We start from the raw sequence: 102,643 nt of genomic DNA on the forward strand, positions 1-102,643 counted from the left end.
TTAGTTTTTGACTTTATTATTTTTCATGGTATTGCTGCTCACAGCCAGACAAACTGAACTGGTACTAAATAGGACCCTGGCCTCCTCCAAGCCCAACGGGCTTTCCAGGATGCACGCGCATCTACGGTGCGCCCCCCGAAAAGGAAAGTCGGCGGGGACCACTCGGGGTGAACGAACGCAGGTTTCCAGGGCGAAAGTAACCGGAGTCGGCCGACCGCGGCGGCTCCGCCCCCTCCCACGAGTTTCGCCGGGTGTCCGGCCCCGCCCCTTCTTTTATTCCGCGCTCGCAGCCGGGAGCTGGAACTTTGTAACCCGAGCGCGCGGGCTCTGCGCTCCTCCCAGCCCCGGTGCGGCCCTCCCGGGAGGCGCAGGAGGTGGGACCTGCGGGCGGGAAGGCTCCGGACGCCGGCGCACGAGGATCGGGGACCTCGGAGAGCTCAGCCGCCCAGAGGAGGAGCTGGACGGGGAGTCGAGCGCTCGGTCCGGGAGCCGGAGGCAGCGGTGCCGGCCCGAGGGCGCGGAGGGGCGGCGGAAAGGTCTCGCGCTCGCAACCGAGGCCGGGGGAATCTGGACTCCTTGCCCCGCGTCCCCGCAGCGGCCGTCGCCTAGGAGCGGCAGCTGTGTCTGGGGTCCCAGCGGCGGCGGCGGCCGCGGGGGACAAGGAGGAGGAGCTGCAGCTGGACGGTGGCGGCCGGAGGAGGAGCCGCGCCGCTGTCCCGTGCGCCGGGGAGCGGGCAGCGCCGCCCGGGCCGAGCCGTGCTGGGATGCCCCGCTGACGGCGGCGGCCATGCACCTTTGACAGGGCGCTCGGGCGCGGGGACCGGCCGCGGGGCGCGCCCTCCCGGGAGGGGGCAACGGGCGCGGGCAGCAGGACTTCACCGCCGACTCCAGCCCCGCTGGGTGCCCGGCCCTCTACCATGGAACCCGTGACCAAGTGGAGCCCCAAACAAGTGGTGGACTGGACTAGAGGTGAGCGAGCCTGGGGGTTCCCCGGAGTCTCCAGCCCGGGGGATCGGGCCGGCGGGGAGCTGGGATCGGGGAGGGGGTGCTCAGCCCCTGCTGCAGGAGAGAAGCTTTGAGAGCGCAGCGCGGTGAGCCTGCAAACTTCTCTGCGCCCGTGGCCCTTGTGCCCGCTTTCGGGGGTGCGGGTTGTGGCCAGCCGAGGGGAGCCTCATCTTTAAACCCGGGGGGTACGGGTGGCCTCTGAATGGAGGATGGGGGTTGGAGGCGCGGATGTCGGGCCGGGGCGCCCGCCTTGCCTGCCCGGGTGCAGAGCCCGGCGGCCCGGCCGCCCAGCCGCGAGCGCAGAGGCACAAGGCGCCTTTGTGTGGGTGACCCCCCTCGGACCTCGTAAAAACGCCGCCTGCCCGGAGCAGTTCGCCGCGTGAAGAGGCGGTTGGACAGGTACCGGGAGACTCCGGCGGCCCGGCGAGCCTCTGTTTTTGTTGGAGAAGGAGGCAGGGCAGCACCCGCGCCAGCACTGAGGTATTCGCGCCGGCGAGAAGCCTGGAGCCAGACTCCCCGGGACTCGGTGACTTTTGCTCCGGGAAGGCGCCAGTATCCCCCGCTGGCGCCGCAGTCTTAGGCCACATTTAAACCCTGGGAAGAAGTCTGCTTGGAACCATTATCCTGAGTTACGCCGTCTTTGGGGACGAGGACAGGCCGGGGGTGGTGGACCGAGTCTGCGGACTTGGACTCAGCTGTCACTCTTCCTGTTAAGTACCTCCCACGATTTCGAAGCAAAAGTGATAGAGGTTCCTCAAGCCTCTCTGAACCCTGGCTAGAGAACGGGTCCGCCAAGAACACCCCGTGTTTTCGTGGGTTCCGCAACCCCCCCGCCCAGCTCAGCATCTCTCTGTGTCAAGTTACTATTTTGTTTTCTTTCTTCTATCTGCTCTTTCAGGTGAGGAATGGTGTCCTTTCTCAATAATAATAACTAGAATTGGGTAGCGCTTTACAGTTGGCTAAGAGCTCTTCTCTGTTATTGCCCTTGGTCATCCGTAAGCCCGAGAGGTAGGTAACGCGGTAAGATCAGGTCATCTTTCTGTCTCACCCATGGCTGCAGCATCTGCAACACCCGTCATCTCTGCATCTCATTTCTCCCGCCTGCCGAGTACACACAGACCATGTGCAATGGGGTGTCCCAGACGCGTGGGAGATGTGGGGTGTCAGCGGGGGGAATGTCTGACCATTCATTCTGGGAGAAGGGACAGGATACACTCTCTCCCGAGAAGAGGTTTGTCCAGGGACCAAAATTTGGGGGGCTCTTACTTAAAACGAAGGTGAAAACACCAAATACTTCTATGTGGAGTAACGTGTAACTAACAATGTCTGTGCTTAATATAAAACATAAAATCGGTAGAGACCCAGATGCTATTTTGAAATGGGTTGTGTTCCCCCATCCAAGATACTACTAGGTCCCTTGTCTATCGCCTTGACTGGTCTGAGTTGATTGGTCTGTTTTACCATCGTGTCCATCAGAGAAGCAACCTGAAAAATTGATGTCATCAGTTTTTGATCTGGAGGGCTGCTCTGTCTAATATGGTAGCCAGTAGTCGCTCATGGGCCTTGGGCTCTTGACATATGGCTGGTCCGAATTGCCCTGTGCTGTAAGTGTGAAATATACACTAGGGTGAAAAATAGCATATAAGCTATCTCATTACTAGTTTTTTTTTTTAATACTCATTACATGTCGAAATGATAATATTTTGACATTGGGGGTAAATAAAGTTTATTACTAAAGTTAATTTCACCTGTGTATTTTTACCTTCTGAAAGGTGGCTCCTGAAAAATGTAAAGTTACACAAGCGGCTGACTTGTACAGCTCCCATTGTATTTCCGTGGACAGAATTGCGCCGGAGTGAAAGAAAGGGTTAAACTTACCGCTCTTTGGCTTTCCTGAGCAGTTGCCAGCCTACCTGATAATGTACAACCAGAAAAGCGGTAACAGGCACACAGGGGATTTTGGAGTGAGGTCTTCACACCCTCAAGATTTCTGTCTTTTTTTTTTTTTGGTCCATCTTGGGATTGGGAGAGAAGTGTCAGTTCACAATCTATTATGCTTGTTTAGCATTTAAAAGGCAGAGCAGATGAAACTGCTTTTGGGATCCTGCTGCTTTGACATTGTGACTTAGTTGAGACTGCCTTCACTGAGCGGAAGTTTCCTATTGGCCTGCAAGAGAAGTTATGGGTGGTTCAGTTTTCAGTGTCTTGATTTCTGGAGCATTGGGTGCTGATTAGGGTACATACTTGTGGTTACTACTTGGCACCTTTATACAAAATGCTTGTGCTCTTTAGACCCTTAGGGGCAGCCCCATAGAATGACCTGGATACTTTCCGTGTTAGAATCTAGAAAAGATAGAAAGAGCAAGTGTGTAGCCAAGTCTTAGACAAGAGGCTACATTCTCCCAAATTGTGTGACACATTGCTTGAATATTTCTCAAGAGTCATGATGTGAAAGTATTGACTTTTTAATGAACTGTTGGCTTATGCAAACTTGTTTGCTTATAGGACTATTTTTAGCTGTCTTTGTTAACCTTTCTACCCAACCCCCATTTTATAAATACATCCTACTGATAAGCAGCTCTTCATGTAGACTTTACCACTCTTGGCATCGCATGAGTGTGGCAGTGGTGATGATGAGCGTTGGAGAAAGCCTTAGATTTAAAACTGTCTAAATCCAACCACAATCTATAGCTTGCTTTCTTGCTGATGTTATTAGGCAGATGCATACATTAGGAAAAAGGTTGATGTCTACAGAATGAAGTAATTCATCTGGTTTTTATTATTGTTACTATTTTTATTTGTTAATCGCTAGCACTACCACCACCAGTGTTGCAATATTAGTAGTGAAGTGAAATGAAATGAAAGTGTTAGTCGCTCAGTCGTGTCTGACTTTTTCTGACCCCATGGACTGTAGCCCGCCAGCCTCCTCTGTCCATGGAGTTCTCCAGGCAAGAATATTGAAGTGGGTTGCCATTCCCTTCTCCAGGGGATCTTCCCAACCCAGGGCTTGAACCTGGGTCTTCCGCATTGCAGGCAGACTCCTTACCTTCTGAGCTGCCAGAGAAACTGTACCAGAATTTTAGTAGATCCTCAGTGAGTGTTAGCGCAGGTCTAAGCATTGTACGTGTGTTAGCTCCCTTAAATACGTAAGCACCCTGAGGCAGGAGCTGTCATTTCCATTTTGCAGCTGAGAACATCGAGGCACAGGAAAGTTAAGTCCCCTGACCATTGGCACACGGCTGAGAAGTGTTTGACCACAGATGGTTTGGCTTCGTTTCCTTCCATCTTCTCATGAGGTTCTTCCCAGGGTCACCCCTGGAGGACTGTCAGCATCTTTACCACACTGATGAGGAGACCATCAGAAGCCCCACCGTGAGTTCTGTTTCATGTGTTAGTGTGGGAGACTCATCTGCTGTGTGTGTCTTATTCTCCCTATTCTGTGTGTGTCAGGAAAGTTATTTATGAGTCATATCACTTCATCATTTCATGGCACCATGCCTTCCAGATGATTTGGTAAAGGATTTTGCAAAGCAAATGAGCTTTTACAACACGTATCAGGCAAGAAAAAGGTCAGCTGTGTGTAACTGAAAACCCAGTGTTTGGTGGACTAACCAAATGAGTTGTGGTTTTTCCTTGTCAAAGAAGTCTGGGGGTAGGGAGTTTAGGACTTCATGGGGGCTTCGTGGTGCCGTCCGGATCCCAGGCTCTTTGTCATCCTGGTTCCAGTTAGCTGGTTCTTCTTCCTTTAGCCTCTAGGGTCGCTGAAAAAGGAAGGTCCTTTTCTTTTGGCAGCTGTAGGTCTACCATTTGGCCATGGGTCAAGAACTCTTTGCTTTATTCCAATTTCTTGCCAGTTCTATCTCCTGGACTCCAGCCATAGAGTTTTCTTAGTCATAATAATAGAAAAACATTCATTGAAGCATTTATTATATATCAGACAGTGGGCCATGTACTTCATTTAGGCTTCCTCATTTCATCCTCAGAAAACCCAGAGAGGTGTAGGAACCATTATTAGCCCACGGTAAAGACAAAGAAACTAAGGCAGAGAGATGCAGTGTTTGGCCCCATGCTGATAGGCAGTGATGCTCTAAACACCCTTTTCTGCTCCATTATTTCATTACTTCTGTGGCTTATACCAGGTATTGGAACTTAGAGATGTGAGTAGGGGCTGTGGAATCAGATTCCTGGTATCTCCTCTGCCGGTATGAGCTTATGTAAGCTCTTATATTACTGCTCCTTGTTTTATTGCCTCCTCTCCTCTTTGATCCTATAGCTCCAGGACATGAATTGTTCTCTCTGAGCAGCCTTCTGTCAAAAGGTTGATTCTTACCATTCAGGGATACCAGTTGGTGTCATGGAGATTTCTCTGCCAAGCACACAGGGAACCCGGGGTGGGACTTGTAGCTGGTCAAGAAGGTTCTTGTTTCTTGCCCCCTTCCTCCCTGGCTTTTTCTACATTGATATTTTATTAAATTCTTTACATTTTATACTCATAACAATACTGTTGCATCCTTTATGTGCATAGTAACATAAATAAAACATTTATGTGCAAAGTAAATTCTAGGTGTACTAAAGCTTAATTAAGAAGAGTAAACTTAAAAATATTAGAAAAAAAGCATATGGAAGACTATTAATTCATCCTAGGCAAATTTCTTTTAAAAATACTAAAATGCAGAAATAATAAAAAGTGACAAGATGCACATAGATGCCCAACAAGTATATTGAAAGATGCTTAGCATCACTAATCAGGGGAAGATTCTTGGTTTGCCGTGTGATAACAGGGGCTTCTCGCCAACGTCATGAGCCCTCTTTGGGAAATAAGTTCCAACCGTATTTTCTCAACTCTTTTCTTGCAGTAACTGGACTTCCAGTGACCATGGCGTTAGGACTGGCTCTTGCTTTGGACTGTGGACCCCTGTCTGGCGCCTAGTCCAAGACTCGTGGCACCCGCATCACCCGGGAGCTTGTTAGAGATGCAGAAGCTACAAGCCTGCTGACTCAGAATCTGCATTTTTAACAAGAGGCCCTGGTGATCCATGTGCTCATTGTGGCTGGAGAGCTCTGTTCTAGCAGCCGATGCAAACGCGTTTTCTCCCTTCGCTGGCAGGTCCCGCTGTCTGATCAGACTTGGGCTCCATCTGTTTTATTTAAGTTCCCCAGGGATGACACTTAACTTCAGGGTGCTTGACTTGGCCACTAATTAAAGCAGAAAAGCAATCTTAGGGTGTGTGTTTATGTTTATAAGCGCCACCTAGCAACAGCATCAGGTTCTTCTCTGCAAACTGAATGAGACATCTCTCTTGAGCTTTCTTCCATATTTCGTGGGACGTGAAGCATTGTCATAACAACATTTTTTTTTTTAAGATAAGTAGTAGGAAGGGCGTCAGGGAGTGGCCATGGGTGTGTGTGGTTGAAGTGTGCTTTTAAGATCCTCAGGTGGACTCAGGGGGATGAGATGGCCTTTTGGCCAATCACTGGGCCATCCCATCTGCGACTGCACCAGGTTCACCAAACCTAGATGATTTTGAAGGGAGACTTCTTTGTTGCTGGAAAATGACACTGAATGTCATTTCAGGGCAGGTCTCAAAGTTTGGAAGCACGAGACCGGGTGTCTGAGCTCTTTGTTGGTGGAGATTGTTCAGGCACCCCGTGCACGCTCCTCTTTTGCGTTCACATCATTGCGGAAAGCTGTGGGCGCGTCTCTTTGCTGTCTCGCTGCTTCTGTGTCACCACCTCGATGTTTGTTCATTTCTAGCCTGTTGTGTTCCAGCTCTGGGACATCCGTGTCCTCACCTCCTTTTCCTCTCTGCTCTCGTCTCGTGAGGTTTCTGCGGTTTTCACCCCTGGCTTAGCCATCGCTGCTGCTGCTGCTGAGTCGCTTCAGTCGTGTCCGACTCTGTGCGACCCCATACACGGCGGCCCACCAGGCTCCCCCGTCCCTGGGATTCTCCAGGCAAGAACACTGGAGTGGGTTGCCATTTCCTTCTCCAATGCATGCATGCATGCTAAGTCACTTCAGTCATGTTTGACTGTGCGACCCCGTGGACAGCAGCCCACCAGGCTCCTCTGTCCACGGGATTCTCCAGGCAAGAACACTGGAGTGGGTTGCCACTTCCTTCTCCAGGCTTAGCTATTAGCTAGGCTTTAAAGCAGGTTTTATTTACCCGAGCTCTTCTGACATTTTCACAAGCCCCAGAGGGGCACAGTGAAGGTATCCCTCTACCATAAATGAGGAGAGAGGCTCCGGACATGAAATGAGTTGTCCCAGCTCAGAAGGCCAGACCCCGCAGACTTCTTGTTCCCTTGTTCTGTGCAGCCCCTGTGCCTCCTCTGGCCAAGATGGTGCTTTTCATTCTCTCCATCAACAAAGTGATGGGAGGGGGCAACTTCAAAGAACTTTTGACTTTTGTATTTCCTGATGATCGCTTCAGGGTTTCCACTCATGGGATACAGTCCTTTTCTTTCTCTTTCCTTGTTTCTTTTTTTATTTCACAGCTTGAGTAGAACCCTACATATTTTGGGCCTGACCTTTTAGCATTTGAGACACTTCTCGCCAGTTACTTATTTTTATTGTAGTTTGTTGACTGTGTTGTATTGTTTCAGAATGCAGCTCCGTAATGGAATGAATCATTTCACTTTTTGATTCTCTTAATCTGATTTTTATTTTATTTTATTTTGAGTGTCATATGGTAGGTTTTTTTTGTCTGTTACAATTAACATTTCTATTTGAGGGAACCACATCCATCCATCTATATATACCTTTAGCTTTCTTCAACAGCACCTGCGATTTTTATGGCTTCATTTCCTGCTTGCCTTTGATTCTTCACAGCTTTTTCATTGTAACTGCTATGGGAGAGATCAGGCCTGGTGAATCATACGCATGGTTTGGAATAAAATAGATCTGGATTCAGATTCTGTATGTGACAGTAACTGGTTTGAAAACTTGGGTAAGTATCTTATCTTCACAAAGCTTGCCTGAGTTTTCTCATCTGTGAAATGGGACTGCTAATTAACTTAGAGTGTTTTTATTAGAATTAAGAGGTAACGTAAAGAAACCATTTTGCATAATGTATGGCATATATATGTTCACAGACTCGTTATTTATTAACTTATAATGACTCCAAGTTAATATGTACTGTAATTGGGTTATTATTGCTTAAATATTTTATTCTGTTGTGACTGATCATCATCTTTCACACTAATATTTTATGACAGTTCCATCCTCCTCTGTGTTGATAGATAGGTGGTGAGTTAACTTCCTTCTCTGCCTTCTCCTTGTTATTTCCTTGGGCACTTTTCTCTCACTTCCTTTGGGGACCTTGTGTGTCCTTTAGGGGGCTTCCCAGGTGGCTTAGTGGTAAGGAATCTACCTGCCAATGCAGAGAAGCAGGAGGTGCGGGTTCGATCCCTGGGTTGGGAAGATCCCTTGGAGAAGGAAGTGGCAACCCACTCCAGCATTCTTGTTTGGAAAATCCCGTGGAGAGATGAGCCTGGGGGGCTGCAATCCAAGGGGTTGCAAAGAGCTGGTGACGACTGAACAGTTGAGCACGTGTCCTGTAGAAGGTGGTTCCATGGAAAGGTTTAGTCGTGGCTCTCTTGGAGAGAGCTCAGGAAGAACACTTTCCTTGACGTCAAGTTCCATGCTGAGTAAAAAGAGAATTTTGTTCATTTAGCAACTGATTGCTGAGGACCTACTAAGTTCCAGGCATTGTGGAACTTAGCACCTCCAGTTCCAGGCGCTGGAGATCCATCTGTGTTTTAGGTGCAGGAGTCCAGCTGGGTGCCCACTTTAATGGGGTAGAAGTAGAGATGACGAACAACAGTAACAAAACCCCCACCAAAGCAAAGCAGATGAACGAGAAAATATCCGGTCGTGATCAGCACTGAGAAGAGAGTGAAGCAGAGAGGTGAAGGAGCATGACTGATTGGGAGGCTTCTTAGGATGGTGTCTTCCTCTGAGAAGAGGGTACTTGGGTTTGAAAAGCAAGAAGGAACCAGTCACTGGAAAATTAGGGGGAGGGCCATTGTAGGCGGAGGAACAGCCAGTGCAAAGACCCTGAGACTTGGAGCCTTTAAGGAGCGGAAGCACGGTGGAGTCATGAAGAGCAAGGACAACCGGGCTGTGCTGGATGGGGTTGGGGTGAGAGAGAGACACAGCGGTCAGATCATGGAGGGTCTTACACGTCTTAGGCATTTGCGATATTTTCTACTTACTGTCGAAGGCAGGGGAGTGACTTGATTTGATCTGAATTCTCGAGGCAGAAATGAGTTTAGGGAACCCCGCTGGAAGGCTCTGCGATATTCTGGAGATGACAATATTACTATCTTGGTTGAAGGTATTGGTGACTCCAGCATCTGAGAAGCCAAGTTCTAGGTACAGTTGGTTCACCAGTAACATCACATGTGGATAATTTAAGAGTTATCTTTGAAACTGGGATGTAGATTCTTTCTTTTTTTTGCTCTCTCTGCCAGGGTTAAGAGCTCCCTGTCCTCTCCCTTCATCCTGATTACTCTCTTGTCATTTAAAAGGGAGGGTGCAACCCTTCTTTCTGCGTTCACATGCTTTGTTCACGTCATTATTCTCTTCTGGCACATTTTGCTGGGAGCTACAGTTTCTGAGGCTGTTTATTCATCTATGAATAGGGTTTTTGTGAAAGTGGACTTAGCCTAGTTTGTTTTCTTTGACATCAAATGACTGATTGAACAGTTTTTAACCTGGGATCAGGAGGGCAGAGGCAGTTGTGTTTACTAGAGCAAAACAGTTCCTTAGAATTCAGTAGGTTGTAAAAATCAGAAAGCTTTTTGTATGAAAACTTGAAAATAGTTGAGTCAAAGGAAGCTGGTCAATAGATCTAATGGAAAATATTTTGCTCCACTAAAAGACTATCATAATTTTACTCTAGAAAATTGAGTCACCATATTTTTGATTGAGCAGATGGTATTTTGAGAAATTTTCAACAGGTGAGAGTTGAACACATTAAAAAAAAAAACAACCACAATGCATCACTCATCAACAGGGAAGGAGTGAGTGGGAGAGAATTGAATGCCCGTAGGGCTTCCCTGGTAGCTCAGACAGTAAAGCGTCTGCCTACAATGCTGGAGACCCGGGTTCGATCCCTGTGTCAGGAAGATCTCCTGGAAAAGGAAACGGCAACCCACTCCAGTATTCATGCCTGGAAAATCACATGGACCAAGGAGCCTGGTGGGTTACAGTCCATGGGGTCGCAAAGAGTTGGACACGACTGAGTGACTTCACTTCACTTCGCTTCAGGTTTATACTGGGGCATCCCTGGCAGCTCAGCTGATAAAGAATCCTCCCACAATGCAGGAGACCCCAGTTCAATTCCTGGGTCTGGAAGATCTCCTGGACAAGGGATAGGCTACCCACTCCAGTATTCATGGGTTTCCCTGGTGGCTTAGATGGTAAAAAATGTAATGCGGGAGACCCAGGTTTGATCCCTGGGTTGGGAAGATCCTCTGGAGAAGGGCACAGCAGCCCACTCCAGTATTCTTGCCTGGAGAATCCCATGGACAGAGGAGCCTGGCAGGCTATGGTCCGTAGTGTCGCAGTGAGTTGGACCCGATTGAAGTGACTTAGCACAGCAGCACAGGTTTATATTAGAATAATCTAGAAGCTTTACCTCACACACCTGATGTCAGCCCCACCCCTTTAAGGAGGGTATCTCTCAGGCTTTCAGAGGAAACCCCCCTGTGTCATCAGACAGAGAAGGGGCGGTGAGCATGACCATATGAATCATGCCTTCCTGAGGAAGACCTTTTAGTGAAAGGAAGTATTCTATTTCCTATTTTCAGAGATTTGCAGCAGAGGGGAAATTCAGAAGTTTGGGGTTTAGGAGTGGATGTGTGTGTACGTGAGTGAGTGAGTGTGTGTTTATGTGTTTCTAACTTTAACCTATGTTAATTGAACAGACTTTTGTGTTCTCGGAGTAATTTTATATTACCATGTCTTGGAGAGAAGCAAGTCAAAAGTCTACCTGGAATATGACCTTTGAAACAGAAAAACTAGCTTACTGTGTGGAGTGGGACCAGACTTCACGAAGCACCATGGATATTGTCAGCACCGTCTTTGCATGGATTCCAACTGGAGTCTTAAACTCGCTGTGATCAGGTGATACACCTGTGAGTAGAGTTTATGAAAATGACTGCCTACGCTAAAAGCTAAAATTGTTGGTAATAAGTATTAAATAAAAACACAAATACTCCTTGCTAGTAAGACATCCAGAGGCAGATGGTATGAAGTGACTTGGTTACAAGCACCCCTAGGCCTTTTCATACTGTTGTTCAGACTACCGCACAATTGCACTGATCTCACACGCTAGTGAAGTAATGCTCAGAATTCTCCAAGCCAGACTTCAACAGTACATGAACAGTACGTGAACCATGAGTTTCCAGATGTTCAGGCTGGATTTGGAAAAGGTAGAGGAACCAGAGATCAAATTACCAACATCCGTTGGATAATCGAAAAAGCAAGAGAGTTCTAGAAAAACATCCATTTCTGCTTTATTGACTATGGCAAAACCTTTGACTGTGTGGATCACAACAAACTGTGGAAAATTCTCAAAGAGATGGGAATATCAGACCACCTGACCTGCCTCTTGAGAAATCTGTATGCAGGTCAGGAAGTAGCAGTTAGATCTGGACATGTAACAACAGACTGGTTCCAAATAGGAAAAGGAGTATGTCAAGGCTGAATATTGTCCCCTGCTTATTTAGCATATGCAAAGTACATCATGAGAAATGATGATGGATGAAGCTTAACGGGCTGGATGAAGCTCAAGCTGGAATCAAGATTGCCGGGAGAAATATCAGTAACCTCAGATAGGCAGATGACACCACCCTTATGGCAGAAAGTGAAAAAGAACTAAAGAGCCTCTTGATAAAAGTGAAAGGGAGAGTGAAAAAGTTGGCTTAAAACTCAGCATTCAGAAAACTAAGATCATGGCATCTGGTTCTGTCACTTCATGGCAAATAGATGGGGAAACAATGAAAACAGTGAGAGACTTTATTTTTTTGGGCTCCAAAATCATTGCAGATGGTGATTGCAGCCATGAAATTAAAAGACACTTACTCCTTGGAAGAAAAGTTATGACCAACCTAGACAGCATATTATAAAGCAGAGACATTACTTTGCCAACAATGGTCCATCTTGTCAAAGCTATGGTTTTTTCAGTAGTCATGTATGGATGTGAGAGTTGGACTATAAAGAAAGCTGAGTGCCAAATAATTGATTCTTTTGAACTGTGGTGTTGGAGAAGACTTTTGAGAGTCCCTTGGACTGCAAGGATATCCAGTCCATCTGCAAGGAAATCAGTCCTGAATATTCATTGGAAGGACTGATGCTGAAGCTGCAACTCCAATAGTTTGGCCACCTGATGTGAAGAACTGACTTATTTGAAAAGACCCTGATGCTGGGAAAGATTGAAGGCTGGAAGAGAAGGAGATGACAGAGGATGAGATGGTTGGATGGCATCACCGACTCAATGGGCATGAGTTTGGGTAAACTCCAGGAGTTGTGATGGACAGGGAGGCCTGGCATGCTGTGGTCCATGGGGTTGCACAGAGTCAGACTTGACTGAGCAACTGAACTGAACTCCTCAGCCAGGTTTAAGAATCTCATCTAAAGCTGATTTGCAAAGAAAGACTCTTTCTGGAGGTGGAGAAACACTGATTCTTACTACGTGCTTAGTCACTCAGTCGTGTCCGATTCTATTGCCCACCAGGCTTCTCTGTCCATGGGATTTCCCAGGCAAGAATACTGGAGTGGGTTTCCATTTACTACTCCAGGGCATTTTCCCAATCCAGGGATCGAACCTGGGTCTCCTGCTTGGTCGGCAGAGTCTTTACCTCTGGGTCACTTAGCTGGGATACTTAATGAGCACCTGTAAATCTGTGACAATTGTCCCTGGTTCCTGACGTTTACAAGAAGTAAGCACCATGTGGCTCAATGTCTTGTTACCACTGCTCTTGAACTTTTTCTTTTTTTGTTTTAGTCCTTCCAAACTGCAATCTACTTTTTGTTTTAAACACAGGTATATATTTAAAAGCTGGATCCTGTTTTAATGTAATTAAGCGTAAGGTTTTTTTAAAAAAATTGGTGAAGTATAGTTGATTTGCAATGTTGTATTTAATTTCTGCTGTACAGAAGAGTGACTCAGGTATATATACACATTTTTTTTCATGTTTTTTTCCATTCAGGTTTATCACAGGATATTGAGTATAATTTCCAGTGCTATATAGTAGGGCCTGGTTGTTTATTCATTCATCTTCCCTTTTCAACATCAGAGCTTAGACATGTAAATTCTCAGGCCCTATCTGAGAGCCACAGATTCAGAAACTCTTGGGGTAGGTAGGATGCAGGAAGCTCTGTTTTAACCAGTCGGTCACTGATTCTGGAGCCGGCTAAAATTCGAGAACCACTGATGTGTACCACTTGTGTGGAACCATAAATGATGTATGTCAGACCATCCTCCATAATTCTTGTCTCCAGCTGGTTTTCAGCTAGTACATGACGCTTGATTAGGAAAGAGAACTTTTCTAGTAGGGACAGTTGTTACATATTTCGGTAGGTGTGTCCATGCAAGGAGGTCTATTAGTGTCCTTTCCACAGAGTGGGCAGGGAAGGGTTAAAGCCTTTGCACCTCTGGGCTTCTAGCCAGTTGCACCACCCCAGGCCCAGGGGATCCTTTGGTTGTGAACCTCACCCAGGTGAGTGTTCAGCCCCAGGAAAACACAGAATGAGGGGAATGTTTTACGGTCAGGCAGCACCTGTTTAGGTTTTTGTATGGGATTTCCAGGCCTGGTTCTCAGGCAGGAGCAGAATGTGACACCTCCTCCCCCATTCCACTTTGAGGGAGAAAGGATAGTTTTTCTCTTTCATTGAGCTGTGCTGGCTTTGAACAAGCCATGCAGTTGTAAAGGGCAGGGAGGGAAAGAAACAGCAGAAAACAGTGGCAAACATGTTGCAGTCCAAGGTGAAAAGCTCTTTTGTTTTAGGCCGTGGACAGGAGGCAGTGCAGGTGGAGTTTGAGAGTCCCCTCCTGCAGTTGACAAAAGCCAGGAGAATCCAGAAGTAAAAAGCTGCTACAGAAGTAAACCCTGAGGACCAGGGCTGGTGCTGAGACTTGCAATAAGAGTTGCGGACTTGGATGCCTACAGGGGCCTGGAGGCAATGGCTGAAATTGAAATGTGGGGGCAAGTGAGCAACAGGGAGTGGTGGAGACTGTGGCAAACCCACAGATATATGTGCTATTCAGTCTCTGCTGACGATGAACCTGCAGTTTCCAGAATCTTCTGATTTTTTGTCGTTCTTGTTGTTTTCGAATGAAGCTGACTGTCTGGCTTTATTTGTGTCATTTTCTAGTTTTTAGGAATCTGTCAACAGTTTTTTGTTTTTGGTATAGGCCAAACGTAACATGTCTATGGGCTAGCGTGCTGATTCTCCCGTAGCGTGCATCCTGTCACTCAGTTGTGTCCGACTCTTTTGTGATCCCGTGGATTATAGCCCTCCAGGCTCCTCTGTCTATGGAATTTCCCACATGAGAATACTGAAGTGGGTTGCCTTTTCCTACTCCAGGAGATCTTTCCTACCCAGAGACTGAACCCACGTCTCCTCCATTGGCAGGTGGATTCTTTACCACTGAGCCGTCTGGGAAGCCTGTGGACAGTGGTGGTCAGATGTTAGTTGTCTTAGTGAGAAACAGACATATAAGATGTGAATACATTTAGCTGCTAGCAATCCATTAATTATTTAGCATATCTGTTATCTTTAATTTCATTTTGCTACTTAACTAATTCTCTTATTTCTAGTATTGTAATATGTAATTCCCTACAAGTATTATTAAGCCAGAAATACCAATGCCTTGATGAGCCCAGCAGACCATTGAGTAGTTACTCTTCAGTGTGAAAACAGGAATTTGGCTTCTCTGGATCGAGTTTACTTTGCCACTGGGTTTGTGGTATTGGTGCCTGACAGGAAGTGTTTCTGTTTGTACAGTAAGATTTTACATATAAAATAAAGCATATGCCCTGAAATAAGGCATTTGCTCCTAACTTCTCTGCTGGCTCTTGTGGTTGTCTTTGAAGAGTCACCAGTTTACTCAAGGTCTGTCTATCTTCCCGGTGTTCTGAATTGGGAGACGCACAGGAAAAGCAGTAGTGTTAGTGCTTAAACTGGGGTATGCTCACCCCAAAATGCAGTCCACAAAACTTCACCACAAAGGTTTCAGGATATTTCAGCTTTCCAGCTTGCTTTGTAAATAAACAGTCCATTTGTAAATGAACAGTGTGTATATGTGTGTGTAAACACACACGTAAGTGTAAGTATACAGGCTGTGTTTATATAAATACATACACATATCCATTATGGATCATCTTTTGTTAAACTTTCATTAAGTGTTTATTTCTGCTATTTATTCTTTCTGAAAATTTAAAATGAAAAAATATATAGATTTCCTTTTTGGTACCAGTTCCTCTGCTTCATGCAAGGAACAGAAAGACCAGTTATAAAGGACAATTTGAGAGCCACTGGCCTTTAGGAAGTTTGTTGTTAATTCAGTGGATAATGGAGAAGTTTGGAAGGAGGCATAGAGGGGTTTGAAAGGAGGCATAATGCTGGCAGAACTGTGGGGTGTTGGGGGGTGGGTGTTGAGTGGTTGGAGTCTGAGACCAGCTCCAGGAGGCATTTGCGCTGGCCTCTTGGAGAGAGTTGAAGAGGCCTGTGTAAGAGCAGGGGTCTTGAGGGGGCATGGGAGGAAGAGCTGTTGAGAGAGGCATGGCCCACGAGCGGTCCTGAAGCCTTGGCGAGGTCTGCTCATGGGGGTGGAGAGCAGGGGGCCACTCGTGTCTGTCTGCCGTAGCATGGCCGTGCCTCACTGGAGTCTGTGGAATTCTGGAAACAGCTGCTCTGTGGGTTTGGGAGTGAGCGCACCTTCCAGGTACCACCCTCAAAAGCCGATCGGTTTGTAGAGGAGACATCTTTTGCACGGGCCCAGCATCTTGCACGATTCAAACACTCCAGAAAACACGGTGTACCCCCCCGACGGCGGCACTCTGATCATCTCATGTTTTAACGAGGTGTAAATATCATGCAGATTGGCACACGGAATGTGTTAAAATAGGAGAGTGTTAGCGGAAATTTAGGTCCTCCACCTTGAGTGTGAAATGATGCAATACACATGAATTTGACACCCTGAATTATTTCGGTACGGTGCAGTCTAAGACACGGCACATGAAGAGAAGATTAGGGTCCTGCAGGACAGCATGTCAGTGGAGATCCACAGTCAGTGCTCAGTGCAGAAAATGCATCTTAGAGTAATCGCTTCAGTCTTGTTCAACGCTTAGTGAGATCAGCGTTTCTGGCTGCCATTCCCGTGTGGGTTGAGGAGCCGGTTCCCTGAGATTAGTGGCTCCTTTGCATTACAGCGGCTGGAAGAGTGCCAAGGGTGTGTAGGTCTTGTCCAGGGCCTGGCACTCAAGGGGATGACAGGTCTGTCCTCCACAGGCGTGACATGACCTGTTTTCTTATTCGTCATTGACTTTACCAGCCCTTAGAAGTAGATACGATCTTTTCTGTGAGTTTCAGGTAAAGCTAATAGATTCTTTACTTAACAGGAACCACTGTAATATGGTGGGGCTTCCCTGGTGGCTCAGATAGTAAAGAATCTGCCTGCATTGTGGGAGACCCAGGTTCGATTCCTGGGTCAGGAAGATCTCCCAGAGAAGGGCATGGCAACCCACTCCAGTATGCTTGCCTGGAGAATCTTTCTGGACAGAGAAGCCTAGCGGGTTACAGTCTGTGGGATCACAAAGAGTGGGACACGACTGAGCGACTAACACCACCATAAAATGATAGGCGATCTTTCTTACAACATCTTGCCTGGTATTCTGCATGCCTGACATTTCTCTTAAAATCTGCTTGTTTCTAAACTGTGACTTTTAAATACTAACTGCACTACCTGGTATTCTGAAATGATGCCACATGTCTTTCACATTAGGTGTAGCTCTGGAAATAAAGTTTTGGATGAAGTCATGTCGCTAGGCCATGTTAAGAGAAATATAACTCTAACTCTTTTGCATTTAACGTTTCCATCTGTTAACTCGAGTGCCCTGTTAGCTGGCACTTGCACCAGGCTTGGTGAGGGTAGCTAGTATAGCTAGTCACCAGGCAGTCATTCAGCAGATTTGTATCAAGTGCCTACTCTGTATAGGCACTGTTCTGAGAACTGAGGGTCCAGCAGTGAAAAGAAGAGAGTGTCGTTCCTGTCTTCCTGGAGCTGATGTTCTAATGGGGCAGACAGACAGTAAGTAAAACTCGTAGCACGTGGGTGTGGCACAGGCTGCGGGCCAGGCCCATAGGTGGATGCAGAGGGACGTCGGGCATACGGCGTTCGCTGGGATGACCAGGGGAAAGCTTTTGGTGGGCACCTTGGCTAAACGGGTAAAAGAATGTTCCTGGCAGAGGGAAGATGCTCTGAGACGGGCCAGGTCCTGGCATGTGGAGGGAGCAGGGAGGCCAGGGTGTCTCGAGAAGAGGGAGCCAGGAGGAGAGCAGCAGGAGATGAGGTCAGAGGAGAGGGGGGCCCACATCGTGCAGAGCCGTAGGGATGGTTATGTATGCTTTGGCTTTAAGTTGGCATTTGAGGAGAGTCTTTGGAGGGTTTGGAGCCAAAGAGTGATATCAGATGTACGTTTTAAGGTTACAGTGGTTGCTGTGTTGAGTTGACAGAAGTGAGCAAGCGGCGGGGATCAGGGAGCTAGTTAAAACACGGGGGTGGGCTTCCCGAGTGGATCAGTGATAAAGAATCCGCCTGCCATTACAGGAGACACGGGTTCCATTCCTGGTCTGGGAAGATCCCACATGCCTTGGAGCAACTCAGCCTGCGCACCACAACTATTGAACCTGTGCTCTGGAGCCCGGGAGCTGCAACTCCTGAAGCCCGTGCACCCTGGAGCCCCTGCTCTGCAACAAGAGATGCCACTGCAATGAGAGGCCCTCTCACTGCAACCAGAGAGTAGCCCCCTGCTCTCTGCAACTAGAGAAAAGCCCGTGCAGCAACAAAGACCTAGCATGGCCCCAAAATAATAATACTAAGAAAAGACACTGGGGCAATAATCTTCTCAAAGATGATGCTGGGACCAATGCTAGCTGTGGCCCTGCTGTGAGAGGTGGCTGAGTTCTGGGTATTCCAAGTGGCCGTATCCTGGGTGTTCTGAAAGACCAGGGGATTTACTGAGAAATCAAATGGTGGTGTGCGACAATACCCATGGTGTTTTTTGTCTGGGGAGTTGGAAGGACAGAGTTGCCGTCCACAGAGAGGTGGGAGATTGTGGGAGGAGGTGGTTAAGAGAATATCTGGATTTGAAATGTCCAGTGCTTACTGGTTTGCTGAATGAAGCAGGTGGTTGGATGAGTGTGTGTGCATTCATGGGGGAGCTTGGGATGAGGAAGACATTTGGTGATCACTGGGGTATACGTTGGAGAAGGAAATGGCAACACACTCCAGTGTTCCTGCCTGGAGAATCCAAGGGACAGGGGCACCTGGTGGGCTGCCGTCTGTGGGGTCGCACAGAGTCAGACACGACTGAAGTGACTTAGCATGTCCATCCTAAAGGAGATCAGTCCTGGGTGTTCATTGGAAGGACTGATGTGGAAGCTGAAACTCTAATACTTTGGCCACCTGATGCAAAGACCTGACTCATTTGAAAAGATCCTGATGCTGGGAAAGATTGAGAGCAGGAGGAGAAGGGGATGACAGAGGATGAGATGGTTGGATGGCATCACCGACTCAATGGACATGAGTTTGGGTAAGCTCCAGGAGATGGTGAAGAACAGGGAAGCCTGGCGTTCTGCAGTTCATGGGGTCGCAGAGTCGAATACAGTTGAGCGACTGAAGTGAACTGAACTGATGCATTGGAGAAGGAAATGGCAACCCACTCCAGTATTCTTGCCTGGAGAATCCCAGGGACGGGGGAGCCTGGTCGGCTGCCGTCTATGGGGTTGCACAGAGTCAGACATGACTGAAGCGACTTGGCAGCAGCAGCAGCAGGGGTATACATGGTATTAAAATCTCTGGGGCTGGATGATATCACCCAGTGAGCGGGCAGAGGGAGAGAAGAGAAGAGAGGAAATTTGGGGTATCCCCACCTTTACAAGTCTGGAGGAGTTGAGCAACCAGCCAGTCGCTGCCGGTAAATAGAAGGACATTTGTGGGGAGGAGGGTGATGTACAAGAAAGAGTGGTCAGTGGGGCCCAGTACTGCTGGTGGACCAGTAAGGGGAGAATGAATACACACCAGTGTCTTTAGTGTGTGGAAGAGATTGGTGAACTTGACAGTTTTGGTGGGTTGATGGATGCAAAAGTCTGAGTAAAACTCAAGAGCAAATGGGAGAAGAGGCACTGATGTCCTGAGAGACCACACAGTGCTAAAGCGACTTCCCGAATGTATGACATAAGGCTGAATGCATTTTATTTTATTTTTTTTATTTTCTGAATGCATTTTAATTGTTTAAAATCTGTAACCATCTTTTGGAATAGACGATGGCCTGGCAACTAGGTATTTGATGAATTGGGACATGTTTCGCCCTCCCTAACTGGGTAACAGAACACCATAGATTATGGAGTCTCTTAACTTTTTAATACTAACAAAGCTATTCATTCCCTGAATGACTATGGGCCAGTGGCTTCTATAGCGAAAGAGTTATTCCAAAGAAACTGTCTCTCCGCTTCATGCATGCGTGCTCAGCTGTGTCTGACTCTTTGTGGCCCCATGGACTGTAGCCTGCCAGGCTTCGCTTGTCTATGGAATTTTCCAGACAAGAAGACTGGAGTGGGTAGCCATTTCCGCCTCCAGGGGATCTCCTCCCCGGGGATGGAACCTGTGTCTCTTGCATCACCTGCATTGGTAGGTGGATTCTTTACCACTGGATCTCCTGGGAATCTCTCTCTGCTCCATGTTTTTCCATATATATATATATATATATATATATATTTGTTTTTTTTTTTTTTTTTGAAATGAGAGTAAATGGCTTTCTATCTGGGTTTTGTGTTATTCCATAGTTTACCGTCTTAGGTAGAAAAGATTTGTTATGGATGGACCCCAAACTTCAGAAGAATCCTTTGTTTCATAAAAGATTTATATGAAATGTTTTGAATGCAGTGAAATCATGTATGAGAGTGAAAGTGAAGTTGCTCAGTTGTGTCCAACGCTCTGAGACCCCATGGACTGTAGCTGAACAGGCTCCTCCATCCATGGGATGTTTCAAGCAAGAATACTGGAGTGGGAATACATTTCCTTCTCCAGGAGATCTTCCTGAACCAGGGATGGAACCCGGGTCTCCCGTATTGTAGGCAGACGCTTTACTGTCTGAGCCACCACGGAAGTCCCGAGATCATGTATAAATGATGTTTATTACAGCCCAGCCAGAAGTGGAAGCCATTTGTCATCAGGAAAACTGGTGCAGATAGAGATAAACCAGTCAACTTTAAATGTAAATCATCAAACATTCATCAAGCACCTTTCCTTTGTCTCTAGTAGGTGCAGTGATAGGGTCCCTGTGTCTTTGGCACCTTCTATTGAGTGGCGTTTGCAGGCAAGCCCATAGACACTTCAGCTCCAGGGCATCCTAGGAGTGCAGAGGAGTAATCAAGTGTTTGAACGGGCACAGCATGGAGGGTTCTTGGATGAAACCACATCCAAGTCCTGACCTGTAGGGTGAGCAGAAGGTAGCCAGACCTAGAGGAAGGAGGAGGGGAAAGAGAAGGGGAAAGAGGAGGCGAATGAGAAGATTTGGGAGAAAACTGGGCGACCAGAGAGACATGCAATTTACTCGCAACTGAAAGAATTTGATTGTGCTGGGTCTGTCCAGAGGTGGTGTGGAGAGAGATGAGCCCAGAGGAGTGGTGTGTGCGGAGTAGGCTGCGTCGCTAGGGACCTGTTTATGCTTCTGAGCAGGTGGAAGTCAACGGAGGACTTTATGTCTTGGAGTGGCCTTCCTTTGGGAGGAAATACATCAAGTAGATGGGGAAACAATGGAAATTGTGACAGAGTTTATTTTCTTGGGGTCACTGCAGATGGTGACTGCAGCCATGAAATTAAATGACGCTTGCTCCTTGAAAGAAAAGCTATGGCAAACCTAGACAGTATATTAGAGAGCAGAGAGGTTACTTTGCCGACAAAGGTCTGTCTAGTCAAAGCTGTGGTTTTTCCAGTAGTCATGCGTGGATGTGAGAGTTGGACCATAAAGAAAGCTGAGCACCAAAGAATTGATGGCTTTCAAACTGTGCTATTGGGGAAGACTCTTGAGAGTCCCTTGGACTGCAAGGAGATCAAACCAGCCCATCCTAAAGGAAGTCAGTCCTGAATATTCTTTGGAAGGGCCGGTGCTGAAGCTCCCGCTCCAATCCTTCGGCCACCTGATGCAAAGAGCCAACTCATTAGAAAAGACCTGATGCTGGGAAAGATTGAAGGCAGGAGAAGGGGATGACAGAGGATGAGATGGTTGGGTGGCATCACCGACTTGATGGACATGAGTTTGAGTCAGTTCTGGGAGATGATGAAGGACAGGGAAGCCTGGCGTGCTGCAGTCCGTGGGGTCGCAAAGAGTTGGACGTGACTGAGCACACACGAAATGTATGGGAAACCCTTGAATCTCAAGGAGAAATAGCAGTTAAAGCCTTTGTGCAAAAATTAACTTGGCTTCCTGGGTATTTATTTCCTTTGATCTGTAAATGTGAAATTGACCAGACTTTTATAGCACAAGGGAACATAACTCTTGATTAAAAAAAAAAGAAGTTATTAAAACATTGACTTGATTGAAAAAAGAGATAGGAGTTGGGCTGCCAGGCAGTGGGAGAGGGGAGGAGGTGGTGAGGATTGGAGGGGAAAGGCGTCTGAGAAGGAGGAGGGGGCCGGGGAGCTGGAGGAAGTGAGGCTGAGGGGGTGTGGCCTGGAGGTCACACCTTGAGCTGTGGGTGTTCTTGTGTTATCACCTGCAGTCTGCTGCCCGTGGCTGATTAATGATTAATGATCCGTCCTAGCTCCGAGTATAATGTAGTCTTTATGTGAGTCAGAGTTTTCACTCTAGTGGGTGAGCTAAAGCAATAGCGGAGTTATTTGTAGAATTGACGCTCTAGAAGTGGTCCTGATGTGACCGCCTGGATGGGAGGAGAGTTTGGGGGAAAATGGATACTTGTATGTGTATGGACGACTTGCTGTGTGTGCACCTGAAACTTGGGGCTTCCTCGGTGGCACTAGTAGTAAAAATCCTGCCTGCCAGTGCAGAAGATGCAAGAGACGTGGGTTCAATCCTGAGTCAGGAGGATCCCCTGGAGGAGGGCATGGCAACCCACTCCAGCATTCTTGCCTGGAGAATCCCATGGACAGAGGAACCTGGCGGGCTACAGTCCATGGGGTCGCACAGAGTCGGATACGACTTAAGTGACTTAGCATGCACACACGCATCTGAAACTATTACGCTGTTTTTCGATTATAGTCCAATATAAAATAAAAAGTTTTTTTTTTTTTTAAGTAAAAGCTTGAAAAAAAAAGTATTCATAAATATCATCCAAGGATTTGAAAATCTCCCCATCCCTGCAACCCGAAAGTGTGCTAGAGCATGTAAGAAATGCTGTCCTCTACTCCCATTTCCAGTTTTAGTTTGGTGCAGTTGATAACTGAAATCTTAACAGTTCATACTATGAACATTTCAAATGCAAGCCCAGATGAATCACACTGGCTCTACCAGAAGTGGCTGCATGGGTATTCATTTCTGAGGTCCTGAACTCTGGAAGAACTCGCAGATTATACTTAAAACTAATGGGACTTGATTATGGTAGGATGAAAAACAACAAATGGGGACCCACCTCTGCAAGGCGTGGCTGCCCTTCCTCTTGCTCTGCATTGTTTCCCAGATTGTTCTGGGTGGTGGACGTTGCCACATCACTCCCAGGGTTAAACATATACCCAGTTCTGGGAAAGCTTCCATCTTCAACAGTCCACAGTGATCATTCAGTGGAATGTGGTTTTAAAAATAATTTAACAAGGTAAAATTTTAGTTTTTAATAGTTACCACTTAAAAACCCCAGCCAGTTTTTCTGCTTCTATCCTCCCTGCCTGCTTCCCTGTGATTTCTGAGTATCTTGGAAGATCTTTATAGCGTTTGCTGTAATCAATTTCACATAGTTCTCTAATATGTTTTAGCAATTGGAAGTTCTGTGGTGTCAGTTCTTTTTGCATCACTGAAGGTGTTCCTGTTTCTCCTTCATCTTTAAAAAAAGAGCCTTAGAATGGAATGTTGCAAAAGTGTTTTATTAGCTACTGTATAGCGCTGGAACTCTGCGTAATATTTTATAATAACCTAAATGGGAAAATAGTTTGAAAATGAACAGATACTTGTATACACATAACTGAATCACTTTGTTAAACACCTGAAACCAATACAACATTGTTAATCACTTAAACTTCAATATAAAATAAAAATTAAAAAAGTATTTTATTAAGGTAGCATGTATATTGATACCTTTTTCATATTTTATGTTTTAAAACAATTAACTTGAGATAGTATGTAATATCCCAGTTCTGCTATAGAAATTCCAGCTTCTAAAATCATGTTATAATGAATCAAGGAGAAAAGGAACATTTATGACTAACTAATGATAAAAGAAAAGTACAAATGCCTAGAAGCAACCATAGAAATTCAGGGAGAACGCAAAGGAGCTAAGAAAAAGCTGTCTCATTAAAAGTAGCTGTGGTAGACTTCCTGGAAGTGGTAAATGCAGTGAAATCAATCTTTTATAATGACATAATTGTCATCAGAATATCTAGAAACAGTTTTATGGGTTAAGGAAGGTAATTGGGCTTCCCAGGTAGCTTAGCCGTAAAGAATCTGCCTGCAGTGCAGGAGATGTGAGTTCAACCCCTGGGTCAGGAAGATCCTCTGGAGAAGGAAATGGCAATCCACTCCAGTATTCTTGCCTGGGAAATCCCATGGACAGAGGAGCCTGGTGGGCTTCATTGGGTGGCAATGAGTTGGACATGACTTAGCGACTAAACCATCGTCATAAAGGTAATTATCATCCTTGGTGATAACTATGCTTCCCTGATAGTTCAGCTGGTAAAAAAAATCTGCCTGCAATGCAGGAAACCCTGGTTCGATTCCTGGACTGGGAAGATCTGATGGAGAAGGGATAGGTGAAAGTATAATGTTATAAAAACATTGCTGGGCTCTTTTTCTTGTAAAAGCAGACTTCATGCCTAGATCTTCTTCTTATAATTATTGATTTTATTTGCTTTTCATAGATCCAAAAGGATAATGAAAGTGACATGGTTGCAGTGAGATGTAAGGAGTAGAGTTGTTTTGTTTTTTGTTACATGCAGTTAATATTCTTTTTCTCTTTTAAAAAATAACAGCACAGTTTCATCCCAAAGCCCCATGACAGGATTAACATTTGCACTTGAGGTGGTCAGGCATGGTGTTTTTTTCTACTCAAATGAGGGCCTGCCTATGCAATAAAGCCCTTTGGTCAGCGCTTGATGGGGGAGAAGGTAAAACCTAACGAAGTTGGAGTCAGCTTTTAAAAATCATGGCTGTCGAAGGAATGTGTTTACTCTGTAGTTAATTGCCTGCGATAGAGGAATAGCTGTTTTAAGGAGTTTGCCTGGAGAGAAAATGTATTCGTGTATCCATTCATAGCCGCTCTCTTTTCTGTCTGTTATGATTGTCTAAATTTGTGTGTTTCTGTTCGGGCCATTTCTCATCCTAAAAACACTTGTGGCTGCCCCAGTAGTTCATAGTGGTTAAGACCAGGAAGGGCTGCTTACATCTGGATCCTCTGCCAGTCACTTACTGTGTGTGATGTTCACCAGTTTCTATGCCTTGTTTAGTCAACTAGCTTATTTTTAATTTTTTAAGTTTTTAGTTTGTTTTGGTTTTCATGGCCAGGCCACGTGGCATGTGGAATCTTAGACCAGGCATCGAACCCACGTCCCCTGCATTGGGAGCTCGGAATCTTCACCTCTGGGACTGCCTGGGAGGTCCTTCAACTCACTAATTTTTGAATTTGGGCTCACGCCGTTAGTAAACTCCTAGGGTTTATGTTGAGGATTCAGTGATATAATGCTGGTAAAGTGTTTCCCACAATAAATGGTAAAATAAACTATATGGTATATAGTCAGTGCTTAAAAAAAACTCTAGCTCTTGTTCTGTTACATGCATCACAGGGATATCCTGGAGAAAACATTTTTCACATTTCTGAGAATTCCCCTGTGGCTCAGTGATAAAGAATCCGCCTGCAATGCAGGAGCCGCGTGAGACTCAGGTTCAATCCCTGGGTTGGGAAGATGCCCTGGGGGAGGAAATGGCAACCTGCTCCAGTATTCTTGACTGGAAATTCCATGGACAGAGGAGCCTGGCGGGCTACGGTCCAGGGGATTGCAAAGAGTCAGACACGACTGAAGTGACTTAGCATGTGTGCATGAATACATACTCTGCCTTTAACAAATGGTAAATTACAACTCAGTGAGGAGACTGGTAGAGAGAGGCTGGCCCACACACCCTCTGGGGAGTGTGTCTGAGTCTATATCAGGTGGCCCTGAAAATGGGAGATGCCAGTTGTGCCTCTGAAACTTAAAGATATGGGAGATTTCTGAATCTTTCTCCCTAGTTATTCCACTAACATTGTTTTGGGAGGCTTAAGAGCTTCCAATAGCAATCTGAGGATATACTCGCAAAAGTCAGAAGAAAGGCTGTCGCCGGCGACAGGCCCTTCAGCTTGTATTTTCTGTTTTATCACAATTAAAGTCCACAACTTACTCCATTTCCTGCTCTGCTGTGGCATTTGATAACCGGTGGGTGTGACAGTAATCCCTGGGTGTGTCCCTGCTGGAGTGTATATTCCACTGACTAATCGTCTTCTGTCATCAACTACCGTCCATTAGCCCCACATGGAAGGTGCTCCGTCTCGCCAAGCCCCAATTAAGGAAACCAGCCCGGTTTCTTCTTGGGAGCCAAGAAGTTATTTCGTAAGATGTGCTCCTGTAAGCACTGTGGGAATAGCTGTCAGCCTGGGGATTACTTGTCTTCTGTAATCCCCAGGCTTGATTCCCTCAGTTTGAGAACCACCGAAAGTTGCAAACTTTTCAAGGGATTTTTAGGGTTACCCGTGCAGAGGGAGAAAGATGGTCCCCATGGATCTCAAAGATGCATCTTTGCAGGTAGGTACCTGGAGTGAGATGGACCGTGCTGGAGCAGATCTGGACTTAACGGGCAAGACCCATCCCTGATGTTTCTTAGGGAGGCACAGGGGGGCTAAAGAGAAAGCTTGGAGTTGATCTATGGACAGAGTACTTTCTATAAGGTATCTTTGAGTGGAGGGAGTGGGTGTTGTTTTGTTTTAGTCCATGTGTGCCTGCTTCCAGAACAGGGTTTCAGCAGTGATGCATGTAGATAAGTTCTCTTAAAACCGGATAAATCTGTATCAGGCCCTTCCCGCCTCGAGAACGTGTGTGTTCCGTCGCTCAGTCATGTCTGATTTTTTGACCCCATGGACTGTAGCTCTTGAGGCCCCTCTGTCCATGGAATTTTTCCAGGCAATAATACTGGAGTGGATTGCCATTTCCTCCTCTGGGGTATCTTTCCAACCCAGGGATTGAATCCGCACCTCCTGCATTGGCAGGTGGATTCTTAACTCCTCAGCCAGGAGGAGTATATTCCTGGAAGTATTCCAGGAGGAGTATATTTCCAGGAAAGCTGGGAATATAAAGAAAAGGGTATTTTTTTTTTCCTGAGGCTATGGTTCCAGGCTGCTTCCCTGGTGGCTTAGCGGTAAAGAATTTGCCTGCAGTGCTGGAGCCACAGAAGACGCAGGTTCGATGCCTGGGTCAGGAAGATACCCTGGAGGAGGGCATGGCAACCTACTCTAGTATTTTTGCCTGGGAAATCCCATGGACAGAGGATGCTGAAGGGCTACAGTCCATAGAATCTCAGAGTCGGACTCAACTGAAGTGACTTAGCACGTACACATACTACTGTGGGTTCCAGCCCACTGTTTTTTCCCCACTGCTGTCTAGTCTTGAGTGTTGGCAATAACCGTTGGTCATGCCGTCCAAATACATGTTCTTTTGAATAAATAAATTGTTTCACTTTAAAACTAAAGAAACTGTGGCCCAGAGAGTCCCATGGCTAAGATGTAATGGCAGGACCTAGACTAGAAAGGGAATTCTCCGGATTCCCAGTTCTGGATGTTTCTGATTATAGTATTTCCGCAACCTTACCCTAACTGCCCTCTACCCACAAATCCTATAAAATTGATAGCCTTGTAGGTCCCACCCACCAGCAGTGGTGTGGAACATCACTTGCCCGTCTGTATTGCAGTCGAGGGCAGTGAGCCTGGTTAACCATCTGTGATGCAGACTGTGTGGACTCACGGGGGGTCCAGTGGGGAGGAGCTTTCTGTCTAGCAGGGAGGTGGCCATGCTGATTATTATACCATATGGTGCGGTGCATTCAGTGATGGACATGTTTGCAGGTCTAGAAGCTGTACAGAGGAGCAGAGAATGCATTGTGTGTGTGTGTGTGTGTGTGTGTGTGTGTGTGTGTGTGCGCGTGTGTGCGTAGGGGACAGTTGTTTGTGAAGGTTTTAAAGGATAAAGGGGAGTTTGCTGGCCAGATGCAGGTTGAGGGTGGAGCCTTCTAGGTGAAGATTTTGGGAAACTAAACAGTCCATTGGCGGCGCTGGAGGATGAACTCGGGGGTGGGATCACGGACGCCTGCAGACGTCTCTAGGTGGTGCTCACATTTTTCCCTTCCTCCAGTCTGTTTGAGGATAGAGAGAGATATGGAAAGTTCATCAGTGACTCTCAGTTTCCTTTTGGGCTAAAGAACATGACGTGTCTTTGAATAGGACGGTTGGTGTGACCCAGAGAGGCGGTGACGAGTGTGGACTGCCAGGTCCCTGGGGGCTCTGTGGCTCAGGTGTCAGCAGGGGAGAAGGTTCAGGAATAGTGCTTGGCTTTGGACTCAGAAAGGCAGCAGGTTCTGCCCGGAGCCTTCCTGCCCTTCTTCCAGGATGCCGTTGGGTGAAGGTGTGGATGCAGGTTTACATGTTCAGCTTCTGGAAGCAGACACCACTGCCTTTGGTTTCCATGGCTTTGGAGGAAACAGATAACGAATGATAGGAAACAGCTGTTCCTAACGTGGCAGCCAGAAATGCAACCTCATGGAGCAGCATGGTCATCATGAGAATATTCACGCAAAGTCCTCCCTGATTAAACACTGAGAGCTGTGGAATGTGGCTTGTTTTTGTCTATTTACCCCCCTCCCCCCATTGTCTTTCTGTTTGCCTGCAGCTTTTATTTTTATTCGTCCAATAACAGAAATGTTTCCTTGTAAAAAAATTTAAACAAGTTAACTCTCAATAATTAGGGTTTCCCTGGTGGCTCAGATGGTAAAGAATCCACCTGCAATGCAGGAGACCCGGGTTCCATTCCTGGGTTGGGAAGATCCCCTGAAGAAGGGAATGGCAACCCACTCCAGTATTCTTGCCTGGGAAATCCCATGGACAGTGGAGCCTGGAGGGCTGCAGTGCAGTGGTTCGCAAAGAGTCGGACACGACTGAGCGACTAAGCTTACACACTAGATAATTAAAAAGATATCTAATTTCTGCCTTTGTGCTGAACCCTTTTCCTTTGTCAGAGTTGGGTGTGAGCACCTTCTAGAATCCTTCCTGGACATTTACATACATGTTTATACAGGTTCATGTGTAATTATTTTCATTTATATAAATGGATTTACATATAGTTTGAATCTGATCCATAGTTTTCTTTCTTTCACATTTCATACTGTCTTAAAGGCCTATCACTCTATTTAGATAATCCATTTTAGAAATAATTTTTTTATACAATCAAACTTAATTAACTTTGTCAGGAATTTGGGAATGGTGGTATAGAGATCTGGTGTCTCTTAGGAATAGGAGGTTGTGGTGGCTTATATGTTGGTGCCTAATAAGAATTCAGGATGTTTTATGGCAGACGGGTTGGCACCTGGCAAAATATCTTGGATCAGCCTGACAGGAGAACTGATCTCGTGCTGTGAGAGTTTATTACTGTGACACTAGCTTGGTTTCAAGCACACAGTTAGTCTTTTCTTGCCAGAATCCTATTAAAGTGAGAGGTGGCCGATACAGTCTTTGAGACCTCTGACTTCATTGAGAGAATGTGGGACTTGAACCTTTTCTCAAAACGTGCTTCATAATTTTGCACAGCTTATTTAAGAGAAGTTGACCCAAGGGACAAGGGAACTTTGAATTATAACCCAGAGCACTGGGACCCAGAACTGATGAGAGGGAAGCCTTTGGAAGGGGAAATGGGACCAGTCATTGTTGTGATACATTCATGGGCTGCTGACATCATGGGAAGCAGTTGATGACCTCTTGCTAAAATTGCTCATTTGGGCTTGCCAAACCCAAACAGACTGTGGGCATTTGTGGCTGTTCCCCAAAGTACAGCAGCAATTGTCCCAGGAGCTGTTGGAATGCTGTTGTTATGAGCTCTGTGCATGTTGTTTAGACAAAGGGGGAAGACGCCTTCTCGGCTTGACAATTTGCCAGCCACCTGCTGTCATTCTTTTTCTTCAGTGCTTTGAAAGTGACCAGAACATGGTCATCAGGCCTCTTGTAAAAATAACAACATGGGCATGTGTAAAATCACAAAGTCCAAGACGATGATGTATTACAGAGGACACATGGCAAGGGGTGCCTATGTTCCTCATCTGTTTTCTTGATGGCATCAGTCTCTCATATTTCATGTGGCCAGTTGCTGCCTTAAAGGGGACATTCTAGAGGAGAGATGGACTTGTACTTAGATCTTTTACTGGAGTTAGCTATTATCAAATAAGCACTGCAGTGACCTTCACATTTCTTGACTATGTGGGGCCATGTGGTGGCTTTATAAAGAAATCTGAACTGAACTAACTATTTTAATCTGGCTTTCAAGGAAACTGGGGTTGGTGGGAGATAAAGCGGTTAGGTATTCTGTCCGCTGTGAAGTTGCGCTTTGCAGCTCCGTGGTGTCATGGTACAGTGGGTGAGAGGGACAGGTTCGGACGTTCCTCTTTATCACCCACTGCCTTCCTTGGCTTAATGAAGCATCAGCCAGCTTGATCACATGAAGGACCAGTCAGGGAGACAGCTCTGTTGGCCTGATCCCTCCTGCTCTTGTGATCCTCCCATGCTTGAGGGCAGTACTTGCCGGGGGAGGTCACACTGCAGGGAGGGAGAAGGCAGCACCTGCCTGGGGCGGAACAGAAAACCCTGTGTGGCGTTCTCACGCCAGTGCCTCCTGGGGGCATAACCTTACACATGGAGCCCTTCAGAGAATGCTTCCGCATCTGCCAGTGGGGCCAATTAGGACTTCCCTGGTGGTCCAATGGTTAAGAATCCATCTTCCACTGCCGGGGACACAGGTTCGATCCCTGGTCAGGGAGCTAGGATCCCACATGTCTTGGAATGACTAAGCTACTGAGCCTGGGAGCCTCAACCAGAGAGAAGCCCGCACACTGAAACTAAGATCTGATGCAGCCAAAATTAAGTAAATAAATATATATATTTTAAAGTGGGGGATAATAAGTCCATCCTCTTCATCTGCATCTCCATTGCTTCCCTGAAACTAGATTCATCATTACCATTTTTCTAGACTCCATATATATGCGTTGAATATAGATTTGTTTTTCTCTTTCTGACTTACTTCACTCTGCAGTAGAGGTTCTAGGTTCATCCACCTGACTACAACAGCCTCAAATTCACTCCTTTTTGTGGCTGAGTAGCATTCCATTGTGGGGCTTCAGTGGTGGCTCAGCAGTAAAGAATCTGCTTGCAATTCAGGAGCCACAGGAGATGCAATTTCGATCCCTGGGTCGGGAAGATTCCTCTGGAAGAGGGCATGGCAACTCACTCCAGCATTCTTTTTTTTTTTTTTGTTTTTGTCGTGATTTATTTATTTATTTATTTATTTATTTAACTCCAGCATTCTTGCCTGGAGAATCCCGTGGACAAAGGAGCCTGGCAGGCTATGGACCATAGGGTCACAAAGAGTTGAACACGATCAAAGCAAGTGAGCATGCACGCATGCAGTGTTCCATTGCGTCTGTGTACCACATCTTTATCCATTCATCTGTCAATGGACATCTAGGTTGCTCTGTGATGACCTAGGGGGGTGGGATGGGGGGAGGGGAGGAGGCTCAAAAGGGAGAGGATATATATATATATATATGTATTTATAACTGATTATCTGTATAATTAGGACTGCGACTGATTTGTAGTACAGCAGAAACCAATGCAACATTGTCAAGCAACTTTCCTCCAATTAAAAAAAAAGAAGAAAAAAAATGGAGATAATAATACATTATAGGGTTCCTCTGAGGATTAATCAGACCCTAGGAGTGAGTGCCCAGCTCATGTTACAGAGTACAGAAAGATCCAGAAATGGAACTTGTGATTTCTTTCTTTGTCTTTCATATTCCCCTGTCCTTAAGTGAGATGGCCCCAGTCCTGGACATTCTGGTGCTTGGTTCTCATTCATCAGGGATAACTCTCTGTGATTTACAGTCAACAAAAAGAAAGTTTGCTTCTTTAAAAATCACCCTCCTGGAGTTGCAGCCATCCTGCCATCTGTCTCCCTCTGGCCCTCCCCCAGCCTGACCGCTGCAGTGCAGTAAACCCCAGGTCTGTTCAAGAGAAGAACTAATTTTAACCACAGTGTGAAGGCGTGTGGGGGCTGGGGGAACCTACAGTATAGAGTTACAGTAAGTTGCAAGCACACAATCTCAAATTATGACTTTGGCACAAATTTTACATCTGTAAGTCTCTTCCAGGTGCTTCCTCTAGACCAAAGACGTTAGAATTCCACAGAAAAAGGACACTTGGTTATTTAAAAAGCCATTTTGCAATCCGTAAACATGAACGTTTCCCAAAGCCGCCGCAGTTCTGAGTTGCACATCTTCCTATTAATCTTTCGCAGGGGGCTCGATTTGTGTGGTGATCACTGTCGGCCCTGGTTTGACTCATGCATTCCTCGTGGCCGCAGTAAGATCTGTGTTTATGTGAAATATGGAAACGATTTCTTCTCCCTCTTTCTTCTGTGCTTGAGTTGGGATAGAGCCGCTGAGTTGTTTTCCATTGTTATTTTTAAAGGGTCTTCAGTTTCAGAATTCCAGTCTGGGCTTGAACGGGACAGCTGGCAGTGTGGCTTTGGCTGATCTTCGGGTGATCTGGCCTTGGATCCAGCATCCTTACCCCGAAACAGGAGGCCTTCCTTTCTAAAACTCTGATGAGCCCAACCCTGAAAACAAAGTGGAAGCTAAAATAGTGGTAGAGAAGTCTGCACTGATGGAAGAAGTTTTTTACCCTGAAATCTGTCTTCTTTATCAAGACCAGTATGTCTTGTGTCTTGGTCTCTGCCATTTTTTTTTTTTTCCTTCTCCTTCAACTGCTTGGGTACCATGAGGATGGGCAAGGTGTAGGCTGAGTCATTACGGGTCCAGAGTTTAGTTGTACAAAGAGAAAAAACCAGAAAAAGAGTGTGTTTTGATGCTCCTGGAAAACAAAGTTTTGTGAGGATTCCAGGCTATGAAAGAGACGATTAGCTGGCTTTCATTGGGTCCAACACTACATTCTCATTGCATCGTTAGCAATCCTCATAAAGTGTCTTGGCAAATAGGGGCGCTTCCTTCACGGCGGAGTGTTTTTCCAACTGCAGATTTATAACTGCTTCATGTGCCATGACGCATGGCGAGGTGTCAAGATCATTTTATGGGAGGAAAACCCCCTAAAGACTTCTAAAGCATGCAGCTTTCGGGGGAAAAAATAAGTCAGTTTTACAAAGAGAGTTTTAAATTAAAGGGTATTGGTGGGTTTATGCTTTGCTCACGGGCAGACCTTTTTAAAGATGACAGTGTAAAAGGAGGACATACGTTTCATTCATTCATTCACGGAGTCCCTAAGGTACTGCTGTCTTGAAGGGCCAGGTGCTAGGAGTGTAAGGATGAGTGTCACTTTGGCCTTTAAGTGGTGGTGGCGGCAGTTTTGTCGCTAAATCGTGTCTGACTCTTGCGACCCCATGGACTGTAGCCCACCAGGCTTCTCTGTCCGTGGGATTCTTCAGGCAAGAATACTGGAGTGGGTTGCCATTCCCTTCTGCAGGGGATCTTCCCCACCCAGGGATCGAACCTGCGCCTCCTGAATTGCAGGCAGATTCTTTACCGATTGAGCCATCAGGGAAGCCCCTTTTACTCAGGAGTCAGAGGCATGAGTCAGAATACCTTGTCCAGATGGCAGGAAATTAGGAGTGATGAACTCTGCTGGGGTGGGAGGCGGTGGGTGGCTGGTGTCCAGAGACGACCTCATAAAGGAAGGGAAGCTTCAGGTGAATCTCAGAAGATCGGGAAGAATTTGCCAGATCAGATAGGAGTGTGGGAGGCGTTGCAGGCAGAAGGAGAGCAAATGTGAAGGCGTGAACGTATGAAGCAGCAGGGTGTGTTAGGAGAAGGAGCCCAGCTCTGGGAGGCAGCAGGCAGGGGAGGGGCGGTCGGGAAGCCTGGGGTCTTACTTCCAGAGGCCTCTGTAGGCCACAGGGTCGTGCTGTGGCTTTCTGGACTTTGCTCCCCTCCCGTGAGAGGCTTTCCCTGATTAGTACCGTTCTTATTTCCTTTCCCTGCCTTCTTCCCAGCTCTTACCCCTGACCTGTCATCGGCTGGGGCTGGTGTGTTTGGCCTGCGCCCCACTGTTCGAATGGAGAGCAGGGGCTTCCTCCTGTGTCCCCAGCGCTGGACACCAGTGATGTTACAGAGTGTGGACTTCCTCCTCTGAGTGCTGGAGAACTGTTGAAGGTGCTAACTAGGAGTGGGGTGGGGTCACATGAGTACACTGGGATGTTGGGAAGAGCAGTGTGAATGTCAGGCCAGCTGATGACAGGTGAGGAAGGAAGCGCCTTGGTGCATACGGAGGGCAAGGGAAGGAAGCCGAGATCCTGCTCCTCGGCTGCCTTGGATGGGGCCCAGCCTTGCTGCCCTGCTTAATTTTCAGTTGGTGGTGCTAGTGGTAAAGAACTTGCCTGCCCATGCAGGAAACTGAAGAGACCTGGGTTCGATCCCTGAGTCGGGAAGATCCCCTGAAGGAGGAAATGGCAACTCACTCCAGTATTCTTGCCTGGAGAACCCATGGGCAGAGGAGCCTGGCAGGCTACAGTCCCCGGGGTCACAAAGAGTTGGACGCAACTGAAGTGACTTAACACCCACAGTATTGATCTCATTCTATAGCAGATGATGTTTTGAAATTTAATAGACGTTAACAGAGAAGCTCTAAGAATTTTCTTTCCTCTCCTTTACAACCCAGTAGCTGCCTGAACATTCCAATAGATATCCTGATGTCATAATATGATAATCATTTTAATCACAATAATATGATAATAATCACAGTAGTATGATAGTCACTTTCTTTATTGATACTTCAATGAATTATCTTTCTTTGAAATGCATTGAATGCTTTGATATAAAATGAATTCTTTAGGTAAAAAGGACTTCCCTGGTGGTCCAGTGGCTAAGACTCCATGCTCCGCATGCAGGGGGCCTCGGTTTGATCCCTGGTCAGGGAACTAGATCATACATGCCACAACTAAGACCAAATAAATAAATAAAAATAAAAATAGGTTGATTTCAGAATATAATAATCATTTATTGCATTTATTTATACTTCCATGATGGATTTGAGAAATCTTAATGAATTATCTTTCTTTGAAATGCCTTGAATGCTTTAATATGAAATGGATTCTTTATGTAAAAATAGGTTTAATAGTTTCAAAACAGCTGACCTCATAGCTATTTGTGGCTTGCAGCTAGATTATCTGGAAAGTTAAAAAACAAGATAAGAAAGAGGACATTCTGCAGTTCTTCTGAAAGCATTAATATGATGTATCATCCTTTTGATTGGACTTGAGGAAGGAGTGAACAGTTTCCCACATATAACTTTTCCTGGTAACAGAACTTCATCACTTTAAGACCTGGATATTTTTTAATTTTTTTCTTCAACTTTGGATGAATATTTTCCTAAAATTATTTACTTTCTTGTGTGCATAAGCAGAGTGTATTCAACTTTCCTTTCCTGGGAAAGAAAGAATTTTGCACAATGATTGAGGCACAGGATTACTGTAATGGTTATTGATTGACTGAATATACATTAGAAGGACTGATGCTGTAGCTGAAGCTCCAATACTTAGGCCACCTGATGCGAAGAACTGACTCATTGGAAAAGACCCTGATGCTGGGAAAGATTGAGGGCAGGAGGAAAAGGGGACGACAGAGGATGAGATGGTTGGATGGCATCACTGATTCAATGGACATGAACTTGGGCAAACTCTGGGAGATAGTGAGGGACAGGAAGGCCTGGCATGTTGCAGTCCATGGAGTTGCAAAGAGTCAGACATGACTTAGTGTCTGAACAACAGCAATGTATTGGCCACTTGTGACTGTCCTGACAAATGACTCCAGAATGCCAGGTTTTCAAAGTTACTGTCCTTGGTTTTTAAGTAGCGGGTGCTCCCCACAGCATACCCATGTGTGCCTTTCTTGAATTAATTTAACCTTCCTCTTGAAGCCTGATAAACAAGATAGTTTATTTGCTTTGTAAAATGAGAGGAAATAGGCCATGGGAGGGGCTCTGTCTGAGAAGACCTGGGTAGGTCAAGTGAGTGGATTTTATTGCATAGACTTTCTCATATCCTTAAAAAAAATATAATTCCTTGTGATATACACTCAATGCTTATTGCTTATCTATTTTATTTTATTCATTTATTTTTATTTTTTGGCCATGCCACAAGGCATGTGGGATCGTAGTTCCCCGACCGAGGATTGAACCTGTGCTCCCTGCATTGAAAATGCAGAGTTTTAACCACTGGACAGCCAGGGAAGTCCTGACTTTGCCATAGCTTTAACATTTCAGAGAAAGAGGACTCATTGTTTGTTTTTCAAGTTTTCCTAACAAGTAATCTGTATCTGAAAAAATAAATGATTATATCTCTTCCACTGTCAATGATGACACTGGGTTTGCGAAGGGAAGGAAAAATCCCCAAGTCTTTTATAGTGTTTGTCCAGAGGCCCCGTTGCTTCCTTTAGGTTGAAGGTGTGTGAGAGGAGGTCGCTGGAAGTGTTTCTGTACTAAAGGTTGCCATCATCTCTGATGACTTTCTGGGCATCTACCATACATAAGGCATTTCGAACAACACAACAACACAGGAAGTGCCTTCTTCCTAGAGATTTAAATCCTAGTTTGGAAGAGCACGTAGTGGAGGAAAACAACCGCAGCGCTTGGGCGTTGGAAGGGGACGCAGCAGTGTGGTGTAACCCTAGAAAGCCCAGGGCTGAACAGGAGACGTGTCTCCAGAAGGTTGACAAGACAACTCAGGTGGAGCCGAGGGGAAGAAAGAGCCCCGGATGAGGCTCGGCAGCCAATCAGCCGTCTCCATCAGCAGGGTGGTGCATAGTGACCAGGTCAGCATACTGAGTTAAAGCTTGTCTGCACATGCCTGGAGGATGGTGGTAACAGCGAGGGCCACGGGAGTCGGAGAGAGGTGATCACGTCCATATGGCGTGGGGAGTGGTTCGTGAAAACTACATGGTGTGGGAGGGTTTTTTTTTTTTTTTTTACTTTTTATTTTATAAAAAAGTATAGAAAACTCCAGGAGATAGTGAAAGACAGGGAAGCCTGGTGTGCTGCAGTCCAGGGGTCACAAAGAGTCGGACACAACTTAGAGACTGAACGACATAGCTGATTACAACCTTGTGACAATTTCAGGTGGTCAGCGAAGGTACACGTATACATGTATCCATTCTCCCGGGAGGGTTAGTGCTGGATCTTGAAGATTTGAGTGCCATTGCAGAATCACAGGAGCGGGAGGGCCGGCCAAGAGGAGGCGAGGGCTCGGATGGGGAGGGGAGGGGTGCCGAAGGGCCAGGTGTGTGTCCCGACTCTGTCCTGCTCGAGAAGAAGGCTCCTGTCTTTGAGCCTCCCAGTGGAAAGACAATGGGTTCTGGAGTTGGATGAACTGGTCCCAAGACCAGTTCTACCACTCTCCAGCTGTGTCCCCTTCAGCAGTTTTCTTCATCCCTGTAATATCAGCTTCCCTGTAAGAGGAAGGGAGATAATAAGATTGATCTGTGGACTCTTCAGAAGAGTACGAGCCTTATATTTGACCATGCCCCTCAGAAACACAGTATGTGCTCAGTCATTGGTCGTTTCCTTGGGCTAGCCCTTCCTCGGGCCCTGAGCTGTGGCTTCCTGATGCCCGCAGGCTGTGTCCACTTGCTAACTCCCTTGTAGGTGCAATCAACTCAGTAGGTGAGGGACCAAATGCATTACATCATCTTCTAAATGTCTCCTCTCTCATATCAGATCTTTCCCATTTACCCTTTTCTGTGGCTGGGATTTTTTTTCTTTCTTTAATCTGCTTGTTCAGTTGCTCATTCATGGTCAACTCTTTGTGACCCCCTGGACGGCAGCACGCCAGGCTTCCCTGTCCTTCACCATCTCCCAGAGTTTGCTCAAGCTCATGTCCATTGAGTCGGTGATGCCATCCAACCATCTTGTCCTCTGTCATCCCCTTCTCCTTTGAGTTTGAATTCTTACAAGTTAACCCAGCTCAAACCCTTTGGTGTCATCTTTGGTTAATTTTTGCCTTTCATATGACATTTCTTCTTCTTTTCCAAAAAGATTTATTTGTCTTAGTTGCCACTTGTGAACTTTTAAAATTGCAGCATGTGGGATCTAGCCCCCTCCCCCGCCCCAACCTAGGGATTGAACCCAGACCCCCTGCATTGGGAGCATGGAGTCTTAGCCACTGGACCACCAGGTAAGCCCCCTCATATGACATTTATAGCGAAGTTAATGTCTTTCTCTTGTGATGTTACCGGCCCCATCTGCACCGGGCTCACATCGTGTCACGAATGGATTCCTCAGGAGCTTCCTGACCTTGGTTGCATCCTTTAGGTTCTACTGAACACCTCCGTCCTTCCGCAGTCCTTTGGTGTAGCCATACCTTTTCCATCTAATCTTGCTTTTCATGAGCTCTTAGAGTAATAATAGCTCATGTTGGTTTATGCTGCTTGTGAGCCAGGTATGTGACAAGGACTTAGACCATTTTCTTTATTTCAGCCCCCGACTTTGCACAGCTTAGTCAGTGTTTGAACACAGGCAACTTGGCTCCAGACCCTACGCTTTTAAGACCTGCCTGTCTTCACTGTCTTCCTTCCGTATAAACTCCTAGGGAGCAGGATCCATGTGATTCATCTCTGCTCGCCACGCTCCGTGCCGTGTCCTGACATGTAGTAGACACCACTGAATGCACTCACTGCATAGCTTCCTCCTTCCTCCTCTGGACCCTAGTTCACGCCGTCCTCTCCCAGTATCACGGTAGGAGGTTCAGGAACGGTTAGTGCTCTGACATGAACTTGTACAGCCGGGTTCAGCTCTCGGACATTATACCCTCTGTCTCACCTTGTTCTGGTCACTTCTCTGAAGCCACAGTTGTACTCTATAAAAGGGGGATAATAGTAATGTCACCTCATAAAGCTGATATGATGAACCAGTGAAGTAATGTGTGTCAGATACTTTAGTTCTGTGCCTGGCATATGGAAAAGGGTCCATATGTATTCGCTCGTATAAGCAGTTGTATTATAATGCCCTCCTCTGCCTCTTTCAGCTCATTTTTGTCTGTTCTTTTAGGCCTTTTTCAACTTGCATCGGGCTTCCCAAGTGGTGCAGTGGTCATGAATCTTCCTGCCCATGTAGGAGATGTGAGTTCAGTTCTTGGGTTGAAAAAAATCCCCTGGAGGAGGAAATGGCAGCTCACTCCAGTATTCTTGCCTGGAAAATCCCATGGAGAGAGGAGTCTGGTGGGCTACCGTCCTTGGCATCTCAAAGAGTCAGACATGACTGAGCCCACACACAGCTTGCATCATCTATCTGGCACTTACATAACTTCTTCAGCTCACAGAGAACCAGACACTTGCTTCTTTTTGACCATTTATTAGCTGTATGACTGAGCAAGTTACTACATTTTACAAGTCTCAGTTGTCATGTGATAAAAAGGATTTTTTTTTGAGATTAAAGAAAGAGTATGTGACACATTGTAAACATTCCGTAAATTTTAGTTTTCGTGCCTTTTTTTCCCCTCCCTGGTCGCCAGCTCCTCCACCACTGACCAACAGGTCCCCGTAAAGGCTCATTGATAGACTCAAGTCCTAATTTCATTGTTTGGAAGTTACATGAAAGAAAGAGAGGCTTCTACTGTACGGAAAGAACTGGATTGCAGTCCAGTAGCAGGAAATGTGAGGAAGTTGAAGAACATCTGTCCTGTGCCCTTTGGTCTTTTTGAAACATAGTTTTGATGGTCATTGTAAACATTGTTGTTCAGTCAGTAAGTCTTGTCCAAATCTTTGCTTCCCCATGGACTGCAGCCCTCTAGGCTTCCCTGTCAGTCAGTATCTCCCAGAGTTTGCTCAAACTCCTCCATTGAGTCAGTGATGCTATCTAACCATCTCATCCTCTGCCACCCTCTTATCCTTTTGCCTTCAGTCTTTCCCAGCATCAATGTCTTTTCCAGTAAGTCAACTCTTTGGCATCAGTTGGCCAAAGTATTGGATCTTCAGCTTCAGCATCAGTCCTTCTAATGAATATTCAGGACTTATTTCCTTTAGGATTGACTGGTTGGATCTCCTTGCAGTCCAAGGGATTCTCAAGAGTCTTCACCAGCACCACAGTTTAAAAGTATTGATTTTTTGGTGCTCAGCTTTCTTTATAGTCCAACTTTCATATCCATACATGACCATTGGAAAAACCATAGCTTTGACTATATGGGCCTTTGCAGGCAAAGTCGTATTTCTGGTTTTTAATACACTGTCAAGGTTTGTCCTAACTTTCCTTCCAAGAAGCAAGTATCTTAATTTCATGGCTGCACTCACCGTTTGCAGTGATTTAGGAGCCGAAGAAAATAGAATCTATCACTGCTTCTACTTTTCCCCCTTCTATTTGTAAACATAGGCAAGCCTTATACTGTATAACAAAATTTTGACATTGTTTGAACTCATTCATTCAGCAAATAATCCTTGAACACCTCCTTTGTGCCAAGAACTGGCCGAACTATTGCAAGAATAATGATGGGCAAAACCAACCTGCTTCTTGTCCTCCTGGAGCTCGTCCTGCTGGGGAGACAGACACCAGGATGCAAATATTAAATGATAAAGTGAGTTGTGTCACGAGGGGCAAGCGAAGGTGCTGGGAGATGCATGCTAAGGGGATTCAGTATTGAGGGCCAAGAAAATATTCCCACTGGAAAAGAAGTTTGAACTGAAATCTGAGGGGTGGATCGGAGGACCCAAAGAGGCAAAGGAAACCTTCAGATGGAGTGCTGCTTCTTTTTCTCTTAAAGTAAGATGCAATTTAGTGTTATGCGAAGCTTGGATGATGACGGATGATAATTAGTTTTTAAACCTGGAGGTGCCTGAATATGCTGTCACTGACTGCTTTTATCTCACTTGTGCATAAATAGTGCATGTGGCGGGCCGGGAGAGGGAAGCTGAGTGTACCTGAGCACAATCAGCGTTGTGTTTTCATTGTACTCGGAGCCAGCGCCGTCAGTCAGGCTCTTCCAGGCACTTTGTCACATTACGCGTGGTGCTGTCTGGACTTGTCTGCCCAGGGGCAGATGCTCTTTCCTTTAATTCGCATTACGTCTATTTGCTCGGAAAGTTGTTTTTGTTGGAACTTGGAGGGCCAGGTGCTTGCAGCTGGAGTACGGGCCAACTTATTGGAAATTTGAACGAAGTTCATTAAAACAGAGAAGGGACACCGCTCAACCGAGTGTAACAGGCTACCGAAGTATGACAACTGTTAGGGAGCCGTCCTTCAACACCCCTCCAATCTAATCATCGTGATGGGACTCATTTCCTGACCTCTTTCAGGAAAGGTATTTCCTGAAACATTGCAGTAGACTTTTCCAAAGTGAGGCGCCCATGATAGTCTTAGAGATGACTTTAGAGTCTGACAGGTCAAGGGAACTGTCTTTGTAGCTAGTCTTTTTTCAACACCTGTTCCTTGCAAAGTTCTCTTTTAACATGAAGAAGCAAGTCCTCAGAGATTAATAGCTAGCTAACTTTGCTTTTGTTTTCATTATATTTATGTTTATGATGCTTTCTGCTTATGGCAAGTGATACTAATTTATAGTAGTGATTTACAGACTTTTTCAAAAGTGAAGTGAAAAGTGAACTGATTTTTTTTAAATGACATATGGAATAGTAGAAATGGCACCCAGGGTTGACAAAATCATTAAGGTGGTTCTTGAATGACTGAAGTTTAGGGGAACACTGCCTTGGTATCATCTGGGCTTTTTCCTGCTATCTGGTATTTTTATTCTATTTTGGAGGACCTATTAATAATTTGGATGTTAAAATCTGATAACAATAAATATTTATTTATTATATTATATAATATATATAATATATATTATATAATATAATTATATAATATATTATATAATATATATAAATTATAATATAAATATAATATAAATATAATATAAAATATATAATATATTATATATAATTATATAATATATATTATTATATATATAATATAATATATTATATAATATATTTATATAAATAAATATTACACCACACTGACTAGTATGACTCTAAAAAAAGATGGATGATAATAAGTGTTGGTGAAGATACGGAGAAACTAAAACCCTCATAAATTTAGAGTAAGAATGACAAATGGTGCAATTCCTTTGGGACATATTTTGGCAATTTCTAAAAAGTTAAAATATAGAGTCATGGTATGACTCAATAATTCCACTCCTAGGTATATACTCAAGAGATTTGAAAGCATATGTTCAGGTAGACACCTGTGCATGAATGCTCACGACAGCTTTATTCATTATGGCCAAAAAGTAGAAATAACCCATATGTCCATCAACTGCTGAATCAATTAAAGATAAATATATAGTCTATCCATACCATGGGTTATTATTCAACCATAAAAAGGAATGAAGTATTGATGCATGCTGCAGTGTGGATGAACCTTGGAAACGTGCAAAGTGAAATAAGCCAGACACAGGAGGCTACATCTTGTAGGGTTCTATTTCTAAGAACTGTCCAGAAAAGGCACATGCATAGAGGCAGAGTATAGATCAGTGGTTGCAGGATTTGGGTAGAGGGAGGGTGGAGAGTAGTTGCCACTGTGTATGGGATTTTCTTTTTGGGTGATTAGATGGTGGTCACACAACCTTTTGAATAGACTAAATATCACTGAATTTTACATTTTTAAAATTTTTTATTAAAATATGTTTAATTCAGAAGATGAGAAAAGTTCACTCTTGCCAGATTAACTCATTTACAGATGTATTCTCATGAACCTTTTCATTGGTGCCACTACAAATATTCACTCAAGATGTCTTTCATAACCATGATAGAATAATTCATCATTTGCAAAGTACTCTCAAGCTCAATACTTCTTGTTGTATTAGTTCAAAGCTAAGGAAACTGAAGTCTAAAAGTTAAGTAATTGGCCCTGGACACATAGCAGAGTCAAGCTGGATTTTAAGTCGGGTTGTCTGACTCTATGCCTGCTGTATTTTGTCTCTCCGTTCTTTCCTCATGTTTTGTTTGGAGCATGTGGATCCATGCATTCTTCATTCATTTGACAGTTACTGAGTGCCTCGTAGGAGCAAAGATGTTCTCAGAGGTGGAGTCATGCAGGTGATAAGATAGAGAAGGACTGCAGCTCTTATGCTTTAGATGGTTTAGAAAGAGGAGACTGACGGGAGCCCATTAGCTAGTAAAGCAGGCACTTTCAGAATGATGTCTTAAGAAGAAAATAAGATGGTAAGATAGAAGTGGCTGGGCCGTGTCTCTGGACTTTTAAAGATTAGGTGGTCAGGGAGGACCTCTTTGAAAGGTGACATCAAGTTGAGACCAGAAGGACCCGAGAAAGGTAGCTGGCTAAAGATCTGGCAGAAGACTATAGAACATCCAGTGTAGTGTAGACCCTCAGCGTTTCCTGTGTTCTTTCAGGAACCAAATTCTGAGACTTGAGCCACTGTTCTGAGACAGACCACTATTCTGGTCTTCTGGATATATCTATACTGCCAGATATACTGTGTGTATATCTATACTGCAAAAAAGTAGAAAATGGCAGAAGTATATATATACATACAAACTCACAAAGAGTCGCATGCGACTGGAATGACTGAGCACACACACATATGTATATGTACATGTATGTGTCTATATCTATATATATAATGTCACTTATGTGTATGTATCTACTTCTGTAGCTATAGATGTACACACATGGTATGTTATATAGTATAAATGAATAAATAAGAAATGATCATAAAAAATCAATTTCAAATTAAATATATTTTCAATAGAAAGATAATCTGGAGGTGCGAGTTTCCCTTCAGGCATAAGCCTTTTATGAAATCACTTGAAGCAATTCCCTCTTAGGAATCTGACCTGTGGTTTTTGCTTGGGTGACTGAACAGTTGTCATGATGACTGTGGAAGAAGGTGGCGTCTCCAGTTGCTGGCCTTCATCAGGACCACCTGTTGACCATACATTTCATGAGACCGCCCCCCGCCTCTGAAACCCTTGCACGCTGAAGGCGTTTGCAAACCCTCCACACATGAGTGCTAGTGAATGTGCTATGCTGGGCTTGGTTGGTCAACTTTGTCCAGCTGTTTGCAACCCCAATGAACTGTAGCCCTCTAGGCTCTTCTGTCCATAGGGATTCTCCAGGCAAGAATACTGGAGTGGGTTGCCATGCCCTCCTCCAGGGGAATCTTCCCAAGCCAGGGATCGAACCCAGGTCTCCCGCATTGTAGGGAGATTCTTTACCATCTGAGCCACCAGGGAAACCCCAGGCAGTGAATAGTTGATGCTGAATGAATAGATTGAAGTTGTCTCAGAGAGAATGAACTCACTGTTCTGAGGAAAATGTCACTCTTTCAGGACTTACGAGCAGAAAGGTTGTGTTTTGTTGGTGTGTATGTGTGTTAGTCACTCAGTTGTAACCGACTCTTTGTGACCTCAGCCCACGAGGCACCTCTGCTCATGAAATTCTCCAGGCAGGAATATTGGAGTGGGGTGCCATTCCCTTCTCCAGGGTATCTTCCTGACCCAGGGAGCAAAGCCGGGTATCCTGTATTGCAGGCAGATTCTTTACCATCTGAGCCACTAGGGAAGCCTGTGTTTTGTTGGTAGTACCATGCTTTTCTAATATAAGAAACAGGCTGATGAAAGGGTAGAGGTGATTGGAGTCAAATACTGTGAGCTTTGAGCAGCCGGTGGTGGTGGTGCGGTGGGGTTGGGGAGGATAAGGTAGGAGGGTCTCCTGAAAAAGATTTCAGTTACTGTTGATGTCTTTAAGGTCTGGTCTCCATGATGATTGTCAAGGCTTTTTTGGGGTTCCCAGTGGAAACAGAGTAGCTGTCGAATCTGCAGTTCCTCTTCTTCAGAGCTTCTCCTCTGTCTTTACTTTCCAGTACAGTACGTCCCCTAAGAGTGTGTGTGTGTGTTTGTGTGTGTGTGTGTGTGTGTGTGTGTTCGCGTGCGCGCACACACGCGCACTTAGTTTCCCTGTCGTGTCTGACTCTTTGTGACCCCATGGACTGTAGCCTAAAGGGTACCTTTGTCCATGGGGATTCTCCAGGCAAGAATACTGGAGTGGGTTGCCATGCCCTCCTCCAGGAGATCTTCTCAACCCAGGGATTGAACCCAGGTCTCCTGCATTGCAGGCAGATTCTTTACCATCTGAGCCTACAGGGAAGCCCAAGTTCCCTATACACGCGCCTTCAAGTTGCAAACTGTCAAAGACGCGAACGTGCGTTTGCATGTTCAATCATGTACGTTAGGTCACGTGTCTGGCAAACATCACACGCGTGCATCCTCTGCCACTGGTTGTGTCTTTGTGTACTCCGCTGTACAGTACAACAATGACAACGATGACTGGATAGAGTCCAGGGCTCCCCAGACATCACCTGATCATCTTTTCAAGGGGGTAGATAGAATTGAATCCAGCCAGGAACCAGAACCTGTGCCATCAATGTCAGGCATGAGTGACGTTGCACCTTGCTCTCCGTTGCTGACGATCCTTCAGCTCTACCATCTCCCGCCTCCTGCCTCTCCTCCAGGCAGGAATTCTTCTTGCCTGTTCACTTGATGCCAGCCCCTGTATGCCAGCTGTTGTCCTGAACTACTGGACTCTTCAAGGTGCTGGACTGTAAGATTAAAAATATCTTCTTTACTTTTTTCTGGTTGTTTGTTCTTTATGTATGATTTAGGTGAAAATTATATAAACCTGTTAGAGTGCAGTACTGTACAGACGATTGTGTTACTTGGATTCCTTGGCTGATTCTGTTGGGCTTACGAATGCGCTCTTGGAGTGGAACTCGTTTGTATGGAGGGACCTTATCAAATCTGCCTGCTGCCTCCCTGTCCTGCTTGTTCTCTTTGCAGTTAACCCTTGTTCATCGAGCAGCACCTTACATTTTCTTGGTGGTGTTAAAAAATACAAGTGCAGGACAACAGCTCAGGACATCTTTCTCCCCCTTCCTCTTTTTCCCCCACTGGGGTTTCTTCCTGAAAGTTCTCCAGTCTTGCCCCGAGAGCAGAGCCAGGGTCCCAGACTGTGCTATTTCCCAGTTTTTGCACCATCCTTGCTCATGCTTGCCCTTGCTCATGTGCTTCTGGAGGGCAGGTGCTTCTCTTCATTTTTTTTTTTTTTTTTCCTGTGCTAGATACAAGTCCATACAGGAGCCCAGTGAACTGAGCAGTTCTCTGCTTAGAAAGTGCAACATACACAGGCCCCTCTCTCCCCTCGCCCCGCACCCCCCCCGCCCCTGTGATTTACTTGGCTGATTTTTTAAATTGGAGTCTAGTCAATTAATGATGTTGTGTGAGTTTCCGGTGTGCAGAGAAGTGATTTGGTTATATATATAAATATATATATATAAATATACTTCTATTCTTTCTCAAATGCTTTTCCATTATTGGTTATTACAAGATACTGAATGTAATTCTCTATGCTATCCAGTCGGTCCTTGCTGTTTATCTGTTTTATACATACTTGTGTGTATCTGTTAATCCTAAACTACTGTATCCCTCCCCACCCACCTCTCCCCCTTGGTAACCGTAAATTTGATTTTTATGTCCGTGAGTTTATTTCTGTTCTGTGAATAAGTTCAGTTGTATCACTTTTTTAAAAAAAAATCTATTTTTAATTGGAGGATAATTAGTTTAATATTGTGTTTGCTTCTGCCTTACAACAGTGTGAATCAGCCATAAGAATATGTATGTCCCCTCTCTCTTGAACCTTCCCCCCACCCCACCAACCCCATCCCACTGCTCTAGGTTGTCACGGTGGAATCTAGAAAAGTGGTGCTGATGAACCTACTTGCAGGGCAGGAATAGAGACGCAGACATAGATGACAGACTTTGGACACAGCAGGGGAAGGAGGGAGTAGCATGGAAACATATACGTGATCACATGTGAAATGAATGGCTAATGGGAAGTTGCTGTATTGCACAGTGCGCTCAACCCGGTGCTCTGTACCACTTTTTTAGAGTGCGCATCTAAGTGATATTATACGGTATTTGTGTGGCTCTGTCTGACTTGCTTCACTTAGTATGACAATCTCTGCATCACATCTCCTTACCTGTTCCTCTGTTGATGGACATTTAGGTTATTTCTATGTCTTGGCTGTTGTAAACAGTGCTACTATGAATACTGGAGTGCATATCTTTTTTTTTTCTCGGTCGCCCTTAGGATATAAAGTTAAGTGTTGCACTGACAGCTACTTCTCACTTTCCCCTTCTCTCTCTTTCTCTTTGTTTTTGTTGTATTTACTCTCTTTGCCTTTGTCTTTTTCTGGGATGCTAATGGCATGCAGAAAACTTGAAGTACACTGCCTGATCTTCCCTATTTTTATTTGATCTCAGAAAGAGATAGCTTGCCTTTTCTTAAGTTCAAGGTTTTGAAAAGTTGTCTGGGAAAGATAGGTGTAGAGAGTTTGGTGAAGCCTACAGATATTTAATTCTTTGAAGGCAGTCGTTTTTATGGGTGTATCGCTACCTTCTTACGGTCATCACTGGCCTAAAAGGCCGGTTTCCAGAGTCACTTTAAAAAATGGAAGAGCTAGAAAAGACTTAAAATTTCCTAGGATAAAAGTACAGTTTGTCTCACCTGTGTCTTAGAGTGTTGTTAGGAAATGAGACATCAACAGAGTGGGTGCTGCTGGCCTGGCTTCTTGAGCGGGGAATGGATCCAGGGAGGTGGGTTACACTGCGTCCTGAATGAGTCCTCGATGAGCCAGCACAGGGCCAGGCCTGAAATTATATACAATACAAAAGCAAGGAGTATACAATTCCGCCTTCATTCTGGCCCATATGATCTTATGAAAGTGAAAGTTGCTCAGTCGCGTCCGTGTCTTTGCCACCCTGTGGACTATACATACAGTCCATGGTATTCTCTAGGCAAGAATACTGGAGTGGGTTGCCATGCCCTTCTCCAGGGGATGTTCCTAACCCAGGAATCAAACTGGGGTCTGCTGCATTGCAGGTGGGTTCTTTACCAGCTGAGCTATTAGGGAAGCCCATATGAAGGCTTTTTAATACCATAAGGTATTAAAAAGTACTCTTTTCCCCATGTTAGTTACTGTGTATTAATAGTGCTAACTACCTGTCCTTTGGATGGGAGCTGTAGTCATGTATGGACATGAGAGTTGAACTATAAAGAAAGCTGAGCACCGAAGAATTGATTTTGAACTGTGGTGTTGGAGAAGACTCTTGAGAGTCCCCTGGACAGCAAGGAGATCCAACCAGTCCATCCTAAAGGAAATCAGTCCTGAATGTTCATTGGAAGGACTGATGTTGAAGCTGAAACTCCAATACTTTGGCCACCTGATGCGAAGAGCTGACTCATTTGAAAAGATCCTGATGCTGGGAAAGACTGAAGGCGAGAGGAGAAGGGGATGACAGAGGATGAGATGGTTGGATGGCATCACCGACTCAATGGACATGAGTTTGAGTAAACTCCGGGAGTTGGTGATGGACTGGGAGGCCTGGCATGCTGCAGTCCTTGGGGTTGCAAAGAGTCGGGCACGACTGAGTGACCGAACTGACTGACTGACTGACTGACTTTGGTATTTGAGCCCTTGCCCTTTCTTTTAACAGGAGGTTGGATGATGGTGGTATTTTACTGATTTGAGGATGGGAAGAAGAAGCTGGTGACATAAGATCCATGTGACTCCATGAAGTTTAGCCTGCCAGGCTCCTCTGTCCATGGAATTCTCCAGGCAAGAATACTGGAGTGGGTAGCCATTACCTTCTCCAGGGGATCTTCCTGACCCAGGGATCAAACCTGGGTTCCCTGCACTGCAGGCAGATACCTCACTGTCTGAGCCCCCAGGAAAGCCCCAAGATTACAGAATTATATGAGAATTCTCTGGCAGTCCAGTGGTTAGAACCTGGTGTTTACACTGCTGTGGGCTTAGGTTCGATCCCGGGTTGGGGAACTAAGATCCTGTAAGTCATGCAGTGAGGACAAAAAAAAAGAGACTACAGAATCATAGAAATGTATTGCTTTTCTGACCATAGAGTCAGCTTTCCAGCCCCTGCCTTTGCACGTGGAAGGACTGGGTGACATGATCTGCTTGAGGTCACATAGCTCCTAAGAACTGGGGCCACAGGCCTGCATGCTGTTCACAACATAAAAGTGACTTTGCAAGATGAGGACTTATGAGATCAGTGTCACTGAGTAATGCAGGACATGGGACATTTCATGTTTTACCAGAGAGTAGTAAAAATTGGGATTTTTCTGGAGAATGCAGAAAAAGCGTCACTTTAGTCCTTCAGGAAACCAGAGTGGACATTTTCTCAAGCCATAATTATGGAAAACTTGTGGGGATTTTGTGTGAAAGAACCCAGAAAATTCTTCTGCCACCACACCATAGCTGCAAAGGCTAGGACCTTCTGCATTGGTTTTCCTATCAGGAATATCAGGAATATTCACAGCTCTGGTCTGAGGGGTTTCCAGAAAGAAAGATGAGGAGATGAGGGCTAGACAGGGTCCCTCAGAGGAGTATGGCAGATGGAGGGAGGTGGGGTCCTACAGCCTTCACCATTCACCCCTTCAGAGTTGGGGTCTTCAACCTCAGGCAGGATTTCTTTTCTTTTTTCTCTTTTATCCAGCCAGTATCTGAGGTGGGTCATCAACAGAGGCATGCCCGGCCCCGTGTTTTAGAGAGGCAAAGGCAGACTGATGAACAAAGAGATGCTCACAGGTTCGCTAAGTTCTAGGAAGGAACAGATAGGACATGCAGTGAAGAACAGTGGTGATGGGGCTCCTTTCTCTCCTGGGGTCTCCCTGTAATGTGATATCTGAGCTGAGATGAGGGGTGAGGAGGAACAAGTGTTCTGGGTTAAAGGAGCATCATGGGCACAGGTGTTGAGGTGGAAAGGACCAGATATCCTCCGTGTCGAGCAGGGCGGTCTGGGGAGGATAGGGCAGGACCCAGACAGACCAATCTGGACTTTGCTGGCCATGGATTTTATCCCAGGTGCCGTGGGAGCCAGCAGGACTTGGAGCAAGGGAGTAACATTTAAACTGTGTGTTGAGAAGGTTTTAATGAGTCTTGAGAATGTTAATCTATGTGAAAGGCGTCAATCACCAAAAAACATATGACCCGATTTATGTGCAGTATCTAGACTCCATTATGTGAAATAGCCAGGCAAACCCAGAAAGACAGAAACTAGGTTCATTTGGCCCACTGGTGGGGGTGGGGTGGTGAAATGGACAGTGACTACTTTAGGGGTCCAGGGTTTATTTTTGGGGGGGTAGGGTTGAAAATGTAAATTTGGTTGTGATTATGGTTGCAGAATATACCAGAACTCATTGAATTGTACAGTCTATATAGGTGAATTGTAGGTTCTGTACATCATAGTTCAATAAAACTGTTATTAAAAATTAAAAAAAGATCGATGCTGCCTGGCAAACCTGCTCCATTGTCCGAGGCATCTGTCGCCAACTTAGCAGCTGTGGGGGCCTTTCTCCATTTCCCTTGTATGTGAACATCCCTTTCATCAGCTGCTGATATTGTCAGCTTCTTGCATCAGACTGAAACAGGCTGGGACCTGGGACAGTGTTTGCATCTGGACACACCTCTTCTCCAGCAACAAAATACAAAGAAATTGTATGGGCCTAAAAATAGCTGCATGCAGGAGCAGTTGGGTCGAATTATGGACAAGAAGATACAAAGAGACCAAGAAACCCAACTGCCCTTTTTGAAGAGCCCAGAGTGAAAGTAGGGGGTCAGGAAGAAAAGCAGATCCTGTGCATGCCCCCTGCCCTCAACATCACCTAAGGGGTGGTCAAGCCACCTCTCATCCTTCTAGCCCCACCCCTGGACACACCGCTACCCTCACCCTGTAGCTTGTTCTCACTCCCCCTGCTGCAGGATAAAGCCTTGCCTGAATTTCTTGCCTGGCCTCTGATCAATTTCTCTAGATTAAGGAGGCCAAGATCTCTGGAGGGTAACAAAACCTTCAGGTCTTCCAATCTCACACGGGCTTCAGTACTGTCCTTTCACATGGCTCACGTGTGTGTTGTGAGTGTGTGTGTGTGTCTATGTGTGTATATGTGCTCAGTTGTGTCCAGCTCTTTGTGACCCTGTGGACTGTAGTCTGTCAGGCTCCTCTGTCCATGGGACTCTCCAGGCAAGAATACTGGAGTGGGTTGCCGTTTCCTCCTCCAGGGGATCTTCCTGAACAGGGATCGAACCCATGTCTCTTGTGTCTCCTGCATTGGCAGGCAGTTTCTTTACCACTGCACCATCTGGGAAGCCCAGAGTGTTGGATAGACTCTAGTTTTTCCACGGAAATCTCAATGGACTCAGGCAGGCAAACTGGAGGTGATTGTGTTGTGTGTTCAGGAGCAAGGAAGAACTTGCTCCTGGGTGGTACTGATACTCAAGCAATGAGTGACGCTCCCAGGATGCTACTGTGGCCACCACCTGGTCCAGACTCTTGAGTGGATCGTCTGCAGTTCTATGAACTTGAACTTGCTGTGAGTCCAGGAAACTGGTCAACTCTTCGCTGGGTTCAGGGTTAGCATGCCAGTGAGAATAGTTTTAGCCAATGTTTGGTTTTTAGACCAAACCTAATTTATAGTTTTGGAAAAATAAACTGTGCTGGGGGTGGTGGAGAGTATGAGTTACTGGGCAAAGGACAGTAAATTCTTTTCTCATCTTTCACGTGTTGCCCGCCTCCCTCCCCTCTTGGTCCACGGTTCCAGAATTGGATACAGTGGTTTGGTTACTGAATTACAACACCAGCCTTGGAAAGTTCACTTTTCTTTTACCCCAGAGTATTGTGACTTGCTTTGTGTTCATCTTCACAATTTTATTTTTGTTTTTAGTATCTGAAACTTGGCTTGCCGTCTTTGTTTAATAACAATGGTTATATGTATGTGTATGTACGTACACACACAGTCGCAGACACCTACATCACTGTTGAATTTCTCCCCTGCCCTCGGTGTTAATCTTTCAAGTTTATCATACTTTTGGGGGTTGGGGGCAAGGGAAGGGGAATGCGATGCTGAGCTGTCAGAGCTATTATATTCTGAATTTTCATCATCCCTTTAGACCATCAGTTCTTTGGTTGATTCTGATTCGCATGTCAGTGCTTTTTCAGTGATTTAGAGCAGGATAAATATCTTCCCCAAATGATGGTTTCAGACAACAGTAACTTCTGTCCTTTCCCCTGTCCCCACTCTGGGCACTTCTCCCCTTTGTGGCCAGACTCAGGATGCTGGGGACATAGCAGGCTGCCCTTTCACAGCATCAGAGGTTGTGCAGAGTCTGGGTAGGGGTGGGGGCAGGGGAAGAGTTGCCAGACTTGCATCTTGGAAGCCAGAGTTTCCTGGTGGTGAAAATCTTCAGTTGAGTTGCATTCCTTCCTAGTTCATAAACCTCAAATGAGGGCAGCTCATCTGACTGTTGTTTTCTGGGTAACTTGAATCCTTGAACTCCTATTTTCACTTTCTTAAATTATCCTGGTGTGGATATATTTGCTATTTCCAAGTTTTGTTTCAGTCATAAATCTTCCACGTATATAGTAAAACCCAAGGAGTTGGCTGGCTTTTTGGTTCCACCTTCTGATGTCCTCAGAGTGATGTAAGTCTTAGAAGATGTTGGTTACTAGCAAGAAAGCTGAGTTTGCTTTAGAAGCACAGTACTTATTTTGATTGCTTCTCCATAAGACATCAAAGCTACATTCTTTTGCAGCTCTTCCATGATGTAGGCACCAGCCTCCCCTAAATGTTTAAAAGCACAGACTTTTAAAAATAATTAATTAATTAATTTTAATTGGAGGCTAATTACTTGACAATATTGTGGTGGTTTTTGCCATACATCTACATGAATCAGCCATGGGTGTACATGTGTCCTTCCATCCCAAGCCCCCTCCCACCTCCCTCCCCATCCCATCCCTCTGGGCTGCCCCAGTGCACTGGCTTTGAGTGCCCTGTTTCATGCATCGAACTTGGACTGGTGAGCTATTTCACATTTGGTAATATACATGTTTCAGTGCTATTGTCTCAAATCATCACACCCTCGCCGTCTCCCACAGAGAAGTCCAAAGGAGTCCCAGCAGAGTCCAAAAGTCTGTTCTTTACTTCTGTGTCTCTTTTGCTGTCTCACATATAGGGTCGTTGTTACCATCTTTCTAAATTCCATATATATGCGTTAGTATACTGTATTGGTGTTTTTCTTTCTGGCTTACTTCACTCTGTATAATAGACTGCAGTTTCATCCACCTCGTTAGAACTGATTCAAATGTGTTATTTTTAATAGCTGAGTAATATTCCATTGTGTATATGTACCACAACTTTCTTATCCATTCGTCTGCCGATGGACATCTAGGTTGCTTCCATGCCCTAGCTATTGTAAACAGAAAAGCACAGACTTTTATTTTGTCTTCAATATTTCTATTTTTTCATCTTGGTACCCGCCCCCCCTCCTCCCCACCCCAGATAGTCAGCAGAGTGTCCCTCCTCCTCAAAATAAGCTGCTCCATCCCATGAACAGAGTGAAGAGGCCTTGTTGGTTCGCAGTTGAGTTTCTAGTATCCCTGTATCTTTGGCTGCATCTTTGGATGTGTTTGGATTTCAAGCAGTTTCTGCTTTCAAGGCGGTGGCAGCCTTGGGCATGACTTCGTATAGTCAAAGCTCTAATGAGGGCAGAAACCCTGATGGAGTTTTTCTGAAGACCAGATTTATTCATTTTGATGATTGTCTTTGGCTCTATGGAGGTTTGGGATTCCAGTTTCTGAGCAATTTATTTCCTTCTTTATAATCTGCAACTGTAAGTACAGGTATCAGTACTAAGTGGAGAAGTGTAGACTTTTAGATCTGAAAAGTACTGAGAGAGCTTTTTAAAAATTTATTACTTTTTTAGTTTATTTTTAATTGGAGGATAGTTGGTTTACAATGTTATATTAGTTTCTGCTATACAACACGGTGGATCAGCCATATGTACACATACATCCCCTCCTACTGGCACCTCCCTCTCACCCCTGAGAGTTCTTTTCAGACATTATGTTTAGTTCTGGTCCTCTTTCTTTAAATTATACTTAATCAGAGGCCTGGTAGGATGACTGAGTAAATCAAAGAAGTGAGTAAAAAGTGTGTGTGGGTATCAGTCTTAATGAAAGTCTGTTAGTTCACACGAGGGCCCCAAGAACTGGAAATAAGTGATTTTGTGTGCATGGCAGGGCAGGGACCAAAGCCAGGCTGAGAAATCAGGTTCCCTTCATTAGAAAGCAGAGCACTGGTTACCAGGGGCCGAGGAAAAAGAACTGACCCAGCCAAAGGGCTGAAGGCAACTGTCTGGGGTGACGGAAATTTTCATATCATGATTGAGGTATCATTGCATGGCTGTAATATTAGTACATACATGGCTGTATGTATTTGTCAGAATTCACTGACTTGTAAACAGAAAAGGGGTGAATTTTGTTGTATATAAAGTGGATAGAAATTGCAAGAGTTCTGGACTTCCCTGGTGGTCCAGTGGTTAATGCTTCACGCTCCCAATGCAGGGGTTCCTGATCTCTAGGTCAAAGAGCTAGATCCCACGTGCTGCAGTGAAGACTGAAGATTCCCCATGCCACAACTAAGATCTGGTGCAGCCAGATAAATAAATAAAATTATTAAAAAAAAATTGTAAAGGGTCTCCTAAAACATGTTCAGGACTTTTTTGGGGTGAGAGGAAGGGAGATAACATTTTTTTTTTCCTGCTTTTTAATTCGGTGTAATTATATCAAGTGATTCTTCTAAAAATACAAAAAGAAAAGAATCAGAGTTACTTCTTTCCCAATCTCGTCTGTTTTTCCATTTGGCAGATTTACCATCCCTCTGAACTCCTCGTTGCTGCTGTTGCTTATACCAAGGCTTGGCGCACCTTTTCTGTCAAGGGCCAGATAGTAAATATTTCAGGCCTTGGAGGCATTTGGTCTCTGTCTCAGCTACTCAGTTCTGTTATTGTATCTCGAAAGCAGCCAGAGACAATATGTAAACAAAAGAGCATGGCTGTGTTCCCATGAAACTTTACCTTTCAAACTGGGCAGTGGGCTGGATTTGGCCTATCAGCTGTATTTGCCAGTCTCTGAGTTACACCTCTGTTCCTTTCAGAGAAACTCAGGGTGTTTTCTCCATTACCAGCAGAAGGAGGAACGTTACAGAAAAGTGGGATTGTAAAGGTGTTTGGAAGAGGACAGTTCCTGAAAGTCTTGGAATGCCCTCTAAGCTCACAGATTTGGATCTGTTGAAGGAAAGTTATGATCAACCTAGACATCATATTACCCACTCCAGTGTTCTTGCCTGGAGAATCCCAGGGATGGGGGAGCCTGGTGGGCTGCCGTCTATGGGGTCGCACAGAGTCAGACACGACTGAAGCGACTTAGCAGCAGCAGCAGACAGCATATTAAAAAGTAGAGACATTACTTTGTCAACAAAGGTCCATCTAGTCAAGGCTATGGTTTTTCCAGTGGTCATGTATGGATGTGAGAGTTGAACTATAAAGAAGACTGAGTACTGAAGAATTGATGTTTTTGAGCTGTGGTGTTGGAGAAGACTCCTGAGAGTCCCTTGGACGGCAGGGAGATCCAATCAGTCCACTTAAAGATCAGTCCTGGGTGTTCATTGGAAGGACTGATGTTGAAGCTGAAACTCTAATACTTTGACCACCTGATGTGAAAAGCTGACTCATTTGAAAAGGCCCTGATGCTGGGAAAGATTGAGGGTAGGAGGAGAAGGGGACAACAGAGGGTGAGATGGTTGGATGGCATCACCAACTCAATGGACATGGGTTTGGGTGGACTCCGGGAGTTGGTGATGGACAGGGAGGCCTGGCGTGCTGTGGTTCATGGGGTCGCAAAGAGTCGGACACAAATGAGCGACTGAACTGAACTGAAGCAGAGGATGGTTTTTGCTCAGGTTGCATTGTGGAGGCTGAACTAAGGGGAAGAAGGGACTGAACGTGGCAACCAGTTTCTAGATGAGTGTAGAAACCTAGGCAGCTGTGACAATAAGATAAGATGGAGGGGCTCTAGTGGAGGGACACTCAACATTGAGATGGCGAGAATTCAAAGGCCTAAAGACTGGAAGTCCTGGGGATGAAGAATCTGGAGGAGGAGGAGGGGGATGGCTCCCACTTTCTAGCTTGGACAACTCTGTAAGTCTTGGAGTCATTAACCTAAATGATGAAAGTGGGGGAGAGGCAGGCTTGATGAGAAAGTTGAGGAGTTCCGGTTTGAATTGTGTCAAGTTTTGATTAGTTAAAAGAATTTGGGAGGCATCACTGTAGAGCTTTGTAGTGTTCAGATTTTTTGTTTTTTTCTTTTTTGCCACAATTCACAGCATGCAGGGTCTTAGGTTACCCAGCCAGGAACTGACCTGCACCCCCTGAAGTGGAAGCACCACTAGCCCGCCTGGAAGGCCCCCGTAGGTTTCAGATTTTTGATCGTGCTTTCCCAGGGCACACATCAACAATACATGGACACTTAACGATAAGCAATGTACACATTCTGCTGGACTAGCATGCATATTATGAAACCTAATATAAGAAATTTATTGTTCAGTGGCTAAGTTGTGTCTGACTCTTTGTGACCACATGGACTGCAGCATGCCAGACCCTCTGTCCTACACTGTTTCCCAGATTTTGCTCAGATTCATGTCCATTGAGTCAGTGATGCTATCTAACCATCTCATCCTTTCCCACCTCCTTCTCCTTTTGTCTTCAATATAAGAAATACGCTGAGTTGGTTCAGTCATATCCAACTCTTCGTGACCCTGTGGACTGTAGCCCATCAGGCTCCTCTGTCCGTGGGGGTCCTCAAGGCTAGAATTCTGGAGTGGGTTGCCATGCCATCCTCCAGGGGATCTTCCTGACTCAGGGATGGAGCCCTCATCTCCTGCGTTGGCAGGTGGATTCTTTACCACTAGCACCACCTGGGAAGCCCCAATATAAGAAATAGGCATTTCCAAAAGGGTAGGAAATATTTTTTTTTTAGAAAAATCACAAAGCAAATGCCTGTTTAATGTGTAATCCTTTATTAGCATGAGATGTGATGCTGTATTTCTCTTAGATTTGGTCGTGATTAGATTAAAAGCATCAGTTCACCCCTTGTAATAGTTAGCTTGTGCTTTTGTTACCTTCAGGGTGCAGTTCATTCTGCTTTTTGTCCTTTTTCAGATCAGTAGGGGAAGACAGAGGATCTTGAGTCGAAAAAGGGAAGTCATGGCTGTAGTTTCTCTCCTCAAAGCGTACACGGGATATTCTGATGGGGGAGAAAGAGGATGGCTTGGGAGGAAACTGGCTTCTTTCACGTTGAGAGGGAGGAACTGTGCTTCCATCAGGGGCCTTGGCAGGTGCAAAGGCTGGCGGTGCCCTTTTGTCTCAGCCTGTCCCTGGGGCTGAGACAGGCTGGGGCCGGGGACCCTCTGCTGCAGCGCTTGCACCTGGACAAACATCTCCTGGAGCAATAAAATACAAAGAAACTAGAAGGGACAAAAATAACCATGTGCATGCCCAACTGGGGCAAGTTATGGACAATAAGATACAAAAAGACCAAAAACTCCCACCTGCCACTTCTGAAGAGCTGGGAGCAAAAGCAGGGTATTGCACTTGCCCCCAGCAGACAGCAGCACCAAAGTGGTGGGCAAACCGCCTAAGCCTCCCCTCCAAACCACCCCTGAACCCGCCCCTACCCTCCCTCCATATAAGGAACCAGCTTGCCCGCCTTGGGGAGGGAGCAAGGGGAGTTATTACTTGTTTTTGCTCCCCCTGCTGCAACAGGAGTCCCAATAAAGCTTTTCCTGAATTTCTTGTCTGATCTCTTATCAATTTCTATTGATTAAGGAGGCCAAACACCTTGGTCAGCAACAGAATTACCTCCCTTTCTCCTTCCCAGAGACACTGGTTGTTCTTTTGACTCATTAAGAAAGGCCGGTGGGTCAAGGGCTTGTCTGATAAAGCAAAAAGTATTCCTCAATCCTTTAACTGAGTTAAAACTCAGTTCATCCTGTGTTTCAAACATGGTGTTACTGCCTAAACTCAGACTGCTGTAGTTAAACCACTTGTATCAACTAGCTTTAAAATTAAGGCCAACAGACCTTGACAAAATGGGGTGACAAAGAACAGTTATTCCAGAAGGATAGAGTTGGGTGGTAGGTAGTGTTTTACCTCTCTTTTACAAGTGAGCCAACCGGGTCACTTGCCCCAGGCACCCAGTTAGCAGCAAGTGGATGGAGACTGGACTCAGGCTCTTAGCCACTGCCCTCTCGGCTTTCTGATATAAATCAGAGAATAGTATTTTTAAAAATCATGAGATGTTTGTTTTTTTCCTTTTTGCCTTTGGGATTTCTTTGATGGTGTAGGATTATTTTCAGGTTTAAGGATAGGGGAGGGAGTCTGGGTGTCTCTCCCTGCGGCTTCCATTCTCTGGGAACCCTATCCTTTTCCTTCGTGGTTCCTTTCACATTGAATTGTGTGTTTAATTTAATTTGTATAAATGGAATGTCTTTAATCTAATTTGGTGTAATTATGTCTTTCTCTCAGCCCTGCTAGACTTTCTGTAAGTTCTTTGAAGCAAAGAACTGGTAAATAGATACATTTGACAAATAAGTTAAAGTGCAAGGTGTATTACAAATTCTAAAACTGGTTTATTTTAAATTGGGGGTTTCCCCCTCTTTTGTGGGACTGCATAATAGTTTGATTTGGCTGTTTGTGAGTGTTTAATTGTATTCTAAACAATAGGATAACTGAACAATAGGCCATGATGTATTGGAATAATAAAACTGGAGACAATACTCTTTAAAACATAGCATATTCAATATATGTGTCCCTTGTGGGGAAAGTCTTTTTATTTTTAAAATTTTTTATTGAAATATAGTTGGTTTACAATGGTGTGTTAGTCTTGAGTGTGCAGGAAAGTGATTCAGTCATACATATGTATGTATGTTTCTGTTCCTTTCCAGAGTCTTCTCCATTGTAGGCTATTATAAGATATTGAATATAGTTCCCTGTGCTATATAGTAGGTCCTTCTTGGTTATTTATTTATAGTACTGTGTATCTGTTAATCCCAAATTCTTAATTTATCCCTTCCCCTTTGATAACTGTAAGCTTATTTTCTTCATGAGTCTGTTTCAAAGTTCATTGTATCATTTTTTTTGATTCCACATATAAGTGATATCATTTATTTGCTTTTGTCTGAGTTACTTCCCTTAGTATCTCTAAGTTCATCCATGTTGCTGCAAATGACAATTATTTTGTTCTTTTTTATGGCCGAATAATATTCCACTGTGTGTGTGTGTGTGTGTGTGTGTGTGTGTGTGTGTGTGTGTATCACATCTTTAGCCATTTGTCTTTTGACAGGCATTTAGATTGCTTCCCCAGTGGGGAGTCTTTAAGTCACTCTAGATTCTGTATTTGGGTAGGTAACCACATGGTGTTTCTACTTGATAATTCTACTATATCTTGGGGATCTTTTGATTAGTTGAGGGCAAATCATTTGTAGTCCTCCAAATCCTCAAGGAGATTCTGGACCTTTTTCAGGCAAATGTTCTGCTGTTTTCTTCACTTCTCTCTTGTCCTATCCAGAAACGTCTTTACATCTCTCATATCAGCCTTCTTCTTTGTGTCCAAAATATTTCCTTAATGCTCAGAAGCTATTTCTGAAATCCTGTTTCTTCAGTGGAACTTTTCACAGTTAAAAGAGAAGTCTGGCCTCATCTTTATTTCTACTTATTATTAAGGGATGAAGTTTATGAACACCTATGGTGCATGGGTCCTTCACTTTAAGTGTAATGGACTCGTTTATTCTGCACATGAGAAGTAATATGAGCTGGTCTTATTCTCGTATTTTGAGCAAAGAACTTGCTTGGCACAGTGATTCTGTTGGTCATTGGGCCTTGTTTATTTTAGGAAAAAGTTTATCACATGTGGATGAACATGAAGTAAAGTATCATTAGGTTTGTGTTGGTTTGTTAGAGCTGTCATAACAAAGCACCACAGACTGGGTGGCTGAAACAACAGGAATTTAATGTCTCCAAATTCTGGAGGCCAGAAGTCTGAGATCATGGTGTTCGCAGAGATGATTCCTTCCGAGGCCTCTCTTCCTGGCTTGCAGAGACCTTCCCCTCTATGTCTTCACATGCTCCTCTCTGGGTACATCTGTCTCCTTTTCTCCTGAGGACACCAGTCATCCTGGGTTTGTGTGCTCAGTCGCTCAGTTGTGTCCGACTCCTTGTGACCTCATGAACTGTGGCCCGTCAGGCTCCTCTGTTCATGGGATTTTCTAGGCAAGAGTACTGGAGTCGGTTTCCATTTCCTTCTTCATACTGGGTTTGGGCTCACCCATATGACCTCGTTTGACTTCATCAACTCTTTAAAAACATTATCTCCAAGTTCAGTAATGTTCAGAGGTACTGCCAATGAGAACTTCAACATATATATCTTGGGAAGATCAACTCAGCTGTAACAGGGCTTAAATGTTTAATATAGTTGTCCTAAACATTTATGACAAATTAAACCAAAAATTCCTTTTAAAAGCTTAAGAGCAGGCAAAGAAAGAGAACATTCTGAAGGAGGGGAGGGTGTAAGATATTGAATCAATCTGGCTTAAAACTGGCTCAGTAATTTAGGGTAAAATTCACAGTGATTAGTCGTTTGTTCATACTTTCCCACTTTTGGGGGTCAATGAAATGTGAAGTACCTTCTCACAACCCCTAGGTATCCATGATTCTGTTTTAATAACTGTAATTAGACCTTGCTCCTTATTTAGGAGCAAGCTTGGAGAGGAATTTTTATAGTCTGTGTTTGCTGGGTAGAATGTAAAAGGACCGGGGCTTGTGTCAACAAACCTTGATGTTAATTTGGGCTCTTTTCTTCTATACGGGGCTGAAGAAAATGGCCAACAAAGTCGTTCTCTTGGCATTGTACCAGCTATGAAACTGTGGGCAAGTTACAGAATTTCCACGAACCTTGATTTAGTCATCTGTGGAATGGGGACAGAGTTTTAAGGAGGCTCTCCTGTCTCTTGGACTATCACTGTTGCGTCCTGCAGATAGCCTCTGCCCGTTTGCAGACCGCCCTGGGTACCCTGGATGGCCACCCTCCATACCTGCAGGCTGGTGTGGCCTCCATTGCCTGCGTGACACATGCGATGGAGGCCACCCGTGGCTCGAGGCCATCAAAGTGGAGGTGGGCTTATATCGGTGCCACAACCTCGCTGCCGTGTGACACAACCCCTCTGCTAGACAGATGTCTCCTCAGGGAAGGTGGGTTAGTTCTGACTAGTTACCATAGTAACTAGTAACTAGTTACTACCTACTACTAGTTACCATAGTAACTTGTTACCATAAAATTAATTTTTTCTTAGTCTCTTCTTCAGGTATTTGATAGTCCCAAATGGTTATTAGGACACTGTGTTCTCTTTCTACATCCTATCAGGAGGCAAATCGTGAAAGTTTTTGCCACTTTGAAAACTTTCAAAATAGTGGGGCAGAGATATCATTTAACACATTTTGATTGCTAAATGAACTCTAGATTTTGAGATTTGTGAACTCTAGTATTGCCAAAAGTAAGTGCCGGACTTAGGTATACTTTCCTGGTTCAGAGTGCCCACATAGAGAGCTTTCGGGAGGGGTAAATGAAGTGTGTGTGTGTGTGTGTGTGTGTGTGTGTGTGTTTAAGTGGGAGGGGATAGCAGCATGCCTTCCATATACTTTGTTCTACTTGAATTGAGTTTTTATCATTTGTGTGGGATTGAATTTATATAAATCTAGTTTTTTAAAACACTCAGATGGCTTTTATTATTAGGCTTAAATAGATAAACTGATTTCGTGTAAAATCTTCCAGTAAAACCATTAAAATATGTTGACCAGAGAGTTCTCTATATAGGAATAAAGAATCCCAAGTTCTATTAGGCTTACCTATTTTAATCATTGTATAAGAATATTAAAATACAGCACTGTTGGCAGTAGAATTTGACCTGGAAAAATTTCCATAAGCGAACCCATTGAACACTGTCTTTGTCTGACTCCACTCCTGATACCTTCTTCCCTGGATTCTATATTCATCAGAACTTTTCAGTTGCAAGAGACAGAAATTCAACACAGATAAGCTTAAGCTAAAATGGACATTTATTTTGATGTAAGTAAAAATATTCTGGGGTTAGAAGTATCTTTAAACAGGGTTACATCCAGGGACACGTAGGATATTACGGGGGCATCTTCTTTGTCTCAGATGGATTTATTTAAAAAAAAAAAAAATCAGAAAAATGACTCCCAGAATCTCTAAGACTGTATCTTTATGACTTCTAATTGGAAAAGAAGAAGGAGACTTTGTCTTCGTTTGTCCACGTAACAAATATCAGGGGAGATTTTGATTGGTTCTGCTTGAATCACATGTTCATCCCTGAACCTATTACTGGCTGGTGGCTAGAATGGTGTGGCCAATCACTGTGGCAGAGCATCTTCATTGGCATGTCCACTGGGATCACATGGGCGGGGAGCGGGCTGATGTTCCAGAGGAAGACTGCTTAGCCAACCGACAAATGTGCGTGTAGCACAGATAACTAGCATTTCAAGCCACTAGGGGTTAATGTTTATTCTTCTAGCTGAAAGGGAATGGAAAGGTGACTGTCAAAATGGTGTGGGATCCATCTGAAAATTTAAGCTGTGATTTAAATTTAAAATTTAGATTTAAAACTTGTTTAAGAAGATGAGAACATACTTGTTTGTGTGGACAATCAAATAGTAGAGCATAATTGGTGATTCTGAGGTTGATGTAAATGTGGGCAGTTTTTGGAGTAAGGGAACAAAATGACAATAATGGACTCTTTTGCTTTCTTGGTAGGGCTAGATGACTGCCTGCAACAGTACGTCCACAAGTTTGAACGAGAGAAGATTAACGGAGAGCAGCTGCTACAGATTTCCCACCAGGATCTTGAGGAGCTGGGTGTCACACGCATTGGACACCAGGAACTTGTGTTGGAGGCTGTCGACCTTCTCTGTGCACTGGTTAGTTCAGGAAAAGATGATCTGTACTGCGATGATGGTTTTTTAAGAACCTCACCTTTTAAATCTCCTTGATTTTGCTATCTTGCTTGTCATCATTTTCTTAATGATCCATTGAAGTAGAGCATGAGCTGAAGATAATATCAGAAGGGAAGAAAAGAAATAATTTTCTAGGAAGAGCTGGCAAACAATAGCCTGCACCTTCAATCTGGCCCACTGTCTATTTTTGTAAATAAAGTTTTAGTGGAACACAGCCATACCCATTCATTTAAGTGTTATCTGTGACTACTTTTATGTTACTGTGGCAGAGTTGGGTAGTTGTTTTAGGGACTGTGTAGCCCCTTAAAGTTGAGAATATTTGCTCTCTTGGTCTTTACAGAAAAAGTTTTCCTTTTATGGAAAAAATTCTGTATTCATTTTATTTTCCTATCTTTTATAAAAAATAAAAAGATGAAGATGGTCTTGAATGAACATGTAATCTTCTCCATTGAAATGACAAATGGGTTCTGATTTTTTTGGTGTGTTTTTGTTACGTAAAAATCATTTTTATATTTTACATATATTTGTGATATTTTAACAACTGATGCTGGTGCTTGAAATATTCAGCCTATGAAATGGCAGCTGGATGGGGGGGGGGGAGAAATGTGAACTTAGTTACATTTCTCAGTTGACTGAGTTTTGGCTTAAACATGAGTGAGTTAAATCCAGCCAGGTTCTGACTCTTCATTGCATCTGTGATGTGGGGAGTATTGATAGCTCTTTTAGGTGTGGGCTAAAACCACCTCCAAGGGCATCATATTTATAAACTGGTTGGCATAGGATGGGATCCACGTCAATTGTGGTGCCATGCAAAGGATGCCGTCTCCTTAACTGTCTTGCTTTGGACAAAGTCGGCAGCATTCAGACTGCTCTGCTGTGAACCTGAGCCAAGGGCATATACAATTACATCACTGAGAATGGTGGGAAAAAATGTGCTCCCGATTGCTTGCCATTGGCGGTCTGCATCCCGTTGATTACATAACACTTGCTGCATTGTGCGTGTTCTTCTTAAAATGGACAGAGCCTTGTCTTCTGCTCTAAGATGCCCTACTCTTGTTTAGGAAAGTAACGGGGGAAATTGTGGTTGATGAATGAGCTGCCGCCAGGGAGACGCTGTGGCCAAGTGGTGTGAGCGCTGGCCTGGGAGGCAGGGTTTTGCATTTTAATCCAGGCTCTGCTGCACACTCTTGGCTCTGTGACCTCCAGGGAGACGGCGGTGTCTGTTTTCCCCGTTTGTGCCGTGACACTCCCCTAGATGTGAAAGCCTACACTCTGTAGCAGCAGAGTGAGGAGGTTTTTGCTTAGGGCATATGGGACAGGGGTGATCAGTTTCCCGTTTGGAGCCTCGGTAGGAGATGGGCCCCAGCCTCCCTCCTTCAGCCAGCGACCCGTCCAGTATCCATCAATCAGGGAGTCAATCCAGCCCAAGGTGGGGCCCCCTGTGGTCTTCACATCTTGGGGGCTTCATGCATGGGACTGCGTCAGGAGTAGCAGGGAGATTGTCCTTGCCTTCAGTCCCTGGGGAAAGTAGCCTGGTTCTTCCTGGATGGGTCCAGCTGCTTCTGGCTTGGTTCTGGAAGCTGCCACGGCGCCAGGGCAGCGCTGAGCAGCTAGTTCAGCAGCTCTACCACATGCCAGTCTGCTTCTCTAGAGCCTTGTGCGAGCTTTTAGACACAGCTGCCCGTCACACAGGATCATGTGCATCTGGGCAAAGAGAGGTCAGAGGGATGGGGCCGGGGGTTTGGGGTCAAGGAGACTTCCTCCCTGCCCTGCCGAGTAAGGCAGCAGAACCAGCATTTAGCTGTGAACTAATGTGTGAGTGTTTTGCGCTGCCCAGAAGATGTCCGAGTCCTGTTTATGATGAAAACTTACGTGCTTCATACAGTAAGACAGGTTTGAGTTTACTCTTGTTGCACTTTCTGGGAACATCGCTTTTTGGTCTTTTTCTGCTGTTTCAGATCATCTCTTCGGCTTTGCGGTAGTGCTTGGAGGGCAGGTAAATTACTTTGAAATCCACAAGATGGAAGGGGAGGAGGCAGGATGGACTGCAGGCATGTTGTGGACGACCAGCGGGATAATTAACGTAACAGCTGCCTCTCTGCTTCCCCTCCCTTCCCTACCTCTTAAAATATTAGACTAAAGTGAACAAAGCTGGAGAAATGCCAGAACCTAAAGCTGTGTTTTATCTCCTACAATTTCCTTCTAATTTCCTTTGTAGACAAAGTTTTGACCTCAGACTCTTTCTGGGCATGTTTCATGTAGCAGGGTGCCAGTGAATGCATTTGACAGGAGGGTCGTGGAAGGGTCTTACATGAATGTGCTTTTTTTGAGTCAGGCAGGGTTTTCGAGCATTCAGTAAAATATCTTTAGCCTGGCTATAATCTCCTTTTAAAATATTCTTCTTATAATGCATCTGTTTATTATATCAATACTGTGTTTAATCCATTTACACCATATAGATCTTTGTATATTTAAACAAGTGTATATTTAATAAGTGTATATTTAAATAACTTTGGCTCAAACAGTCCATCCCCTGGACAGTTAATATGTATTTGCAGTTGTCCCTGGTATTATGAGAGACATTTCTATGTAAACAGTTTAGTGGATGTTGATTTTATGATGGACAGGAAATGAGTAGAATTAGAAGCAAGAGAGGGAGGAAAAAAACAAAACCACTGGAAAGTTTTGGAAAGAAAAGGGCAGATAGAATCTATAGGAACCTAAAGTAAGGAACTGCTATTAAGATCCCAAAACCAGCAAGCAGATGGGCCACGAAGAGCTGGTTCTGGATACAGAACAAGGAAAACTCCCTTTTGTGAACACTGGCCTTGGCTGGCTAGAGGGACTTGTTTTCTGAGACAGAACCAAGACCAGTTCTCAGGATTGAGCTCAGAATCCAGTTTTTCTCCCTCTCTCTGGAGCCGGGGGTGACTGGGACAGGCAGTAGAACTGCTTTTTTCCAGTAGCTGCTACATGTGACCGTTTAAGTGAAAATGAATTAAAATGAAATAGTGAGATTCAATTCCTCAGTTGCACAGCTACATTCCAAATGCCCAGTAGCTACTTGTGGCCAGTGGCTACCATATTTGGGCAGTGCAACTGGAGAACATTTTTATCACTGCAGAAGATTCTGTTGGACAGCATTCGTCTCCAGGGTGGGATGGAGAGTTAAAAAGTACCAATGTAACTGTAAAATCCATTTTCTTTGCCAGATCAACCAGACCCTAGTTTCCTGAAGACCAAGGCAGGGACAGATGTGTTTTTAAGGTTGGAGTAGGCTTAGGAAAGTGAACAGAGTTAGAATTCATGCACATATCAAGTGATGCCATCTACATATGTACTTAAAACAAAATACCTGTGATGTGTCTACCTGCCCAGGGTGCTTCTGTGCCCTTGTGTACCCCAGAGATGACCCATTATTCATCATTTACCATTCAGTGAAACAGTTTAAAACAATTTTTAAAGGTTTCAACATGTATTCATTTATCTGGTGCATGGGGTCTTAGTTGCGACGTGCAGGATCCTTGTGTGTCCTGTGAGATCTTTCACTGGGGTGCATGGACTCTAGTTGTGGGAGTGGGCTTGATTAATTGCTCTGAGACATGTGGGAGGCTAGTTCTCCAACCAGGGATTGAACCCACATCTCCTGCATTGCAAAGCAGATTCTTAACTCCTGGACCACCAGGGAATTAACCGCCTGCGCCCCCCCATCAAATATTATCCTTTTTGTGGGAGAAGTGATGCAAGAAGAGGAATCTTCGCTAGCCGTTTGTGTTTACCTTGGTTTGCTTATGAATGGGAAAAGAAAGTAGCAGAGAAGATGTATAAGATTTGCCCTTAGCTAAAATGTGTGCTTTTGAACTGTGGTGTTGGAGAAGACTCTTGAGAGTCCCTTGGACTGCAAGGAGATCCGACCAGTCCATCCTGAAGGAGATCAGTCCTGAATATTCATTGGAAGGACTGATGCTGAAGCTGAAACTCCAGTACTTTGGCCACCTCATGCGAAGAGTTGACTCATTGGAAAAGACCCTGATGCTGGGAGGGATTGGGGGCAGGAGGAGAAGGGGACAACAGAGGATGAGATGGCTGGATGGCATCACCGATTCGATGGACATGAGTTTGAGTAAACTCCGGGAGTTGGTGATGGAAGGGAGGCCTGGAGTGCTGCGATTCATGGGGTCGCAAAGAAGCGACTGAGTGACTGAACTGAACTGAACTGTATTGAGCTGGGAACTGAAAATGTGTGCAATTAATGACACCAGAAGAGTGGACTGCTTCTTCCCCTTGTCTCATCTATTGTTTTTCTGGCCAGACCATGAAATGACCCCTGACGGCTAACTTCTAATGAAGTGGGATCTTGGTGGAAAGTTTTTAGTACATGTCTAAATTTTTGGAGATTCATTTCATTTCTTAGTTTGTACCTTCTTGATACCTTATCTTCAATTAAGCAGTTTCTGAAGGAGACAGACGTTAGGGAAAAGATTAGTGAAAATGATCAAATCCGGTCTGGGAAATTATTCATTTACTCTCTTTCATTGTGGGGCACTTAAGTCAATAATCCTTTGCTGATTATGTTTCTACAGTACAGGTTCTTTGGAACTAATATAATCGGTTTCTTGTTTTCTTATTGTGGAACGGGGTGGAAGGGGAAAGAATTTTCCTTTCTTCCTTTGTTCCTTCTTTACTGCTTTTTAAAATCATAATCTATGTAGAAAAACTAAAACTATAGTGACAGAAGTTGTTGGGGACGAGCAGTTAAGGAAAGTGACTGTGAAGTGGTATGAAGGATGTTTGGGGGTGATGCAAGTGTTCTATAATTGTCATTGTGATGGTGCTTATGTGACAACATACATTTGTTAAAAGTGACTGCGTGGTGCATTTAAGATTAGTAAATATGATGGATCATAAAGTATATCTTAATAAAGCCTATTAAAATCTCTAAAGTACCTTAAAAATAGAATTAAAATCTGTTATGGCTACATCTGTTCATCCTTCTAGTCCCATGATTTGTGGGAAATGAAAAAAATTTTTCATCTCAGTGGAAATGAACCAGTTAACAAGCTACATTCCTCCTTTATTTTAATATTAAAAGTGGTTGATTTATAGGAGATTGAGGTTTAAAATTTCCTGTAACACTAAAGTGCATTGAATCCTCTTTGAATTCAAGAAATAAATGCTGTGTACAGTAATAAAAGTTCCAAGTAATTCATGATGACACTGGCTATAGAAAGCCGAGCTTCCCGCTCTTAGTTCAGAGCTTCAGCCATAAGTTGGCAGGCTGAGTAATTAACTGAATGAGGGGACAGTTCCCTTTAATCATAGTCACAAGTCCTTCAAATAGGCTGTATCAGGTGGCTATTTATCCGTTCAGTTGTGAGTCTTTGATTCTCAGAATTTAAAAAGCCATGGTGAAAATCCATCTTTTTATTTCTGTCTTCTCTATTGAATAACAGTGCCATGTTTTGGTTTCCAGAAAATGACAGTGAAAAAAAAAGAGTGGATGCATGTAAGGTTTAGATGGAACGTTCCTGTTGATACAGAAGACTCATTTTCGTTATGAAATTTAGATTTTTGTAAACACTTGCAAAGAGTTTTCATTTAATGCAGCTGAAGAGTTTTTGTCTTTATATTTGTTCTTAATTTTTTTTCTATCTAGATTCTTTTTTTTTTTTTGGCTGCACTGTATGGCATGCAGAATCTTATCTTAGCTCCCTGACCAGGGATTGAGCCCATGCTCCCTCTATAGGGAGCATGGAGTCCTAATTACTGTACCACCATAGAATTCCCTCTAAATTAAAATTTTTTAAAAAATTTTGTTAAGAAGTAAGATGTCACATAAATTTAAACTTCATATAAAATCTAATTAAAGTTAGAAATGTTTTCATTCAGGGTATTGTCTTTTGTTGTTATTGTTACTATTTACCATTGTTCGTCTTGACAAAAGAAAAAGTTCTCACAGACTCCCTGGTATATTTATACTTTATGTATCTTGACTTGGGGACATTACTCACCCCTCCCTGAGACATTAGAAATGGGGGCTGTAAGAGAAAAAGACTGTATAATTTCAATACCTTTGGACCATGAAATTTTTGTACTTTGTTTTATGTCCCTGGATATGTTCCAGTGTCTGTCTCCTAGTTTATAGTCTCTGGGAACTAGAGTAGAATTTGTATCCTACTGTTGTGTGAAAATTGTATAAGTCTTAATTATGTTGAATTGGTTCATGATGCTTTTTAGGTTTACTATATCCTTCTACTTTTCTGTATATTCATTCTATTAATTTTTGAAAGTTTGAAATTGAAACTCCAACTAAAGATCTTAGTTCACTACTTAAAAAAATAATCATAATATATACAGAAACTATATGTAACTTTGTTCTATATTTTCCAAGTCTCCTGTAAATGTTGTCGTACTTTCATAATTTAAAAAAGGGGAAAAAAAAAGAAATGAAGGCTGTAACAGAGGAGGGACCAAGGGACAGGCTAAATGCAGTGGGGATGAAAAGCAGCGATTAGATCCAAAGAAAGTCTGCTGGCCTTCCAGAAGGGTGTGGTTCCGGATGGCTGCAGCCGGTGAAGCAAGCTTCTAACACACCAGAGGGAATGGAGCGGGTCAGGATAGAACTTAGAGGGGTTAAGTTTGGGCTGGATCCAGGATGACTGGCCACTCTTCTTTTTCCTTGTCCAGTGTCCGTCCTATTTTCTGTCTTATCACTTTGCCCTTTCTTGGACGGAGGGTATGGAAGGGTGGACACACGGCTTTGGGATCCAAAGCTTGTACAATTGGTGCAGATCGCCTTGGTTAGATCCTCCTGCCTCCACGGATTAGCTCTGTAACTTCGGAGAATTTATTTAACGTCCCTATGCCACAGTCTGCTTGCCTAAAGAATGTAGACAATACCACTTTCACCTTCATAAGCTGTTTGCCTGTGATAATGTTTGCCAAGCACTTAGCCCAGTTTCTGGCATAACATGTTCAATAGTATTGGCCATATATTATGACCAAATTTTGCATGGTACCACATTCTTGCTTTGGGATGCTATCGGCATAGTTTAATATACCCCAGAGATATTTATTATTTATTTTTGTTAAAAAGTGATGAAACACCTATTTAGGGCATGTACGTAGAACACTGAAATTCATATTTCATGTTATTTCTTGGGATTTGTTCTTTATCTGGAAGGGAGTTGTTCAGTCACTAAGTCTTATCTGACACTTTGCGACTCCATGAACTACAGCATGCCAGACTTTCCTATCCACCACTGTCTCCAGGAGTTTGCTCAGATTCATGTCTATTGAGTCGGTGATGCCATCCAGCCATCTCATCCTCTGCCGTCTCCTTCTCCTTTTGCTTTCCATCTTTCCCAGCATCAGATTCCAATGAGGCGGCTCTTTGCATCATGTGGCCCGAAGTATTGGAGCTTCAGTTTCAGTGACAGTCCTTCCAATGAATAGTCAGGGTTGATTTCCTTTAGGATGAACTGGTTTGATCTCCTTGCAGGTAAAGGAGTAGTCTAGGGCAATATCGTCATATGAAATGAATTTTTTAAAAGCACCCATGTAAGTTGAACGTTGTTCAGAAGGAACAGAGATTAGACGCTCACGGGACAGAAATGACCTTTCAGGTGAGCTGATGTTTAGATGGTGCTGCTCTGTTTCTACGTGAGTTTCATTTGATGGAAATTCATCTACTCAATGACTGCTGTCCTGGAAGTGCAATTCTGAGGGATGTATGCAGAGCCGAGCTCTGGCGGACCATGCATCCGAGTGAGGAAGACAGTGAACAAGGTTGTCCAGAGACAACGGAGAGGTGATGGACTAGAGAGTGACCTCAGAAAAAACTTGGCCATGTCTGAAGACATTTTTGTTTGTCACAACTGGGGAAGGGATACTACTGATTTTAACAAGTAGAGGCCAGCTAAACATTCTACGGCTATAGGAATCCCACCTTAGTCCATCCAAACAGAGAATTATTAGATTTTAAATGTCAGTAGGGTCCAGATTGAGAACCTGCTCTAGATGGTCCTGGAAGCTTTGAAGAGGAGGGCATATTTGAGCTAATTAGGATGTAAATAGCCTTCCCTGGTGGCTCAGTGATAAAGAATCTGCCTGCAGTGCAGGAGATGCTTGGGAGATGTAGGTTTGATCCCTGGGTCTGGAAGAGTCCCTGGATAAGGAAGTGACAACTCACTCTAGTTTTCTTGCCTGGGAATCCCATGGATAGAGGAGCGTGGCAGGCTACAGTCCATGGGGTTACAAAGAGTCGGATATGACTAAGCAACTGAACACACAGGATGAAAGTGATAAGAAAGAGCTATCTATGTCAAAATTTGTGGGAGAAGCATTTTGGGAAGAGAAACTATCAAGAACAAAGTCCCTGAGGCAAGAGTAGGCTATGGAAGGAACAGAAGGAAGGCTGGTGTGGCTCATGTGGGTGAGATCAGTACTGTGGGTAAATCATGTAGGGTTTTGTGGCTGACATAGGAGTTATTCAAGTGACTCAGTGGGTTTTGAGTTATTATGAGATTTTGGACTTTGTTGATTGTTTTGAATTTTTCCCTTTGATTTTGTCTTCCAGAATTATGGTCTTGAAACTGACAATATGAAGAACTTGGTTTTGAAACTGCGAGCGTCCTCCCACAATTTACAGAATTACATAAGCAGCAGGAGGAAAAGTCCAGCTTATGATGGGAACACCTCCCACAAGCCCCCCAATGAGTTCCTGACTTCTGTAGTGGAGCTCATAGGTGCCGCCAAGGCCTTGTTAGCTTGGCTAGACAGGTAAGTGATGGGTGTGCTTTACTGTCGTATGAAAGGAGGTCTGTACTTTGCCTGAGGAAAATGGACCTTTGCCCTTGCATAGTTCGGGAGTTCGGGGTCAGTGGTCTATTTTAGGCTCCCTTTGGAAGTTCTAGAGAAGGTGAATAGCAGGAACAGATTAACCTCAGCTTAGAGAAAACTTGAGTTTTACTGAGGTTAAGCTTTACTGATTATCTGGTTACATGAAGGCTATTAGTTGACTTTTGAAGGGGTGTTCATTCTCTTGGCTCATTTTTGGATGTCTTTTAGTCTAGAACTTCTCTGTCTCTTTTCCATTCAGATTCCTATTTTGTGTGTTACTTGAGAGGAAACTTGCATAACAATTTTAAATGGCCTGTTGTGTGTTGTGGTTGTTAATACACGGTGTGGGATTCTGGTGACTTCAGCTTCTTCACTTTTTTTTTTTTTAAAGAGATTTTTTATTGCTTTCTAGGGCTCCATTTACAGGGATCACTGATTTCTCAGTGACGAAGAATAAAATTATTCAGCTTTGCTTGGACTTGACCACTACAGTCCAGAAGGTGAGCGCATCACTGTTGTTTTCTAAAACTTTTTTTCCTTTTCCCTTTTCTTCAAAGATTTACATTCAGGTATGAAGTACCACTCTGTCTTTCTCTCCTTCTTCCCCCCCCCCACCCCCCCTTAAGAGCTGGGGAGAGATGAAGGTCTTTAAATTAGATGTGTTATACAGATAGTTTCTGTGAAAAATGACCAGTGGCCTTTTTACATCAAAGATTGCCTTCTTTTGTTTGAAAATAGTTGACCTAATAATCCTGTGCTTTCTCTAAAATGTTACTGCACTGAATTTTTAAAAAAATAGAAGTTCTGGAGTAACAACATTACACCATAATATTTGTTCTGAGTATGCTATTATATCTGCTTCTTAATTTTCTTTTTTTTTTCATTTATTTTTATTAGTTAGAGGCTAATTACTTTACAATATTGTAGTGGTTTTTGTCATACATTGACATGAATCAGCCATGGCTTTACATGTATTCCCCATCCCAATCCCCCCTCCCACCTCCCTCTCCACCCAGTTCCTCTGGGTCTTCCCAGTGCACCAGGCCCGAGCACTTGTCTCATGCTTCTTAATTTTCTTTTCGTTTTGACCTGTGGTGGTTGGATTTGCCAGTCAGGATGAGCTCGGTGATGATGCAGTAACAAACATCCCTCAAACCTCAGCGACTTACTCCTGGATTCCCTACGTGTAGATGGGTCAGCTGGGAGATCTGCTTCAGCTCTCCTCCCTGCCGGATGTAGGCTGACAGAACCTCATGTTGTTTTTCCCCAAGGCAGAGGGACAGAGAACCTGGGTGATTCTCACACTGACAGATGTTCTGGTTTGGAAGTGACACGTCAGTTTCACGCACCACTCATTGGCCAGACTTTCAAATCTTAGTGAAGGCCAGGAAGATATTAACTGGCACATAGCAGATGCTTGTAAAATTGTTTTTGAATTGAGTTGAAGCCATGAAAATGTAAGGAAGAGCTTGTTCTTTTTTCACGTCCCACTTGGTTCAAGTATTCTGAGATTGCACGTTTGTTTCCACTGCTGATTTGGCAGAGTAAAGAACATCCTTTCCTCAGTTCTAACCATGCCATAAAATAGATGCAGTTCTGACAAGCCACATGCTTTCTGTCTGTTCCTGGAACATGAAGAGTGAAGTTTGGCTGTTGTTTCAGGTCCAGTCCTGAGCGGCCCTTGAACTTGAGGCATCTGTGACTTCATCATATGCTTTTGAGGCCATGTTTTTAGGAAAGTGCCCAGAGCAATAGAGAGATGCTGAGTTTCAGCTCTTTATGGTGTATAAAGTCATTTTGACAAAAAGTCTGATACCAGTCATGCTGCATTCATTATGTAGCCGCCACGTCCTGGCATTTCTGGTGGAGGGTGCCCAGGGGTACAGATCCTATTCAGAAGGGTACCCACTCTTCGCAGTTGCCCTTGTTTACTGGGGCAGCCTGACGCCCGGTCCGTGATTATTGGCACTTTCTAAATGTGTGTTGAAATGAATGAGATAATGCTTTTGACAAATAAGCTGGTGAGAATTTACTTTTTAACAGTAAAAATTTAACCCAGGCTTAAGGGACACCGGAGATATTGTTTTTGTTTGTGTTTATTTTTTGTTTTCCCATTAAGCATATGCATACGCTTTAAGCATTAAGCATATGCTTCAGAGATAGACAGCTGCAGGCTCAAATTCTACCTCTACCATTAATTAGCCCTGAGACTTTGGACAATTCACTTAAAACTTATGAGCCTCAATTTTCCCATCTGCTAATTGGGAATACTAGCAATTACCTTACCAGATGATTTGCTTCAATTTCTTTAATTTATTGTGGAATAAAAAAAAAGGAGGAAGAAAATGTAATATGAAGACACATTTTAAAATATATGTGTATTTGTAATATACAGATACATCTGAAAACCTATATACAAAGAAATATCTAAATATAGTGGGAAATTTGGAAGAAAAGTTGGGTTTACTTTGGCAGGGAGAAAAGAGGGGGGAGAATGTATGAGTCAAGCTAAAGAAAAGAAAACATTTTGTCATTTACAAAGAAGCATGTATGTGATCACGTATATTTATTCATGTAAGAATGGATCTAGAAGAGAAATATAAAATATTTAAAACATAGTAAACCTATCTCAAAAAGGTTATGAAGATTAAAGAAGATTTATGAAAAGCACAGTGCCTACTTAAGAAATAACAACCTATAGTAGGAAATATAAAAGTCTTTGCTGGTACCAGTTTTCTGGAACCAAACTTGTTGGCTTAAGAAGGAGACGAAGTTAAGACATATGTTAGTATTTCTTGTATTTTCTAGCTTATTTAAATTTGAACAATTGTTACGGATGAAGACTGGAAATGTATAAAATATATATGGGAATGTCATTTTATGAACTTGGGTTGAAAAAACATGTTTAGCTCGTGAGGAACATGTGTTTTCTGCAGTGATTAGAGCACAGAGGTGCTTTGGCAAGTGCTAAGATTTGCGTGCATGGCTGAAGGACGTGTGGACTGTCTTCTTCCATGGGAGGTGTCATGGCAGCCACAAGGCTCATCTTGCCAGGGATTTCACACCCTCTTACAACTGGGGGACGTGCAGTTTTTCTCAGAACTTCTTGGCAGAGAATCTTTTGACTCTTTAGGAAGAAGCCTGCCTTTTACATTTATTGCTTCTTTTTTTTCCCTGGGGAATTGAAAGAGTAAAAGCTGGGTCTCTATTATTTCTAGTGACAAGGAACATGTTCTCCTGGAGTCTTTATTTTGGTTCCTGTCTGTGAAGAGAGGCGTTTGTTTGTCCCTTTTCTTGTTCCTCTGTTCCACATACTGCCCCTTTCCTGTCCTCTTTCTTATAACTTTCTCTGCATCCTTCCCTCTGATGACAGTGTGTGTCTCTCCTGATTGGAAGGATAGAGAGTTGTGTTTTTTTTTCCCCTGCAAGGAAATGGCACACTTCTTTCATGTGTGTGTATTCGTTAGTTTTTTTTCTCTTTTCTGTTTTTAATTGAAGTGCAGTTGATTTATCATGTCATGTTAGTTTCAGGTGCATAGCAAAGTGATTCGATTCTACTGCACACTTCTTTTAAGCCTGCTTGGGCTGGAGTCCCCAGCCGCCCCAACTGAGTCCATGGATAGATCTTCCATCCAGTTTCCAGGGTGTATTTCAGGGGAAGCCTCCTGTAGTGGGAAGGCCTTCTGACCTCTGTCTTCATTCTCTCGTCTTTGCGAGGACATGAACACTGGCGTGGTGCTGGCGAGGGACAAAAAGGCAGTGACAGACGCTGGGTCCCAGCATAGAATGAAATGGGGGAAATGAGCCCTAGAAAGTGAAGTTGCTCAATTCTGTCTGACTCTCTGCCATCCCGTGGACTGTAGCCCACCAGGCTCCTCCATCCATGGGATTTTCCAGGCAAGAATACTGGTGTGGGTTGCCATTTCATTCTCCAGGCTATCTTCCCAACCCAGGGATTGAACCTGGGTCTCCCGCATTGTAGGCAATCACGTTACCATCTGAGCCACCAGGGAAGTCCTAGAGAGCCCAGGAAACGGAGGAGAGAGGACCATCCTCAGAGGAGGGAGAGCCAGGGGGCCATTTATTGGGCCATTTGTTGGTTGGGTCTCAGCTGTGGACTACCCCGCTTGACGTGTCTTATCACATTTAATTCTCAACAATTCTTTGAGATGGCTGTTATCCTCCTGGCTTTGCAGAGGAGGAGGCTCAGGTGTGGAGAAGTTAAATCCTTCTTCCAAGGCTCCTCAGTCAGTAAGAATGTAGAGTACGGAGGGAGGGGAGCGGATGCTGTTTTGACGGGGCTCGGCTCATCCCCGTGACCAAGGGATGTGACAGACCTCAGCCCTGCTGTCGGAGTCCTGAGGACCTGACTTGGTTCCAGTGCTTCTTTTTTCCATTCCGTTGCCTTCATGCCAAACAGCATGAAGTCAGGCCTGCAGCTGCTTCCTCCCGGTAGGAATGGGTGTGGGAACCCATGTTCACGAGGGCGGAAGGTAAAATGTGCGCCCTTTCACACGCTGCCTTGGATGGTTCAGGGAGGCAGGAGCACCCCTCACCCACCTTGGCTCCATCACTACAAGGAGCCTGTTTTCTCTCTTAGTGGCGCCTTGGATCCATCAAAGAATCAAATATGAGGAACCATGAGGTCACACATGCACCTTGACGCCTGGGCCCCGGTGTATGGAGAGGAGCTCTCTGCCTGTGGGTGATTGCCTCATCAGCATGACTGTCCTCCTGTTATTTGGGGATTTGTAATGCTGGGCTACCCAGGTTGTGCTAGTCGTTAGGAACCCGCTTGCCAATGCAGGAGATGTAAGACTTACGGGTTCGATCCCTAGGTCGGGAAGATCCCCTCAAGGAGGGCATGGCTACCCACTCCAGTGTTCTTGCCTGGAGAAACGCATGGACAGAGGAGCCTGGTGGGCTACAGTCAATAGAGTCACAAAGAGTCAGACACGACTGCACACACACACACACATACAAAAGGAAAAATCATAGACACAAACCATTAGTTTTATTTCCAGAACAAGACCTTATGAATATTCTGTTTTGCTCAAGTTGACATTTACTTAATATTTCTGTCCTTCAGCTGGTTTGAATTAGGGGCGGGGTCATCATGGTATTTGATGGTCTAGTTTCATGCACAAGATGGAGGAGGAAAAGCACATTTTTGGGCTGTCATCACTCATGTTTTACAGAAGTTGCTCCTGGAGTTTGAATTTACATCAGACTCACACGTGCAAAATTGTACTCCTAAATTTCTCTTTTCAAATGTTTTCTCACCAGGCTGCTCTTTTCCTGAGAGTCAGTGTAAATTTTGGGAGCAGTAGAGTGACTATTATTTCCCACATTTTTATCTAGTAGAGAAAATTTTAAAAACTTTTCAGAAAGCGCTAAAATCTGATTATAAAATCATAGGGTAGAACGCCATACATTTTAACCCCTATCCCCAGTGGCAGAAAAAAAAATGACCTAAAATGACATTTCGACTGAAGCAGAAATCTCTGTCATTCCAACAGAGTTGATGAGTATCCTTCCCGTACATGAAATACTTTGAATTTTGCTTAGGGTGCCCCAGTTTGGGATTATACTTAGTGCATGCTGTGTGTTAAACTGCTTCAGTTGTGTCTGACTCTTTGCAACTCCATGGACTGTAACCTGCCAGGCTCCCCTGTCCATGGGATTCTTCAGGCAAGAATACTGGAGTGGGTTGCCATCTGTCCATGGGGCAAGAATACTGGAGTAGATTGCCATTTCCTTCTCCAGGGGATCGTCCAGACCCAGGAATCGAACCCCCATCTCTGTGTCTTCTGCACTGGCAGGCAGTGGTGCCAGATAAACTCTCAGGAATCGCATTGGTCTCCCTCTTCTTGGGCATGCACAGTGCCGCGTAGCTTGAGCTCTTCTGCTCTGGATCCTGTTCTAGAAGTTTAACGGAGAGTTTCACATTGTCAGTTTCACTTTGGCTGCTTTCAGTCAGGACAATGGTGAGTCCTGTAATCAGCTAACTGGGTTCATAGGGTTCTGAGTCTTTTGTTCTTAAGCTGAGTAAACAATGCTTTGCATTCCGGCCCATTATTTAATGTCATCAATAGCATACTTCAAGACCACTTTTTTGGCAGCGTGTTAATGAACGTTTTGTTGAACCCCTTTCATCCGTTAAGGACTGAAATATCTGATTTAATCTCAGTGGTGCTTAAAATAAACTTTGTGGCTAAGTTTACTCAAACCCTTATTTGAAAGCTATTCTTATGGGCAGGCCCAGAACTAAAGGCTCCTGGCTTGTTGGCCCAGTGCTAGCTCAGCCTGGGGTCACGTTTGAGAACCATTATGAACTTTCTTGGACTCTGACTTCTGGCTTCCTCCTCTCTGTACAGTCTGGACAGTGGGTAGAGTTTAGTTCAGGTGATTCTATAGGCTTTCTGATTAAATAATTGGTCAGATGGGTTCCTTGGATGTTTAGCATCCTGGATCTGGAGACAGTAGAGTCCTAGGAGGAGTGTAATGTCAGCCCCTTTCTTGCTCTGCCCTCTTTTCGAAGCCTTCTCTTCCAGGTGGTCCAGGAGTGCAGGCCGCAGGGTCGGGGGGGGGGTGTGTGTGTGTGTGTGTGTGTGTGTGTCAGGGACCTCCTTGGGTCCCAGGAAATAGCTTGCAAGCTAAGCCAATTGTATCTGAAAGTTTTTGTCTCTTATAGTTTTAATTTTTTTCTTTCTTCCTTTAGGATTGCCTTGTAGCGGAAATGGAGGATAAAGTTTTGGCTGTAGTAAGTATACCTTCTAAAAGTTACTGTAAAATTCCTTTTCTCAAAACAGTGGGAATCACATTAATTCAAGTAAATGTATTATGGCCAGGTATTTCAGGATTTGCTTTGAAATACTGACGTTTGGGATATGAGTCTATTAATTTAGGTAGAAAGGCAAGAATACAAGTTATTTAACAGCAAGACCAACTAAATTGGGTATATTGTGGTCTCTGCTTTGCTCCCCCAACGCTTTTTCAAGGTATAATTATATTTAGATAGCTAGCTCTCAGTTTTCAGGGTTAAACTGATGAGCAGAAATTTCACTTTTTTTTTAATTTAAAAAATCTTGGCAAAAATCTTATGATGGAAGGGGGATGTACTGTGACTGTTTAAAGAGCATTTTGTAACTATTCATCATCACTTCCTCCTTTTGACATAAGCCAGCCTGTGCTCTTTTGATAAGGCCTTCCTCCTACTGATGTTGAGGAATTTAGCAATGAAACCGCTATAAATATATTTTCCATAAATAGGGAGGTTAAACACATTGGAGGCATGCAAAAAGTGTCACTTCTTGGATTCTTTGCCCTTAGAAGAAAAAAAATCACTCTTTAGAATTTCCTGATTTCTTTGGTTGTTTAATTTTGAAAGGTTAGATGAATCTGACTGGGAGAAATAACCACACGTAGACACTATGATTTCTGCATGGAGACTACTTAATAGGGATCCTCATGTCTCTATATTTATTTTATCTGGTCAGTGTTTGGTGTTCAGAGAATGTGAGTCATCACTGAAAACAGATCTAAATGTAAAATGGGAAACTATAAAATGCCTAGAAATAATAGGAGAAAATCTTGCTGACCTTGGGTTTGATAATGAGTTTTTAGATATGACATGAGATGTATGATCCATGGACTTCCCGGGTGGCGCAGTGGATGAGAATCCGCCTGCCAACACAGGGGACTTGGGATCTATCACTTATCTGAGAAGATCCCACATGCCACGGAGCAAGTAAGCCCACGGACCACACTGCTGAGCCCATGTGCTACAAGTACTGAAGTCCGTATTCCCCAGAATCCATGCTCTGCAACAAGAGAAATCACTACAATTACAAGCCTTCGCAATGCAACTAGAGAGCCATCCCCCTCTCACTGCAACTAGAGAAAGGTCCAGCTCATGCAGCAACAAAGATCCAGCACAACCAAAATATCAATAAATAAAAACAAATAAGAAGATTAGAGTAGTCTGCTTGAAAAAAAAAAAAAAGAATGCCTTGGGTTGGGGATAGATCAACTTGTTGACTCTTTTTACCAATGAAAGATGGAGCCAATCCCAGCTAGAGAGCACATCTGGATGTGTGAGTCTGCTGGGAAGCTCAGGAGTGAAAAAATAAAAACGTGTGATCCATGAGAGAAAAACGGGTAAGGTAGACTGCATTAAAATTAATATCTCTGCTCCATCAATGCACTGTTAAGAGAACGAAAAGACAAGGCACAGACTGGAAGAAGTTGTTCTCAGAACACACATCAGATAAAGAACTTATATTCCAAATGCACAAAGAACTCTTAAAGCTCAGTAATAGGAAAACAAACAACCTAATTAAAAAAGCAGGTGAAAGATCCAAACAAACACCTTCTGATAAAAGATATACAGTTGGCAGGTAAGTATATGAAAAGATATTCAGCATCATATCTCATTAAGGAATTTCAAATTAAAATAACAATGAGGTACCACTATACACTTAATAGGATAACTCAAATCTAACACGTGATGACACCAAATGTAGAGCAGTAGGAACTCTCCTTCATTGCTGGTGGGAGTGCAAAATGGTGCAGCCACACTGGAAAGCATTTCAGCAGTTTTTTTCCTTACAAAACTAAATGTACTCTTCCCCTGCAAACCAGCAGTTATCCACCTAGGTGTTTGCCCAAATGAAAAAAACTTAGATTCACCAAAAGCTGCATGGAATACCATAACCACTTTAATCATAACTGCCAAAACTAGAAAGTAGCCAAGATGTCCTTCAGTATATGACTGGATAAGCCTGGTACATCCAGACAATGGAATATTATCCAGCAATAAAAAGAAAGGCGCCATCAAGCCATGAAAAGATATGGAGGGCCCTTAAATGCATATGACCAAGTGAAAGAAGCCAATCTGAAAATCCAAAATCTATATACTGTATGATTCTAATCATGTGAGATTTTGGAAAAAGCAAAACTATGGAGAAAATAAAAAGGTCAGTGATCGCTAGGGGTTCATAGTGGGGGAGGAGGGACAGACAGGTGGGTGGAACTGAGGGAATTTTTAGGGTAGTGACACTGTGATGATGAATATACGACATTGTGCATTTGTCAAAACCTGTAGAACCGTACACCATAGAGAGAATTCTAATGTAAACTACGGAACTTAGTTGACAATAACATGTCACTATTAGTTGATCAGTTGTAACAAATGTACCATATTAATGCAAGATGTTAATTGTGTCTTACTATTAACCATTATAATATAATAATAATAATATAGCTGTTAGAAACTGTTGAGATGAAAGAGAAAGTAGATGGAACTCTGTAATTTCTGCTTATTTTTTCTCTAAAATGAAAGCGGCTTTAATTTTATTTGTTTACTTACTTAATATTTTGGCTGTAACACTCCGGTGACATATGGGATCTTAGTTCCTGACCAGGGATCAAACTCACACCCCCTGCATTGGAAGCGCAGAGTCTTAACCAGTGGACCGCCAGGGAAGTCCATAAAACTATTTTAAAGTATGAAATGCATTTTTTTAAAAAAGGTGCAGGACAAAATAATTTATTTTTACATTGTTGGTATTTGGTATGCAGAGAATGTGAGCCATTCTTAAAAAACCACAGAGATGGCTGGGAATACGTGGTTCTCTTTAGCTCCTGAAAGGAGGTTTCTGCCCAGCCTTCTGGAGCCGCCCAACTTCAGTAGTTGTAAATAAGTTACTCTAAAAGCTGCACTTTTTAAGCAAAGCTGGAATAATGGCACTGTTCTACACATTGCAAATATGGAAGCCACATGCCACGTGTTCATGGGGTGGTATTATCACAGTAAAGATGATCGGTGAAGTGCATTTTTAAAAAAAGATTCAGCTGGAGATAAACTTGGCTAATGACTGACCTTCTCTATTTGCCTCTCCAACTCTAGGTCAAGGTTTTAAATGGCATTTGCGACAAGACCATCCGATCTACCACGGATCCTGTAATGAGCCAGTGTGCGTGTCTGGAAGAAGTTCACCTACCAAACATTAAACCTGGGGAAGGTTTGGTAAGACTTCTAACAGCATTTGTTTATTTTCGAACAGCATCATTTATTAAAGTTGCTGTGTTTTTTTCAAAACAGTAATTCCGTATCGCTTTCACTAGAATTCTGAATAGTAGAATTAGACTAATTTCCATTATGTAGTTAAGAATTTGCCGTCTTGAACTGTTGATAAGTTTTATATCAAAGCCTCTTCAAAGTATAAAAATAAATACAGTTTTAAACCTGTAAACTCGTATCTTGAGGAATTGTCTTAACAGTTTTATTTTTAGGTCTTAGCAATACAAGGAGATAGAGCACATTTCCACAAAGGAAAGATGGTCTCTGGGTAGGAAACAACATCTGCTGTGAAGTGTCTATTAGCACCTAGGCTTTATGTGAGAAGAGACAGGTTGAAAGAAATGATTCTTTTAAAAAAGTTCAGAAATGTTTTAGAAGTAATGTATGAGCTCTGGAATAACAGGCCCCAAGAATACCTACAGGTCGATAACCTAGATCAGCGCCTCGGTCCACATTCTTGGTAAGGAGAAATGTACAGACCGAGATTGGTCCACTTCAAAGTAAATGATGGCTTATACGGACGTAAACGCGGAAGGCTTCCTGGAGGTGGGCTTTTTCACATATTGAAGTGGAGACGTGCCCGAGTGGGCAGAAATGGAGTTGCCGTTCCAAATGGTGACGTTATCCAAGCAAAGGTCTGTGAGGAGGAATACCATGTAGGGGGAGAAGCTGATAACTCTGATAGGAAAGTGATAGGAGCTGAGAGGCAGGGCAGAAACGTGAAGGTTAGTGCTGGATGAGATACTCATCCCCAGAGGCTGGTAGGTTGCTGAGCAAGGCAAGCTCACGGTCAAAATGACTTCCGAGGAGGTTCTGTGTTGTTACAGCATTGGTACCAGGGTGAGCAACTGCTCTTTGCTCTCTCTACCTTTTATTCTTTCCCCATCTTATAAAAGTTTAATAAACATTTTTTAAAATAATACATAGTACCTCAAACTGCAGAGATGATTTCTTCCAGGCTATGCATTCACCTCTGAGTTTGCCCACTGGGCATTTGAGGATGGAGTGTATTAATATTTATGCCTCCCTTAAAATGCAGGAATGCCTGTTTCTAATTTATTTCTTATATTGTGTTACTGAGCAGTCTCTGCTCTTACATCCTGGTTTGGTTGTTTGTGGCTTGAATAAGTCACCGTGCAGTGACTGCTGAGACCAAATTAAGTGAATATATTATGTCACTACAGAGAGAGATGGTCGGGAGAGGACCGGCCTTGTTTGAACTGCCTCATTCATTCAGCAGATCTGAGAACATTCCTTCTGAGTCCTCAGACTTCGGGCAAAATTCTGTGTGCCTGGTACACACATTTTAATATCAAAGAGATCTCGTTTCTGATTTCTTTCACTAGTATTTGGTTAGTTCCCCTTCACCGCTCTTTGGATCTTGTTTTACAGCGTTTCGGGAGGGTGAAGAATGAGGGGTGTTCTGAAATGACTGCCTTTAATCTTTTGTTACGTCTAAATCTCACTCGTGGCTCTGTTTCTGAATGCTGGAGTAATGAGTTAATATGTTTGTGACTCACTCTAGGGTATGTACATCAAATCGACCTATGATGGATTGCACGTGATTACTGGAACCACAGAAAATGTAAGTGCATATCCATTTAATATAAAAGCTATTGTACCTGCAAACAGATTTGACAGTGTCCCTATTCTTTCCATTTAAATGTGTGTATGTTGTTCTGTTATCTGTAAGGGAGTGCGGGCGCCTGTTTTGTTTATTTCTGTTGTTAGCGTCCTGTGCATCACCAGCTGTCATCAATGTATTATTTAAATTGCCCTTTATTGCTCTCGTTCACACACCTTGCCCAGCTTTTGCCATCCTCTGTTTATTTTTTATTTTTTTTGCACTCTTGGAAGTGTTAACGCATAAATACAAAAGCAGTGATCTCTTTGTTGTTGAGAATCACTCTTATAAGAGCTGGAGTTGGTGACCATATGTGTTAAATATAGTGTTTTTTTAAAAAGTGAAATTTATATGTGTCACCAGAGCAACTATTTTCGGGTTTTTGCATGACAAAGTTTCTTTTTATAGAGCTGTATTTCATAATATTTGCATGATACTGAAAATTTAGTTTTTTTCCCCTTAATCATTTGAATAGAAAAAGCAGGGCCATTCTGTTGAGGAACTTGTACTCTGTTATCATCCTTTAGAAAATTCTGCCACATAAAAGGTTTTTCCTTAGTCCCTCAAACATTTTGAATTTGTGAAAAGTAGAGCTAGTTGAATGCTTTCTTTATGCAACCTACAATACGGCTAGCTTTTGAATGACATTGATACAGAGCTTGAAATGTCTGAAAAACTTCTCTGCATCTGTGTAAAATTAGCATATGTCTATGGAATTAATTGCTATTTAATCAAATAAGACAAGAGGATGAAATTCAAGACACAAGAAACTTGATGACTGCTTTTCTTCATCGTTGTTGTTTTAGTCGTAGAGTCATGTCGGACTCTTTGTGACCCCATGGACTGTAGCCCCCCAGGTTCCTCTGTCCATGGGATTCTCCAGGCAAGAATAGTGGAGTGGGTTGCCATTTCCTTCTCCAGGGGATCTTCCTGACCCAGGGATCGAACCTGGGTCTCCTGCACTGGCAGGCGAGTTCTTTACCACTGAGCCACCAGGGAACTACTTTTCTGATCTGGTGGAAATATGTGTTGAAGTTTGAGCTTCAGCTGCTGGGTCTGTTGATAAAATAAAATGGCATGATCTTTGATGAGGGTTTGTGACACATTTGATTGTTATAATAAGAAAGAAAATGACACCACCTAAGGCATTCAGTGAATTACAAATAAGTTGTGTAGTTCTGGCAGACAAGTGAGTAGAAGCTGGTAGTGTCTTTAAGCATTGTTTGTTGGGCTACAGTGACAGCACTCAGACCACTGGGAATTTTTATACCACGGCACCCGAGAGGCAAAAATGGCACAGGATCCTCTCCTTTTAGGCTGGGGGTGGTGCAAAAAAAAAAAAAAAAAATCACGATAAGTGTTCCTCCCTTATCATTGTCAGAGACTTTGTGTATTTAGCTGAACATACTCATGTACCACTCAGTACGTTGTTCTGAAGTTGGATAGATTCAGAGGGATGGTGAATGTCATTTCAGTTTTTATATTTTATTTATTTTATTTTTGGCCTGGGTCTTTGTTGCCTTGCACGGGCTTTCTCTAGTCGTGGTGAGCGGGGCTACTCTTCGCTGGCTGCTCTAGCTTCTCAATTCGGTGACTTCTCTTGTTGCAGAGCAGGGCTCTAGGCGTGTGGGCTTCAGTAGTTGCAACACTTGGGCTTAGTTGTGGAATCTTCCCGGACCAGGAATCGAACCCATGTCCCTTGTATTGGCAGGCAGAGTTTCATTGATTGCACTACCAGGAAAGTCCTATTTTAGCTTTTAAACAGTTGAAGTTTTGCATCTAGTAATTTGGTGATTGCATTAACAACGCAGACCTGTGCAGTTCCAGACTCAATCAGGGCTTTTAACCAATTTCAATCTTGGATAAACATATAGAACACTGTAATATTACTTTCTTTTACTGTTTACCTCATCCCTGGCCTGCTTCCCCCCACACACTGTCACTATTAAGGATGGGAGAGCTAAAGAAAACTGCCTTTGAATCAAATCAAATGTCAACTGATACATTCCGTAGAATTCCTACCAGACTCTTTACCTGGATGTGGTCGATCCTAGTGCTTCCAAACAAGATGGTACCTAAGTCATCCTTGAAAGAGATGGTTTCCTTCTTGTTCGAGATCAAAGAAGGGGAAACTGGTCTTATTCCATCTGGTAATCTGCTGAAAATGTCCCTCATTCTTACAGTCACCTATGTTCATTGTCTGGAATATGCTACATACTGTGTAATTCTTGTCGATGGCAGTGAGGAGTTAGGTAAAAGCCCACTTCTCAAGGAGTTGATCTGAATATTTTATATGTAGTGCTGGATGTTTTACACTTAAATATTAAATGCCAGTAGGAAATGCCAGCTCCAGGACAGCTTTCTGTCTTTCACTGGAGGTTGCTATGACTTTACAGTCAGAATGTTTTCATAAAAGCCTAGTGTTGGAGGGTGAGAGTGGACAGAATTCACCAACTTCTTTCTCATGTGAATTGTCTCTACACTCCTCTGTCTTGGACTCCGGCTGATGCAATGCCAGCAGGTCATCTCAGGCCTTTAGTCCTTTCTTTTTTTTTTTTTTTTTTGAGGTTACCTGAGAAGTCAGGATCATTCCAAGATCAGACAAACAGGATCTAGTGATTCTCTATCTCCTTTTTTTGATGTTGCTCAAGACCTTGACAGAAGTCTTGATGGGATCTTAGCCCTATTCCTCTTCTCCACCCCTGACATGAGTTGGGAAGTAGATGAGCCTCTGAAGAATGGATGCATTCTTCTCCAGGGCATCGCTCTTCTGCAGTAAGCCAGATCAAGCATCATTTTTCAGGAGTCCGGCACGTGGTTAAGGTCATCAAGAGCGACTGCCCTAGGGAGAATGTTGATATCAGGCTCTCTCTTTTCCAGTGTTCTGCCAAGCACAGCGCTTAATCACTCGGTAGGACATTGGAGAAATGAATATGTGAAGATCCTGAGGAATGGAAGTCAGTTCAGGACACTGGGGCTTGTTTTTTTTTTGTTTGTTTGTTGTTTTTTTTTTTTAAGATTGCTTACCTGTAAACAGGGACTTTCTGGGTTCAAGGCTATCTTTTAGAAAGTGAAGCTTACCTTAGCTGAATCCCCAGCCCAGGAAGGTTAACTGGGACTGGACTGATTATGATCAGACTTGCCAAAGTTGACCTGTAACCATGGGTTCAGCATCTGACACCAGGGGCAAGTTGACACATTTGCTTGTTTAAGAAGTGCCTCAGGAGCAGGGGATTGGAGATAGACCCTCTCCCTGCGGTACCCACGATGCTGGTCTCTCAGGTGAGGCACAGCTGGTAGTTATGGTGGCAAGTTAAACGTTTGCAAAAGTAGCTGGCATAGTTACCTGTGCCTTGTGTTGGCCCAGGTGAGTCCAAGAAACTGTCTCTACAGTTTAATGCTAATCTCTCATTTTTTAATTTTCCTTGCTCATTTCTTGTTGCGCCTATCACAGCAGCTGAGTGAGAAAGTTCAGCTAGGGTGTCTTGAGTGTAGTTGCTCCCCCCCGTGACTGTGTTCAGAGGTTCTATTTTTAAAGGATGGTTGTGAATTGCTTGAAGATTTCAGTTATATAAGTCACAAAACAAAACATTCTGGCTTAGATAACAGTTGATTATAATTTGAAATCAAAGTTTCATCCTTTCCTTCTCTTTTGATCTTATGAAGTGTCTTTTTTTTTATACAATTCTGTTTTGTTTTATTTTATTCCATGAATTTATTGTTTTTGCAATTAAATAATAATAATAAACCTATACTTCTAGGTAGGATTAGACATTATACTTATCCTAAAATACTTTTCAAATTCTTTGTCAAAATGTTTAGTCTGTAAAATGTATTAATGAGAGAAAAAAAGTTGAGAAGAAATTATGGCACAGGTTCCCTTTAAGATGAAATAATACTTCAACATACAGGTACAATTTATCAGGGGAAAATTTTGAAGGTATTACTTTCATGTTAAAAACCGTCTAATAAGCATAAAGTTATATTCTGCATCTTTCACTTACTGTGTGTCCATAACTGAGTTATTTACCACTGAATGTCAATTTCCTCAAAACTCCATAAAATAAGCCCAATGATATCTGTAAAGTTTGTTGGCAGAATTTTTTAAACATATTTTAAAATCGTAGGAAATATCTTAAATGCTGAGTTACAGTTTGATTAAATGAACAAGAAACTATGAGAAAATATTTGACGAATAGATTACATTTATTTATCTGCCTATACACGCATATGTGGATGTATATATATATATATATATATATATATATATATATACATACAGATATTTGCAAATTTGTAGCAAACTATTATTTGAAACAAGCCAAGTCTGGACTTTGTTTTGATACTGTGAAAACACATCCATTTAGAATTCAACCTGAAGACAAAAAAAATTTAAATTTTCTCTAAATATCTTCTGTTTTCACTATCTTTCTATTTTAACAGTGTGTTGATAACATGTAAAACAAGGTTGAGTAAAAGAAAGGTTTAGTTTTAATTATCACGTAACAAACAATTGTATGACAGATTTACAGGGACCATCTGTACATATTAAGCAGTTGGTCCGCTTTTACAAGATGAATTTTGACAGGGATATAGGGAAGGTAGCTTTTAGATGAACCAATGGCTTTGATCAGCCTGTTACGTGGACAGTGTGTGCCACTCTTCACGGTAGGTTAGATGACCCTGGCTGTTCCTACTGACAGATTATCTGTTGTAACAAACCACTGGAGATAACACGAATATTCACATGCCAAGTTCTACAGGCTGTGTAGTTTCAGGAAACTCAAGCACACCGTGTAACCATTCTTGAGAAAATTGTATTCCCATTACTTATTTTGTGTAGAAGAAGGGAGATGAAATAGAAGCAGAAAGAAACAGGAGGCTTAAAAAATAAGACAGGTCTCTCTCTGTTTGTTTCTAACAGTCTCCTGCAGACAGATCTCAGAAGATTCATGCTGGAGATGAAGTCATTCAGGTTAATCAGCAAACTGTGGTGAGTTTGTTCACTGAAGCTTCAGATTTCATCTTCCCCTTCTAGAACTTTTAATCCATTTTGCTTGCATTTTAAAGATTTGCAGTTTATATCCAGCTTTCCATAATTTTAAGCAGTGCTAGAATGAACAGATTTGTATCTGCCTATTTGCTCATAGCTGATTTCCTTGAGATGAATTCAAGGAACTTTGAATTCCTTGAACTCAAGTAGGCTTGAGTTTTCATTATTCATGAGTAAGCCCCCTCTCCTCATTGTCTTTCTTTGAAGGTGGGATGGCAGCTAAAAAATTTGGTGAGAAAGTTGAGAGAGAATCCTACAGGAGTTGTGTTACTGCTTAAGAAGCGCCCCACGAGTTCCTTCAACTTCACTCCTGCCCCCCTGAAAAACCTGCGGTGGAAGCCGCCCCTGGTGCAGGTACTGTTATTGGTTGTAAGCCTTCCTTTGACACTGGTGCAGGAACAATGTGTAATATCTGAGTTGTCTAAAAAAAAAAAGATTACGGTTTGATTGGTTTCGGGAGTGTATGGATTATCTGTGTGTGGATAATTATTCTATAATCTTGTACGTACAGGTGCTCAGCCGTGTCCAACTCTTTGCGGCTCCATAGACTGTGACCTGCCAGTCTTCTCTGTCCATGGGATTTTCCAGGCAGGAATACAGGAGCAGGTTGCCATTTTCTCCTCCAGGGGATCTTCCCGACCCAGGGACCGAACCCTCATCTCCTGGGTCGGCAGGTGTGCCGACCTGGGAAGCCCATCCACTAGTCCTACTTACGTGAGAACAGACTTGCTGGATTTGCGCTAATATGGCAGCCACTAGCCACCTGTGACTGTTTCAATAATTAAAATGAAAGCTTCAGTTCCTCTGCCTCACCGGGCACATTTCAGGTACTTGGGTGGCCACTTGGGGCGAGTGTCTGTTATCACTGCAGACACTTCCTTCTGGCCCTTCTCCTCTTTCGTTTCAAACACACACTCCCATAAAGGAATCCAGTTTGAACTTGGACCTGAGAGAGAGCGCCTGGGGTAGAGTCCTCAACAGTGGTTTATCAAGGCAGGGGTAGGGACTGTGAGACCAACCCCCAGTTAGGGGGCTCTGTCACGCCTTTGTTTAGATTTAGTAGTCTTGGATGGTAATAAAAAACGGACTGGCTTTTAGTTTTATTATTTTTGAATTCTCTACAGACAATGCACTCCTTACTGCTTACACCTGGGTGGACATGCACCCCACCAACCCTCTCCTTATATCATCGGTTCTTTGTGTTTAATTTCTAAACCATGAAAGAACATCAGCACACTTTAAAACTCTTTTATAAGATTGAGATTGTCACTTATGTGTAACTCTCTGTGATTTTACTGCCCATCTTCAAATGGAAAGAACGGCAGTATCTCACGCTATCAATGGATGTTTCGTGGTGCACAGGGCGCTGGAAATCTGTGTGTGTGTGTACCTTAGTGGGGTGGGGGACACATAAAATAAAGAACAGGATGTGGCAAGTGGAGCCAGGAGGGGCACATAATTAAAGCCACTTAAATAAAAAGGGAATGTATCACTCGCAGTCCGGCAGCTTCTGTTTGCTTTGGTTCAGTTCAGTTCAGTTGCTCAGTCGTGTCCGACTCTTTGCGACCCCATGGACTGCAGCATGCCAGCCTTCCCTATTGTTCTGTCTGCATGACTCAGTATACAGGGCACCGACTTTCAATACTTCTGGAATTCTCAGAATGTGTTACTTAACACAGAAGAGGTCTTACTTTATCATTGATAGTTGACGGAGGGCTTCCCGCCAGCCAGCTCTGCCAGCTCCTTGGTGTAGGAGGGTGAATGTTGGGTTCTGAGGAAGGGGCGGTGGGCATGGACAGGTGAGCAAAAGCGCCTTTTCCCGAGGAGGTGGGAGCCTGGGAAACTAGGTGGGATTTCGTAGGCAGATGGGAGGCTCTTGGTGGAGTAGATTAACGCTGTTCATACGGCCACCAAGGAAGGATACATTGCCGTCAGGGCAGGTGGTGTCCAGATAGGGTTTCCTGGAGGCAGAGAGTGTGGCAGACGTTCTTGTGAAATGATTTAGGGCACGTGCTTCCCGTGAAACTTGTCAGGGAGAGAGTGAGGCAGATGAAAGAGGGGAAGCCCGCAAGATGCTGTCTCAGGTAGGGTCTAGTCTTGGGCTGTTACCCAGGTGTAACCACACATCACAGGCTCTGGCAGCTGTATTCAGGGGTGTCTGCTGTCGGCAGAGGGCAATTCTACGGAGCAGGGGGTGACCGTGAGCTTTTAGCAACAGATAATCGCAGCAGCTGAGTTTACTGGCTGACCAGAGGGGCTCTGGGTGAACATCACAGTTCCCCTGCATGAATAAGTAGACCAGACTCTCAGGCAGAGGGTAGGAGAGGAAGCTGGACCCGTGGGCTGGGCTGGACAGGTGGGTGTAGAGTTCTAGGCTAAGGAATAGGGACCTCATCCCGCAGGTAATGTCAACAGGTTGACAGTTGGTTTTTACACTAAGGTCTGGGTTGATTTGCTAGGGCTGCCATAACAAAGTACCTGCGACTGGGTCACTGAAATGAAAGTGTATTCCTTCAGAAGTCTGGGCGCTGGCAGCCTGAGAGCAAGGTTGGCTTCTTCTGATGTCTCTTTCCTTGGCTTGCAGATGGCCATCTCCTTGTGTCTTCACGTGGTCTTTGCCCTGTATGTTATTGTTTAGTCGCTAAGTCATGCCTGACTCTTTGTGACCCCATGGACTGCAGCACTCCAGGCTTCCCTGTCCTTTACTGCCTCCCAGAATTTGCTCAGACTCATGTCCATTGAGTCAGTGATACCATCCAACCATCTCATCCTCTGTGGCCCCCTTTTCCTCCTGCCCTTAGTCTTTCCCAGCATCAGGGTCATTTCCAGTGAGTTGACTCTTCGCATTAAGTGGCCAGAGTGTTGGAGCTTGCTCTGTATGTCTGTGTCCTAATCACTTCTTACAGGGACACCAGTCAGACTGGATTAGGGCCCACTCATGTGACCTTATTTTAAATTAAGCATATCTTTAAAGAATGCAAGTACAGTCACATTCTGAGCTACTGGGGACTCAGGGGACCCAGTTTAGCCCGTGCCACTATCTAAACTTGAAACAGCAGGTGGGAGGTATTTTATGTCTTTTGTTGGTTTTGTTTTTTAGTGGCTAAGTCATGTCTGACTCTTTTGCGACCCCCATGGACTGTAGCCCACCAGGCTCCTCTGTTCATGGATTTCCCAAGCAAGAATACTGGAGTGGCTTGCAATTTCCTTCTCCAGGTTTCTTCCTGACCCAGGAATCAAATCTTCGTCTCCTGCATTGACAGGAGGCTCTTTACCACTGAGCCACCTGGGTTCTGAGTGAGGCTGGGACAAGGGCGATTCTGTGAAAGACTAACTCACGAGATCTTTTGGAAGAAGCATCAAGAGGACTCAAAAAGCAGAGGAAGGGGCTCCAGAACTGAGCTCCTTGCATCAAATCCCATCTCTGCCTCATCTAAGCTGTGGGACCTCAGACAAGTAGTTAGTATTTCTAAATCTCAGTTCTAATTACTTCATAGTGACCTTTAGAAAAGTCTTTGGGTTAGGCGTAGGCAGGCAGGGAAAGCGAGCAGCAGATGTGAAATGTGGCAATGACCTTGGGTGGTGATACCAGTAACAGAAATCAGACAGTCAGAAAAGAACCATCTAGGAGGCAGAGATGACAGGTCTTCCGAGCATCACTGAGTTTGATACGACAGAGGACGATTCAGGTGGATGTGTTCAGAAGGAAAGCAAACATTATTTCTAAGTATAGGCTAGCATTAGTTCCTTGACCTCTGGAAATTCACTCAAGAAGGGACATGCTTCCTTTTTCTTTTGTCTACCTTCCTGTCAAGTTCCACTCACTGTGCAGTTTCGGGGGAGAGATGAAGGTGAAGAATGAGACATGTAGCTTCACTTCCAACCCAGCTAGAGAACAGCCATCAAAATGCAGAGGCTGGGGACTTCACTGGTGGCCCAGGGGTTGAGAATCTGCCTTCCAACGCAGGGGACCTGGGTTTGATCCCTGGCTGGGGAACTACCATCCCACATTCCACGGGAAAACTCAGCCCCCAGCTCGAGAGCCCTTGTGCCACAAACTATAGAACCCACGCACTCTGGAGCCTGTGTGTCCGTGAGCATAGCTAGAGAGAAGCCCGCACACCTCAGCAAAGATCCCTTGTGCCTCGGCTAAGACTTGATGCAGCCAAAAATAAATAAGTAAATAAATAAATAAATGCTCTGAAAAAAAAAAAATGCAGAGGCCGTTTTACAGCTTAGCCATAAAGTATCCCAGCACTGAGTCCAGGGTTTTTCAGAACAAACACTCTGGTAGACCAGTACTCCGTACACTTTCTCAGCCCCCATCCTGGGCTTTGCCCCCTGTGTTGTTTTTCAGGGGTCTGTGTGTCTGGGTGCCCACCTATGTTGGGAGGGAGCATCTCTAGTTCTTGTCAGTATCATTAATGTTGTTCCCGGAAAGGTGTTCATTGCTCTGTTTTTAGGCCACCATCCTGGTAAATGAAGCTTATTGATTTAGAAGTAACGATCATTATTGATGTTTTGGGAAATACCTGTTCTGTGGAAATGCCCCAGTTTCCTTCTACTTCTCTTTGTGGAGAGCCTGGGTCCCTGGCCCCGTGTCTTCAGACATTGTCCAAGATGATCAGGCTGAGACGTGGATTCGTTCCTTGGTGCAGAGAGCTGACAGGCTGTGTCTTAGGCACCGACGCCTGGGATGTGAGGATGATGCTTGGGGAGTCTGTCTCCCTGAGCCTCAGCGTCCTCCCCGAAATGGGTCTGTCACTCTCTGAGCACTGATACTCCCATCCTCCCAAACCTCAGACTCTCATTTCCCACTCTCACTCCCGGGAGGGTCTCCAGCCATCATCACCTGGGCCAGACGGGGCTTCAGTGTCTTTCTCTGGCTCCCCAGGGCCTAGCACAGTCCTCACATGGTGCTTCCCCCGGCCTTCCCCAAATATCTTCGTGCCTTGACTCAGATTTCCTTGCTGTTGTTCCTTTTGTTATTGTTGTTTAGTTGTAAAGTCATGTCCATCTCTGCAACTTCATGGACTGTAGCCCACCAGGCTCCTCTGTCCATGGATTTCCCAGGCAAAAATATTGGAGTGGGTTGCCATGTCCGTCTCACTGTTCTTTTACCAACCAGAAAGGGCTGATCGTCGCTGTTAGACTATAGGAGAGGTAGAATTGAAGGTCTCACAAGCTTTTAAAAAAATAGGTCCCCTGAGACCAATAACATTATTAAAGTAAAGCCATGTGAATTTAAAATGAAAAAAATTAGCTCGTGAATACTCAAACGGCATAAGGTTGTGTTCTTGCTGCGTGATGAGCCTGTGCTAAGCCCGTTACATATGTTACCTCCCTTAATTCTCACAGCTGCCCTTTGTTGCTACCGCGTGTGTGTGTATGTGTGCATGTGTGTGTGTGCGCGCACTCACTGAGTTGTGTTCAACTCTTTGTGACCCTGTGGACTGTAGCCTGCCAGGCTCCTCTGTCCATGGGAGTTTTATGCTTGTTCCCGTTTATTCCCATTCTGTAGATAAGGCACAGAGAAGTTGAGTGATTTGCCTGGAGACACGCAGTGCATCAGAGGTATAACCGGGATCGCACCCAGAGAGTCTGAGTTCCGAGGCCACACTCCTAGTCAGTGGTAGTGTTATTAGTGATGAGTGTGAACTCACTCACTCTGTCCTCGCTGCAGCCCTCCATGAGAGGTACTGTCAATATGATTGCTTTTTAGAGGAGGAAGCTGAGGATTGGGAGTTTAGGTGCTTTGCTCAGAGCTAGAATTCTAACCTCCTGGTCTCCTGACTCCCAGGCCTCTGATTCTCACAATGCATCTAGCCTTTCAAAACTCTTGGTAAATGGTTAATACATACTATGGAGTATTAGTCATAGAAAAGAATAAACTAATGTCATTTGCAGCAACATATATGGACCTAGAGATTATCATACTCAGTGAAGTAAGTCAGACACATGTCATATGATATCACTTAAATCTGGAGTCTAAAAAATGATACAAGTGAACTTATTTACAGTACATAAACTCACAGGCAGAAAATGAATTTATGGTCACCAAAGGGGGAAGGGCATGAGGGATAAATTAGTAACTTGGGATTAAACATATACACCCTAATATACATAAAATAACCAACAAGGACCTCCTGTGTAGCATAGGGAGCAATATTCAATATCTTGTAATAGCCTATAATGGAAAAGCATCTGAAAAAAATATATTGTTACACATATATACATAGGTATAACTGAATCACTTTGCTGTCCGCCTGAAACTAAGGCAACATTGCAAATCAACCATATTAAAAAACGAAGACTTGTGAGTGTCTCAAGGAAGAATATATGTTGAGTGTTGCTAGTAGCTGCAAACACACAAATGACCCAGGAGCCTGTTTACCCAGAGGCTGGTGTTGGTTTTGCGGAGAACCATCTCTGAGCTAACCTCCACGCTTTCACACTTGCTCCCTTTCAGACCTCACCTCCCACCACGACCACCCAGTCCCCAGACAGCACGATGGATGCCTCACTGAAGAAGGAGAAGCCGGCCATCCTGGATCTTTATATTCCTCCTCCACCAGCTGTCCCCTACTCGCCCCGGTAAGTCCGTGACCATTTTTGTGATGCGCTCGTCTCCTGGGCCTGGGGATGTTGCGGGTGGTGGGGAGACCACGAGCATCTCAAGAGGCTGAAGCTTGAATACACTGTCAGAAAGCATCAACCTGAGGGTGGGGGTCAGGAATGGGTGAAGGGCTTCAGAAAAGTACAGACTTCTGGTTACAGGCTGAGTCCTGGGAATGGACTGTTGGGGTCAACAGCATGGTAACTGTTGTTAATAGTACTGTGTTGTGTATTTTGAAAGCTGCAAAGGGACTAGATCTTAAAAGTTCTTATCAGGAGAAAGAAGGAATTAGTCTCTGTGTGGGGTGATGGATGTTACCTAAGCTTATTGTGGTGATCATTTTGCAGTGTATACATAAATCATTGTGTTGCACATCTGAAATGAATACAATGTTATGTGTCAATTATATCTCAGTAAGACTGGGGGAAGGAAGTGTAATTCTTAAAGGGGAAACGTAGGGATAGATCCAGATCCAGATCTAGACCTTGAAGCCAGAGTTTGATGGGGAGGAGGTGACTCATTAAAGCACGTGCTTTTGGGTCACATCATTTTCGTTCTTCACTGGGCAGTAGAATGGGCTGTTTGGGGGTTCCCCGAAGCTGAAGTTTCATTAACTACATGGTAAACTTATCTCTGGGGAGGAAGATGATAAATATTTCTGCGAGGTCAAAGTTAGTTTTATCTTGCGGAGAGAGATATGTGTTCTTCATAGGAGTTAAAAAACATGAAAACAGGTGTGAATGGGCTGTATTTGCGCCTTCATCTGTGTTTATGTGTATATATCTGTTATGAATTCTTAAAGATCATTGCTTTCTTAATGGCTATTTTAAATGTTTATGGTGAAGTGAGGATAGTCATGCTAGACGTTATATAGAGGGTGATTGAGGTATGAAATACAGACTTATTTATACAATCTGACATATTTACATATGCTGGTAAAACTGGAGATTCTGGCTCATTTATTCAACATACATTTCCTGAGAGTTGGGCCTGATTTACCACCTTATGCAAAACAGATGTAGCTCTTGCCCCTAGAGAACTGGCAGTGTCTTAGTCAACTGTTCAAAAATAAATTGAGAAATACGTAATCATGCTGTAATATTTAATAAGATAAAAGTTTGGACGGAACTTGTAGTGATGTTTCACTTTATATTGGAGTTTTTCATTTGTTTTTGTTTTAAGCTGAACTCTCTGCATCCACTGTGTTTCTTTCCTGGGCACAAAAAAAGAAGTAACATCGTTTTCCTCCTCCTTGAGTCTTGGTTTGCCCATAACTTATTACAGGTGGAACAGTGACCTCAGTGGTCAGGGCATTCTGGTTGGTGAATAAGACTCTTTCCTGGATTTGAAGACCAGAGTTCCTCTGGTTGTGGGATCTTAAGTGTGTTTAAAACTATAAGGAGCTGTTTGTTGCTTCTGCATGTGGAGAGCAGAGGGTTTCGCTGATGACCAGCATGTGGACTGTTCTATCAGAAACTGTAGGGAGGATCACCCTGACACCCCTAATCCTGAATATTTTTGCCTGAGTCTCGGTGAGGGGGGGTCACAAGAGCCATGCCAAGAAAAAGAGTATGCACATAGTAAGGGCAAAAGGGAACTGGGGCTTTTAATGTATTTGGGAGAAGACATGTGGGATTACATACATGCAGAAAGACACCATTAATAAAGTATATTTTATTAGGAATGAAACATGCACATGGTCACAAGAACAAGTGGTGAGTGTGGAAAGCATTGAGAATGGGGAAGCTGTGTTCCAGGTTTAAAAGTATAGAAGGAGACAGATTCATGGTGGCAGTGGAGGGGGAGAGGTACAGGTACAGGTATTCACTGGGAATACCAGTAGGCCAGGCTGATCTTTAGACTGTTTGGACTTAGTAGACTCTGTATTTATATAGTAGTTTTGCAATGATCCCCTAATGGAATTTGCTAAATGCAAAAAGTTAACCAGCTGGTAACTTGGACTCAACTAAAATTAATTTTATGTCTTAGTATAAGCTGACATTCAGAAAGAATTAAGTTGCAGGCAGTGGTTCAATTTTTGCTGATTTTCTGTACTTAGTTCAGAAAATAGACAGTTTCCATTGGTCACTATAAAGGCCCCATTGTATTTTTTGTCATCATTTTCAAATCTAACAACTGCCATTTTACTTCAAGTATCTTCTTTGCTTGATGGCAAGGATACTAATCTTGGCATGGGGAAAAAAGGTTTGGTCATATCTTCGCTTGTGGTGTCTGTGGTAAATAGGAGATTCAGTTCTACTGTAGGGTAGGTGTACAGTGAAACCAAAGCTAGCTTTTCAAAGGTAGATTTGTATCCTTTAAACTGTATATATGAAAAAGTCTCATTTCCCCTTATTTAGTAGGATCATTTTCTTTTATTTAATAGGATCTCTATGTATTTGAGAAGCAGCTGTGCTTGAAAAAGTATTGCTTTTTCCTCCAGAGGAAAAGGAGAATTTAACTTGTCTTCCGTGTGCTGCCAATAGTACGTCTCTTATAATTTGTTTGAGAGGATCTTCGTAAGCAACTTAATTATTGCCTTCCATCCTGCAGGGAAGAGAATGGGGGTTCTGTTTACGGATTCAGCAAATGTAAACAGCCACAGCCTGGTCCGAAGGGTTCCGAGTCCCCCAATTCCTTCCTGGACCAGGAAAGCCGGAGACGGAGATTCACCATCGCAGATTCTGATCAGCTGCCTGGCTATTCCGTGGAAACTAATATTCTGCCCGCGAAAATGAGAGAGAAAACGCCATCTTACGGTACGTTGCTGAGTGTTCATTTCTCTTCCCCTCCCCCTTCCTTATTTGGAACTGTTGGATGAATTTGGCAGACTTGAAGGGTAATCTGAGGAAAACATCAACCTCAATGAAATTCAAAGTATGAGACCTTTATTCATCTCTCCAAAGCCAAGGCTGGTTGAGTCATCACGCCGCCTGGCATCCAAGCCCAGTGGGGTGAGGTCATGTTACAGTTTTAACTTTCAGTTGCCTGCATTTCAACTTGCAGTTGCTTTGCTCCGGGGACCCACAGACCCAGGTTCAGCACACCTCTGTCCTCATGGCGTGCTGAGGAAACCCAATGCTTTAAAGCGCTTTTTCCTTATTTTAAACTAGGTTTTGCTTACACTGCAGTGAGCGTGGTATTGGGGTGGGGGGCAGTCTAGTACTAAATAAAGGGTTCTCTGAAGTCCAGAAACTCTCAACTTCTCCTTTCTCTTCCCCTTCCTCTGAAGGCAAGCCCCGGCCTTTGTCGATGCCTGCGGATGCGAGCTGGATGGGCATTGTGGACCCTTTTGCTAGACCTCGAGGTCATGGGAGGAAAAGTAAGTTTAAGCAAACGGAAAAAGCAGCAAACGTAAAGCCCAGGCCTTCATCTCGGGCCTCTTCCTGAGTGCTCAGTGACCACAAAAACCGTCTTCTCCTCTCCGTCAGGGCTGCTGAAGGCCTCTAAGGGTCTACCTATGTCTGTGTGGTTGGTCACCTGCCCAGTCATGTCTGACTGTGCGACCCCACGGGCGGCAGCACGCCAGGCTTCCCTGTCCTTCACGGCCTCCGGGAGTTTGCTCAAACTCACGTCCACTGAGTCGGTGAATCCTAGTTAGCGCTTGTAAATCTCCTAATTAGTCTCGTGTGCTTTACACAGGCTGTAGACGTCGATGGCCCAATTTCTAAGCAAGTAGAAGAACCTTGTTCATTAAAAAATCCCATCCTCAATTTTGAGCTTTTCATTATTGGAGTCTGTCTGATTTTTGATGGACAGGCGTAGCTTTTTTCTTTCCCGTCCTTATATTAGAGAATAATTACTACTGAAAAAGAAACTTGTGTTTAATTTACCGTCTATTCCAAGTTACTGATGATGATGCTTCTCTTAAGGGAAATGTTGGCCCAGATTATATTTGATTGTCAAGACATCCTAACATTGATTTTGCAGTGCTGAAACAAACAGCTGTTGAAAAGATAGACAGCAGGTAGACCTGAGATAGTAAAAGGAAGAAGAAATAAATTCGGTGCCTCAACTGCCAAAGTGCTCAACCCCTGACATTTCCCTGGGACTTGGTAAAGTTTGTCACCTAAGTAGCTGAATCACCTGGATGATACTAAATTGGAAAAAGGAAGAAGATACCATCTAAGGTCCAGGACACACTTAGCTGATGTGAAAAATCTGTGGAGCAGACAGCAGGGGGCAGGGCAGCCCTTTGTTTAGATCTGAAATGTCCACAGCCTCGTTGCCAGTCTTTTTAGCCTTTGAATATTTGAGATACAGGGTGTAGGGGTGGGGAGTGTGAGGTTGGGAAAATGGAAAGATACTTGACCTCTATCCCACCTGCCACATTTTCCTGGTGTTATCATTTTAGAAGGAAAGTTAATCTGCATAAAATAATGGACACTTCAGGAAAACAAAACAAAACACCACCTTTTTTTGGAGAGACAACTCACATACTATAAAGCTCACCCTGTTAAAATGTACAATTCAGTGGGTTTCAGTATATTCATAGAGTAGTACTAATTCCAGAATATTCTGTCACTTCAACAAGAAAACCCTGTAAGCAGTCATTCCTCATTCCCACCTCCTTCAGCTCCTGGCAACCAAAAATCTACTTTCTGTCTCTTGATTTACCTACTTAAGGCATTTCCTGTGAATAGACTCCTATGGGCACTTTTAAAAAGTAACTTTTTCCCCCTTTGATTACAAAAGCAAAACAAATAGAAAATATAAGAAAACTTATCTGTAATCTGCTTCCCAACCTAGAAATAATCCCTCTTGAGTGTTTTGTATTTGTTCTAATTGTTCCTTTATTTACATATTATACACTTAGGAAAAATATGCAAAATGGAATAGATAGATATTCAGAAATATTATGTAAGAGGAACACGTACATTTTTTGTAATAGTTGCGTTAGTAATCTGTCTTACGGCAATGGTGGTGGTTTATTTGCAAAGTCCTGTGCAACTCTTCTATGACCCCACAGACTGTAGCCCACCAGTCTCCTCTGTCCATGGGATTTCCAAGGCAAGAATACTGGAGTGGGTTACCAATTCCCTCTCCAGGGGATCTTCCTGACTCAGGGATTGAACTTGTGTCTCCTGCATTGCAGGCAGATTCTTTACCATCTGAACCACTTATTCAGTCTGCTATGTTTGGACATTTGGGTTATTTCTGTTTATTTCCTCTCAGTTGTAAATAATGCTTCAAGAAACACCTTGTACATACATCTTCCTATGCTTTTTTTTCTTTTTTTGGCCAAACCTCACAGCATATGGGATCTTAGTTCCTTAACCAGGGGTTGAACCTGTGACCCCTGCAGTGGAAGAGCAGAGTCTTCACCACTGGACTACCAGGGAAGTCCCAATCTTCCTACATTTTTAAAGTGGAATTTCCTGGTCAAAAGAAGGCTGCCAGGATGCCCTGTATTTTACATTTCTATTTGATTTCTTACCTCCCCCGCCCTGCTCCCTGTCCCGGGGGGCTGACTCTTAGGGTAGGATCATTCTTTCTTCTCCAGAAATGTCCCAAGCCTTGCAGAGCAGTAGAATCTTTGAACCCCACCCATTAAAGGTGGAGAGTGCCTGCTCTGCAGTCAGGGTGACAAGCAAAGGTACCCCACCTTCCTGAATGCCCCTGAAGGATGCTCCTGGGTAAGAACCACGGTTCCCAGGGCCGGTGCTCCAGGGTGCAGGCATTGAACAAGCACAGATGTGGAAGGAGTGATAGCATTACAAGATTTTCTTTGTTTTTCGATTTCAAGTGAAATTACGAAAATCCTACACTGATTAAAAAGGGCAGGCTTGCTGATTCTTCTCTGCCGGTCCTGTTACCTCTCAGATAGAAAAGCAGCCCGAAGTGTGGATGTCTTCCATGTCTGCTTTCTGAAAGCCCTGTGGGGTGGGCCCAACTGCCTGGGGGACCCGGTAGCCCATCCCCGAGTGGAAGGCAGGGTGCGGTGCCTCTTTCAGAAGCAGGGCAAGTCTGAGCAGCAGGTGTGAGGATGACAGGTATTTTAATGGACCGCTTGTGGGCTTTATCCGATAACAGGTGAGGATGCCCTCTGCCGGTATTTCAGTAACGAGCGTATCCCTCCCATCCTCGAAGAAAGCTCCTCGCCCACGTACCGCTTCTCAAGGCCCGCGGCCGAGAGGCAGCTGGTCCGAGGCGCAGACTACATCCGAGGCAGCAGGTGCTACGTCAGTTCGGATCTCCACAGCAGCGCCACCATTCCGTTCCCGGAAGAAGGGACCAAAAAGAAAGCCGGCTCCTCGGCCGCCAAGTCTCCAGAACCGTCCCTGCTGGTCAGCTGGTTGACTCGCCTGAAACTGTTGACTCACTGAGCCTCGCGCTTCCTGGGGCTTCCCGGACTCCTGCTAACAAGTGCCTTGTTTCCCTGGTTGGCAGTCTTGTTCTGATTTTCATCCACAGTATTATGTAGCGGTCTTACGCGATTTCGTGGGTTTCCTTTTTTTTTTTTGGAAAGTTGTATATTGCACTTCTTGGAATCTTGAAGTCATTGGATGGGAATAAATTCAGAGAATCCTAGATCAGATGCTGACTTGTGGCGGCCAAAGGAGAGAAATGGGGAGAGTCTGCCCCCTTGCCCCCACTTTTTTTTTTTTTTTTTGCTTTCTTAAGAGTCAGAACAGAGACACACTCTCTAAAGCAGAGCCTTGGCCAGGAAAGGTATGATCGTTACAGAGAACTGGGCTATTGTTCGTTTTGAGGGTGGAACTATGATTGGTGGCTGCTGTCACACAGATGTGTTGGGTTTTGGTCCAAGTTCTTCACCTGAAAAAGCCAGTGGAGAAAAGTTTTGTTTTGATTTTTCAAGCTATATATACCACATGTGTAGATGTAGCAGCCTTGACCTTGAAATAACACGTGGGCAGCATCTGATGCTCTTTCAAAGCAGAGGTATAAATGTAGGCCTGTTACACTTGTTTAACGCTGTTTGCATAACAATCAGTGTAGGTCAGTTAATACAGAAGCACGTGAAAACATTTAGATAGGGCTTCCTACACACAAAGAAGTTTATGGTTATTTGTGAGGGGTGTCATTGTTGATGTTGTATATTATTGTTTTTAAGGGAAAAGAAGCTATAAGACTTGCTGACAGCCAAAGTCTCATTCAGAAAAATGAAGTAAGCATACTTAGGTTTATGAGAGAGACAGCAGTTTGCATTTTAACTTGTTCAGTGACTATCTTCCAGAAAAGAAAATGGATGGTTCTTCAAAACTGTACACATTTTGCTCATTAGAAACCTCTTGGAAAAATCTCACGGTCACTCATTTTCAACTAGTATATGGTATTTTGGAAAAGTGTGTCTGTGTATTAACTCTTGTTTAAACTGAATGTATGATACTTTGTTAGAATGGAAAAGTACTATCTTGTTAATTTAAATGTTTTAAATATAGTTGTATATTTTTCTTACTCTTAGTCACATAGAATTGGTATATTTCTGTTTTGTGTCCTACATGAAGCTAATGAAAAAGTGTTCAATATGTTTTCAGGTTTACCAGTGACCACCATGGCTGTTGCCACTGTGGGCACTGTTGTTAAAAAAGAAAAAAAATAAACCCTCTGAAGCAGTTTTAGAATTTTATGGATTAGAAGTGGGGACCTTGAGCGGGCATGTGTGAAGTTGACATTCGGGGAATTTTCTGAGCTGTACCCCTGGACAAAGCTGGTATTTGTCTTGAATTGT

The 102,643-nt window shown here is 44.0% G+C and overlaps 1 protein-coding gene across 2 annotated transcripts; it reads left to right on the top strand.

The window, feature by feature from the left end:
- Positions 1–836: 836 nt before the first annotated feature.
- CNKSR3 (CNKSR family member 3) lies at positions 837–102,386 on the top strand. 2 transcript variants are annotated; one of them, XM_065931081.1, is made up of 13 exons: positions 837–969; positions 62,533–62,696; positions 71,311–71,513; positions 71,986–72,073; positions 78,295–78,336; positions 81,484–81,603; positions 83,183–83,242; positions 88,206–88,274; positions 88,542–88,688; positions 94,804–94,928; positions 97,504–97,709; positions 98,183–98,272; positions 100,984–102,386. In XM_065931081.1, exons 1-13 carry the CDS (start codon positions 918–920, stop codon positions 101,274–101,276), a joined length of 1,659 nt encoding a protein of 552 aa, XP_065787153.1. In that variant the 5' UTR covers positions 837–917; the 3' UTR covers positions 101,277–102,386. The 2 variants fall into 2 exon arrangements, with proteins under 2 accessions (XP_065787153.1, XP_065787155.1); XM_065931083.1 differs by having other exon boundaries at positions 101,072–102,386.
- Positions 102,387–102,643: the final 257 nt, after the last annotated feature.

This window comes from Muntiacus reevesi, chromosome 3 (assembly GCF_963930625.1).
Source record: "Muntiacus reevesi chromosome 3, mMunRee1.1, whole genome shotgun sequence".
Taxonomy (NCBI): Eukaryota; Metazoa; Chordata; class Mammalia; order Artiodactyla; family Cervidae; genus Muntiacus; species Muntiacus reevesi.

What these genes read in the sequence shown, in the direction of transcription:
- CNKSR3 (XM_065931081.1), top strand. Translation starts at nt 918, where the DNA reads ATGGAACCCGTGACCAAGTGGAGCCCCAAACAAGTGGTGGACTGGACT. An exon ending in TTACTGGAACCACAGAAAAT is followed by an intron (nt 83,243 to 88,205) that starts GTAAGTGCATAT and finishes TGTTTCTAACAG; the next exon opens with TCTCCTGCAGACAGATCTCA. An exon ending in GGAAGCCGCCCCTGGTGCAG is followed by an intron (nt 88,689 to 94,803) that starts GTACTGTTATTG and finishes GCTCCCTTTCAG; the next exon opens with ACCTCACCTCCCACCACGAC.